Raw genomic sequence first — 121,896 nt, forward strand, 5'->3', positions numbered from 1 at the left:
CAAGTATGGAATAAAAGCAGCATCCTCTGTTTCTGTCACCTTTTCCTCCATGCTGGAGATCAGGATATTTGACTGGGAATAAAACCATGTTTCTACAGCCCCAGGAGGCCAGAGCAGGCAGCTCTGGCCCTCCTTGTTTTCAGGCTGTTTCTTCTCCTCCCCATCTTCTCAGAGCCTGTGTCAACAGCCTGATAGAGATGTCCTCCTAACCAGCAGGCATTGGAACCACCTGGGAGTGGCTCCTAAACACTCTACCATTTGAAATCATCACCTTCCTTGAAAAGCTTAGTGGGACAGGCTGGTTTCCAAGTGGGAAGCTTTGTCCATATGTGGGTTAGCAAGAGGGCAGGGAGGAAACAGGCCTTTACAAAAACAAAAATTCACTTACCCAGCTGTCAGAACTGGGCAAGGTCACTTGCAGTATGTAAGAGGTAAAGCCTAACATAATAGAAGTTAATTTAATACAGAGAAATGGACTGGGTCACTTGTCTCCAGTAAGGATCTGCTGCCTAGGCACAGTGCTGTCATACATCTGCAGTCCAAGGCAGGACAGATCTTCCATGCAGTGACACGAGATGCACATGCACATGCTGCAGATAGCTCACCAGGGATGAACAGGACAAGAAAAGAAAAAAACAATTCTTGGAAAACAAGAACTGAAACTTTTCTTTTCCTCTGTGGACTAGTTTGGCAATTCGTGCAATATATATGAAACATAAAATGTGTTTCTCTCTTTTGACAACTGCTGCTGCACATGTCTGCTCAGATCTATTTCAGGCATCAGTACTTATTTGAGGCAAATCACAGCTCTGTGTAGGTGTGTCAGGGATGATTCAGCAGAGAAGCATGCATTGCTGAAAATGTACTTTGCCTATGGAAAACAGAAATGTTATATACCCCTTTCTAGCCGACTTACCTCTCCCCTCTCTTGCTTACACAAACACATAGCGTGGTTCTGCTCAGTGCTGAAATGAGCTGCTCCTGCCGCTGCTGCAGACAGTCAGCAGTGCTAAAAGCACCACACGACAGCATGAAAGCACCAATGTCTATATGTGTTATAATACTTTCCTTGAACAGCATCAAATTTTTTTCACAGCTCAGAAGTGGGACAAGAGCAGTTTGGTGGACACAGCTAATGTTTATTTAGGTACATACATATATATATATATATATTTATATAAAGAGCATTTAATAGCGATAGGCAAATATACTTAAGCAATGCCTTTCACACCAGGAAACCAACATATGAGTTTGAACAATCTGTTAGAATTTCACAGCTTGATTATTAAACCAAATTAACTCCTACAGTTACACAATGTTCTTGCGTGACACATCACACACACCCACATAGATACAAATATTTACTCTCAAGATGAGCTGACCTCTCACAATATATTCTGTACACATAAATTCCATACTGTCCCAATTTAAATGTAAAATATCCCATTTAAAAAGAAGAGCTTTCAGAGAACATACTGAAAATAGCCATTACGTCCACGAAAACATCCCAATACCCAAAATGGAGTTACGTTTAAAAGTGTCTTGTTTATTTAAAGCTCAAATTCTAAAAATAATTTCCACAGTTCTCATTCTGTTTAGATAAAATACTCAATTACTCAAGATGTTTATGGCACTAAAATGAACATTGGCATTTCTTTTAAAAAAAAACATGCTGTAATGACAAACAAAGATTTAGAAGCCATTTTAATTGCTGAAGTTGACCTCGTTTAAAGGGGTCTTGGAGAAAGACAGGCTTTTAGTGGGGCAGTGATTTAATACACCAAGTCTGCTGTGAGATAAATAAGCAACAGTGCTACTATTTCCCAATATTTTGCCTCTGTAAAATCTCCTCAAGCAGCATCATTAAACGGATCAAGAGGCATGCAGTTGATTTGTCATGGGGCACACTGAGAGAAATATAGACTTCCGCAGTTTGGTCTTCATTTGGAGATGCAGAGGGCTCATTTCTTCGATGGAGATGCAAGATAAAGTTGCTTTTGCCATTACCAAAATTAATTTAATGAGGTCCAGGTGTGAGGAGAGTAGAAGCAGTCTCCTTGCCACACTGGAGATCTGGCAGAAGCTTCCGACTGATCAAAAAGCCTGAAAGCAATCGGAGATGTTTCCAACATTTTAAGTCAGTCACAACAGGAGCTTTATCAAATGGCTTCGCAGATCTTCTGACCAAACTGACAGGGAAGCTGTTGCTATCTTATCTGGCAGATCATTTTCTGGAGGACAGATAGCACAGCATCATTTTTCCAGTGTTACAAAATTATGAGCTGCTCCCCTGACCTACATTCTGACCTGTTGTTGATATCTGCCTGTGTTTAATAAAGACATAGTGCCTTCCCTTAGGGCAGTCACAGGACTATGGGTGAAATACTTATGTCAGTCTGGGCTCTAGAGCAGACCATTCCCAGAAGAGTAGTTGAATTTTCCAGAGAAGTAGTTGAAGCTTGTCACATGTCTTATGCCAGAATCTGATGACAACAGCTCTGGGCAACCACCTCTACAGTGAAATAATGGGTTTTTCAGATCCGTTTAAAAACCAAGATGAGCAAAAGCAACCAAAAAAAAGCCCCATATTCAGGAAGTGAAATTGTCAGCAGCAGCTCTAAAAATGATCTTTGTTGTTTTTTATTGCTGTTGTTGGTAACATCACAAGTGAACCTATTGGAGCTCCCTTTGCAGCTGACACCAAAAGAGCCATGAAACCTGGCCAGTGGCTCCAGCACACACATGTCCATGAACACCCATCACAGCCAGCTGCAGGAAGATGCAGCAAGTGAGCACAAACCGTCTCCAGGCCACCCTTCCCCTCATTTAAAATTCCAGATTAATAAGTACTTCATACAGAAGGAAAAATTCCTAACTGTGACTCATAGGATTATTATTTTTTGTTTATAAGACACACCTACTAATTTTACTCTGGATACAGGCACACATCGTGAACCACAGGCACGTGACCAACGTCAGTAACGCTACTATTGTGCATAACACAACTTGATTAATCGATTGAATTTTCCTTCAGAATTTGCAGGAACAGCCCCTTAGTATGTTATTAGATAGCTACCTAACACAAGAGAAAGAAGTTGCAGGAAGGGCTTCTGGTGGTGCCTTGGACTGGGACAGATGCAGAATGAGCTGTTTGAAAGCTGCTGTGAACCTAAGGGCAGGCACTATCCTCAGCCAGTGCCCACAAACACTGTGACACCAGTGGGAGTCCCTCAGCAGATGGCAGCGGGTGTTAGAACCAAGGCATCTGTAGCTGCAAAAATAAATCCCAGCTGGCATTTTGTGCCCAGCTTTTCATCCAGCAAGATCACAGGGCACTTTGCAGGCTGGTTGAGGTCCAGAGAGCGTGCAGCCCCATGCAATGGGAAAGGCTACCTCCCGGATCTATCCTTTGCAGAGACAAAGCACTCCAGCAGAGTAGAAGGACCATCAAGTGGGTGGAAAGGCGCCTGCTGCCTTGTGAATGTAAATGAGAATCAGACCCAACAGCCTTTATACAACACAGTCACCCTCTGCAGCAGTGCAGAGCCAAATGAGAATCCAACTGAAATAACAGGGATTTAGGCAACCAGAACATTTGAAAGCAACAATATGACTAACTGGATCAAGACGAGGACTAATGCCTGCAGATCTGCCAGACCCAAAGAAAGAATGGGGAAAAAAAAAACAAACAAACAGCAATAGCACAAAAATCGTGACCCACAGCTCAAGTCTTGAGCTTTCTAAAACTTAATACTGTTCAGTTAATTCAGTTTATTAACTCTGCATGCATATTGCGGTCATCAATTTGGGCTTTTTCCCATGAACACAAGATCTGAAAACATCGTGTTGCAAAAAGAGACATCTGTGCAACCAGCCACCTATCTCAGCTCCCTGAAAACAGCATCAGTTGCTCCGTGAGTCTTGACATGATGCTGGAATTGGCCACGTAGCCCTGGCACTACTTGCAAAGCCTCTCCTGAGCCCCTTCACAAACCTTCACTTGTCCATGTTCTTACTGGTAGTTGGAGGTCAGACTTCTGCCTAGTAACCGTTCTTTCCCCCTTTTTACCTTACCTCTGAAATGAATGAGAAAAAAACAGTAGAGGAAAGCTTGGATGGCTGCTGTGAGGCAACCTGAAGATGTTTAATGGAGGGAGCTCAATAGGAGAATACACCTTGGTGTAGAAGAGAGACAGCAGAGACAAATGCTCTGGAGCATCTCTCTTGAGGGTCTTTGTTGAGATTGCCTGCTAGCATGACCAAGCCTTCAAACTGCTTCATTCTTGTGCTGGCTTGTCTATTAAGTCTGGAAAACCCAACATTAAGACGTAGCCCATCAGCCCATCTGGCCCAGGCAGTGAGAATTTACATGGCAGGTTCTAAGCATGAAAGAACATGAGCTACTGATGAGGCTCCATGTCATATAACTGCTACATTCTTTGTATGGAAAAACAGTGGAGAGAAAGAGTATAAAAGGAAAAAAAATAGAGACAGAATGGCACATAGCTAAGCAGGGGAAACCCACGCATCACAAAGATCAACATCTCACCAGACACCTGTGAGAAACTGTCTTGTGAATTTCTAGTCATCTCTCATGGGATGGCCTTCCCATCTTTTCCAGAAGGGAAATCCACTGCACATATTCCTGTGCTGGGGCCAGAGCTGAAGAGTTTCTGCTCATCACAGTCCCACATTCTCCTGAGTTCCGACAAAGTGAGAAACCAGGCCTGAGGTGTTGACAAGATACAGTGTAGCTGGAAGCTATAAAAAGTCAAAAGGGAAATACCAGGAAGAAATCACCAGGGAAGGCAGCAATGCCTGGCTGAGGCTCTGGACAGGCGAAGTTGGCCTGGGAATGCAGACAAGCCCTATGGCAGTTGCTGAATGGGGCTCTGCAGCCTCTGCAGCACATTTTTACCCACAGCCTTGAATCTGCATTACCCAGCAATGCCAGCACAGACCCACTGCCCTCAACTGGTATAGCTTCAAGATGGAAGATAATATTAAGGGTCAACATGTAGGACTGCAATCGCAAGTTAAATATGCTTGCAATAAATATTGGCTGCCCAGATCCAAATCTGTGCTGGCAATCTAGTGATCTCCATATATGTCACATATTTACACATATGTGCATATGCTTTTTTTTTTTTTTTTTTTTTTTTTTTTTTTTTTTTTTTTTTAATGCCAAATCCAGCATAAAGAGAGCAAGTCTCATTGTATTTTATTTCTGGAACTAAGGAAGATTATTGACGTCATTCCTCATGTGAAAGAAACAAGCTCAGCCAAATTATACATATCCCTCCTTTCCTTGGAGGCCAAATATAATAGGGATGCAAAAAACGCCTCATCGAATATGTCTGAAAATAACAAATGTCTTACAACCTGTTGTTCAACTTGCTCATTCCGTGGCATCATAACGGAGCAAATAATAGCATACCAGGGGAGATAAAAACACCTCTGAGCACCACTTAACACAGTGATTGGATGTTATTCTTATGAAATATGCTGGTCAAGCAGAGAAAAGTGGCAGGGTGGAAGCTTCTTGGAAACCCACGGGCAGCCAAAGCAACAGGTCCAGGCTCAGCTGGCCTTGCTCCTGTTGTAGAATAGGACAGACACGTTGCACACTGCGTAGGTAATTACAGCCACTTAACCCTTGTTTGCATTCCACACAGTGCAGCCAAGCTATAAATACCTTCTTTTCTAGAGCAGTTTCTGAGGTTGACCTCCCACCAGATAAGCAGTCAACTCTCCAGTTGAAAGATTAATATTTAAAAGAGCTAAATTCACGGCCAAACTCTCTGAAGAAGCACTGAAGCAGAAAACCCTGGGTGTCCAGTTTTGTTGCAGAGGGCAAGCAGAACATCCTGCACCCCATACATCTAAACAGCACCTAAAAATGAGAAAAAAGGGCTTCAAACTTAGAGCAAAGCAGGATTAGGCACAGGAAAACACAGGATGAGTATCAGAAAAGGCCTATGCCTTCAGCTCATAAAGAGAAACTAAGTTTTCCCATTAGCTGGGGACACCTCTGTAACTCTCTCTAACTCAGGCCGGGACTAATGTAGCTGGCAGTGGCTGGGATAGAGAGCGGGCAAACTGATGGGAACTTTCCATCCCAACTTTCTTGTGCTGATGTAAGTCAGTGCAAGACCACTGAAGCTGGCAGAAGCTGTGTCTATTTATATCACCTGACGATCTGGACAATGAATCATGCACTACTGTGGTTGGAAAATACTGGCTCACCAGGAAAATCCCACTTTCAGTGACACAAAATCTGTATGACAAGGGAGAGTTCCCTGCCAGCTCCATAGCAAACCTACTTAAAATTAGGTGGGGCGATGTCCCTGCAACAATGAGAACTCACACCAGTTCCTCAATGTCTGTTCAGCTCAATTGACACTGTCAAAACATTTCTTACTAGGTCTTTCCTACTGACCTTTCTTTTCTTCTGAGATACCCTATGCCTCTCCTTCCTCCATGCTCTTATCTCCTTGCACATGTTCTGCCTCTCAAGAGAGTAACCATAACAAACTGTGATTTATGTCCAACTTGGAAAATGTGATGACGTCTAGGGTTCCATTTGAATTCCTTCTTGTTTGCAAAGTTTATACGCTGCCCTCGAAGCTGCCAAAGCATTCGGAGCAGGAAGTCAGCAGAAAAAGAAAGATAAGGACTGCCGCGGCTACAACAAATCCTCTACCATGTGTTTTGTTTTCTGGCCTTTTCATGCTTTAAAGCTAACAAAGAAAGGAGCTTCCTCAGCTTCTATTTTCCTCCCTTCTCTCTCCCTTCCCCCCTAAAAAACAACACCTTAAAGCAGAATTGATTGTGTTTTCCTAATGAAAATTAATACAAGGGAGGGAGGCATCTCAAGAGCACAGACTGTTTATATTTGATATAAAACATGTTTTTTGAAGCAGTCATTAAACTCTTACATGGCCTGGGAGCCCTGAGCTCTACAGAGCAAGCCAATGTGTCCATGCAACTTCTCCAATATTAGTCTGCTCCTGCCATTTCCTCACACTCAGCTTTTCTTTCATAACCCCAGTTTTACTTTCTGGCTATGTCATGTTTTCAGTAAGGCTGAACATGCCAGGGTCCAGGAATTGCCTCCATCCTTGCGAGATATAGCAGGGACCAGACCAGAGTCCTCTGAGAGGAGAAAGGGGTCTTCCTTTTGGGTGGTCTAAGAGAGGGGAAACACGGAGAAATTTTTGTTAATATTTTGCATTGAAATAGCAAACATTTCAACTCTGTACTTACCAGTAACTTGACTTGAGTCATTTTGCCAGTATGGGACAGCCAAGTGGCAGCTCGTTATTTTTTTGTGGGCACTATATGTGGACACTGGGCATTTCCCAGTGCAACCAAAGAAGAACTTGACCTAAAGCAAGTAGGATATTCATCAAACTCATGTGGAAGGACCTACGGGTCATGTAACCAGGCCTGATATCACACAGCCCCAAATTTCCCTCTTGCAGCATGCACCAAGGCCACTCACCCTGCCACTCTGTAACCCCAGCAATGCCACAGCCTTTGCCCCCACAACAGGAGCAAACACTGCTGCAGCAACTCTGAGGGCCCTTGACTGGCCACTTGATAGTTGCCTTGATAGAAGACATTGTTAGAGAAACTCAGGCAGATGTAAATGGCTTCAAGAAGTTTTCCACAACCATTCCCATTCTGAAGGTTCCTAATTACAGGGTACTTTTTCTGTACAAGTAAAGTTTTCTTCCAAAGTACGGTTGTTTTGCAAGGAGATGAAATGCATCACAAACATGCTCACAATTTGTGAATATTCATTCATACACATATTTCTAGTAATGCTCATTGCAGCCCTCCTTAGAGCTCTTTGCAGGTCTGGTGAATCACACCCTATAAACAACAAACACTCAAGCAATAGTCATGCTGAACAGTGCATGACTAACACACAGGCAGAAGTTTATTCACAAAGTGTATGCAAATAGCAAACACATCTGTAAGCAGCAGCACTTAATTCAGGATAATTTGCAAACAAAAAAAGGGGTTAAGTCTGTCACACTGATTGCTTACAGAAAGTAGATCACTCAGCCTTAGTCATTTGCATCTCTTTCTGGATTGCAAATCCTACTGGCACAGAATACATCAGGCCCTTTCATTTGTTTTCCACTCCTCCTTTTTCCAGATGTTCAAGTCAGACTTGTTTTCTGCAGGGTTTTTTGTGGGTTTTTTTTTTAATGACTTCTCAGCCAGATAACTAAGGTCACTGCTTCACAGCTGGACAACTATCCAGCTATGAAAACTAACAGATATGCCCAATTTATTATTTCCAGCTATCAAGAATATAAATACATGACAATTTTCCAAAGAAGAATTTGTCTATTGGTTTTCTTTAGTAGCAAGGCAAGGAAAATACCACAGAATCAAACAACAAAGCAAACCATTTGTTTCTCAGATATGCAAGAGGAGCAGTGCTACTCAACAAGCACCCATTGAGTGGACTCAGTGAACAAGCCTGTGCTCATACTTGAGAAGAGGAAACTATAAAACCAACAAATCTGTAATGGGTCAGAACTGAGCTACATTCCCCTCCCTTTCAGTGAAAAAGTATTTACATACACAATGGACACAAACATTTCAGAAACACTAGCTCTGATTTAACTTCCCCAAAAGACAAAATTCCATAAACCCCTCTCGTGTGAGACTGGAACAGTAACACCTGTAATCCATCAATAATAGTTTAATTTAGTCTTCAAATTTTGCTATAGAACCTTTGACTGGTAAGCTTCCTAGTGTTACTGCTGTCTTACTTCCTTTATGATGTTTTCTCAATGCTTAACTGAAGCGCTGACTGAAGTGTACACTACTTATGTGCATGATAACCACATTAAGCATTCATGCACTCTCCTATACCATGGCAGATGATTGTTTAGGAGCATACTTGCACTTCACTCTTTGATTTATACCTTTTACCCAGAAACATCATTAGATAAAGGATGCTTTTCAAGGCTGCTGTAAGTCTCATCATTTATTTTATAGGAACTTCTCCCTTTCCTTGTATTTAAGATGTTACTGTAGATTTTCCTTTCATCAGAAAAGAAGTGAACAGCTTTTGAAAGTAGTTCCTGTGGATATTGCACATCTGTCTTATTACAAGCTCCTCAGTGCACAATCAAAGCCCCACAGCTTTCCCATGCTGCATATGAATAGCCATAAACTTCCTTTGATGCTGACTTGGCTAACAATCCTATGGCAGGACGGGATAAAGAGGCATGCACAATTTCAAGGCCTGTTACTTCCAGGAGCCTTTTGTGAGCAGTGTTGCTGGTCAACATATCACTCACACCATCAGCACCCAAGGATTTGGAGTAGTCACACGGCCAACGTCTCAACAGGTTGGTAAATTTGTATCCCTCATCCCTAGTACTGGGTTTATCTCCACCACCACTGGAGCTGGTGGTCTTCACTGTCACTATAGATTAACCTGGGTTTCGGTGTGACTGTGGTTTCCATTCTTGCACTTCTGGTTTCGACGTACACCTCAGCACACAATAGCTAGTGACTGTAGGTTCTGCTCCCTCACCTCACTGAACCTTTCGTAGTTGCATCTTTAAAAATAAGCAGTGGTGATCAGGGAAAGTCTTTCTCCCCAGAGACTCACATTTAATTACCATTAAATAAAGCTGTTCTCATTCCTTTAAGCTACTGGAACACATACCTAACTGGTACCTATCAGTACACCACATACTGATCAATAGCGTGGTAGTGGAGACATTAGGAGAGGGAGAGGCTAAGTTTGAACACAGACGTATTCTTTTGGAAAAGGTACTCCATCATCACAACATGAGGTAAATGTGACTTTATGTAGACTGTACGTAGCAGTAATAAAAAGACTTTGCATGAACTAAATGTTTTTATTTATGACTGGTTTTGGAAAATCAGGAGGTTAGAAGTAACAGGAACAGATTGTTTATTTTCTGCCTCTCCAAAAATATGATTGTTGACATTCATGGTCCATTTACATAAGCACTGTAATGCTTACGGTTCCCTGTGCTGGACAGGTGTAGGCCTATAGCTGAAGAATGGGGACACAGCTGTGTCCTGACGTTTGCTGTCCAGTGCTCCCACAACTGAGCATGGAGAAGATGCCGACTGCTTGGAAAACAGCAAACCATGTATGGTTTAGGTTCATGGTTGGACTAGATGACCTAAGTAGTCTTTTCCAACCTTAATGATTTTGCGATTTTATGATCACAGGCAACAGGATAGTATAGCTTCATACAAGCATTGCTTAAGCTCTGGTTCTCAGCATTTCAGGCCAGATCTTCAGAAGCCAGTGTTTGAAAGAAGAAAACCGCAGGTGCAGCTGAAGGCAGAGAGATGAGTGCAGTAAGGTACAAGATTAGCTCAACACAGGTGGATCACTTTTATAAAATATGGCAGCCTGTTTTTTTGATATGAGCTTTGCAGTAAATCTTTCCTTTGGAGTTCCAAAAAGGCTTCAGGGTTGCATGTGAATGTACCTGGAAACAGCAGAGGTTGATGCATGAATTTTGAAATGGGTGAAGCTCTGGCTGAGGGCACAAGGACCAAAGCAGAGGTAAATGGAGAACAGTCAGAGTGACAGAGGTACTTCCTCAGGACTGTTTCCAAAACTGATCTTACTTAGTATTTTTTCTCATGGCGTTGGTTCAGAACGTCAGCATGTGCTAACAAAATTTGCTGATGACACAAAACTGGGAAGAGACATTATTCAGAGGATTACAGTGTGTTCCACAAGGACTTTGTGAATCAAAGAAACAGAAAAAGGAGGAAACTCAGTAGCACAAAAACACGCTCATACACTTGGGAATGACTTCATTTTTACTATAAGCAAAGAACTCATCAGCTAGCAACAACTGAGCTTTTCCCCTGGCGCTAAGGCCAGTTATTAACAATAACGTGGTGCAGCTGTAAAGAGAGAACTTCAGCTTTAAAATGTTTTTAAAGTATCTCTGCTACCAATACGTCATCAAAGGGAAATAGTAATACTGCTGTACAAGTTTTGGTTAGCTCTCATTTGCAATAGCAGGTACAATGGTAGGTTCCCCATTCTCAAGTGGCATGAATTCCCAGGGGACACAGAGTGCAGATGGAGAAAAGTTACCAGGATTATCACAAGAAAAACAAAGTCTGCGTTACAAGAATATATATGCTAATAGCTTATGCTAGCAAAACAAAAACTCTGTAGAAAGGCACTTACAAAGGGACAGCTTCATCGTAAGATCAGATGGATGCACATCAGCCACCAACATATTTAGACTTTAATTTAGAAGAAATGTCTAAATCACTGGTGTAACCTGGAAAAGACTCCCTTGGGACCATGTAGTCAAATAAGCCGCTTCCTCTTAGTGCAGAGTCTAAGTTACAAAAGGGAGCATATGACAAGGTTACCTGGACTGGGTGACTCAAGAATTACTTTCTAATCACTTGTCCCATTTTACCATGTTTCCTAAGTCCTATCCATCACAATCATAAGTGGTCTAATATAGAGGTGTATGGGTAGATTTGGAGCGTCAGCAGTTTTTCAAATTACAAAAGATTTTTGAAGGATTTACAAGCCCACTGTCTGTGCTTTGCTTTCAAAGGATTCTGGTTAGAGAATGTGGACTTAAATTTGTAAGTATAAAGCAGTACACAGAATACAAAAACAAGATTTCAAAGATATGTGCAAACCATGCATTCTGAAGCAAAAGAATCTAACTACATTGAGGACTTTAGAAAACTCCTTAGAAAGAATGGAAACTATCTTGCCTGCACTCCCATGTCTTCTTTCACAGCAAATTCTGAGCACAGCAGCTTTGTCCTATTTCCTGTTTCCCTGTGAGAAGCTCATATACTCTTCATGGTTCCCGTCTGCCTGGTGCCTGCAGTTCTGCAGAGGTTCCACAGGTGTAAAGTGGTGACAGTAAACATATACCCTATTTAAGATATTTTTCCCCACCTGAACTCACAAAAGTTTAGGTTCCTGAGCTGGCAGGCTTGGGAAGGAAGATTCCTCCCTGTGCAGCATTCAGAGTTTGATGCCATCCAACATGAGGGAATTGCTCCACTACGTGAGACACCACATCTTTCATTCATAGGGTTCTGTTTAAAGCAAATAACCACAAATTTCATGAATTATTTTTACCAAATGGACTTTCTGCCCTAAAAACTCCTTATTTTTAAATTATCTCCCATCCTTCTATTAGTGAATTTTCAAGTAACAGAGTCTTGGGACTAGTATCAGAAAGGACATCACTGATGCCTCCCTCACCACATTTTCCAACATTCCTAGGAAGGCTGGAGTTGGAAGAGCACCTCCATCTGAACACAGTCTACCTTATGAGCTCCTCTTTACTATTGCATTTCCTGCACGTGGTTTAGCCTCCCAAAGCATTAGCATTACTGTGTGTCTTGCATCTGGAGCCTGGAAAGGTCAGTTTGTGGGCTTTGCATTGATCCTGGCCAAGGGCTGCTTCTACATGATAGGTTCATCCAGTTCATCCAAATGACTTTTATATCCACTAGAGCCGCATTCATAGACCTACCCTGTAAACATTCCACTCATTACTTCTGTACTGTAGCCATGCAAGCTATCTCACTTTCCAGTCATCCCTAGTCATAATTCTCATGTTTCTTTCACTCCCTCAAGACATGCTCTCCTTCACCCCAGGCTGTCCATATCCAGCTCTCACACGTCATCCCAGCAGCCTCTCCTACACCCCTACCACAGCCTCCGGGCCCAGTTTCTCACACAGGCTCTTAAGGAGAGCAGTGTGCCAACACTTCGGCACTCCAATACCTGCAGCCTTTGAATGGATATGTCAGTAAGTTCTTGAAACACATTCTTATTCATGCTCTTCACTCTCTTGGAAGTTCTTTATCTCCACCAATCTTGTTGCTTTAGATCAGAGCTGAGAACAAGAAACAATTAACAAACTGCCGGGGAATACCTTGGTTGTTTTTTCACTTCGTGCCTTGCATCACATTCCAGCATGCTTGCACATGTTCGTGACACAGTTCCAAGCTCAAACCAACACTTTCCCAAAAGATTTAATTCAGCTATGTGTTTGTTTTTTGCTTTTATTTTGCTGTGACCCATCCACACTGCATGCAACCACTGCTTTGCTGGTCCTGATGATTTTACATGTAAAACTTTTCTACATCAGGCTTAAAGCCAGGGCTTGTGTGCGTAGAGAGAGAGAAGGATCCATCACTTTCCAGATTTTAAATCAGTTTTTTGTACACATTTAAATGCTCCACAAAACAGTAGCTATGTTCTCGTTGATTTTCTCCCTTTGAAACAAGTCTCTGTCTTCCTGACGCCAAAGTGAAAAGAAATTTGCCTTAGGTGAGTCTAGCTGTGGAAGCAAGAATGTGTGGTAGTGACAGTGCCAACAGGAGTACTGCTGGAGGTGCAAAGCTGTCTCATCCTTTGTGATCCTCTGCACACATGGATTCTGTGCCAGTGAGACAACACCTCCACCTTTTCTAAAATACAACAGTATTGGAAGGGAAATGGGCAGGCTTTTCTTGAATGGTTCCTCAGCTGGGTTGTGAAGGAGGCACATCTTACAAATACTTTCCCTTAATACCACACAGTGGCATCTAAAAACACTGTTTATTCTACACACAGGTTTCTTCAAAGAAAGGTGGTTTGTGAAAAGAGGAAATGGCTTTTCTTAGGTTTCCTAACATAGCTGGAAAACACACATGAGGTTTCAGGCATATTTTTCAGGTCCTTTTTATGGGTTCTTTCTCCTATAATTGCTCTAGGATGTGTAACAGAGGTACAGCACACACACACGGCAATAAAGATTGAATTCAACAGTATTAGTGTGAATGTGAGCTATCCAGCAGGGCTTCCCTTTTCATTCCCAGTGCACTCTTCTGTTGAAATTAGGAATGGCTTAATTACAGCCTGCTGGAATGGTGAGGGTCGTTAGACTGTGCCAAAGCGAGAGAGGGAGGGCAGGCAGCCACAGCTTGGCCTGCAGAGCAAAGGCTGATGGACGGAAAGGGATGCCTATTCCCCTCTGACTGCATCAATCTCCAACCAGCCTTGCTAGGTTAAAATCATCAATGAATCATTTTCAGACATGTTTTACTACACAAACAAACGAGCCTAGAAAGTTTTTCAAAGGCAGTTTCTAACCCAGGAGGCAAAACAGAATTAGTATCTTAGCCTTCTCCTATCTGAAATATTCGGAAAACAAATAAACCCATTGAATGAAGCGGAGGAAAGAAAGCCCTCGAAAACACTCTGGGTAAACAATGGCACTTGCAGTGACTTTCCTCCAGCACATCAAGGGGAAAGAACAAAGGTCCGATGGATCAGCCATTCAAACAATGGAGTTACTGTTCTTTATCTGCTGCAAATAACCACCCAGCAGACCTGAGCCCTCCCTCGAAGCAGTGCCACACCACAGCTGATCCGAGATCCGCAGCAGGCAGCAAGGCACAGGGCTGCACCAAACTTTGAGCAGGCAGCAGCAACCTGGAAAGTGTCTCAGGGATTTCTGAAGCTGCATTTGCATAGAGGTGGAAAGAAGCGGCTCTAACTTGTCTGCACCTTTGAAATCTCGTTAATTTCTCAGTTGATTCATTTGTTCAGTTACCTAGTTAACATGTAACATACTGCATGCTGAAACTTGGCCTCCAAGTGCATTGTAAGCCCAGAGAGAAGTATTGGTTTGATTAGCATCTCTGTAAATGAGTATTTTCCACTAAGAAGAAATATTTCTGCATGATGACTGCAGCAGGAACCAGTATGACGTCTGCCACATGTTCCAGCGATGGATGCCTATAAATTACCACCCTGGAAATGCACCTTCTCATGTCAGGACTGCGCTCCTGGTCCCACTAGCTGCCTGCTGAGGAAAGCTGCTGAACCTCGAAGAATCACTGGAGGAAAATATGAGACATATGATGACCACCAGCAACTGCTTTTGTCATGGGGCAGGGTAGTAACCGTCTGCATGCTGCTGGACACTGTGGTGTCCTAAGTCAGGCTTACCGGTTTGGAAACTGTGGCTGCAGCAAAGTAAGCATAGAAACCGAGCTCACTGCTTTGTTCTGTATCTATGGCTTTCAGTTTAATGCTTAAAGCCAGCAGAGAAGTAAATGCAAGTGAAATCAGAAAAGAGAGGGCTACCTCTTAAGTAAATTCCTTCCCTTTCCCTTGTGCTTTTATGATTTACTATTAAACTCCTTCGTCCACAATATATGAAGAATCTTTTAAAGGCTAAATCAGATTAATAGGAGAAAGCATGACAGCATTGTTCTCATCACAGCTGGCCTTTGTTTTCTGAGACACTGAGTCCCTTCTCTCTTCACAACAAAATCATAAAGAATTCAGGGGTCCTTACATACTTACTTACATTATGTGTAATGCTAAGTGAAATTACCTTACGTTTCCTTTGGTTAATGAGGAAAATCTAGGGCAGTTCACCTTACCTTAAGACAGAAAGCAAAAACAGACCAGCTGACTCATACCCCAAACACACCCATATCTCCCATGGACGGTAAAGGGAGCGCTGGGTGAGGTGTTGGTTCAGACAGCCATAGCGCAGGCAGATAAAGGTGCATGAGTCAAATCTCACCCCATGTCGGATCTCTCAGCATGGCTCAATGTCACCGAGATGGGAGTGAGAAGGAGACCGATCCCTTCTCATAGATCATAAAAATCGGGCAAAGAGCCTTCACTTCTCAAAGAGAGCGTTTCTGCCACCTCCAGGAGTTATGTGGGGAGGCAATTTTTCCTACCTGGCTCTTTTTGCATATAACTCAGGTCACCAACACCCTTCATTGCTGGAGAAGACTCATTTGGCCGCAAGGTTGCCCAAAGTGTTTTCCAATGCCTGCCTGGTGGCACCAGGTGCTGGGGCCCTGGAGCTTCCATCTCACCACTGGGATTTGAGATGCATGTGCTCATGACTGCTAGCACACAGCTTCACCTCTACAAACCAGTCACAGTACCCTCACCTGAATCCACAGGCCTGGTCTTCTCAGCTGTTGCCATCACTGGGCATAGCTATTGTACCTCATTGTTATCACAACCACCATTGTGCTTAACAGTGACCTTTGTACCTAGATTAGCCAGCACAAATGCTGGATGGACACACTATGTGGCTCAGAGGAGGGCAGGCAATGGCCTCCCACCACAACCATCCTAATGGTTGTAGAGGTTGTAGACCTTGTGTCCTGCTGCCGTGCTACGCCATGGAGAGGCCTCCAAGGGGCAGCAGGACCAGACATGTCTCAGGTGGCACCTGGTGGCATGGGAACCTCCAGCTGAGCTTGGAGTCTTTCAGTTGCTGCCAGTGATAGATTCCAGCTGTCACAGGGACGTGGTAACCCCAGGGTGGTTCCATGCTCACCTGTTGTATGTCCCAGCTCTGCCCAGTGAGACCTGGCAGGTGCTGGAATGAGGGGTGGATAGCATACACACTGACAGCAGTAATTAACACACACAGCAGGGAAATCATGAGTTCAGAGAGGCATGTGCTCACTCAAAAAGTGTGAAGTTCTTTGGATAGATAGGTGGGATTGCAGCTAGGAGAAAACCAGAAAAAGTATGTATCACCCAGTAAGTAAACATACCACAAAGGGAATTTAGCACTTAAAAGTGAAAAATAACTGCTGCATAGTTCGAAAATATAAAAATAGTTTGACTGTTCCCTGCCCCTTTCCCTTCAGTCATCCCTTCTGTGCAGACCTTCAGTTTGTTTCTCTGGGTTGCCATGGGGAACCATTCTGCCAAGCCCTGCATCACAGGAGAGGTGTCTGGGTCACGGACTTATGGGGACTAACGGCTCTCTACAACCATTAATCATGCTTTGAACACCCAACTCTTAACGTGCACCCATACAATGAAGCATCAACGCATTGCTCCGCCTTATAAATTATTTTTGGAGAAGGGCATGCCCACGACTTGGCAAAACCACACAGGCCAAGTTCTTCTTTCTGTTCCCTGTAGAACATGCCAGCAATGAGATTTGGGAGCTTAGAAACCTTCCACGTCCACAGCCTGGCTGCCTGGGGGCTCGGGGTCTGCCAAGCAGTGACATGGTTGTACTATCAGTGCTCATTGCTCTGCAGGAAAACAAACTCCTCTGGCGTACTCCTGAGAGCAGTGCTGACAAGTACTGGCAGGCAGGAGCTTTCAGTGCTCGCTTTTATCACCGTCTGTCTATTCTTATGCTGCTTGCAGGGAACACCAGCCTGCTTAGTGCCCTCATTCATCCCCCAGGCATTCAGTGCCCGGGATCCCTATGCTGGCTAGGGTGTGAATGTGGCAGCCTGCAGAGCTGCTCACCTTCCTGAGTTGGTGCCGTGCTTCGTGGAGTGCCTGCAGTCCATCATCTCCTAATAAATGCATTTTGGCACCCCCTTTATTTGTGAGTTTAAACATTCCTGTCTGTAATAAACCTGCCTTGCTGGACCCGCAGCTGTCTGAAGGCTGTATTTCCCCGTTCTGCCTCTTTCAAGCACACTACTCACCTCCTCAATGCCTTACATTCGTATAACACCTCCTATGTCTGCAGCACTGTGCAGACATTCATTGCGCTCTCCCAACACCCCAGCAAGGTTGGCAAGCAAATATTATTCCCTTTTCCCACATGGGAGAACACAGACATAGAACAAGGGGGTTTGCCCAAGCACACAAAGCCCTGCAGACACCATAGGAGCACTGCAGAAGCACTCAGCTGCAGCCTTGCACATGTGTGAAGCCCGTCTCTGCATTGGCAGAGGTGTTTGCTCTTTGTGAGTATGGCCTCCAGGACAGGGCATATTGAGTATGTAGCATGAGTAAGAAACATTTCCTGCCAGAGACTTGACTTGGGGCTGCTTTTTCACATCCATGAAGCATGGCATGGAAACACTTGGCTCCTGGGAGCCAGCCCACCTGCAGTGCTGGAGTGTGGGGCTGAAAAGAGCATGCATGAAAAACATGCAAGTGCTTTGCAGAGCTTTTTGATGGCTGTGCTGCCACACAGACAGCAAGTGGAGCATGGCAGCGGGAGAGGGTTGCAATCTACCAGCTCCCAGTGCTGTGCTCCTTCAGCTCAGAGCACCAGATGAATCTGGTCCAAAATGTAAGACAACAGTGGTCTGCTGCTATATGGAATAGGTGGGGTTAAGCTGCCCGCCCGTTTGAATCTTTAATTCTTATTTATGTAAGAATTGGCTGCCACATGACTCCAGGAATGGAGAAGAAAGTCGCCGTGGCCGCCCTGCATATTTCTGTACCCTAGGATCTCCAAGCCAGAGCCTGGAGCACAGAACTGGTGGGAGGAGCTGGGCTGAGCGCCCAGAAGTCTGCAGCTGGAAAGCCTCAACAGGCCGCCCCTCCTGTGACTTTCTAGTTTTTGGGTTCTTTTCTCAACAAACTTACACAGAGCTCATTTTCAGTTCAACAGCTTGCTCTGTTTGTACGTTCAAGGCACGGGGCTTTTTGAAGTTCTCTACGAGCTACGCTCCTGTGCCTGTCCTCCTTCACCCTACAGCGCCCACAGCCCAGCCACATTGCTGCAGCATTGCCACAGCTGCTAAACAAGGAGGAGGAGAAAGAGGAGGATGGACCCAAGTGTCAGGAAGCTTTTAAGAGCGTTTCTGGCGTTTTGGTCGTTCACCAGAAATTTGGCAGCACATCTACACCAGCTACAATTTTACCTTCGTTGGAGTTCACTGTTTCAGAATCCAGGACATTATCTAGGCCAGGGCACCGCTTCAAGTTATTAGTTTTACAGCCTGCTAGTAACTACAGAGAGCAATTTAAATAATTACATCCTTGCCACAAAAGAGCTGGAAAGCCAGGTGAAAGGCAGATGGGAAGGTGTGACCATGCTGCTGGAAAGCTCTGGCACAGAAGCAGGTCAGAGACACCCATGGTGGAAAGATTCTCATGTTAGGCAGGCATCTCGCTTTGTGCCTGCTCCCAGCAGGTGTACCTCCCCAAATATCTCCTCCTGAGTACCAGCAGCAGCCAAGCTGATCACATTGAGCACACTGCCCGTGCAGCAGCCAAGCTGATCACATTGAGCACACTGCCCGTGCAGCAGCCCCTGGTTCTTGTTCAGGATGTGCACTTAGAGAAGGATCTCTGGGGTGCTCCTGGGTGGAGGGGATGCCCACAGATCACCTTCAGGCAGCAGTAATCTGCTTTCCTTGAGCCTTCCTCTCCCAGACATCTCCTGCAGCAGGGGGGATGGGTCAGAGCCACCTGCATGGCCGAGGTCACCCACACCATGCCTGTGGGCAGCACGCCTGCCAGCCGCAGAGCGCCCGGGGGAAATGATGAGGGTTTACTCTGAAGAGCTCTGTTTAGGGCAGTGTTAGTCATCTGCTGTGGTTGTGATTCAGGACCAAAGTTAGCTGACCAAATTCCCTATATAGTCAAGAACAAGACCAAGAAAGGCGGGGGTGTGATCCAAAGTGCCTACAATACACTCCTAAAGTAAAACAGCATCAATGCTGCCATTGTATACCAGAGAGGTATTTTCATTTTGGCTGTATTGAATTTTCTGTGGAATCTGCAAAATCTTTTAATACTTCATCAAAGCGGTTCTCCTTTTTTTCTGCCACTAGCTGGAGGTATCACACATGCCTTGCTGGTATGCGCTCATTGCCAACAAGCAGCACCACTTTGTCTGCACTTCCCTGGTGTTGGTATGTTTTGTGCAGTACCAACCCAAAAATCAGCCCAGGAACAGCACTGCTCTTCACTGCTTACAAAGCAGGGCTGCCAAAGAGGGCTGCAAGGCAGATCACAAAGAGGACCACTTAAAAGGCCTTAGAAATCCCCAAATACACAGAAGTGAAAGAAATGAAGCGAGGGTAGAGACAGAGGCACAAGATCTCTGTGCGAGTTCAGGTCATGGTGAATTATAGGGACGAGGGAAGCCCTGAGCAGCTACAGTTGCTACACAGGTGACAAGCGCAGGAGTCCTGGGAGACAAATGCATCTGAGAGATAATAAGAGTTGGGATCAGTGAAATACAAATGACAGAGTAACTGAACCATAAATACATCTGCAGGGACACAGGTCATTTACCACCAGCTGTCAAGGAACTGCGTAAGAAAGCGTTACTATCTTTGGTTATCCATCGTCTGCAGAGGCAGAGAAAATGATGCAGTGATGCGGCAGAGCTAGAAAAGAAAAGTAAACATCACAGAAGGTTCATCCATCAGGGAGGAAGGGGCACACTGCAGCCTAACATTAATACTGGCAAACAACAAGCTGTTCAATTCCTGAGCATTTCTGAAGTTACGGAGCACAACCAAAACTCTGCTGCTGGTTTTCTTATCAGTTTTCCTAATTCTCTTCTTTCCCCCTTTATCAATCATTTCTCTTCAGACTGTGTTGCAGATTCTGGTTCCTTATTCCTCCCCCCTTCTCTTATTCTTGCTTCCTGCTAGTTGAAGATGTTTGTATCTAACAGCTTACCCAGTGCCACCTCGATTTTCTATCTTTGGAAAAAACAATCCTGTATCTACTTCCAAGCACGTTTTCATGCCTTGAAGTGATGCAGTTTTCCAGTCAGCATCCATCAATTGTTCTTAAGCAGTTCACTGTGAGTACTTGTTATTGGCAATTAAACTGTGTTGGTTGCATAAAACTGCATGCCATTGTTTCCATTTCCTGACTGGCAGACAAGGCAAATAAGTTCAGTGCTAATATTAACACTGTGTGATTTGCCATTTGCTGCTGCAAGTACTTGTACCTGGAGCTTTGAACTAATCACTCTGTGCCACTATGATAATTCACTCCAGCTGACTTAATGGGTGTGATGGGCACAAGCAAACGGAAGGCAAGAATGGTTCAGCAAATTTCCTTAACTACATGCAGAGATATTTTGGGTGCTCCTGCATGGAGCCAGGAGTTGGACTAGATGATCCTTATAGGTTCCTTCCAACTTGGGATATTCTATGATTCCTTGATTCTATGATAATAGCAGATATTTATGGTAATATTATTCTCCATCATTACTGTTAGCCTGCTTTCTTATATCTGAGTTCCTTTCCTACTCTTTCTTTTCTTTGTGCAGCTTCATTTCACAGCCGTTGCTCTTTCTGCTCTTACCCATAAATCTTCTCTGTCCACCCCTCTACTTAGTGAGTCTTTCTCTGCTCCAAGAAACAATTTAACCTTGGCAACCCTTAAAGCAAATTTTCTCTATTATGTACTCTGCTATTACATGAAATACCATTTTCACTTTGGCAAAGTTTGTTTTAAATAGGACCTGTTTTTTCCCTTGGGATTCATTTTGCATGCTTTTTACTGAATCATTTTAACACCTTGTGAAATGCCTCAGTTAAAAATTCTCCCAAAAAACAGAACAGCCACCACATTAATAAAACCATAGGCTGACAGGAATGCCAACTGCTACTAACAGAACAACAGCAAACCTGTTGGTCTATCCACGCTCCTCCTGCACAGACTGGGGCAGGGCAAAAAGGACTCAGGAGCTCCTGGCTGCCTGCACGGGGGGCTCATCACCCTCCCTCAGCCCAGCAGAAGCAGTAGTACTGAGCCTTCACTGACTAGGAGCTGCTTATTTGATATATCCACACCTATGACCACTTCATCCTTTTCCCAAATGCGGAGGGTGATTTTAAGAATGGAGCATTACTCTGAAGGAAATGTCTCTTTTTTCTTCGGGGAAGAGGTGGGGTTTGCAGAATGAATGCCCTTCAGATAAACGTCAGCTTCATGAGCTGTAATCAGGCTTCACGTACTTTCCTGGCATGCCCCACCCCAGGATTCCACCTTCTGCCCAAGCAACAAGTGGGAGCTTGTGGCATGCCCATCTTCGTTCAGGTGCGACGCTCTCAAAATAAACTCTGTGAGGCAAACACGCCTCTGGTGCCGCTCCATCAAAGCAGAAGGATCTGCACACACACCGGGAAAAAACTGCATTGCAAAATACTCAACACTGACACACAGGTATGAGAATACACATCTGCAAAAGGAAATGAAATAAAATCTAAGATACACAACAGTGGTTATCTCCCTATTCATTCAGCCATGCTCCTACCCAATTTTCTATCAATTCACTTACGAGTGAAACTCCATGCAGACTCATGCAATGGCTGAGGCTGAAAGGGTTCTCTGGGTCCACCTGGCTCAACCCCAGCTCCAGCAGGGACACCAAGAGCAGAGTGCCCAGGCCCACGTCCAGTTGGGTTCTGAAGGTCTCCAAGGAGGAGACTACATCCTCTGGGCAGCCTGTGCCAGGGCTCTGTCACACTGGCAAGGCAAATGTGTTAAAATGAGTCTGCTTTAAGTACAGTTTTCGTATTCCCCGCTGCCACAATCACATCACGTAATGTCTGGGGATACAATATTATCTCTTTATATCTTTTATGGTCTCTTACAGTGGCAAATGCAAGACACAGAGATATGTAATAGATCAAATAATAGAAATCAGGGATTTGAGACAGTAATGCAATTCCCCAACATCAGGAACAGCCTGGGCACTTCAGAAAATGCAAATCTGCCTTGTGATCCTGCAGGCAGGCAGCTGGTCAATGAATGGGGAGCCAGGCAAGGGTTTGCAAGCCTGCACTGAAATTTCCAGTTCAACCACAGCTTCCTGCATGACCTTAATCTAGTCACTTAATTAATCCTGTAGATCTGTTTACAGTTGGTAACACGAGAACACATGCTTTCCCTATCAGAGGGTGATTATGAGAGTAAAATCCCTTAATTGCTGTAAGGATGAGAGGTTTTGAGGGCTCTGGCAGGGCTGTAAGACTGATTTCACCCTGCATCTGCAAGTACAGCTCAAACAGGATCTTGGCCAGGCAGAACCACCCATTTTGGGGCAGTTGGATGCTGTTTTCATTGGAGCTGCCATGGGTTTAGAGGTGACCTTACACCCCAGCTCTTCATCACTCTTCCTAAATCAGCATAGCTGCGCCTATGCAGACACTTGGTTAAAGGAGAGCTAAGGAGCTACAGTCTTACAATTAACAGTTTAATGATTAGTTAAACTGTTGCGCCACCTATGTTTGGGCAAGCTCAGTGTTACTACGCTTAGTCACTCAGATGGGCAGTGAGAGGTTCGAAGGGGCAGTGAGGTACCTTCTCAGCAAAGTACTGGGTCCCAGCCACCGGCTTCCAGCAACGACAGCTCTGCGGACTGAGGCAGGTTTTATGGCAGCATCCTAGTATTTCAGCTGCGTTCTCATTTGGGTTGGCAAACTTGCAAGTCCCCATTGACCCTGTGATGTTCTTTTAGTTGCCAGGATCAAAACCAGGGAAGGTCCAAGAGGCTCCATGCTTGTCTGTCTTCAAGGGATAAACAGAACAGAGCAAAGAAGGCTGAGAGAGTTCCAGCTGCAGTAGGCAGAAGAATCAGCTCATCATTCCTCAAGAACAACAGACAGTCCTTTTTTTAAAGTTCTTTTTAATTCTCCCCCTCCCCCCCCCCCCCCCCCCCCCCCCCCCAAACTACTTCCCTTTTCAGCACTTGCTTTTTAAAGTACTGTGGTTTCATGCTCCAATTCCTGAAGTGCCAGGGTTGCACCACCAGGAATCCCTATGTTAGAAGTCCTCGTCCTTATTGCCCCCTCTCCTCCCTTCTGAACCCATTATCACTGCAGTAAAGCCATGTTGGAGATAATGGAATCATTGCCATCGGCAGAGGGACATAATGCCCTTCCTCCAGGATGATGTGGGAGGAAAAGAGTTTCAGAATGAGCGTTTTGGATATTCTCTTCTTATGAAATCTTTCCTCTGGATTTTCACCCTAAAGACAGATGGCTCAGATCATGGTAGCTGTCACTGCCTCTTTTTAAACGTGTGCAGGGTCTCTGACAGGCACACGCCACACGACCACCTCAGCACTCAGCAATAAAGCTCTTTGAGGCAAACCAAGGGTTCTGTACGTACCCAGAAGCACTTGTAAACCCTGCCCATGCAACTAGCTACCATTTTACTTTCATATGAGCAGACCGAGTGCAAACCTGGCTCTCAATTCAGCAATTTTTTGCTTTGCTCCCGTTGTTCTTCCCTCATTGCTTTCCCGTGCACCTGTCCCAAAGGAGGGCACACACACCCACTCACACAACGCCAGCACCTCCTAGGGCTGTGCATGGAGCTCTTGTTTACAACCACAAAAGCCACAGCCCCTCCCTATCACCCAACAGTGACAACATGGTGCATGGTGACAAAAATAAAGGAGAAGAAAGTGTAAAACAAATTTGCTTTGGTTTGCTCACTGTTTCAGAGCAGCTATTCACCAGCTGGTCCAAAACAGGCATCTCTTAGAAGAGCTGGTAGAGCAAATGGAAGCAGTCAGCCTCCCCTCTTTCCTCCAAGAAGAACAGTGAGCTTTCCTCTCTCATTCCTGTTGCCAATCCTTGATTCCCAGACACTTTTGCAAGTGCTTTTTCAGGAGAGTTGTTCGATCTCACTCCTGCTTCTTCCTCCTTGCCCCGTTGGTTTGGACAGCCACCTAGGCTGCAGTGGGTCATGCAAATCCTCTCACAGATCTTAGCAATGTCTCTGCTTTGCAAGCAATAGCCTCTGGATGTAGCATAGGGGAGCATTTGGGTCCATTGAGCAATGGAATCCCTAGACTACATGTGGACAGAATCTGTGGTGGCTCCCATGCGGGGGCTCTGCTCCATCCCTCTGGCCCCAAGTAAGGTGAACTCCAGGTGCTCCAAGAAAACAGAAGCTGCTTTGGATGTTCGCAAGACAAAAAGCTTCAAATTTCATCCTTAATGGATCCAGCCTCATCTTTATGCTCACCTCTCTATATTATAGGTGACAGCCAAAGGAGTACCCTCCAACTGAGAGCTGGAGTTGTAACCAAGGCAGATTTTCCCAGAGGTCCAAACAGCAGTGAGATGTCCAACACTCAGCAACTTTCAGCTCTGCCCATTACTCAAACGTAGCCCATTTCAAAGCACATTTCAAAGAAGGCTATCGTCCTGGAAAGGTGCTGAGTTGTTACAACTATCTGAAGATGGTTGCAGGGAGTGGAGCAGGGCAGGGAGTTTGCAATCCATTAATGACTCCAGAATCACCCAGCAGCAACACATCCCAGGGAGGCTGGGAGATATACGAGCTGCTTGTGAAAACTATTTTATTGTGGAAAGCGTTAAAGGCATCCTTTAAACTGCCCCTCCTTGTCAGGTTTTATTTGCAATTCATTTCTGTCACACCTCAGGTCAAGCTACTGTGGATCTTGCAATGGATTTTTTAAGAACATGTTTGCGTTTAATTGGTTTCTCAAAGATTATTTTGAATCCTATGTACGCCCAGTGAGTGGCTCTGGGTCCTCTTCCAAGTTGGCCACCACAGCAAAATGTGAAACTTAACAGCGCTTTGTTTCATGTGACTGCAATTGCTAAAGGACCACTGCCACACACTGGCAAAATTGGAAATCTATATTTTCCTAACATCCTGCTGACTTTTTTTTATCCATCGTCTTTTCTTCCCAAACACTTGCATGGAAACAAAATTTCTCTTTTCCCACCAGATTTCTCTCCCAGATTTCTCTCAGCTATTGCCCATCGAACTTGTTCTCCAGACCCTTCACAGCTTCATTGTCTTTCTCTGGACACACTCCAGAGTCTCAATGACTTTCTTGTGGTGAGAGGCCCAAAACTGAACACAGCATTCGAGGTGCAGCCTCACTATTGCTGAGTACAGAGAGCTTTCCCACTCCTTCTGGTTGCACTATTTCCAATACAAGCCAGGATGCCATTGGCTTTCTTGGCCACCTGGACACACTGCTGGCTTGTGTTCAGCCAGCTGTCAGCTAACACTCCTAGATTCTTTTCCTCTGCACAGCTTTCCAGCCACTCTGCCTCAAGCCTGTAGTGATGCATGGGGTTGCTGTGACCAAAGAGCAGGACCCAACTCTGGGTCTTGTTGAACTTCATCCCATTGGCCTCAGCCCAGCTATCCAGTTATGGGAGGAATGGCAAGGCCAGCGGGCCACAGGAGAGGGCTGATCACAGCATAATGAGCCAAGCATACAAACATTCTTTCAGTAAATTGGCAATGGATGGGAAATTCCTAAGAGGAGCACTGACTGCAGTGGGGCTCTGTATTTGTGGAGCTCTCTGGGTGAGCAGATGAGGGCTTTCCATGTCTCATCAGACCCTGAGAAAGTCCTGGTGCTGTACCTCAAGGACAGCCCCAGTTCAAGGATAGCTTGCTCCAGAAATCTCCTCCAGGCTTTCAGTGCTTTCTCTGCACGACTGTTGCTGAGAATGTGATTAAACTTGTGAGAATTGTGATTAAACTTGAAAGAGACATTAACAAGGCTGGCAAGAATAACATCACTCAAGCTTTGGGTTCAGCTGGTGCCAACACTTCTCAGGCATTAGAGAAGGCCAAATCCCACAGCAATTATTTGCCCTGATGGGTGGGGCTGGGGTTTCTCTTCAGCAGCCCAGCTCCATCATTTCATTCTTCTTCCAGATGAGTGCTAGCAGAGACACTGCAGCCTAACATACAGATCTGAAGAGAGAATTCTGCTATTTTATTAGCTCTGGCAAATGATTTATAATCATGATTACAGAAGTTCATTTAAATTGCTTTTCTTGTTATTCTGGGATTTGTCTTTACAGAATTTTTTGCTCTATCAGTTTTTTAGTCAGACTTTTTCCTTCTCTGAAATTCATGACCTTTCTTCTTGCTAGTAAGAGTTCTTCAGAGCTGTCTGCTGGGTGCTGCAGCAAAAGTTTGGTTGAAACCTAGTGGAAGTTAGTAGGACTGCAATGGAATGGAGAAGCATTTTGAAATATTAACAGTTTGGCTTCTATTTTGAAACACCTTTAGTTGTGTTCTATAGTAATCCTGGAATCATTTTTGTTATCCACCGACAGCCTACTTGCAGCTTACATCACTTGTTAGTCCTGCTCGGGAGATACTTCACCTGATTTTTAAAAGCATTTACAAGCTATCGGGTTCCTCATATTCTCTACCAACACTGCTCAAACAGAATTGCTTAGAGCGGTGCCTGCTTTTCAGATAGAAGATGTTTCTTCTTCTATTGTTGAACATCAGCAACTATTCAAGGATGTTGTTGACAAGGAGAAAAGCTGATTGGAAGATCAGTTTCATAAGACGTTGTTATGCCCCAAGAACTCCAGCTCAGCAGAGCCAGAGTCATCTCATCAATTCCTGTCTTCTGCTTCACTACAAAATCCATTTTGTTGCAGATGGAACGACACCTAAAAAAAATAAAAAAAAATTAAAAAAAAGGAGGTACTGCTTCATTAGTTACTCCTAAAGCTTTGCAACAGTGGGATTTAGTTTGACTATAAAGTCTCTGCTACCAACATGTTTCAGCCTTCCTTTTTCTTAACATTTCTCACCTCAAATGCCCCAGCTCTGCTGACTTGCAACTCACCTGCCACTACTCCTTCGAAAACACATCCCCCAAACTGAAGCTGATGCTGTAAGACATGCTAAATGGTTGTTGTTGTTCTTGCAACATTGTAATGACAGCAAAAACCTTAATATAGAATCAACCCTTCAAGCATACAAAACATTTTCTTTTGTACATCTTATATCACTCACCATGCCTGCAATATATATTGGCAAAGCATTTTTGCCAGTGTGCACTGCCTGCATGAAGAGGGTTGGATGGTGCAGTTATTCAGGCAGAACTTTTACATCTAAACATTGTCCAAAATGCTAAGCCCCCATAATTACTTGGTAGAGGCAACAGAGCTTTGTGTGTCTGAATTATGTGAGTGGGTGCATCAGAAACAGGTCAAGAATGGAGGCTGCTTCTCAACTCTGAATTTATTGATTTCAAGTGGGCACTCAGAATTTTTTCTGCAGCATTCATTAAGAAAACTAGCACTTCTTTGCTGAAAACTGTAATTTTCCTACTTGATTTTTTCCTCTTTTATTGGAAAGGTGGAGGTGAAAAGAAGCAAGTTTCTTTTTTTCCGAAATGAAGAGCCTTCAGGTCTTATCCCAAGTGTCAAACACTCTCTGTGAGCCTTTAAAAGGAGAGGCTGCTGCATACTTTTTCACTACACCTTGTTTGTACCATGATTTCTAGGAGTTCACTCTCCTTTTGTAATAAGTGTTCCTTATTTTGTTTTAGAATAATTTTAGTTGAAAATTCTTTATACGATTCTTCCTCAGAATTGTATAATAACAGAATGGTTTGGGTTGGAAGGCTCCTTAAAGACCTTCTGATTCCAACCTTCTATATTCCAGGGATACCTTCTGCTAGATAAGGCTGCCCAGGGGCCCATCTAACCTGTCCATGAACACCTCCAGTTATGAGACATCCACAGCTTCTCTCTTCCTGGATAACTTGCCTTAGCATCCTGAGAAAAGAATTTCCTCCTGATGTCTAATCTAAACCCACTGTCTTTTCTTTCACTTCTCATCAGCTTTTGATACAACAGAACTGGCTGCTTAATGATTAATTAGATCAGCCTAGCAATTCAAATAATTAGATACAAGGTACTTACTTTAGAAACTCTTTTAACTTCAGCAGTCAAGAGATCAGTGAGCAGTTAGCCATGGTGCATCAATGTAACGGGGCCCAATTTCCTTTAGTAGCTCATTTAGTGCAGCCAGGATGACGGTGAGAGATGTCCATAAGACCCAAAGGCTTTTGCCCTCAAAACACTCTCAGACCAAGAGCAAACAGCCTGACTGGAAGAAGTGGTAAGCCTGTCCATACTTTCCTTGATCTGGAAGAGATGGCAATTCACTGTATCACTGCACCAGCGAGGACATGTGGCGTCTGAAGTTTTTTGATAAGAAGAATGTCAGTGTGTCTGAGCAGCCTTCTGCTTCGGGTTTTTCAGGTGACATTCACTGGGAAAGATTTTCAATACTTATCCACCTGCCAAAATTCTTTTTTCTCCAAAGATTCTTTTTGCAGGCAAAGAGACCCAATGTACGCCTTCCTAGTGGCTTTACTCCTTGGGTTCTGTTGCTGCCATTTTCTGTATTTCTCAATAAATTGGTCCAAATTTACAAGCACTGATGGATGGGTGCCTGCCAATGACCCTTACCTTTTCATAAACGTATAAAATTCCAAAGACTGCAATATGCTGTTGGGGAAGCCACTCAGTATACAGGGTGGACGAAAAGGTTGTCCTCATGGTTGAGCATCCTCTTCCCAACACTTGCCACTGTCTTGTGCTGCCTCTGTTCTCCACGTGCCCTTTTTGTAGTTTTATCCTCTTACAGCAACCACTTTTCCTACAAAGCTCAGAAATTCTCATCTGTATATTCAGAAGATACTAAAATGCCAAATAACAGATGATTGGAGCTACATGCTGTGCTAACACCATGCCATCAGCATATCCTGAGGCATTTTTATAGATGCATTTGAATCTACTATATCAAAAGTTGTTTGAAGCAGAAAGTACACTCCCCCTTACTTCTCACCCCAGCACCAAACACAATATGAGCTTTTGTACCTGAGGGCCATGCAGAACACAGGAGCTCTCGCCTCCTGGTTTTGCATCCGGCTTTCCATACCCCACAGTAGAAGAGGCCCCAGAGTTGGCTGCAGCTCTGGTAGCTTGGCCAGAGTGTCCTGGTATGTTTTTCAGCTCTGCATCTTCTCTCTGTCCTTTGTGGCCTCACTCCAGCTAGAGCAGGAATGAGCTCCCCCTAGGACAGAAACTAATGGGTCGATGCTAGCCTCATTCAAGTCTTCATTCATGCAAGCCATTCACTCATGCAAGCCTTCACTCAAAGGAGACTGTCTCCTTGAGAGAGAAGGTATTTGCATAAAGCTCTTCTTGGGAGCTTTATTACTTTTTACTTTTTGATGCTTTGAGATGCAGTTTTTTAGAGGACAGTGTGAATGTGAGACCATCTTTCATGCTGGCATGATGTTGTGCGATGTTTGGCGGAGCTGCTTGCTCTTATTAGCCTGCTATTTGTAACTTATATGCAGAAGTGAGCCCTCCATAGCCAAACTCAAAAGAAAAATATTATTTTCTGGAAACAGAGACATTCTTTGGACTTTATGTCTGCTTACAGCAGACAGATCAAATGCATAAATTAGAAGGGTAGGTAGAGATTCTGAAGAGTTTAAGCCAGCCAGGGATCTGGCACACTATGTACATCTGCTAGGGATAGGGTATTTTGATTTTATTTTTATGGGAAACATTACTTCTTCATGTCTGACTTTTGCAGTTCCAGTAAAATATACAGTTGCATGTGAAGATGGTGGGAACACCATGACACCCCTCTGTGTTGACTGGCTCCCTGGTACAAGACCTTGGAATTCAGATGGCAGAGGGGAAATCCTGGATCAGGACTGAGAGCTGAATGAAAGCACAGCTAGCAGCACAGCTAAAATCTATCTGGAAGATTTAAATGCTGTAGATAGGAAGTTTGTCTCCAAAAGACACTCATGGGTCTTTATCCGAAGGCAGTATCATTAGAGGTGGTAGCAATGGAGGGCCATCTGGGGTTTTTGCCCTCTTCTGCTAGCATAAACTTATTTTCTGCCCTCAGGTACCCCAGAGGAAAAGCCAGGGCTGGAGGCTGGCCAATGAATATTGCTTTCATCATTGGTGCTCTCCAGACTGGTGAGAGCATGCCGAGCAGCCCAGGTCCCTGTGCTGGGAGCCAGCCGTGCTTCCACTCACAGCCACAGGCTAAATGGAAACCAGACGGGAACTTCTCCAGCCCCACAGGGCTCGCCTTCCACAGGGTCTGCTATTAATTAAGACTGAAGGGGAGGTTTTGAATAACTCCTTTGTGGAACAGAATACAGAATACACACAGTCCAAACCCAGCTGACAAACACAACAAAACTGACTTCATGGTTTCTTATGAGAAAACCGTTAATGGCTGGAGAAATGAAGAAACACTTTGTTCAAGTCACTAGTGTGAATGCAGCATATTCAGATTACAAAGCCATCCTGCCCTGCTATAATAAATATCATATAGCTTTATCCATGGGTAACCAGGTATATAAAAGCCAGTAATAACACATTAGGTTTCAAGTTAGCATACAGTACCTACTATTACATTTTCCCAGAGCTCACTCACAGAAAGAGTCAGTGCTTCAACACCATCCAGTGCTTCCAACTCAGCAAACACCAACAGGGAGGTCATCCGATACCCACACAGGCCTGACTGACCTTCAGCTCTTTGTTCATGCTCTCCTCTTGTGTCAGCTCACAAGGGAGAAGGAGGCTAAGCGCTAAAAAGGTTTAATAAATAAAAATCTCCTCTACCTCTGTGGCACGTCATCTTCTTTTCCAATTCGGTGTACATTAGAGCTGATGATGAATAGTGATAGATTGCTCAGTCAGGAGGGAAAAAGTAGGAAAAAAAAAGATTGTATTCAGGGAAATATTTAGAGCCTCCAGACCATATTCTGGGTGAATTTTGATGGTGTTGCTATGTACCAGGTCAGAACAAAGGCTGGAGCAAACTCCTCTCCCTCTACAGGCTGCAAAAGCTGTATTCACCACGTTTTACTTACTGCCAGCACTCAAAAGTATCTCAGAGGTGTCCAAGCCCAGTTCTTTCAAAGACTCAAAGAAACATTAAGGTTGGAAAAGACCACTAAGATCACCTAGTCCAACTGTCCACCTACCACCCATAATGCTAAACCACATCCCTTACTGCCTCATTCACACAGTTCTTGAACACTTCCAGGGTTGGTGACTCCACCATCTCCCCAGGCAGCCTCTTCCAATGCATCAACACTCCTTTTGAGAATAATTTTTTTCTAATATCCAGCCTGAACCTCCCCTAGCACAACTTGAGGCAATGCCCTCTTGTTCTATTGCTGTAACCTGGGAGAAGAGGCCAACCCCCACCTCATCCCCACCTCCTTCCACGTGGTTGTAAAGAGAGATAAGATCTCCCCTAAGCTTCCTCTTCCCCAGATTGAGCAATCCCAGTTCCCTCAGCTAATCCTTACAAGACCTGTTTCCTACAGTGGATATCTCTTGCATAGGCTTGTTAGGCACTCTCCATGATGCTTGTGAACCTGGCAGCACTGTTGCACTCAGGGCCACCCTTAAGTCAATCTATGAAGCGTAGATCCAGCAGGTCCCAGTTTGGTCTCGTGCCATATTCTCCCTTTAGGCATTAGAACGTGAATCCCCTGAAGTCAGCAAACACCTTTCTGTTTGCACCAACCTCTCAGCTCTGTCTGGAGGTTCCTCTCCTACACAGCAGGTGAGTGAGTTGGAGATAAGACTGCAAAATGCATTGCTCTTTGACATCTGATCTAACCTGGGAACCCAAGCAACTTGTGGAAAAAGGCTGCCACTATGCCAAATCAGCATTACATTCATTACAAATCAGGATATTTTTCTGTAATATAAATATTAACATCCAGAAACAGTAATTTCTAAACTTTTGTCACAATCCCAAAAAGAAATTCAAGTCAACACACAGTACACATTAGGTTTCCAGAAAAACAGTGCCTTATTTTCTCCATGATTTTGTAGCAGTTATAATTGACTGTCCATGTTTCTCTCCATCATTCTGAATATTTTCATGCATCAAAGCATGCCAAGTGGAATAAGAAATAATGGTTTACTGCCAGAATGCAAAAGGAACTAACTGCAAAATAAATCAAAAAATTCCTGCTTCTACCTAATGGACAATGGATGCCTCATTTCACCTTTACCAGTTCTCAGAAGCCTGAAATAATCAACTGCTGAGGTATTCAAATTCAACAACAGTTCCTATGGGCTGTATTTCAAACTACTTAATCACTCCACAACAAATCCTCTTACACAACTGTTATCCAGCAACTTCAAACATGAGATTGGTCCTCCCTCTCCACCTTGTCTTGTCATGTTACAAGACTAAGTGTTCTCAAGCCATGAACAAGATGTTTGAACCATTATTGGGGTAAAGAAGATGTAACCTTAACCATGCATCATAAGTTTTCCAATCACAAAAAAAAAAAAAAACAACCACAAAAAACAAGGCTCAGCATCTCAGATTTGTCCTACTGAGATCAGGACACCACATCAGATCCACCACTGTTGCTGCAGTTCAGTACTCACCTGCCCACAGGGCTCTGCACTCTTTTGTAATGGGTGCACAGAGATCTTCATACCTGCTAGAAAGCAGCTTCTCCTCTCTCTTGTTTCAAATGCACGATCATAAAGTCCGTGGTTTATACACAGGTACAAATCAGCTCCTGCTCTCCACCATGAGGTGTTATAGAGACAAGGATCTTTTTTACAGACACACGGATCTCAAAAACAACTGCGAATGCTAAAACAGGGTTTTTCATCTTTGCATTTTCAATGCTCTTCTTTTGTGGCTTCTCAGACTCTTCTGCTAAGAGACCATACAGTTTTATTCAAAAAGATGACCTGGACCATATGAGTGGGGATCACTGCAGAGAATTGAAAGACCTGATTTTTTTTTTCCACCAAAAATCACTACAATATTATTTGGTACACAGGTGTCCTTAGAAAGACTTCCGACTACTAGCCCTTTGTGATTTCTGGCACCTAGAAATATTAGAGACGAAGTCAAGTTTCCTCTTCAGATAAGATCTTAACTTACAGGAAGAACGGGTCAGGGTAATCACCCAGACCAAAAAAATCACATTTTCAAATGAACACAGGCACCCCTGATTTCCATTCTCCTCTTCTTGCTAATGCAGGCTTGGTCTTTAGGCCATTTAACATGGATAGGTACAGCTCCTATCTGTGCACGAAGTGGGACTGTGGAAGATCCACTAGCACCCCTCTAAATGTAACACTTTACTTCAGTGGCTTGCATCCTCAATCACTTGCTGAAGTTGCAAGAAGAATGCAACTTAGAGTATGCATTTCCTCTTCCTAAGGTTTCTCTTGTTTCTTCATAACTGACAGGGCATTCATCTTTCAAATACTATCAGAGCTCCCCTTCTTCCTCTTAGTTATTCTGGGTCTCCATTTCACGCCATGGCTTTCTGCTTTCATCTGTAGTGTGAAGCTATCTGTTCTTCCAATCTAGCTACTTCTTCAGGCTCTTCAGGAAACACTAAGGAACAGGTTGTTTCTTCTCACTCCACTTCAGCCAAACCACAGGCTTCTTTTTAAATATCCGCCCTGGTGACCACAACACCACAGGAGCTGTCTTTCCCCTGGCTCTGACCCCAGCTCCCTCTGAGTAGATCATCAAATCAGCCTAACCTACTGAATGCAAGGACATACTTACTCAGCAATTTTTTTTTTTACCTTGCACTGTGATTCCTTGTACATGGTGTCAGTCAGTAGGACAAATGCAGCCTTGAGAAAGACCAAACAACCTTTCACATCTGCACGTTCAAAGCTTTCATTCTGTTCTGAATTGATTGTCTAGCTGGATTGCATGTTTGACAATTATCACAAAATATGCCAGGAGCTATATTGCTGCTTGTTTCTAAGTGATGCCCATACATAGGATTTATCATCAAGTCTTCTTCCAACTGAAAGGATAAGCTGTGTTTGCTCTGTCCAGACTTCACAGAATAGAATTTCGCTTTTGCCAAGAGAGACCATGGAGCAGTTTCCTTCAAAGAACTAACTGGGCAGAGCTAGGAACGGATGGGAAAATATGGGTATGAATAGAAATTAAGTCCTCCAATTACTACACTTACACTTACTGCACTGGACTTTTCTCTATAACATATTTCTTAAAATGTCAACCACTTCATTAGGAAGAAAATAATAAATATCACTTTGTCCCTATGTAAAACTCTATTTTTCCACTGAAGAGAGCATTTTTTTCTACAGCACGTGTTCTCCACAAAACAAGATAATGAAATTGAGATGGGGAAGAACATAAAGTTAAAGTGTGATAGGTAGAAAAAAGAGGGGAGAAAAAGAGAATTCTTTCTGTGATAAAGATATCACAAGACACTGCAACCTTTGCAAAAAACTAATAGCTGTAAACTGATCAATCATTTTACAAGGGTAGCTATTGGATACTGAAACAACAAAGCATTTGTGGAGAAAAGTGGTAGATAAGGCCTGTTTTTTAAAGTCTTAGGTTTTGAGGTGATCAGCATAAGGTGCTGTAACAAAATTATGCTAAAAAAAGTGAAGAGGTAATTAGATGTTCCTGAAAATTAGTATATTTTCTAGAGTCTCAAACAAAAGATCACTTAACATTGTTATGTAGATTCATTGAGGCCATTGTGACAGTCAAAGCTTTAGTCATCATATTGTTCTTTCTCCATTTGTCATGTTCTTCCTTTTAAACATAGGCCTATGCATAGATTTTGTCCAAAGCACTATCATAAATATTGTTTGCATTTCTATAAATGGAATGGTTTATTACAGCAGTTCTTGAGTGATTACAGCTCTGCACAAGAATTTTTCAATGTCAAAGAAAGAAGACTGTTGAAATTCTGCTTGAAAGCCATTTCTATTGTACACAGAGTATAAAAAGAAGAAGCATGTGTTTTCTTAGCATTTTAATAATTTGATAGGTTATTAAAGTTTGGGTTTGAACACACAACAAAGTCTGCCTTTGGAAGTCAAAAAAGCCCAAGTTTGTTAAGGAAATAGCTGATGAAACCCCCACCTCAAGAGAAATAACAAGGTTATGAGAGGGTCCAGCTGTTCAGCAGACCTTCTTATTCACTGTATGGACAAGATGGCTCTGTACCACCTGAAGAACCCAACTGCCTGTCCAGAAAGAGCAGCCGATCTCCAGACCATTGCAGGTGGCTATGGCAAACACCTCTAGGTGTTTAGGGTTAGAGGTAATGACCTGAAGTTGCGCTAGGAGAAGTGCAGGTTGGATATTAGTAGAAATTTCTTCTCAGGAGTGTTGAGGAAGTGGCACAGGCTGCCCAGGGAGGTGGTGCAGTCACCGTCCCTGGAGGTGTTCAAGAGCCGTGTGGATGTGGCACTGAGGGACGTGGGCAGTGGTGAGAGTGGGCTGATGATAGGACTAAATTACTTACATTTTCCAACCTGTATGAATCTGTGAATCTCTTCAACCTCTGCCTTCCAGTTCCAAAGAGAAGTTTCAAAACTCAACTGAGGAAGACCTTAAGCAATTAGATCTGGCTTCACAGTTAATCATGCACAAATCTGAGGACACGGATGGAGGTCCCTTCACAGTCAAATTTCTTTGCTATTCCATGAAAACAACATATATTTTTTTTCCTATTGAATCAGTTAACATTTGGCCTTGATTCACAGAGACCTTCCATTGTGCTGAAATTACTATTTAGTTATTTACTTATTAGGCTTAATCAGCACTAGAAAAATGCCTCTCAATCTTACCTAAAAAAAGGAAGCATAGGACATTTGAAAATCATTGAGTTTCACTGAGCACCTGCTGTCTTATTATAATTGAGAGAGAACTGCATGTAACTCTAAAAATAGTAAGGGATTGAAGAAATCCCATAAGAAATCCTCTGTGTACAATTTCTGAAAAATACAGTCATTATCTGGCTAGAAACTCTGGCTGTCAGCTAAATGCATTTTGGGGACATACAGGAAGAAACAACTCAGAACTTACTCCTCAGAGTATCTAAAGAAGAAATTTCTACACCTTTGAGAGCTGAATCACACTGTGCTTTCATTTACAGAGTTCCTATTCACTCCAGCAGTCAAATATGCTCAGGAAGTGCACGCGCAAAAAGAAAAGAACTTTTTCTAGACAGGCAAACAGCAGGATGAAAGGCAATTATTTGCAACTTTCCAGTAGAGCAGAGAGAGTTGGACCAAAGACCTTAATGAACACAAAACAGGACTTAAATCTTCTGCCATTGTTTTGGTCTGACTGTTTTTCTAAGTGACCTTGCACCAGAAATACACTGACAAATACTTTATTTTGACCACTCTTCATAAGTTAAGCACAATGCAACTCCTGTTTCCACATGGAAATTACAGTGGATCAGATGTTGGTTTCTACCTGTCTGTAATCTGCTCCATATTAAATCAAACTCACATAATATCTGCAAAAGTAAAGAACCAAATCTCTCCTACGTGTTAAATGTAGGTAAATTGGTTTGGGTTTTAGCACAGCTAATCTCATTGCTTCTTCACTGTTTGGCAGACAGACTCCTTCTGAAATACTCCTCAAAGCACCTCCTTTCAGCAGCCATCACCCTCCCTTTGCTTTGTCTCTTTCTGGGATTTCTAGGTACTTCATAACCACAGATATCGTAGCAACAGACTGCAAAAGGCTTCAAGCATGAACGCCATGGGAAAGGAGAGACACAGGGCAGGCTGTAAGCCAGGGGAAAGGAGTTCATGCCTGAAGGCTTCTAGGCTTTACTCCTATTATCTCTCCTTTTAATGACTGGCATTACTTCTCCACACCGTGCTCCTGGCACTGTTATGATGACACGATTATCTGTCACAACGCAAAGTGAAGCTGGAGATGCTGGTTCCAAGGGATGATCTGAACAGGGCTCAGTGCCAGCACACAGCCTGCCTTGTGCCCACACTGCCTGCCTGGGCAGAGGGAGAATAGCGTGGGTTTCCTCTGGGAAAAACTGCAGGTCTCCAGACTCGGAGAGAAACAGCTGCTCAGCAGTCAGGTTTGAAATGCTGTGTTTTACAGATTCAATCAAATCTGATTTTATAACATGTTCAGGGAGCAGAAATGTCATATGCTGTGTTGCTGTACAGATTAAACCAATAGCAGAGGAAATTTTGCAGATTAAACTAGCAGAATAGTTGATCAATTTTGTTATCAATCTATAACACTAGATGATAAAATTTATTTACTAATCAGTTGTTTACATCCCTCACGATTTTTAAAGCAAAAATCTGTCTCTGGCTGTCCTCAGGGCTGTCACCGCATCAAGACCAAAGCATTAGGGTTGAGGAGTCCCAGTTCCCAAGCTAAGCCTGCTACTCCATTGCCTCCTAAACACCTTTTGCACCTCAGCTTTGCTCACCCCATCATTGAGCAGCCAGCCCTCTGTCAGGAGCTGCACCACACTGCTGAAACTAGCTGCAACGATATCAGGTTCCTGCCATCTTTTACAGACAAACATTGTGGGAACTCTGAGTTCTGCACTCACCAGCTCTATGCACACTGGAACACTGGAGTAATGTGCCCTGATAGTGGAAAAGAGGAAGGCAGGAGAGGTTCTGCAAGAAGAAAACCTGGCTTCCATACTCTGGGTCCTCCATCTTTCACTGAATGAAATAGAATTACAGAATCATAAAGGTTGGAAAGACCTCTAAGATCATCTACTGCAAATGTCAGCCCATTGCAATCTTAGCATTAAACCATGTCCTTCAGTGTGACATCTGCTCTTTTCTTGAACACCTCCGGGGTTGGTGACTCCACCACCTCCCTGGACAGCCTCTGCCACTGCCTCACCATTCTTACTGAGAAGAAATTTCTCCTAATATCCAACCTGAATGCAGTGATGCTGAAGGGCTGTGACATCTTGTCTTAACTGTCAGATAGCACATATCAAGCACTTGGATCAATTTTCTTCCATGGTGCATGAGGCAGAAAAAGTGGAGATGCTGCCTTTTTGTCAATTAGGTCTCAAAACACCCTTATATAACCAGGTAGAGTGACTTGCTTATTCCTCCTAACTTTTTAGCATTCTCTGTCTTCTTACAGAAAAGATACACATGAAGGCATCCACTCTTCCCATGTTCTTACAACAGACTCATTACCCATTTTAAACCCAAATGCACCCTTCTGGAGATACTCGCCGTCTGTATTTGCAGAGAGAATGATGGAGAAAACCAGTAGTTTAGATTTTGTTTCTTATTCTGCAAACATGGGACCAGATTCCTTCAGAGGGACTATAATCTTTCCATGATGTGTCCCACTGCACAAATTACAATATCATCATAAAACAGAAAAATGACTGTCTCTTAGAATGAGAACTTTCTGGTCTCATGCGTGTGGGATAAAGTAACGGATCCATCTTATCTCATGGTAAGCCAGAGACCTTGACGGCAGAGCCCCCCTCCAATCTAGATTACCCTCAGTGGGTGGGGTAAACAAATTGTAGAAGCTTAATTAAACCACCTTGAAATCAGTGACTATCCAAAATACTACCAAAGCATCCCTTAACTGCAATGGGTACAGTGTTTTACCCAGTATTTTGAGAGAAGCTGGGGTTTTATGTCACAGCTGGTCCGAATAGAGGGGTTGCAGGAAGTCATGTAGGGCTCCAGCTGAGTCAAAACACTGCTCATCAAGAGGTTTCCTAGCAGCCTGGTGGCCAAAGAGGCAGTTTCCTCATCCTTTTATGGCTACAATAGGCACTTCTCATCTCACTCTCTCCAGCCTTCCTTTGTAGGCGAGCTGCATGGTGGTCACACCATACACTCTTTTCACATTCATAAGATAGAAGGAAACGCCAACTGGAAGAGTTTCTCCACCCATCAGTAGAACTGTCACTGGGAGAAAAGCAAGTGAAGTGCAAGAAATGCTCCATTCACACACTCTGCACTCACTGCATTTTCAGTCATAGAGGAGTATTGCCGTAGTTATCACAAGATCTGTGCAGGAATCGCTTCCAGACATCTCCATCTGGTGAAGGCAATGGGAAAATCCCATTAGGAGCAAGGTTGCAGACTGGATATTTCAGTTGCCAGAGCTGTGATGGCTTTGCCAGCTGCTCTGCAAAAGGTTACGACTTGCATTCAGGGAATAAAAGCACAAAGCAGCATGCTCAAACACCTGTTCTGCACAGGACCACAAACTCCCTAGTCTGTTCCCCCTCAAGGAAGCTGTAGCTCAATAGCATGTACAGACAGCTTTGCAAAGAGCAGTTGTGAACACATTAGCAGATGTAACATCAGGCTGCTCAGATGTTTAAAAAACACATCCAGAAAGGTGCTGATTATTTGAAGTTGTTCCTTGAGAAAAAAATCAGCTCTGCTCCTGCAGCCCAAGACCTGGCACTCTGCTAACACTGTGCCTCCCAAGCTGCCTTCTAGGCTAAAAACTGCCATGGTTCAGGGTCCATGAGGAAGGTGCCCTCCTCCTGAAGGCACACACCTGCACTGAACAGTGCCAGCCGCTCAGCTGGCAGAGGAAAAACCCTGAAAATAGGATATTTTAAGAGGTCAAACTGGGACACGATTGAAATATTCACTTGTTTTTCTAAAACGCTGTGGTTTTTGAGGAAGGGCGCTAGTATGTAACCCTGTCCCTGCTCTCTAGCGGGTTTATTTTCAGCCTGAAGTTGTGTTACCCTTTGGGGTATCTCTTACTCCACAGAAGACCGCCCACAGAGGAGAGAAATTGAAGTGAGAGAGACCAGATCCACATTCACCCTTAAAGGAAGAGCATAGTCAGCACTGTTCAGCCGTTAGAAGCAATCACTGCTGGAGACAAACAAAACTAAAAATCTTTTTTAAGAGCTGGATGAATTGAGGAACAATGACATCAGCCTGGCTCGTGTGATTCCTCGGCATCAAAAATGACTAAACAACAGAACACAGACTAGAACTCTAAGCCCACAAACACTTGCACACCAGTAACGTGATTTATGACAAATTTCTCTTAGGAATTTTCCAGCAAGTGCCATGTATTGCATGTGTTAATGATCCAGTGGAAAACAAGAATGCTGTTAGATATCATACTCTTAAGCATGCATTTGTAATGCAGAACATCCCATCACAGAGCATCCTAACAATGTACCCGCTGACAGACAAGCTTCTGAGTTGCACAACAGCTGTATTCTTTTGGGAAAGGCAGAAATTGTTTTCCACTACTTGTTATTACAACAAATATCTCCTCCGTAGAAGAAAGTTATTAAAGAAAGCTCTAAGACCAAGCCACGATATGGTGAACCAAATGGAGTGGGGCTCAGGACAGACCCTCAGCTATTGACAGAGCCCCATATGGGAGCCAAGATCACACTCCATCATGTGTAAGGTTCAGTCAGCCCCACACCAGCAGGAGCAGAGAAATGATCATCCCTCTGTACTGGCACTGGTGAGGCCGCACCTCAAGTGCTGCGTTCAGTTTTGGGACCCTCACTACAAGAAATTGTAGGGGCCTACATTGAGGCCCCAGAGTTTGTCCAGAGAAGGGCAACGGAGCTGTGAGGGATCTGGAGAACAAGTCTGATGGGGGAACAGCTGAGGGAACTGGGATTGTTCAGTCTGGGGAAGAGCAGGCTCAGGGGAGGCCTTATCACTCTACAGCCACCTGAAAGGAAGATGTGGTGTGGTGGTGGTCAGCCTCTTCTCCCATATAACTAACAATAGGATGAGAGAGAACAGCCTCAAGATGTGCCAGGGGAGGTTCAGGCTGAATATTAGAAACAATTTCTTCTCAGAAAGAGCGATGAGGCATTGATGAGGCTGCCCAGGGGAGTGTTGGAGTCACCATCCCTGGAGGTGTGAAAGAAACACTTAGCTGTTGTACTAAGGGACAATAGATTAGTGGGGAAATATTAGTGGTAGATGGACAATTGAATTAGATGATCTGGAGGTCTTTTCCAACATGGGTGATCCTACGATTCTATGATTCCATTTTCTACAAGTACAGTTTTACAGTCTAGCTCAAAGCAGCCACATCCATTCAGACACACAGTGACAGCCTATGACAAAGCAGTGAGAGGCTTCTCCCTCCATGACTTGCTGAAGAATTGTGTTACCTGCCTTTGTTGCACGTTGATATCTGGGAGCAAAGCGAAGTACACATGCACTGCAATGGAGAACCAGAGGCTGTGCTCCTGCTGTTATCATTGTGTCCTGAACCATGGTCCACATCACTATATATATGGGTTTTTTTTTCTAAAGTTTGTCCAGCTATGTACAGCATAAGGCTTTCCAGGACGACATTTGGTACAGAGGAGTACTGTAGCCTCATTCACTTCATTTGAGGCCTTTAGTGCTTCCCCATCCAAATAATAGATGTACAACTTTTAAATTGGTTAAAAGGAGCTGAACAGAAAAAAAATGAAGAAGAAAAATACTCACCCCCAATACCCTGGGTGAAACTTTAGCAACCAAGCTGCAATTAAGACGTGCATGAGTCATTTAAGACTGGGCCCACTGGGCTCCATGGATTACTGTAGCACCCAAATTTTTCCAGAAATGTCAGACAAGTTTACCACAGCAATTAAGCTGTCTGCCATCTGTAAAAGATTTACCCCAGAGTTTTCTTAATGTTTTTTTTTTTCCTCCTGAAATACATTCAGCTTAATTCTTTCAACATTTTGCCTATCTTTCAAGTCCATATACATTAAGTATTGCAGAGCTGGCTAGATATTTGAGGGCAACCGTTCCTTCCAAGGATTAGTTGTGCGCTGGTGTACTGAAATTTTATATACAGAGTAACACTCTGAATATGAATTATTTCTTGAGAAACACTGCACCTATTCTTGGGAATGGAGAAGTAAAAACTTTACTAGGAATTTCAGCCAAGGAACCGAGATTAACACTCTTTATTCTCCTCCCAAATGGTGAGTTATTTTCAGAGTACTAGACCAGACTTGAGCTTAATGTCTCCGTCACACTGTATTAAAAATGCCCTATGAGTAAATAAGTGCGCTCACAGAGTGACAATGAAAAGACCCGAATCAGAAATCTTCAGCGTGTTGGAGAAAGCTCACATTTTCTCAGCAGCATTTAGCGCACCTTGCAGTCCAAGAAAAACAGCAGTTAGAGAAACTGAAGGCTATTCTTGATGTTTCCCTTCCATATACGTTGAGCATGAGCTAGTTGTTCCCAGTGGCCTTGCACTGGTGGGGGTTTGCACTTTTCTGTATGGAAACTATTTGAAGGCACTTTTCTTTCAGGCAATTCTCAAAATGCAGGTTTGATTATATGAACAATAACCTGTCCATACCCCTTTATTCCTCTTCCTGAGCATTTATACTTGTGTTGAAACTTCTATTCTCTCACCATGTGCCCAAATACTGTCCTCTAAAATAATCTCTGAAAAACTAACCCATTCACACTTAAAAGGCAGCAGAGGATGATGACCTACCATCTATTCTTACATAGGCACAGAATCCCATTTGGAGCTTGCTTGTGACAAAATCAGGAACAACTGCATGCTGCTTCCAGTTCTGTATACTTGTGTCCAGTTCCGTGCTCCCCAGTTCAAAAAAGACAGGGATCTTCCAGAAGGAGTCCAGCGGGGGGCCACAAAGATGGTAAAAGGTCTGGAGCATCTCCCCTATGAGAAAAGAAAGCTGAGCCACCTGAGTCTGTTCATCCTCAGGAGAAGGTGACTGCTGGGGGAAACCGATAGATGTTTATAAATATTTAAAGGGAAGTGGGATGCAAATGGATGAGGCTCTTCTCAGTGGTGTGTAGTGAGAGGATAAGAAGCAGTGGCCTAAAACTTGAACATAGGAAGTTCTACACAAACATGCGGAAGAGGCTGCCCAAACAGGTTGTGAAGACTCCTTCTATAGAGATACTCAAGACCAGCCTGGATGCCTATCTGTGCAACCTGCTGTAGGGTAGGTACTTGCTTTATCACGGGAGATGAACTCAATGATCTCTTGAGATCCCTTCCAACCCCTGCGATTCTGTGACTGCAAAGATAAACTCAGACTTTAGAGAAATTGGGAATGAGCACAAGAATTTTAACAGTACACAATAAACAACCATGTAGCTGAGTGAGAAGAGATGCAGTTACAAAAAGAAATAGCTACATCCCTGTGTGGGGTCCCTTGGAAGCTTCTGGTCTCCTGACTTCCCTACTATGTATCTGGGCCTCATCTTCAGGAACCTGCTGTGGTGGTGGCCCCAGCCAATCCTACCACCAGCCCCAGGGACAAGTCCTTGGTCTCACCATATTTGACTGCCATATCTGCACTGGGGCTCGGGCAGGCAGCTTACTTTCCCCTGGAGCTGCCACTCATCATTCATCCCTCAGGTATAACGGCATCAGCCCCTCAGCCATGGGTAGCATCTCCAGCTGGGATGCCTACACCACAGCTGCACAAGTTGGTGAACATCAGGCCTTTGCAGGTTATATTGCAATGCAGCAAAAAGAGAAGTACAGCAGACATTTGTCTTTGGTTGCAATGCTGAAAGCCCCCAAACAGTGCATGGTGGGGGGGAAGGCAAACAAAACTGCTGGGTTAAGCCTTGGTGCTGTCAGTGCCAAACAGGCTTGCTGCTACACCTCTTCTCCACTGCTGTGTTTATTCCTTCGGTTAAAGTATGAGTGCTGGTGAAGGAGGAGCTGACACAGATGTCAAGAGGTTACACTGATTTAAACCAGTGAAGGGCTTCACTGTTTGCTCTTACCCCAGTACAGAAAGGAAAGTTTACAGCACTAAAATGAGGTGCCTGCCTGCCCCACTTTACACACGCTTTCAAAAATATCGTTGCTATTAAGAATAGCGTATGTTAGGCACTAAAAAAATAACAATAATCAGCAGCATACAGTACATTCTTTCCATTAAATATTTTTATAGCCCTTGGGCCCAGGGCTGCTCCCACAGAATAGGAGACAAAAAAATATGGACAAACTTCCAGGCAGGCTGTATATCTATTGCTGCCCAGGGAGGCCAAGAAGGAACAAGCATACCCATGTCCCAAGCATGGCAGCAGCAGTGGAGAAAAGAGGGAGAGGGAGCAGCTATCAAGCCACCAAGGAAACAGGTGGGAAAAATCATGGTCAGGAGTGCTGTTGTGAGCAGAATACTGAGACAGACAAACAGGAACAAAAAAGTTTGAAAGAATAGGCTCAGAACCACTTTTCTGCCCCTGAGACAAGGAGAAGTAATGGAAGCTGAGTCCAGTGTGAGTGGGTTCAGCTCTTCCTTCCCATCAGGATGGGCTACCAAACACATCATCTTCATTGAAACATCGTAATCATCTTCCTTCTGTTTTCTGAGAACTCTGCAAATGCAGTCACCCAAAGAGGTGCAATGAATGCACTTACAGCATCAGGTTTACCTTGACCAGAGGTGCCACTCCCCTTAGATGCTTCCAGTAGGTGTTTGAAACACTGGAATAAACTGGAGTAAGCCCTCCCTCGTCTCAATGGTTTCCCAAAAATTTTAACTCCCCTGAAAATGTAGGACACTGACTCATCCATTTCTTACATTTTTGGTTCACTAACAGTAACTGCTCCATCCTCATAACCAAAGAGGTCACAGGACCCCTGAATCACTTTCCTTCCATTGTCCTTGCTCATGTTGGCTAGGCTCTCACGGAAAAGACACACGCAGAATTGTGCTGTACTCCAGCACGTTGGCTAAGCAACAGCTGCACAAACATAAAGAGCTGTGTTACCTATCATACTTTAAACCAGTGCCTTCCTCATGAGATGACTCCTTCAATTCCCTATGGTAAACCTTAAGCTCCTCCACAGCAAGGTCCCAGTCAGCAAAGCATTCAGACTGTGCTTGTATCAAATAGCGGTCAGGAGGAGGAGGGACCCTATGGGAGCAAGGAACCACGGATCGGTTAAAAACAGAGGGACACAGTAAAAGGAAAATCAAGATAAACCATCTTGTCCCAGGATGGGAAGTCAAATGCAGTGCATATAGCACAGATACCCACTGGGTAAAGGCTGAAGCTCAGCTCTTGACCCTTCCCATTAGACCACCATCTGACTTGAAGTGCACACAGCAGGTGTGGTACAACTTGGGGATCAGGCCCAGCCAGCGTATGTTTATGAAAGGTACATCCTGCTTAACCAACCTTATCTGCTCACCAGGTGACCCACCTGGTGGATGATGGAAAGGCTGTTGATGCAGTCTACCTAGACTTCAACAAAGCCTTTGATGCGGCTCCTGGACATATATTCTCCTGGAGAAGCTGATAGTCCATGCTTGGACAGGTATACTCTTTGCTGAGTAAAGAACTGGCTGGAGGGCCAGGCCCAGAGAGTGATGGTGAATGGAGCTAAATCCAGCTGGCGACCGGTCATGAGTGGTTTTCCCCAGTGGTTGGTGCTGGGGCAAACACTGCCTAATATCTTCATTAAGGACCTGGATGAGGGGGATTGAGTGCACCCTCAGTTTAAGTTTGCGGATGACATCCAGCTGGGAGTGCCAGACTGCCTGAGGGAAGGCCCTGCAGAAGGACTTGTTCAGATTGGATCAATGGCTGAGGTCAAAGTGATGAAGTTCAACAAGACCCAGTGTCCAGTCCTGCACTTTGGTCACAACAATCTCAAGCATTGCTACAGAGCTTAGAGCAAAGTGGCTGAAAGCCTGCAGATGAAAAGGATCTGGGGGTGCTGGTCAACACTTGGCTGAACATGGGCCAGCAGTGCACTCAGCCAAGAAGGCCAATGACTTCCAGGCTTGTATCAGAAATAGTGCAGCCAGCAGGAGCAGTAATGTGATCATCTCCCTGTACTCAGCTCCAGTGAGGCCGCACCTCAAGTGCTGTGTACAGTTTTGTGCCCCACACTACAAGAAGAACACTGAGGCCCTGAAGCACATCCAGACAAAGGCAGTGAAACCAAAAGAGGTCTGGAGCACAGTACTTATGGGAGGAGCTGAGGGAACTGAGATTGTTCAGCCTGGAGAAGAAGCAGCTCAGGGGAGATCTCATCACTCTTTACAACTACCTGAAAGGAAGATGTGACAAGGTGGGGGTTGGCCTCTTCTCTCAGGTAACAGCAATAGGATGAGAGGGAATGGCCTCAAGTTGCACTAAGGGAGGTTCTGTTTGGATATTAGGAAACATTTATTCTCAGAAAGAACGGTGAGGCACTGGCTCAGGCTGCCCAAGGAAGTGGTGGAGTCACCACCACTGAAGGTGTTTAAGGAAATAGTAGATGTAGTTCACAAGGAAATGGCTTAGTGGGCAATATTGATGGTAGATGGATCATTAGACTAGATGCTCTTAGAGGTCTCTTTCAAACTTAAAGATTCTATGATTCTCTGAGTGTCCAGGCCACAAAGCTCAGCTGATACGGCTGCCTCTCCCTGCCTCTTCTCCAGTCTGCCTGCTCTCTGTCACTGTCATTTTTATGGACTTTTGCCCTCTCTGTATATTCTGAATACAAATTTTGTGAATACCCTGAGAGATAAATTCTGCCTTAGCCTCCAGTAGTCTTTGCTAACAGAGTCTGGGTGCCAGGCTGACTCTGCCACTCCAGAGCACACATTATACCTGAGAAAGCAACAACCAGAGGTCCCTAAACACAGGCAAGCAGTGGAGTTGCGAACACTACTGCCAAATCCATAGAGGCAGTTTCCAGATAGCACTCCATGGGACAGAAACTGGCACCGAACTCACCAACTCAGAGCTTTTTCTTGACATTCACCAGAAAACTCACTCTGCAGTTGCACACCGGCCTCATCTGCACAGTGATGACAGTGGTACGTCCTTGGACATCAAGACACATCCTACCATGGGATTGCCCCAAGGGATTGGTTGATTTGGTTTCTGTTTCTTCTCAGTCTGCATCATAAATATGTGGAAAGCACTAAATTATTATAAAACCAATGAACTGTAGGGCTCGGAAGGAACCTCTAGAGATCACCTAGTGCAATGCTCTGCTAAAACAGGTCTCCTACAGCAGGTCACACAGGAAAGCAACCAGGAGGGCCTTGAATATCTCCAGAGAGGAAGACTCCACAACCTCCCTGGGCAACCTTTTCCAGTATTGTCACCCTCACAATAAGGAAGTTCTTTCTTGCATTTGTATGGAACTTCCTGTGTTGTTTTTGCCCACTGTCCCTTGTGCTTTGACAGCACACCACTGAGCAGAGCATGATCCCATCCACTTGATTCCCACACTTCAGATATTTATAAACAGTGATGAGATCTCTCAATCTTCTCCAGGCTCAACAGTCCCAGGTCTCTCAGCCATTCCTCATACAGGAGCTGCACCCAGCCCCCAGTCATCTTTGTACCCCTGGGCCCTCTCTAGTAGTTCCCTCTTTTTCTTGAACAAAGGAACCCAGAAAGAAAAAACTTGGACTGGCGAATATGCATTGAAAACCATGAGCCTGCTTTCTTATACACTGAGGCTATTTCCATTAAAAAAAAAAAAAAATTAATGAGCAGCAACACAAAGCCAAGCTTAGAGAAGGGAAAAAGACCAGGGGGTTTGCAGACCACAGTGCTCTGTCTCATGAAACACCACTACTAAGAGGGACACAGAGGTTTAAAGCAAGCAGCATGTATTAGAGCACCAAAACTCATTCAACGTGGCAACACTGCCATCCTGCTTCCTAGTGACTCATGCTCTTTTCTCACAGTCAGCATTTCAAGAGATGTCCCAGGAAGCTTTTTCTACTCTGAAAGTGCTAAGGGGCTGACTGTGTGTCTCCTTCAGTTTGCTCAAATCTCCTTGTTTGTGCAGCAAATACACATCTCACTATAGAAAAAAAAAATAAAAGTCTCAAATGTTCATTTTAATAGTTACACCCAGCTAGAAAAACTATTTCAAAATTCACTGGTTTCTTGGTTCAGCTTCAGGCTTTATAAATCAACATTTAAGAACTGAATTAACAATTACAAAATGGTAATTAGCTCACCCTACAACTGAAAATGGTTTATTCTTTTATTTTTCTTATGTTAAATACAAAGGAAAGGGCCAAAAGCACAGAGAGAGTAGACTCCTGGATCAAATTAGATTAATCCTGCTCATTCTGTATGCAATGTTTTGGGGAGCAGAGAATCATAGAACCATTACGAAAAGACCTATAAAATCATGCAGTCCAACCACCAGCCCACCCCCACCACCAATAGTGCCCACGTCCCTCAGTGCCACATCCACATGGCTCCTGAACACCTCCAGGGATGGTGACTGCACCACCTCCCTGGGCAGCCTGTGCCACTGCATCACCGCTCTTGCTGAGAAAAAGCATTTCCCATTACTCAACCTGAAGCCACAACCTCCTTTCATCCAGGTGGTTGTAGAGAACAGTGAGATGTCCCCTGAGCCTCCTTTTCTCCAGACTGAATAATCCAGTTCCCTCAGCTACTCCCCATCAGATCTGTGCTCCAAACCCCTCACAGCTTTGTTGCCCTTCTCTGGATACACTCCAGGGTCTGATGGCTGAGAGGAACACAAAACATTATCCCTTCCCAAGCTCTCCCCTGCAATATAAAAAATATTAATCCCCATGGCATATTATTCTTAACCGATCCCATAAAAATTAGTGTCTTCTGCAGGCCAATGAAACAAACACCTTGTTGATAGGAATGGGAAAAGGAATAGATGAGTCCTGCTCTCTGCAGTTAAAGTCCAGGAGGCTGCCATGGAGCTCCAGCACAGCTCCTAAAGCCAGAAATGTCCACTCACCGTGCTCCAGGAGAGCACTGAAGCCTGAGCTGATCAGTGGGGCTACTTTGTCAATGTAAGCTTACGATGAAGAAGGAAAGGAAAAGGAGGATGGACACTGCATTTGTTACTTTGTGTAATAATTCATGGGAACCTCCATGCCTTTTATTCTTCCATAAACAAAAGCAGCCAGGATGTGTAAATAAAACAAGGAAACTGGAGATAAGGAAGGAGAAGCTTTCAAGGCAATTGTGAAAACTGAATAATAGCACTAATGTGGGAAGAACAGAAAAAGCTTCTCAATGAGAGAATGCAGGTTGGGATTTAGAAAGGACTAGAAAAACTCAAAAGGTGAAGGAAAAGTCTTTAAAAGGTGCATTGAGCTCATGAGCTGAACAAGATTGAATAGTAAAATGAGGAAAAGGAGATTTACACCTGAAAAAAAAAAAAAAAATCTGTTTCTATGTTTCTGGAGATCAGACCCATGGGAACTGCTGGTGACAGAACAAAGCCCCTGGTATTTGCCCCGGATTGCCCCAGACCCAAAGCTGACCTTTCACTCTCCTCAGTTGTCACACGAATGTCCACTCTGAATGCCTCAGGAAGGATGTCCCTCCTTCCAAAGTCAAAAAAACATGGTAGAAAAAGCAGATATAAGTATCAGTCTCCCATACTTGGTTGCCTCAAGGTCCTTATGGTCCTTGAGTTCATTCCATGGCCCCGTGGTTGGTTAGCAGTGGTGGCACTTGAGGAGTGACAGGAAACGATCCCTGCACAAGAGGACAAGGTGAATTCTAGGGTTTGGGCATGCTGCTTTCCCCATGGTTTTCAGAACACACCAACATTTTATCTTGCCCAGGGCCACTGCAGCCAAAGGCCTTGGCAGCCATTTTTACGAGAGTGCTAGCATTCACTTGGTCAGCACAGCTCTGCACAATGGCCTCGTGCTGCCCTGTGCCTTCCAGGTTTCCTGTGCCTGGCAGCCTTCCCTGACACATGGCACTGCTTTGATGCCTGCAGGCCCAGCTTTGCTCCGCAGGCAGGAGGTCATGTTGAGGGCTTTTTCAAAGCATCCTCCATGCCAGCCCCCTGATAATGACAAATTTTGGTTTGTTGCCTCTTCCAAGGCCTTACAGTGCTCCAAGAAGACATCATAGTCTTATAGTAATCTCACATCCACCACTCTTGAAGCCAGATGTAAAGCAGCCACAGAAAGTTGTATACAGTCATCAAACCATATGAATGGTTTTCTAACTACTGGCAACCGGCGGCACATTAAATATTATATTAACATTCAGCAACTCTTATGCTGCTTCCTACGCTTTGGCAGCATGTTCTCCCTAGTTTGTCACAAGCTCGCCATGCAGCCTATGACTTGTTTTAGGAAAAAATCCCAAAAAGGTGGTCTTCCTTCCACTGTGCCAGGCCTTCAGTCTGCAACCAGAGAGGAGGCAACACAACAGGACTGTGAGAAGGAGACGAAGCTTTTAAATGGCTGTGCCATGCGTGGAGGCAAAAGCAGCTGGTAGCTGGGCTCCAGCACTGCACTTAGGAGAAGAGGCCAAAAGACCACCAACAGCTTCCAAACATCATTTAAAGAAAAACTATTTGATGAGTTCACAAGGCCTGGCCCCAGAGCGCTTCTAACATGTTGAACTACAAGAAAAGCATTAAGACCCTGAAGCACATCCAGAGAAGGACAACATAGCTGTGAGGGGTCTGCAGCACAGGTCTTGTGGGGAGGAATGAGAGGGATTGGCCTCAAGTAGCACCAGGAGAGGTTCAGGTTGAGTATTGGGAAACATTTCTTCTCAGCAAGAGTGGTGAGGCAGTGGCACAGGCTGCCCATGGAGGTGGTGGAGTCACCATCCCTGGAGGTGTTCAGGAGCCGTGTGGATGTGGCACTGAGGGACGTGGGCTGATGGTTAGACTGGGTGATCTTAGAGGTCTTTTCCAATCTTAATTCTATGAACTAATAGCAGTTGATGTTTCTTTCACTCTGTGTTATCAACACCCTACATTCCAGAACAGCAAATTTTACCTGCAATACTTGACTGACCACGGCTTTCTGTAATTCTCCTCCATACGGGGCACAGCTGGAGGGAAAGGCACATCGCAATGGCAGCACATCACCCCGCACACAACTCACTCTGCTCCAAAAATAGTCATGGCTTCCTCCACCCGCGCAGCCTGGAAATAAAACATATGGAGTTAGCACGGCCACTGATTGGATTTTGATTGCCCTGAAACACTGCCAAGTTTAAAGTGGAGAGTGCGGCCTGAAAGGAAATACAGTAGACACGAGACAATTTATTTGTTTCTGAGCAGGGACCTGGCTGACAGGCTGCGTCGAAGGTGGCTAACGAGAGCAACATGTTCCCATATGGAAACCATATGGGGAAATCAGCCAGGCTCTGAAAACATGGCACAACGTATGGATCGTGGCAAGAGGAAAGAGTGGAGTGCTGTAAAATCGGTGCCAATCACAACAGCAAATTGCTGATGGATAGTGCTGATAAATAGCTGAAATAGTTAACATACTGGCAGGTCTCAGATACAGCACTCTAAAGGCCAGAGAAAGAAAACGCAGGCACTGGGGGCACTTGAAAAGGTAAGAGTGTGATAGCTGGCATCATGAGTGGCTGTATTTCCAGCAGTCTTTTGCTTCCACTCGCAAGCACGAGGGCCTTCAAAAACCTGGAAAAGGGAGGGAAAAAAAAAAAATCATAACGGGACAGCTGTAACCTTATTAAAGGTAGCAGCAGTCATTTTGTCTCCTGAGAGCAGCTGCATAATAACAACTGAAAGCGCAAATATTTACCCCGGGGTTGGGGGGGAAGCCTTGCAGCCAGGAGGGAAGCACGAGGGGAACTGCGAGAAGGAGACGTATGGGCGATGGGCGTCCCCGTGGGGGACAGAGGGTGAGAAGGGGCAGAAAGGGGAAGGAAGCGTAATGCCCCGGCCCGGGCAGCAGCCCAGCGCCTCCCCGCTCCCAGCCATACCGACAGGCTCCCGGCTGAAGCCGTGAGCTGGGCTACATCGCCCTCCCGCGGCACCGCTGGGCACGTGTATATGATGCATCCTTTATATTAATTGCATGTATCACAGCTGAAAATCTGCTCTGTCAAATAGCGTTACCGTGCTCTTTGTAGCTGTCGTAGTTTCCGTGGAAATAAATAGGAGGTATTAGTTTCGGAGCAAAGTACAGATATGTGTGTGCTTATATATGTTATATATGATATATGTGTTTTATATATATATATAAAACACACACACCCCGTAAATATTTGTACATATGCATATTAAGTATTTATATACACAGTATATATATATACATACACACACATATAAAAGGTACAACTGGAGTTAAACAGACACAAGAAATACTACTTAACCTCAAAACGTTTCAGTCAATAACAAGCCCTTTTGAATTCTGTTTTCTTTTCTGTTTGTCAAAATAGCTGAAGTTTGTCTTTTTTTTTTTTTTTTTTTTTTTTTATAAACAGACCCCTCCATCCTCACGTTTCCAAGTTATTTTGGTTCAGTCACTCAAGAAATAAAGAAGAAATAGCGGATATCCCAAGCTGGAAGGAGCCCACAAGGATCGTGTCCAACTCCCGGCTCCACACAGCACCACCCAAGAGAAGAAAATGTTCACACAGTTTTAAATCAAAGGGCAAAAAAAGAAAGAATTCATTGAACACACAGAAACACAAACAATCTGGTAACCTGAAAGCCACCAAGGTCCCATTTGGTGCTGGTGATGAGTTGCTGAAATATTTGCAGGACAGTATATAGGTTACACTACTGTTGTCTTTCACTGTTTATACTGCCCACAAAGTTCTGTTTTTTCATTTTCTTAATGTTATAATTTTAAAGATACGTGCAATTGATTTAAAAAAAAAGCAAAAAAAACTTACTCTGTAGAAAAGGTATTCCTTTTCCACATCACTTCTCAAGATTTATAGCTTTCATTTTCACAGGTGACAGTTCAGAAACTGTTTTGCTTGTTCTGGATATTTCTACATATTTCTTTCATGTCTTCAACAACAGCAGGATTTCAACAGTAATTTTATTTGTTGGTTAAATTTATATACGATTTACACAGGAGAAAAGTGGTCCAAACCTTACAGAAATCAACAGCATTTACAGCGACTGAGCAAAACCCTTGCAGGAAAACAACAGATTCCATTACAGTTTCATCTACCCTCCAACATCCTTTCTCTGTCTTTGGAAGATTCTCAGAGGTAGATTCCTCTCCAGAATTACCCAAAATACTATTCCAGGACTTTTAAAACCAATCCTTAAGATGACCTCAAATTCCACCCAACCCCTGCTGTGGGGAGGGCTGCCCAGGGCCCCATCCTAACCTGGCCTTTAACACCTCCAAGGATGGGGCACCACAGCTTCTCTGGGCAGCTGTGCCAGTGCCTCACTGCCCTGAGCAAGGTATTTCCCCCTGTCGTCTAACTTAAATATCCCCTCTCATAGCTTGAAACCATTCCTCCTTGACCTATCACAATCTACCTATGTTAGAAGTCAGTCTTCCTCCAGTTTGGAAGTTCCTTTATAAAGTCAGCAGCGAGGTTTCCCTGCAGCCTTCTCTTCTCCAGGCTGAACCATCTCCCTCAACCTATCTTACCAAACATCAGAAGTACAGCACACATAAATACTACTTCAAGCCTGTTTCTGAACAACTTGGGATTGCTGCACCTTTCCTGCACAGCTGGGTGATGCGTGGTCAGTGAGTTTCTGACTCTCAAGTCCTCACCAAAGGGATCTTTTTTCAGTCATCACAAAGTGGGTTTGACACTTAAGATTTCTCACCCCGTAATTACACTTTTAAAGTCAGAATGTTTAAGTGTACCAAAAATAATAACAATAAAAAAAAAAAACGTGGGCCACAAAAATCACAGCTGGGTAAGTCGCTGGAATGAAATACAAAAAACACTTTTTGTCTTTGAAACACACGAATAACACTGTCCAAGTGCAGCAATGACCAAAGCCCTTTTCATCTTGTTTTAAGCACACCTTTAAAACAAACCACAACAATGGACACAGCTTCCCACGTCCACTTCCTGCTATGAACCATTCTAATTCTTTGAAATAAATATGTTTTGGGTTATTTTGGTTAGCATGATGTTTAATATCATTCCCCCACTGTGTAAGTGTGTCAAATACACCAAAGATTTAACATCTGCTACAAATAATTATCCAGAGGACCTCGAGTCCTCTATTTTAAGATTATTAGGATATGATACAGGTGGCCAAATCATTAAAATATGGGTTCAATTCAATACTCATGAATTTTCATAACACGCACGGGATGCTGACGTCTGGAAGCCACATGTTGAAGCTAAGAAGGCATGGTTGGCTTACCTCCCAGACAACTGACCATTATGGAGGGCCTTGAGTCCTCTGCCTTGCCCTGATGGAGTCACCACATTGAGGATCAGAACCTGCTGCCTGGTGGAGAATGGCATCAGATGTGGCTGAGCCCAAATCAGAACCAAACCATACAACATCTCAAGAATAAACCAATACAAAATCTGATCTACAGCGCTGACTTGGAAAAAACATTTTTGTTTTCTTTTAAATGCAATTACTAAGTTCATTGAAAACCAACATTTACATGTGCTTTAGAAAGCTGTGTCGTCAGTCGTGGGTGCCACTGACCTGACCAGCCTCCAGTTTTTATTTCTGGCCTGTGTCATCACCTCCACACTGACGTGCTCCATTAAAGTGAATGAACATAGAACCTTAGAGGTTGGAAAAGACCTCCAAGAGCACCCAGTTCAACCATCAGCCCACCCCCTCCATGCCCACGTCCCTCAGTGCCACATCCACACGGCTCCTGAACACCTCAGGGACGGTGACTGCACCACCTCCCTGGGCAGCCTGTGCCACTGCATCACTGCTCTTGCTGAGAAGAAACGTTTCATTCAACATGAACCTCTCCTGGTGCAACTTGAGGCCATTCCCTCTTGTCCTATCACTGCTACATATGAAGAGGTTCCTCACACATGCCCTTATCCAACTAGTAGCAAAGTGAAAGAACATACAGAACTAAAAGCAGTGAGAGAAATCGCTGAGCCACTTTTCTACGAATCCACTCTTTGCACAGCAGCACGTGTGGTACTGTAAGACCATCTCAGGTGTGCTCATTTCCTGTCACTCTGCACAAAGCAAATGGGTAGAGTCCCACTGGGGGCTCATACCAACTGCTCCTGGTGCTCTGTACCAGCACTTCCCAAGGAACGCACAAAGGAACTGCCTGTTCCTAACTATCCACAGGGTTTGTTGCAAGTACTTTCCAGGGTTTAGAGAAATGGTCTGGCACAGCATTTTGCAGGTGCCCTCCGTGCTTGTTCAGCATTGAAAACACATGTATCTCAATCCAGTTTAGAGACAAATTAAACTGAGCAGCATAGAGGCGTCCTCTGTCACCTGTGGAAGCCAGCACACCTTGAACACCTCTCCTACTTTTCAAGAACCACCTCAAACCCCAGTTTCATAGGATGATCAGCAAATCAGAGGTTTTTTTTTCCTACTGTCTCCTTTCCCATATGGCTGCTTCTATATTAGTGCAGCTACAGATCTTCTATTTGCAGCCTTCCTACTCATGGAATTTTTTCTGAAGGAAGACTGTGCCTCTGCCACATCTGTTGGGCCACGACAGTGCTGCCCCTGAATCACCGTGGGGACCCTTCTACCTTCCTTCCCTGGGTCATTAATCCACTATGAGGCAGTACATTTGCATTAAAGAGCCAGTGGAAAAAAAAGTCTGTTTCAGTAAACCATGAAAAAAGGATCAAAAGTCTGAATCTGACCCAACAGAAGAATTAAAATATCAATCCGAAGCATATGAAATACAGTGTGTTTACCATTAAGAAAGCACTCCACAGTCCTCTGATGAAAACATAGGGAAAGAAGCCACAATCTATTCAGGAAAACGTCTACATTTAAAAACTGCAAACCTTTAGAAACTATCATTTAATTTTCACCTTTTTTCTACATTTGACATCTACACTGTGGAAGCAGAAAAATTCCTCCTTCTTGGGCCTTGTTCATCTTTGACATCTGACCTTTGTGTTGTGATGGAGCACCAAGGAGGGCTGGGCTTAAGGGAGGGGGAAGGGGTGAGAAGTGCCTAACTCGGTAACAAAAGCACGAATGGATGATCCTTAAGGTCCCTTCCAACACAGTGCATCTGTGATTCCAAAACAAGCCTGGCTTACTGCACAGTAACAGTATGCACATGTCCAGACTGATTCACACCAGTGGGAACTAGTATAGCACAAAGCTTGACCTCACCTGCAGGGTGGATCACAGCTGGAAGGAAACACACCTGGATGCAGGGAGTAAAACCAGCCAAATGGTATCTAACCAAATCATCACATCCCAGGTAGATGTTTCCAGCCTATGGAGACCAATCACAACCTTGGACAGAACGCTCCAAAGGTTAATAGATATTCTAACTTACAAGTATGCAAGAGTTTTCGTCTTTTAACTGCCAAACTGCTTGAGTTTTATCACTATTATTAAGAAAACAAACAAAACACAACAAAACTGAAAACAAAACAAGAGCTCCTGCTTGTTTTTCCAAGGAGGCTGTGGATGCCCCATTCAAGGCATTCAAGACCAGGCTGGATGTGGCTCTGGGCAGCCTGGTCTGCTGGTTGGTGACCCTGCACGTAGCAGGGGTGTTGAAACTGGATGATCATTGTGGTCCTTTTCAACCCAGGCCATTCTATGGTTTTATGATTCAAGGTGTTTAAGAGTGTTCTCACATCTCAGCATAAGTTCAACTGGTAAAAACTGAATTACAGCTCAAGGGATAACACTTTTAAACACTGCATAGGTAACAAAAGCAGTACTAGAAGTATATTTACAGTTCCTGTAAGAGCCTGCCTATTTTGAAATATTTTTCTTGTTATATACTTTATTGTTAACCAAACACATACAGTGTGCAAGTAAGAAACTGGTGCAGCCAACAAACAAATCTTCCAGAGCAACAGAATTCCCAACTCAGATCAGTTGCACAAATGGGTTTTAATTAAAATGCTACGCAGAAGTAAAAAAAAACAAAACAAAACATAGGAGGAACCATACCCTGCACTTCACAAGTCTATTCGAAAACAGAGGACCCTTTCAAGTAACAGTTACTTGCTTAACTCCAGGTATATTAACTGAAGTTGAAAACAATGTCTTGAGTAAGTCAACTTTAAACCCACATCAAGAATGTCCTACTACAGTGGCAACCACGATACAGTGAGCAGTTTAAAACATCAAATAAAACCCCAAACTAACAGAAGTTACAGTGGGCTTGCTGAAGCCTGGAATTACTTGCTTCAGTGGACGCTGACTCAGCCAACAATTTTCCAACCAGAAGGGATGGCAGATCCATGAAAGGAATACGTGCAGAAAGTTTCACTGAACATCCAGTGTAAGTCAAAGTTAAAGGAAGCAGAGAACTCCAAAACTGCTATATTCTTTTTGCACCAAAGGATAAACTGTGTGCAATTTAAAGATCTGTGTTCACCAACAACACCAGCAAAGCATATTTTCTTAATCACCATGTTCTTAAGTAAAATGTGTATATGCAGTTTAGTTCAACAAGTCAAAACTGCATGCCAACTCTAACAAGTACTTTAAATACACTGTGAAATTATCAGTAAGTTTCAGAATTTTTTCAAGTACTTTAGAATTTGAATGCCTACCTTCCTCCAAAAACTGTGCATTCAGCATAAAAGACTTTGTGAAATAAATGTCAAGGTTTGTCCTGGCGAACCCTGCTGAAGCACCTTGCAAGCCTACTGCCATGATGGTTCCTGCCTCTGCCCAAAATCTGACAGAAAGCCAGCTCCTGCACTTCAATAACTCCAAGGCTGAAGCTGCAAAGAAACACAACTCCTTGACGAGGTACTGCAAATGGGAACTGAATGTGGGCACGTACCTCTTCCTGCCTGATCTGCAGGCAGTGCCATTCTGAACTGCTGTGATCCTTTACTCAGTGAATCCAATTCACAGCTCTCCCATGAGTTCAAACAAGACCTGCATTCCTGCCTCTTTGTAAAGCAAGCTTATTTTCCATTAGCAATTCCTTAAAAGGTATCACTATTAAAAAATACGTATATACACATGTACATACATATACATACATAAAAAGATGCACATAATATTTTCTTCACGGCAGGAATCTTTAAGTTAGGTAATATAAGCTGAAGTAGAAAATAGACAAAAATACATTGACTATATTTACTCTTTCGTATATGTGAGGAGTCAATTTGGATATGACAATTCCTCCAGGAAGAAGAAAAGAAATTGCTTTTCATATCTAAGATATCTTTCCTCACAAAGCTGCTCCTGGAGAAAGTCTTCCATCCCTACAGAAAAAAAAACGTGTGTTTATTGTGATGAACCAGAAAGCAACCAAAATGAATTCAGAAGTAAAAATCAAGTAGAATTTATTCCACTTTTAAAGAAATAACTACAATTTCAAAGTGCCATCTCTGGAAGAAACTGGAATTTAAAACAAGTGTCATCCGTGTTGCAAGTGTCCTCTTTAGATATAGATATTATTGTGAGTTTCACCAGTTGTCAGCAACTTCTTCAAAATCTTTGTGCTTTCGGATACATCCTAGGAAAAGGAAATGAAAATCAGCATTAGCTACATCCCTGTTAACAAAATAGAAACAAACCAAAGCCCACCAAGCCTCACTATCACCTGTTCCCGTTTTCAATATTATGAATATCTGTCTGGTAAACATGTTAATTGTAAACAAACATCACCTCAATGAAAGTATCTAGAAAACTCTCAAAGGCACCAAAAGGAACTTGCAGTTTAACAATGCAATGGGGTTTATCAATTTGGCTTTTTCCTCTTTTACAGTGGAGGAAGAGCCTGCATTTTCACTGTTTTTTTCCTTCCATAGATGTAAATGAGTACATTACCATAGAATGGCCTGGGTTGAAAAGGACCACAAAGATCATCAAGTTTCAACCCCCCTGCTGTGTGCAGGGTCACAAACCAGCAGACCAGGCTGCCCAGAGCAACATCCAGCCTGGCCTTGAATGCCTCCATGGATGGGGCATCCACAGCCTCCTTGTCAGTGTAAACCTGTTTTAAGTTTAAACATTTAGGGGTTAGTCATTTGCACTTACACTGTAAATGAATGCTAACTGGTAATTTCCATACTTCAAGCTGAAGTACTTCAATACACGCAAATGCCTTCTATCACTGAAATGGAAGTCCAACTGGCAAAACTGAGGAGGGCGTTGTGCAATGTGAACCAACTACACTTTGAAGTATTTCAGCAGCAAAACATTCACCTCAGCATCCCAGAATACCTTGATTTGCTTGGTTAGCACAAAAACATTGTATCATCTTTATAACTGAGTTAGTAGCTCCAACATTTAAAGAAGCTTCCAGATACACCATAAATCAATTAGGCTTTACAGGTTAGGTGGGTCATATCACCAGCTAAATTCTGGTGAGATAGAAAGACAGACCAAATCTCTCATTAATTTTTAAATATGAAATTTTACCTTGACTAAATTCTTCAGGGACTTAGAAGAAAGCAGAGGTTTGAATGCCTCAATTGTAACCGTGTCCAGTTTGATGATATCAGTGTAGCACTGGTACAGTACTGCAGGAATCTGCCATACTTGACAGTAACTCAGAACTAGATACAAATGAAAAGAAAAAGTGTTACCTTCAGCAGCGAACAGGCACATGAGAAAATAAACTATCAAAAAGCAGTAATGCACAGTTCCATCTTTTTTGCTGGTAAGTATCTTCAAGAGCAATGTTTAATTAATAAACAAAGGCAATGTGAGCTTTTGTTGGAATGAAACAAAAATGCAAACTACAGATTTTTTTTTTTTTTTTTTTTTTTTTTTTTTTTTTTTTAGAAAAATCATCCAACTTTTAGCTCTTCCCAGATGAGGTTTTCCTCATGGATGCTAACATTAATTTGGTACTCTATACAGAAAAGCCTTACAGAGGTTTCATTACAGCACATGATAAAACCAAATTTAACCTTTACATGAGGCCGATTAGCAGCATCATGAAACCTATTTACCTCTAACAAGCAGAAAGAGCTTACGAACCTCAAACTGGACGTGTTCATATTTTACAAGGCAACATCTAAGATGGTGAATTGTTAGGAATTAATTTCCAAAAAGCCGATCTGGTTGACAATTCACATCATCAAGTAAAAAGTTAGAATTACGAACGGATTTTCTTCAAAGCAAATTTTATATTGCCACTGTGAGACTGAAAAATACCAGCAGCAGGAAGATCTCGCACTATGTTCGGTTGCTCCAGCAGTGGACAGCAGACCTCCTCTTTGAATTCTTTCGTCTTCAAGGCTTTCAGAAATGGAGACTGAAGGGTCAGAGTGGATTCCTGAGTTTTATACTCAGCTACAGGGCATGTTGAAAGAATGGTTACTTGTAAGCCTTCCTTCCTTATATGGCCAAAAACCTGAAAGAAAAATTTTGCCGATAAAGGAGCGTTTTTCTTCTCACATTAACAATGTTAAAAACACAGACGTGAATTTCAATTTGAGTGCAGGCGGCAAAGAGCAGTCTTTGCTTGGAAGGCTAACTAAAATTTGATTCACAATCCCTTGAATGGAAATTCCATGTGGGTTCCTTTCACGACAGAAGTTAAAAAATGAAGAGAACAAAGAGCTAACATATTTACCAAGTGTACTAGTCTTCTTGAGAAGCTTCAGATTTTCAGCACTATCCTTTCACCTGCAAATATATTAAGGCTTACTATTTTTACTAAGGGTGACAGCAGAAGAAAAAACAACTCCAAATAAAAACCAGGTTGCTTGTAACAGCAAGGTAGCTCAGTGGGTTCAGAGACATTACAAATTGAAATTGTGCTCCCCAGATGTTGTTTCTGATTTACGCTGTTCTTAAATTTATGATGACTCATTTTCAAATACTCAGATTTTATTTAATTACACTCAAGTTGAACAGAGAATTGAGAAAATATTTTTTTCTGCAGCTTCCCTCAAAGTCAAATAAGCCTAAAATAATATCACGCAAAACATGTATTTGGATCTACTGCATGCCATCACAAAACATACTGCACAGCCCTTGACTGTTTTGAAAGAATCTATGTCAAAATGGGAAGTATGAGAAACGTGCACTTTCCCCTCTCAACTCTCTCCTCCAGATTTGTGATCAGAAAGGAAATAAGGCATTTGGTAAACATTACAGAAGCTTGCCTGTTTCTGTACATAGCACCAATCACAGAAGTGGACCTGATGACTCCTTCACATCAGTGTGCTACCACTGTAATATAAAACTGATGAAACTTTTCAGAAGCACTTATTTTTCAATTAACGGGATGTTTATTGTCCTGGTTTTGTTTGGGATAGAGTTAATTTTCTTCATGGTGGCTGGTATGGTGCTGTGTTTGGATTTAGGATGAAAATAATGTTGATAGCACACTGTTGTTGTAGTTGTTGCTGAGCAGTGCTTACACAGAGCCAAGGACATTTCAGCTCCTCGCGCTGCCCAGCCAGCAAGGAGCTGAGAGGGCACAGGGAACTGGGAGGGGAAAGAACCAGGACAGCTGACTCTGGCCCACGTGGATGTCCTGTAACACGTGGTGTCACGTTGAACAGCAAAACTGGGGGAGCTGGCCAGGGGGACTGCCACTGCTCCAGTACTGGCTGCTTGTGAGCTATTACACTGCACTGTGCACCACTTGTTTCGACTGGCTTTGTTGCTACAGTTTGTTTTACTCCTTTCCTTCCTCTTCCCAGTCCCATTCTTATTAAATTGCCTTTATCTCTTACCCACAGATCCCTGTGCTTTTCAATTTTCTCCCTCATCCCATGGCAGGGTAGGGATGAGCTAATGGCAGTGTGGTGTTTATCTGCCTGCCAGGTGAAATGACAACTGTTTGCCTGGGAACACTGCTAGTATCAAGAAAAGTTCTGCAAAAGTTCACATCTAAGTGTCAGTGATCATTTACTGAGAGCACAAATGAAAAAGTCTGGCTCGTGGAAACTGTGAGAATTTCCAGTTAGTGAGATTTACAAAGAATACAGAACAGACCTGTAACTCAAGCTAAAAGCAAAAGCCTAACAACTTAGCTGTAAATTCTAAATACTCAGTAACACTGACTTGGTTAAAACTGTACACTTCTACTGTTCAAAACCACTCACATTTGAAATAATACATACATAAGCAGCTGGAAAAACAGAAATGGAAAAGACAGTGCAAACCACAAGAATCTTTCTTTTCCCAATTTAAATGAAGTGCAAGAAAGCTTGGAATACAGAAAAACCACAACGTTTAAGATTCCAAGGTTTCTAAAATTTCAAATCAACCACTAATGCCTCACCGGGTCAAATAAACTTATCAACCAGCCATGGAATGACAAGAAAACCAGTTTTCCACAAATGTGGGTCTGAAATCCCTGTAACACTCAACAAAGTTACCCCAGATTTTCATCTCCTTTGCCTTCCCACAACTGTTGTGGTTCTCTTGTACAATTTTCCCCTGCACCCACATAATCCTCCTTACGTGCTGGCTTAGACAGCTGGCAGGGGAGACAAAGCTGCTTGGGGACTGGCTGGGCATCACTCAGCAGTAGTGAGCAACTGCTTTGTGCTCCACTTGTTCTGTGTGTGTACACACACATATACTACATATGATCACCATCATTACTATTATTTCTCTCTTTCTTTTTTTAGTGAACAGTTTTGTTTTTATCTTTACCTGTAAGTTCTCCTTTTTTGCCCCCAGTTCTCTCCCCATCTCACTGAGAGCAGGGGGAGCAAGCAGTGTGGTGCTGAGCTGCCCACAGGATTAAACCACAACAACCAAATAAACCACACCTCCCTTGAGGCCTAGGATGGGACTGGGACCCACATCCAAAAATCAACAGCCTGAAAATTCCCCCTGGAGTTACTTTACTAAAATCAAAAGGATATTATTTGGGGAGGGGTGAGAATCTGAATCCTTGAATCATAATAGGGCTGCCCATACAGCAATCTGACTAGATTGACAAACAGGACAGATAATACTTTGGAAGCAGCTTCTTCTAGACTTCCACCTCGTGAAAGAAACAGATCACACCCATTTGTGAAGACACCACCTACCCTGAATTTTCACAATGCTTATCTGGCAGCTGTACAAATTATGTTAGAACTCCATTACAGAAGGATTCTCCCAGAGCTGAAATACCAGTTGAAACAAGTCACTGAGAAGTTAAGATGAACAGGAAAAAGTTTGTAAAACAGGAAAGGATCAAAATTGAAACTCTCCAAAAAAAGTAACTGTACAGTGAGTTATGGTAAACATAACTGGCAACATCTAGAAAGGAATTTCACAGAATTCAGTAATTCTACATTTGTTGAGTACTTAAGTTGCAGCAAAAAAAAAAAGCTATTTACAGTACTGTCAGGTATAGAAGAGGAGAGAGAAGAGGCAGATGCACTAACTTGAAGGTCCTAAGATTTCATTGCTCAATATGCTGTCTTGCAGTTATACCTTTTCAAGCCACTGGAACTGCTGATCTTCAGCAACATAGCAACTACACTGGCACAACAAAATCTGACAAAGGGAAAAAAAAAAAAAAAAGGTTGTTTAAGTGGTTTATAGGACACAATAGTAGCTTACAATCACATGTAAAGGTGGTATGACTACAGTCAACAACTTGTTTGGTACTCCTGGGATTCTTCATCTCTATTTTAGCACGAGTTTTTCATTCATAGCCTCACATGAAACATTCCACCATGTAGGGGTGACCTGATTGCAGCCTTTCAGTACTAAAGGGAGCCTATAAACAGGAGGGGAATCAACTCTTCAAAAGGGTAGAGAACAGCAGCACAAGGGGAAATGGTTTTAAGTTGAGGAAGGGCAGATCTAGGTTGGATGTCAGGGGGAAGTTCTTTACAGAGAGAGTGGTGAGGTGCTGCACAGGCTGCCCAGAGAGGTTGTGGATGCCCCATCCCTGGAGGTGTTCAAGGCCAGGTTGGATGGGGCCCTGGGCAGCCTGGTCTGGTATTAAATGCGGAGGTTGGTGGCCCTGCATGTGGCAGGGGGCTGGAGATTCACGATCCTTGAGGTCCCTTCCAACCTGGGCCATTCTGCAATTCTGTAATACCATCTTTGCTTTAAACTCCACAAGCTAGAACTCAAAGTGGTTTTAGTGATCATAATGACCCTTCATATTTTCTTGTGAGAATAATCTAAAATGCTATAGCTGTAATGTTTTATCCTGTTTGTGCTGGGCAAGGTGGGGATGAAAGGAGCTTGCTCCTTTTTTCAGAATACTAAAATACAGAGAAATTCACACGTAAGTCACTTACTGTTGGATCTGATATTAATTGATAGAACAAGCAGAAAGAATCTGTTGGGAGGACACTTGTTGCATTGGTTGTCTGGCACCACTCATTCCACAGTTTCACAGCTCCAACTACTTTCCAACATAAGGAATCCAGAACAAAAGATGACAGAAAAGCTGCAAAGAATGCTAATGTTAATTTACAATGAACAAAATCTCTATTCTACAAATAAACAGTTGGAGTGAAATATTTCTTTTCAATATCCTCAAATTAAAAAGGTACAGTAAAAACATTTTTATTGACAGACATTCAACCATATCCAGCAAAGACTGTGAGTAATTTTGCTGAATCAAGACATAAAGAACTGTCCTACATATAGGTAGAGATCTCTATCATTAACAACACATATTAAGAATTGTATCACTACAGCCAACTCAGATTCCTTCAGAATATACTAATAACAAGCACAACTAAATATTTTGTCTCTAATAGCTCTTGACATAGGAGATTCAACAGATTTCTCAGGAAAAAATAACAGAAGTCAGCAAGGCAGAACTGTAACTTTGGCTCCAGGAAGCAGACACATGAGCATGCAACTCAGTGGCAAAAGAGCTGCTAAATCAAATTACTATAAATCAAAGTAGTTCCTATGAAAGAGCAGACCTAAAATGCATATTTAACTACTTTTAAAGGAAAATCCTCAAGAAAGAAAAAAAACAAGTTGAGGAAATTGACTAGGATAAAGATGATCTAGATGTAGAAAAGACTTAAGATGACTCCATATCCAAAGGGAAACAGCTGTTCAGAAGCTCAAGGCCATGGTATGCATGTATGGGAAGGGGAAAAGCTGTCTCAAGACTTCAATGTGTAACCATCTCAGAGCATTACGAACAAGTATAGGACCAAAGTGTAAGAAGGCGATCGAACAAGAAAGAAGTTGTACCAAAAAAATCCTTGCTCACTGGTAATTAAAAAAAGGTGAGGAGGACTCAAAGTCAGAAATTTCTGTATGTAATCCATATTTTGCCAAGAACGTTAAGCTAAACGGGAAGGGGGATGAATAGGACCTGGAAAATTTCCAAAATCAGAACAGTTAAGTTTCAGAGAAGCTTCCCATACTCAGGCAGGAAGAGATGACTGACATCCCAGAACTTTAGAAAGAAAAAGGACGAGTGAAATAACACTTATAATATTAACAAGTGTAACCCACATATCTGGTTCAGTAGTACAAAGCAATCTGGGCACAGCAGGGATAAGTCAGCTACCTCCCAGACATTCTGAAATACAAGCAGAAGTGCCATAGATGACTTACGCACAGCTTTATGACTGCATAGTTTTATTTACAAGCACTGCACCGAGCTACGTGCCATTATCAAAAAGCAGGTTTTGCAAATTAACCAACAATCCAGTAAGAGCATGACGCACGAGCAGGATGAAGGACGAGGTTAAACCCAGTTAAACCCGCAGACAAAGCACGTTCCTATTACCGCACCGCGACCCAACCCAACGTGCTGCTGGCACAAGGACCGTACTTTGGCCATTCCATCCCCACGCGCTCGGTTTCCCACCTACCGACAGCGTTGTGTCCTACGGCGACGACAAACCTGGAGCACGGCAGGGGTTCCTCGGCAGGGCTCCCCGCGGCTCCCGGCGTCCAGAACGCGGCGATCTCCCTGCCGAGAGACGCCGGGCTCACAACCCCCTCCGGGGAGCACGGCGCTGCGCAGCGCTCGCATCCCACACCACTACCTTTTCTGCTGCAGCTCCCTGCGGATCTCCCTATCCTCAGCCGTCTCCTCGGTCTCCTCCTCATCGTCCACGCCGGCCCGGGAAGGAGCGATCACCACCTCTCCGAAGAACGTCGCCATCACCTCGCCGTCACCGCCTCCCGCCTTCCTCTCCCCCGCGGGAGGGCACCGCGCACGCGCGCCGAGCCGCTCCGCCGGTACCATAGAGTTTCTCTCAGCGCTACGACGCTCTAACCGCGCCCACCATAGAGAGCGGGCACGGCGGGAGGACCGGCAGCTCCAGCCCGATCGTGTGGCCCCAGCCCTCCCTTATGGCCCCCTTTGGTCTGACTAGAGCCAGGCCAAGTCAATAGAAGGAACTGTTGTTCCAAGAGAGAACAGTGAAGAGTAAAATAAATACGTTCTTATACGGGTGATAGGAAAAACAAATGAAACAAAAACTCTTTAATTACCTCTCCTCCTGTCTGTCTATAAAACAAGGAGATACACAACAGCATTTGCTTTGCCTATAAAATAAAGTGTTCTGCTCCTTAAACTAGCAGTTCCCTCCCAGGTATGGGAAAGCTGAGGCCAGAAGCTGCTCCCACGCTTCGGGGCCATCACAAAGCTATGGTGTGTGAGCACAGTGTGACAGGGCGGCTGAACGGCAAGAAAGAAAAACATCTTTTTGAGTCTGAATCAGAAATACAAACCTACCAAACTGAGATTTGACTGTTTAATAAAATAGAAATTTAAAAAGGAGTCCTTGTAACAGATTGAACCCAACTACTGAGGGTTGTATTTCACAGAACAGTGACCGTGAGCAGCTGCTGAACAGTTCAATCCACATAGGGGTAACAGAAATAACCACTTACTCTCTTTAACAAAGCTGCTCAGAAGAGCCAGGTCTCCTCACTGAACACAACCATGTTCATATTTTGTGTACCAACTTAAAGGAATCAAATAAACATCTTGAGCTTATTAAATTCTAACATTATATTCAAGAATTATAGTCTAAATAAATAAAACTCCTGAGGCAAGTGACAAACTAGCTTATTCTTGGACTTCATACAGAAGTTATTTTTTTTCAAAAAAAACCCTACTTCTCTATACTGAGATAACATTCTAGGTATCAAAATGTGATAGTGCACCTTTTGGCACAATGTCAGCAACAACATTGGAGAAGTGCTTCTCAGTAACTGCTGCCAGCACTTTCATTACTTCACTGCCAGTTGTAAAAGCACTTACTATGTTACTAAATGTGGTTATGAATCTGGACTTTTTTCCCCCCCAAAGCCTTTCAAGATGCTATTACCTGTCCAGTCTGCTAGAAGACTAACTCATGAGCTTGCTGTTTCAGTTTGAGCTGAGTCACAGCTAACTGCTTTGACTTATCTCCTACTGAACCAGAGAAACCTGAGAAACTGAACCAGCAGAGAGGCAGGAAAGCCATAGCATAGAGTGAGAAAGGAGTAGAGCACCTTGTGTTGGATTGAAGACAGTGATTTGGCAGTGGGCCTAACCAGCTCCAGGGAAAAGAATTTAGAGGTGCTATATGCATTCTCCTGTTTGATGCATAACCAACCAAAAATGTATATACTTATTTTTTTTTCCCCTGGACAATTCATCTTCTATGTAATTATTTTTTTACAACAGCCACCTCAAACATTTCAAAAATTGGCAGATAAATGGCAGCAATCAAAACCGATACGTTTAATCAATGCAAAAATCTAACATCGAAGCACTTAAAAGTTTAAATGTGGAAGACCAACAGAGATTTAGCAAAAACGGTCTGGAATGTAAGAACTCTGCACCTCCAACTTCTCACGCATAAAAAAGAAACAACAAACAGAACAAGTGTTTTGTTGGTTTTTCTATTTTATAAAGAAAACACACAAAAACCCTTAGGCCCAAGAGTTCACCTGCATTTCATATTCTTAAGTTTACAGTATAGAAGTCACATTAATGATAGTACTACCTGTCAGTATAAACCCTCTCTTCACCAGCACCAATATGCTTTTTTAAGTGGCAAATACGCTTTTCTCAGCTGGTAACTGGTTCTAGTTGTATGTTTTCATTAATGAATGTACAGAACATTTAACATCTGTACTAACAGAAGCTGTAATGCTGTTAACTCAGTGACTGTTCATTACTCGTTTGATGCAATACCAGCATCCACCGAATTTTTATAGCGTACACTATTATTTATAAGCCTGTTAATATCGTATATGATTTCTTACAGCATTAGAGATGTTTGAAATTTGTTCTCGAATGTTGAATGACCTAGGTAGTATTCCATTGCAGCACCCATAACAATAATACTCAACATACTGCTATTAACCTGTTACGCAGTGTTTTAACTTTTTTTTTTTTAAACTCTTGTTATATGTAATAAAATACCAGTAAAGACAAAAAAATTGCCCCTATAATGAGGCACATTTTGGCATCTGTGCTAAATGCTGCTACATGGGCAGGCAAGTGCAAGTCAAAATATGAAAAGGAGAAAGTCATGATCTAATCACATTCATAACTTTTTCATAGAAAAATATAAATATATTCCCTGAAATGTAGGACAAGGAAGAGCCAGCATCCAACATGAGTTCTAGTGCTATTACCATTAAAAAAAAAAAAGTGGGCTGGCTTTTCCTTTTAAGGTTACGTTTCACAAGCTGCATCACCTACACCTCTGTCATCGTCGTCATCGTCACAATCGTCGTATCTAACAGTCCGCCTACCCCTGTTTCGAGTTCTTATCGTAGTACGCCGGTTAGCTCTTCTATATTTGGTATACTCCAAATCTTCAGAGTCATTTTCTTGCTTAGGTTTCCGACGTTTCCTTCGCTGGGGTCTTCTGGAACGCTTAGGTAAATTTGAAATTTTTTTTCTAACGATGCCTGTTTTTCTCTTTTTTGTTTCTGTGGCATTACTGTATATACTGTTATCAGTTCCGGAGTCTGAATCGGAAGAACAGTTGAGATTGGCTTTTGAGCTCCCTGCAGCTCCACGTGTTTCCACATTCTTTGATACTGAGCTTTTTTCCTCTATCTTCTTCCTTGCTGCAGATTCTGATGCTTCGTTTAAGTCATTTGATAATTTCAATCTTTTCAAAGGAGCTCTGGGTTTTTTCTTCCGTGCTCTTCTGATAGTTTTAGTTTCACGTTTAGCTAATTTGGAACCCATCTCCTCTTCAGAGTTGCTCATGTGATGGTTGTAGGCTGAAGTTGACTGACCAGAAGTTCTCCACTTTCTCCCATTTTCTACCTTGTGGTTTGTGGAATTCTCCTCTGAAGAGTCAAATGTATTCTTAAGACCTGAATCACTTTCAGTTCTCTTTGTCTGATCGTCATTATCATCATTCTCCTTTTTAGTCACTTCTATCTCCACCTCAGATTCCGTTTTTTCATCTTCAGACTCACTAATGTATTTTCTCTTCGGAGCAGACGACCCAGAACAAAAATCATTTTTTCCATCAGAATCCTGTTCTTTCTCATTTTCAGACATTACACTAACATCTACATCTGAGCTGCTGATCAGTTTTTTCTTGGATGCCGCAGATGCACTGCCATGAAGCTGCCTTCTGTTCTTCTTCACTGTGCAAACACTCTCTGAGCTCGACAGCTCTTCCTTTGTATCGCTCATTATCTTAATCTTATTAGCTGCTAGTGTGGCACATCTGCGTGGATTTTTCTTTTTTGTCACATTAGATACCTTTATGTGTTTCCTGTAGTTAATGATACACGTCCTGCTCCTGAGCACTTTCCCACTTTGTCCAGGCTCCTCAGATGTAGATTCTACAAAACAAAATATTTAAAATTTCCTTTAATAAATAGCTGATTTATTAAACATAAACACTACCACATTTAATGAAATATACAAATGCATGTTTTTATTTAAACCATTATGAGCAATCTACCCTAAGATTTCACTAAGGATACAGCCACTCAGTTCTGAGCATGTTTTTAACTCTCAGGATTAGTCTTCTGCTTTGATATGATGAAAGGTTGTACGGTAACCTGTAGCATCTCCCTGTAAAAACTGCCTTACAAATTACCAACTTAGCCAACAGCCTTTCTTATACTCCTACTTCCATCATTAAAGCTATAACTTCTATTACTGTTTTTACTTGATCATTCAAAATGAATTATAAATTTTAAACTTTATTCTTACAAAAATATTATAGATTATACAGCCAGAAGTCCAGGGTGAACATCACTAGTTTACACCAGGGAAATGTTATATTATATTGGCCTATTACCTCTTGGTAATAGAAATAACAATCAATTTTGCCACAGCTTGAACCCAGTGCCTTGATGATTCTCTACCTGTACTCCCTGCAGACAGATTGAAAAATCATAGCAGCTTTTCTTATCTTACTTCACAGAAAGGTAGGCCACTAAATATTTTTCAAGTTAACATTTAAAGAGAAGGAGGTTTAAAGTGATTTTTTTTTTTTTTTTTTGAGGGATGAAGAAAGCTTGTCTTGCTAATGCTATTTCAACTACTGAGTCTAAAGGCCTAGCATCTTTTGAGAATGACAGCTATTCAGAGACTGTCTGAGACAAACTCCAGTGAGGTTCAGTGCCTGGCTCCTTCTGGCCAGACTACTGTGTTCAGCATTGTTACAAATCATTCAGGCTCCTTCATTCCTCAGTATACCACCTGTGAAGTTAAGATAGGACAATATTTTTCCTCAACTCTGTAAAGAAAAAAAATGCCATGAAGATGTACTCTAAGAGACTAGATAAAAAACAGCTCTACCGTGACAAATTGTTTATGCTTTTCTTTTTAAACATTTCAGCAGCTAATTCATGAGACTGAATGAAAGACTGAAGGACAGTAACATCACATTCTGCACAAGACAGGCTTTACGTAACACACTACCAGACTATTAAACCTGTACAATCTGTACTTTGTACACAATCTCAAATTGGCAGTAAATTTGCATAAAGCTTTATTTTATTTTTTTTACTTAAAGCTTCTTACTAGAATTAAAATCCACTCTGGAGTAACTGCAACATTCCCACACATCACAGTAATAAAAGAGACAATTTTAATGCAACTACAGAAGAGTATCATGCATTAAATGCTGCAAAGGTACAGATTGTATAGACAGGGAGGATCAAATAAAGAACTCCATTAGCCACAAATTAGGATCTACAAGAAAACATTTACAAAACAGACATGAAGATATAAAGGTCTCATCCATCCAGTTTACTGCTGTGACAAGCAGTCCTGTAGTACATGCTATCAAACTTTAAACATGGGAGTCCAGGCACCAATACTGGATAGGCATATCACATACACAGTCTCTTATGCACAGCCAAATATCCAAATGAATTTATGTTCTATAAATACTAAAGTATTTAAATAAAAGCATATGTATACTCCAACAGTATACAAATAATAGCTTCTACAAGTACAAACCTGCTAAGTTTCTTATTTACAAGTAACAGCCTCTTCAAGAGAGAGTAATACATGTGCCTGTTGGTAAACCACAGTAAAGTAGGCTGTGCTAATAACATGCCTGCTACACCCCTTATCAGCTGAGGAGCAAAATGAGCTAGAGAACATCTGCCAACACAGAAAATAGCTGTGACTGCCTGTGGTGGTATGCCAAATTAGAGAGTAGAAAAACTGAAGTATCAAATACATGTTTTAGTGTAAATGTTCACAGCTATTAATCAGTTCTATTAATCAATTCATATTGATTAATAGACAACTAACAGTTCAACAGAACCACATGGGAACCACTAGCTCCACAAGTAAAGAAAACTGAATACCCAAAAGCTACTTATTATCAAGAGCATTGCACAGGACAATGATATACTCCTCATCCACATGAAAGCAGGTCTCCAATTCAGTCCTACATCTTTAACTGCCTTGGCTCTGTATATATCAGGTCTTTCTCTTGGCTTTTAAAACATGCTTCCAAAATCACATCCAAACCTGAAATGCGGGTAATCCAAAAACCTGGGAAAAGCCAGTCTAAGCTTTAGAACATTACCATCACAGCATCAAAATGCATCTCTACTTTGAAAAGCATGCTACGTATCACTGACAATAAAAGCACAGAATGGCCCAGGTTGGAAGGGACCTCAAGAATCACGACTCTCCAGTCCCCCTGCCACATGCAGGGCCACCAACCTCCCCATTTAATACTAAACCAGGCTGCCCAGGGCCCCATCCAGCCTGGCCTTGAACACCTCCAGGGATGGGGCATCCACAACCTCTCTGGCAGCCTGTGCAGCACCTCACCACTCCCTCTGTAAAGAACTAAAGAAAATCCAAAAGACAAACCAAGTTAAAGATTCCAGTACATGCCATGGAAATAAAAATAATTCAGACATTATCAAATTCATTTTGAAAGACTACAAAATTACTCAAAATGAAAATAAATCTGCTTTAGCACAGAAATTCTCAACACCAAAAGGCAATAATCGAAAGTAAGAACTATCACTTCATACAGAAACTCATAGACTATCATTATTGAAATTCTTAAAACAAGGAGCAGACTGACCAGAGAACAAATTCCTCCTTTTGAGATACACTGAACTTCACATAAGAGCATTCATATATATTCCCTAATATATATGCATAGAGAAGGAACTGCTGATTAAATATGAAAACAATAGTAACTTAATGACTTTTTCATAGACAAATGTAAACCCTGAATTGCTCAAGAACTTTCAGCATTCATCACTAATTCTAAATACTGAAAAACTGCCACTGCAAAACAAATAATTTCCTCAGTGCTGTTTTGGTGACCTCCCAGTTCCACAGTCAGCATCACCACGCCTTCCAGTTCACCTGCTGATTTCTAGTTCTTGTTTTAGAACAGGGAACACTATACACTTCATAGAGTCCAAATCTCTCCATTCATTACCCATACTAAAATCTATCTAGTCAGTGTATGAGGTTAAGATGCATTAACTCAAAATTAATTTATTTTTTTTTACCTTTTCTAAAGATCTTTGTTTTTCCTTTTCTCTTCCTCTTTTTTGTTTTTGAAGAAGCGTCAAAATAATTACTGTGATTAGAATTTGTTTCAGATTCTGTATCAGAAGAGTCATTGAAATCAGCACCAGGTCCAGAATTAGGGCTCGCTGTAATTCTACATGGCACCAAGGTTTCTGAAACAACACTTCTCCCATCCTGTCTGTCTTCTGTTTCAGATTCTGCTGTGTCCTCCAAATCACTTAAGACTTTTGCCTTTTTTATAGGTGCAACAAGGTGCAGACCAAACAATTTTCTGGCATTCCACCTATCTGATTCAGAACACGCTTCATCCTCCGAGTTGCTCACAACAAACTTATTTGCAGGCACTGACTGCTCAGCTTTCTGATTGCTCCCATCCTCCGAATTGTGGCTTTTGGAGTCGTCCTCTGAAAAGCCTTGTGTAGGACTCCTCGTTTCAGGAGACGCAGAAAGAGCTGTCCCTCGTAACTGCCTATGGCCATTGCTTTGCCAGGTTTTCTGTTTCATCTGCACATCTGTCTCAGAATCTGAACTTTCATTTTCAGATTCACTAACGAATTTTCTTCGTACAGCAGATGAAGTAGGTAGAGAAAGAACTTTCCTCTTGCTGAGCTGCTCTTCTGGTTCTTTTTCACTTTCAGACTTCAAACCTCCATCATCCTCAGACCCCTCCAGTAACATTCGCCTGGCTGCAGCGGAGGCATTTCGGTGAGGCAGTTTTCTATTTTTGCATCCAATACCAATACTTTCTGAGCTTGAAACCTCTTCTTCCACATCACTCATTAGTCTTAACTTAGTAGCAGCCACAGTAGCACTTCTGCGTGGGATTTTCCTATGTCTCCCTGTACTATTACTCAGAGTCTCGGATGTCGTCACTGAAGTATTTTCAAAATCACTTTCATACAACCTTTTCCTGACAGCTTTTCTTGTATTCCCATTCTCCTGGGGAAGTGTACCTGTGAAGCAGAAGAGGGATTAAAGTCTTATGTTCAAGAGTAGTCACTTTTTCAGCCTTCAAATCTGGAACAGCTTCAATCCACAGACATGACAAACAGAGCACATCCCCCTAGTAGTAGGTAGGTGATTTTGTTATCTGGCAAGAAAAAATATTTAACTATATTGCAGAATCACATAATGGCCTGGGTTGAAAAGGACCTTAAAGACAAACTAGTTTCAACCCCCCTGCCATGGGCAGTCACCAACCTCTAAGACCAGGATGCCCAGAGCCATGTCCAACCTTTATATCATGAATTTTGGATTCATTCCAGTTTTCTGAAAACTGCTTTATAGTTTTAGTGCTTCTACTTTAAGAAACAAAGCACTTCAAGAGAAGCTCTCTCAGTAAACTCTTGGCTTCAGCCCTCCCTACCCTAAGTACTGGAAAAAAAAAAAAAAAAGGGAAATGTTCAGAAAGCAGCATTTTGAGAGCAAAAGATCTACTAGCAATCAAACAAACTGTATTACAACACACAACAGTTAAAAAAATACTAATTACAATTAGTTTTCTATGGATGTACATGTATAGACACACATCGGGTCCACGGGCCATCCAGAAGACAATTACTCCAATCTTACCTGTTTGTTTCCTTTGAGCAGCTTGATTTCTGGTTACCCTACAACTGATGTTCTTTCTTCTACATACACCATTGTGTAGCGGAGGTGACACAAGAGCCACAGAGCTTTCTTTGCTCTCTTCTGAGCTCTCTTCTGTAGAGGATGAAGAGGATGTAGATGAAGCTAAAGAACCTTCTACTTCACTTTCTGCTAAAAAAACAAATCCTCGATTAGAATATTGAGCAGTTAGTTTTAACTTACGAAGTGCATTTTGCTCATGCAGGAAATCTTATTTCCTCACAGTTTTATCTAACAATACGCTTTCTCTCATGTCTTAATCTCTAGCACATATGAAATAATAGTTCCACAAAATATACAACTCCACATTCATGAGGTGTCTGGTAATAAGTTTAAGTGGACGTGTTTAAGTTTCAAATAAAATAGCAACTGTGTTATCTGAAAACATCTCTAAGAGAGAAGCACCTTAAAATTGAAATATTTGCCAAATCTCTTTTACCAGGATTAGTATCCTTGCTCTCTGAAAGAAACTGAAGTTTCACCAGTGTAAAGTTTAGGGAGGAAAAAAAAAGAGGAAAGATTTTATGACTCTGGAAACTTAATCTAATATACATAGGTGTATAACCTTTATTTTATATCAAATGCACCACGTTTTCTTCTGAAGTAAGAGGCATTCATACACCACAACCACTTTCCTATAACAGCTGCTTGAAGTGAAAATTCTAGTACTGTATTTGATTTAAGAGCATCAAGTCATAAAGGTTTGTATGTCAACTTACCCATCCTACTCACTCAGCTTTGCTTTCAATCTCCATACAAAGCTGTAGTAAAGTACTGTCTGTCTGACTGCAAAATAGATACATAATGCAGCCAAGGCAGCTCTGTGTCAAAGTAAACTATGGGAGCAATAGAATTCTTCTTAGGAATACTTTTTTTTTCATTAATGAAATTAATCAACTGCATTCTATGAGATTTTACAGCAGAACATTCTTCAGTACACAGAACTTTTTATTAGTAAGTAAAAATACACAAAGATCTGTACTGCCTGAAATGCAAAGCGCATAAGAATGTTGTCTGAAGTTTTTGCATTGTTAAAGTTTACATTTTTTATTCAGAATACAGTTGGCAAATAGAGCAATTATAAAGGGAAAAGAAACATTAGTAGGCAATGTGTAGATAAGACAAAGATGAAAACCCTCATTTGGAACAGATTTCATTGATTACCTGATGACAACGTTGAACGGTTTGTTAGTGTTGTAGATCTAGCTTTTCCATTCCTTTCAAAGGATGTCAGGCATGCAGAATCAGAGGACTCTCCAGATGAACTATGGTTGTAATTGCTAGCATTTGTCTTATGGCTTGCAACACAGGCTGCTCTGCTTGAGGTAGGTTGACTAAAAGAATCTTCCTGTTCAGATTCAATTTTTGCCTGAGACTTTAATGGTTTCTGCTTGAAATTTCTACTGAAAAGGGAAAGGAGTAGAAGCATCATAGCTTGTAAAACTACTAAAAAAAGCCACAGTTTTTTAAAAGTCATTTTCTCTGAAAGCTTAATTAACCATACACCATGTGATTTTACATTTATAGAAGGCTAGTTAGTTTTGTAATCTAATATAGTTTGGGACAGTTTTAACTTTGATGAAGTATTAACTGCTTTTATTAATATAATAGCCTATGCTGCTAATAAAGTTAAACAAGAAAAGACATTATCTCTACAAAAAAAAAAAAGGTAACACTAAATTCCTTCTACACCTATGTCATCCTATTGTTGCAATCTGTTGGTAAACAACAGCCTCAACCTCTGCTGAACTCAGTCTCGTTAGCTGCACATACATCCCAAAGTACGTGATATGCATGCTATTATTCCTTATAAATTGAGTTCCAGGAACATGATGAAACAGCATCTTTCAAGAGTTTGTCTAAAATGCATGTTTGGAGAGCAACTCACCAATTACATTCTTCCTTAAAATACATTCTAGAGTGCTACACTCAGTCCTATTTGATCACAGTAAATTCACAATGTTCTACATGGGAAAGGGCACGCATTACACATAAGCAACGCAGAGGCTACTAGGCAAAAGAACATTGCTTATTTTTACATTCAGAACTACTCTTTTGTCAGTTCGTTGCTTACAACCCAAAGTTTTCAGATATTTTAGAGACCTATGAGACACATATGCTCTCCTGCATAATAGTTTAACAACAAACACTCTCCAAGAATTCCCAAAGATTCAGTGCTGCAAAGCACCACTGAACTGAACTGTAAACAAGTCACATACAGGTTCTTCAGAGAGGAAAAATAGTGGTGTCTCAAAGGAAGATTCCTGCCTACTGCTGTGTATTTGTAACATCATTAAACTGTTTTGCTAGAAAACACTGAGAACCCAAGAAAAATGCCAAGTAAAACTTCAAGTTCATCATCAGATATGCTTACAGTGTAATCCAACATTTATGCACAGAACAATAAAGACAGCTATGTCAGAAGGGTATTCTTCTAATTTTATTCTTAAAACTGTATTACTGTCCCTTCACTATCAGACAAGTAAGGCCAGAGGGAGTGGGAGAAAACCATATGCTCAATTCCAACAATCTACCACGTTTGTTTTTGTATTTTGTATTATGTTTCACTTAATCCCATATGCTGATTAACAATACAAGAGTAAATCATATCAACCAGAAAAGAGCAGATTGCTACAGCAATTAAAAAAAATCTAAATTCCATAGGATTAAATTGCTTCTGCATATAGTAAGATAACTAATATATATGCAGCAAGAACATTTTATTATTCTAGTCAGATTATCTAGTCAGAGTAAAAGTTCATTTTCTCACTGAATTATTTAGAATTAAGCATAAACAAAAAAAAATAAATCCCTGTTCTATACTTCAATCCCTTCCCCATTCCACAGGCAACTTTACACTACCACAGAACTCCCTTTAAGCACGTTTATCTTACTCTGCAAGAGAAGTAATTCCAACAATTATTACTAGAGTTAGCTAGCTAGCCACTTCATAAAACAATTGTTCTAAATATGACAGTGAATGTAGTCAGTTCATAATTTGTTACCTGGGCATTTTGGTAGCATGCTGCACTGCGCTTTGACTCTGAATTCTTCTAGCGTATCTCTGGTTTCTTCGTATCTTTTCATTCTGCTTCTGACCATTTTTGAAATCTGAAACAATTCTTCTTATTTTCTCTTCAAATAGTGCTGACAATCTCAAGGTCATACTATAAATCTAAGGAAGTAGTTTATGTTAGTAACAGAACCTTTCACCCAAGACTAACTTCTCTAAAATCAGAAATTATACAGAAAAAGAAATTTGTTTTGTACGATGTACTATAGTGCTATGTAAGACATAAGCAGACATACAAATGTTTTGTTGCACTTACCACCATCATTAACCAGAAATTTTACTGAAATATTGAAAAATAAAAATTTCTCCAAGATAACACCAAACTGGATTATAAGAAGTGTAAAACTCCCAATAGTAACATCTACCTTTGATTTTTTGTTTGGAGTATAAGACTTTGCATTACTAAATATTAGTCTTATATCTTTGCACAGTTCCATTGGAGTGTCATAATTTCCAGCTTCCAGAGTTTCTTTCACTGTACCAAAGTCCATTGGAGTGTCTATAATATGTCTGTAGTCCTAGATAAAGCATAAAAAAAAAAAAAGCAGTTCAAGAAGTTGTTAGAGGAAAAACAATCATCTTGAATTTTATCTACAGAATTCAACAGGAACTAAGATCATCTCAACCACTGGCTCAAGAAACAAGTACTTACCACAGCAGAAAGCTGAGCTTCTGCTGAAACTACTTGATTTAAAGCCTCCACTTTGTCACGTCCTATAAAATCTTGCATATTTTCAAGATAATCTTCAGAATTTGTTAAATATCGTGACGTGATACAACACCACATACTTCCACGTACAGTTCTTCAGCTTCTTTTCTCCTAATTTACCTCAATAGCAACTATTTTGTAACAATAACATGTCAGGCAACTGTATTACTGCTAATCAAAATGAGAAAAAAAAAGACTGTAATAGATCTGCCTGTAATCCTTTCACTAATGCCCTTTACAATGAGAAACTGATCTTGTTTAAATTTAAAACAAGAAACTGAACTCCACAATTGTCTTTTTCTCTTCTAAATGAGGAGTTTTAGAGACTTCCAAAATATTTTCAATACCTGAAATGAGACCCAAACTCAAGATGTGAAGATGGTACGAAAAAAAGTTGCATAATTGTTAAAACATTTATATGTCTTTTCCCCCAATAGGAGCTTGTTCTCTTTTTTCCTAAAAACCAAATAAAGATCTTGAAACCAATACTGCTACATAAGGTTTTCAGCAACAAAATAATTTACTGATGTGGAAGAGGGACCACCAGAGCATTAAGATGCTCTAAGACACATCAGCAGAAAATACAAAACAGATTGGATAGAATCCATACTTCAGATGCACACGTGAACCAAGACCTATGTTCTGTCTAGACGGGAAGCATCAAAGAGAAGACAGATTCCCAAAACTTGCAGACGACAGCAAAGGCAATAGTGCCAACAGCGACAATGGGGTAGCAAGAAAACAATGCAACAAGTAAGGAGTTCACACTGACTGATCTGTTTGCCTATTTGAGTTTCATCCTTCATGTTAACATTGCATACAAAACAGGTAACTCATGTAAAGTATCAAGGTGTTTGTAGACACAGCTCCACTGCTCCACAATTGTTCTGTGCTGTGTTTATATTTTGGTGTATCTTATCTCGACGAAGATAAGCATCAGTGGTTGAGAATTGAAACCAAAAACAGAACAAGTCCAAGAGAAACATGGAGGTCTTATTGTACCAAACGCTAAAAGAAAGATACAATTTTTATATCTTACAAGGTTAATGGAACAACTTACAGGATACTGGTCCAAATCAACTGGCTGCCTAAAAGGTTCAGAATCTTCACACTGGAAAATTAAATTCACAAGCTCCATGCACTGTTTTTTCCAGCAATTTTCATCATAGCCATTTTTCATGCTTTTTCCTCTTTTCCCCCGTCCCTTGAAAAAAAGCCAGGAAAAAACATTATTGAAAAGCTGCCTGAAAAACTTCACAGAAAATTTCTAACTGGAATTATTTCAGATATCACAGCATCAATCACAGAATCACAGAGATTGGAAGAAATCTCTGGAGATCACCTAGCTCAACCCCCTGCTAAAGCAGGTTCCCTGCAGTAGGTTGCACAGGAAAGCAACCAGGTGGGTTTGAAATATCTTCACAGAAGGATATTCCACCACCTCTCTGGCCAGCCTGTTCCAGTGCTCTGTCATCCTTACAGTAAAGAAGTTCTTCCTCGTGTTAGTATGGCACTTCCTATATTCCTGTTTCTGCATGTTGCTCCTTGCTCTACTGCTGCACACCACTGAAAAGAGTTTGCCCCCATCAACTACCATATTATAGATAGTTGTAAGCATTGATAGGTTCCTATCTCAATCTTCTCTTCTGTAGGCTGAAGAGTCCCAGGTCTCAGCCTGGAGCATCCCCCTTACAAGGAACTGCTCCTAATTATCTTTGTGGCCCTCCACTGGACTTTCTCTAGGATATCCCTGTCTGGGAATCCCAGAACAGGACACAGCACTCCACACCTGGCCTCAACCAGGGCAGAGCAGAGAGGGAGGATCACCTCCCCTGATCTGCTGGCCATGCTCTTGTTTTTAAAACGTGCCCCAGGATACCACTGGCCTTCCAGGCCACAGAGGCACACTATATCAGAAAAACGCGCTTCTACACCACATGCAAAAATGCACTTCCAGGTATTGTATTGTTAACAAAACAACTAGCAGCTCTCTTTCCCTAATGTTTATTAATAAAACTGACAAATCATAATTATTTTTTTTTTGCCTTTCAAGTTGTTGTCTTGAGGTGGGTTTTTTTTTAGTACCAAAAAGCACACAAAAATATCTCCTTATCAATCTTCCAAAGTAAGAAATCTGAATAATACCCGCTGTTAAAATGCTTTGGTTTTTTTTTTCCTGAGCATCTCAGCTGATGAATATTTTCACTTCAGTATCAGCCAGATAATTGAAAGCTGTCACACTGAACAGCACTGATATCAAAATCATGAGAAAGATTCTCTTTGACTATTATATGGAACAAGTATAGGTGTGTTAAAACAGCAATGAACTATTTATGAAAAGCATTTATTTCTTTTTATTGACAGGGAAAAAAATAATGCTTGTTATAAAACAAAGCATCAGTCCCACAGTATTTCAACACAGCCTGCTAAGCAATTTTTTCCAGCAAACTTGAATTGGGTATACATGGGAAAGGTTAGCCAACTCACTTTTCTTCTTCTATATGATGTTCTTGGACGGCATTTTTCATCATCCTGCACAAAAATAAAGGTTATTTATTTTTTTCCATAAATAATTTTTAAGTAATTGTGTACTCAAATTATTATTAGACCTTATATCATGGTTGAAATAGACTTTTAATCTTACTTTTCTTCAGTTGGACAAGAAATGAGCATATCAAAAACACAGCACAGTGTGTTATGGAAAGTAAGATTCTATTGACATCCCACCACTGAAGGCTCCTACTTGAACTCCTGTCCATAGTATACAGGAAAAACCCCAAATAGATAATTGCAACTGGAAGATACCCACCAACTTTGAGAACTCCAATGACAGAATATCAAACAGTAAATCAACTGACAAATATTACAACTTTCTGCATTTTGCTTGTCCTGAATTTGGGGCAAAGAAATCTTTCTGATCAAGTTACGTCTGGTAAAAAGAAAAGCTTTATAACGCGAAAGTACTAAGATGACACTGAAGTAGCCAGACAGCTGAATGTAATGCCTTTCCTACAACATTAACCTCCAAGGGAAGGGAGTCACTCTGCAACTTTTTGAAGCCTTGCTTCAAAATTAAAATGCAAAAAAGATCAGATTGGGCTGTTTGGGGTATGCTGTCAGTAAACATGCAACACTGAACACAATAACTGTTCTGCATTGAATGCTAGCTGCAGCTTAAGGTAAATACGTTTCATCGAATCTTCATAGAAGCACATAATGCTAATGTATGATTCATAGTTGCGTGCACAGGAATTCAGTGTTTACCAACCTTCAGCATTTACTACTGCCTAAGTGACAGTTTTAGCTTTAGAAATAACCAAGGATACAGATAATTAAAAATACAAGGAAAGACAGCTATTCATACACTCTTGAAATATTTATATTACATTACTACATATTAACATGCTTTAAAAACGTCACAAAAACACAGAATTGTTCTATTTAATGGCCATGGTCCTAGCACAAAGTTTCTTGTTATACTTCTGAACAAGTACAAACAATTCATGTTCTCAATTAAAGCATATCCCCACATCATCCCTCACTTCCCTGATATATTCAGTCTTCTCTCAGCTGTGCAAATGTACACATACAAGATACACATACAAGGATCTCTATTTAAAAAAAAAAAAAAAAGAGCAATTTTGCCATGAATACTTGAAGGTGAGTGGTATTTTCTTACCACTGCAGATGCATTACTGCAATTACTTGTATGAAAAAACTTACCAGATCATCAGCATCAAGACAATCTTGTTCATCATCTGTTGTGCTACACAGGTCAAAAATGTTTGTACAGTCTTGATCACTGTAATGCAATTAAATCTCTTGTTACTATAATATCAAAATACAGCTACCACTTCCTAGAAAGACAAACCCAGGCACAACCAAAAGCTACAAAACTGGAAGCAAGTAACAATAATCTGAAATAATAAACACCATAAGGTGTTTTTTTATATCACTAAAGTAATGTTAAATATGGAAATCTGCTGTATTGCACATTTTAGAACTAGTGAGCCAAGTAGGGTGAAATTAGCATTAGGAATTTGATCTACTGGAATTAGACTGCCTACACCAACTTCAAAATAAACCTCCCAACTGAACTCAAGTCAGGCATGCTGCAACAAGAATTTCTGCATGGGCTTGCATTACAGACTGATCTACTTTCAGGTCAACTGACATCTTCATACCATACACACCAGTAAAAAAAAAAAAAAAAAAAAAAAAAAAAAAAAAATCAAATCTCTATATCAACATATATTTCCAGTATTTTCCCGGGTAAGAAAACACTCGTGAAGAATTAGATATCTGTCCTGCAGTGCACTGAAAAAGATTAATAAATCAAAAGAACTAAATTCTTAATAAAGTGATCTTAAAGTTGTTTATGTTCCCCCACAATTTTAGAGCACAAGCATTCAAGCACTATGTAAGGTAAAATGCCACTCACTTGATAAACTTCAAGAGCTGCGTAGTGATCTTCTTTGCAGCTCTAGCAATAGCACTCCCAGGTTCATTGAAGGTCCTGGCATTGCTTTCAATGTACCTTACTTCCCAAACCAACGCAGAGATTCTCCTTAAAATTAAACAACATTGCACCTTTAATAATAAGCTGAAAAACTACAAATACTTTCTCATTAATTATCTGTCCTAATGTGGATAAACATCCCTTACTCTAATTTCATGACACCTGTCTCCAGGTTTTCACTCATCAAAATGTGTTCACATAGAGCACACAGAAGGAATTCACAGAAGTAATTCAAGGAAGCAAAATCAACAGTGCACATCTTTGTTAAGTCATTTTCCTATTTGTTATTGACAAGAAATTTGCAGCAAGTTTGCAAAGTTCTGTAAAGGTTTGGTTTCTTTTTTAAAATTAATTCAACTAGCCTATTAAATGCCAGCATTTAATACCACTGAATCATGAAATTCCATTGAACTAATGGAACTGAGAATGACAAATTCCAAGGATTCCTTAAAAATCCATGCATTTCTAAAAGGCTATCTTGACCACCTCTGTGGAAAACTCCTGTCAAATGGTGTAAACTGCGTACTATATTAATAATTAAATAAAATAAAAACAAGAATAAAAACAAGACACAAGCAACAGAGAAAAAAAGACAAGAAGTCTGGTCTAAACACATTTTTAAGTGTACCTGAGCCATGATGTCTGCAAAATACCTTGCTGAGACCAACTCACCAGTCATACATCCCCTCCCTCTGTAAATAAGAGATTTGTAGAAACCGCTACAAACTAACATTACAGAAGTGAGCTAACACAATTACACAGCTTTTTGTGATTAAGTTTATAAAGAACTATAAAATATGAAAGCCATACTCCAGGTTTTCAGTTCCTCATTTCAGAATTTCAAACCATTTCCCAAGCCATCATTTCAGTCTCACTGAGGAAGAAAACAAGTACTGACATCTCTTCATTTTATTTACAGACATGCTGAGCACAAAGCCAGATGATCAACATCCTTAAATTTATGTTAGTATGGATATGCTGCACATCAGAACTTATCAACCCCACACTTAATGTCAGCATTAACTCTGGAAACTGTATCAATATATGCTGAAATCAATTTCCTTAAGAACTAAAAGAACGTTAAAAATTAACATTGCTACAAAACACATTACAAATTTGGGTACTAGACTGTTGGTTTTCAAAATGTTTATTAAAAAAAGACTACCAAAAAACATTTAGATCTTCTCACAGTGTACAAACATAAGGCCGTGCTCCGTCTTGTTTCTGCTGCTAGTACTAACCTGTAAAATCGATTGGCCAGTCTTGTTCGAATAGTGTTCAGGTCTGTTGGGTAAGCAATCACGGTACAGTACTTGGGATATGTACACAGGTCAACTGGACCAGCAAAAGCTGCTGAAATGTCTGTTAAGAAACAGCAAAATTAACGGCACTATTTACAGACGTATGTGTGTGAAAACTGAACCAGCCATTTAATTGGTTTGTAAAACCACCCTCAATAAAACCAATGATGTACCAAAACATAAACAGTTGAGTACAAATACAGTGGGAGAACTGGCCTGTAAATCTAACTCCAGGAGCAAACTACCTAAAAGTGAGAGGACATTCTCACCAAGAGTCAGAAGTTGGTCGATACCGCAGATAATCCGCTCACAAGCTTCATCGCGGGATCGCATCCCCCACTCCCCTTCCTCGGGCTTGTAAAGTAGCTTCTCCATTTCTTCAAAAGTCACAGAAACACTAGCGCCTAATTCTTCAGGCTGATCAACTGAAGAGTGATAACAAAAAGGAAAGTGTGAGTAGTGAGAACACAACAAGAGAAACTGTTAAATATTTAAAACCATATGAGTATTCAGTAAGCGTAGCTGGGAAAAACATACTTTGCCTCGAGTTTGATACTAAAAGCATGGGGAAAATACATAAAACAGCCAAAAGATGTCCTTTATTCCCTTTTTCTGCAATTCTGAATTTCCAGGTCCTCATTTATTCTCTTGATTTAAGCACCAGTCTAAAAAGACGACCTCACTCAGAAGAGTTACTTGCACACTTTCATTTTAAATGTGCGGTTCAGACTTCATAGGATCCTAACTTAGTTTACTGAGTTTATTACTTCAACCATTAAACACACGTAAGACAGGCAATATATTTTGTGATGTCCTTCCTGGTACACTAACTGTAACCTTAACAGTGTTTTTTTTTTTTTCCAGTATTTCTTTTGAACATGGCAGATTAAATTAATTTCAAAACAATAGAAAGTAGCAGACATAAAACTGCGATGGATGGCTCCATGGAGTCACATTTACAAAGCTTAATGCAATCCAGCTAACACAGAGTAAACAGAACACATTACACCTCTGTGTATCCTTCCCCTCAACTCTACAGATTGTTTCTAGTAATTTTCAGTCTGTTTCTGGATTTCTTTTTTCAGAAGCTAACATCCTCATTTAGTTTGAGCACTTGAAAAGGAACAAGATCATGAAGGTTCCTGATCACACAGGGATCTTCAGTCCATCTTTGTGTTGAATAGGACAACTGGAACAGCAGATAAAATTCAGCAATATGAAGCATATAGGCTTATAGCTAGAAACCAGAAATAGGAGCTTCCATTAGCATCTGAGAGTCTCTCAGTTAAAAATAAAAACAAGAAAGATAAGGTCATTGCTAGCATGCCGATGACTGTAATCCACAGATATGCCACAGACAATTCTAAAACACATTTCAGCTGCAGCTGTTGCAGAGACAAAAAATAAAAGCAAAGCATTGAACGAGTTTAGTATGGGTCTTCAAAGTTTACAAAAAGCACTGATTTTTTCCTTCGGCCAAACAGGTAACGATGGCCCCAAATCTTTATTCACTATTGCATTTACAGTGCTATTTATGGAATGCGTTCACCAGATCTCAAGGAATTAGAAGAAAATGTGCTGTATGTTTGAAGGAGGCAGATTTTGGCAAATAAGAAAATAGTATTTCAATCAAACCTAGGAGGAAAAAAAACTAAAATAATCTTGCTGACTGAAATCTTCATACATTTTAGTTTGCGTAAAACAGGTGATTTCACGTTTCCATTTCAGACAGTTTTGCAGCATTTGTTATCACAAGATATGACTGAAGCAGCCAGACCACACTTGGAAGATTAGAAAGTCAGTTTAATATTGAGAACATCCATGTGTGTGCAACATAATGGTATTTAGAGGACAAAACACTATATACACAATAGGCTATACACACACACACACAGCATTAACTTTTCTGCCATTTAGGAAATAGCTTATTTTCTATGAAAGGCAATAAAGAAAATTAATATCCTTTAAACAAGTTATTCAGTAACTACTTTGTCCTCCCACCCTGCTGCTGGTATCAACAAGTATTGCAAAACTGAATTGAAGAAGACAAATCAGGAATACAGTTACTTCATTTACAATTAATTTGAGTTTCACCACAAAAAACTATACAAGCAGCCTTTTTAAAGTATAAACAATAAAGATTTACTGACTGGAAAACTTATTTATATTCATTCTAATTCTTATACGTACCATAATGCAAACTAGTTTTTTTTTGTTTGTTTGTTTGTTTTTAAAGTTGCGATGTCAAGTTGCTGGAAGTCAAAACTTGACTTTCAGCAGTAGCAGGTTTTATTGTATATGCCAGAGAGATCCATATTTCAAGTATTTCCTTCAAAACTATTTTAGAAGATGGAAAGTTTCAGGGTGAGGAAGTAAAATCTAGATATATCAAAGACATTTCACTAACACTGAAGTGAGAATGTCCTACAAGAATCAGTTCAGGTGCACTACCTGCATGTAACAAAGGATCCATGAAGAGGGAGAAGCACATTAACTGCTCTGTTCAGAGAGTTTCTACTTACCATTATCAGATATTGGTTCCATGTCCCATGGACTAAGCTTCTCAACCTCACCATTGTCCCATCTGATTCACCAAGTTAAAAAGAAAATAGAAACACACAAGTTAACATTAACCTTAACCTTAAGTTGAAAGCATTTCTACCAAGCATATTTAAAGAAATTCTCTATCATTGCTATTTTTAGACCTTAGTAAAATATACTGTGGTTTTATTTATGGTTTTATATATATATATATATATATATGGTTATATATATATTATGTGGTTATATTATAAATAATATTATAAAAAATATAATTTTGTGTGTGTATATATATATGTATACACATACACAAAATTATTGGTTAGGAATCAACTGTCAACAGTGCAGAAAAGGAAACACGATTTAAGAAGAATTCCAAATTAAAATTGAGCATGTGCTCTCAGCCATATACAACTTACCCAATATAAAAATCAATATCATAATGATCAGATCAAGAAGCTGCTTAAGATAAATAAGCCAGACACTTGGAAAAACAAGGTAACAATCAAAGGGAAGCTACCAGAAAAACAAGGAGAAGCAACCCCCAGCCACAACAATAGAATGACTCAGAGAAGGGTAGAATAAAAACTGAGTTATATGGAGTATTAACTTCTCTTTGTCTTAATGTGGTAAGCCTTAATTAATGAGAAGACTAAAATGTAGAAACTAAAGTAACAGGAAGCAAAAGCAAACAGAGCTGATATTAACAGATTACCTGCACATTCACTGATATTTTACTATCTGACAGGAACATTCTCACATGCTTTTATTAACAGCAAAACTACCAACAAATTTTAGTATTTCAAATATAAGAAATGTACTTCTGGATTCAGCCTAATACCCCTACTGGTCCCGCTAGACTAGTAATTTCTCTATTTGAAACTATCAGTAGGAGGCCATATAATCCTGGTACAAAACCATTCTACTCATTCAACATTCATGATAACTAAATTCCTCTGGGCATTCAGTGAATACATCCCAGATTATTTCCTTCAGCATCTGTTTTCATTTAACATTCTTACGAGTCTGCTAATACTGCCTGGTTCTGTCAGAACCTCAATCTCTCTTTTGCTCCCTATATTTCAGCTAATTTTCAACACAAAGAAGTATTTGTTCCAGTGCAGCGTTATCTTAGTTAACATCTTTTGTAGAGAGATCATTTCAAGGGCTTCTTTTAAAAAACAGGAACTGCAGTCAAGTACATCAGACTGCAGTTCACCAATTTCCCTCTGAACCATCCAACTGTACCACAGGTTGCAACTTCACCAGAAGTTTCAAATTAGAGTTCCTCAAATGCCTGGTTTCCATGCTGAATACGGCAGAACTTCATAATAAAACTGCCCAGCAAGATCAAAGTAAACTAATCATCACAGTCCCTTCCCGTAAACACCACAAACCCCAGAACCAGGGACTGAGGAAAAAAAAAAAAAAAGAACATTTGGCTGTCAGACTAGGAGTGCATCTTACAGAAACCTAGGATAAAATCAAGCTCAGAACAGGAAGCCTTGAATCATTTACTGACATCTCATGTATTGCTAGCGTGACTTCATTTCTAAGGACCATGAAAAAACATCCCATTAACAGCTCAACACTGTAAAGAAAGCTTTATCTTTGCAGAAGTTCAGGGTGACTTGTCAGCAAGACTCTCTGAACCTTCTTAGTACTGACTGCTTCCTGGTAAAGGTACAGGTTAGGGAGGTCACAGATCTAGCAAACAACCAAAACTTTTCCAGCATTTTCTGCTTGATGCAAGATGCCCTCTCTAAAAATAGAAATAGGGGCAGGCACCCTGAACCACAACAGTGATGCAAAAGCTGTTCTTTAGAAGGCAACACCTCCCTAAGCTTCTTACCAGCCCAAGATAAGCATCTGACTCAAGTCAAAATGAAGCAGAAATTTCTCTACCAGAACGGAAACCTTACTACTTACTTCCACAGGAAGCATCTCCTTTGGAAGAATGATGTTTTAATGAGAAGTATTTTCTGTCGTATGTGATGGAAGTGAGTTCAGAATGGACACAGAACTGAAGACAACTAGCAGGTTTGCAGTTCCCAGGAATTAGTCCAACTACTATGCTTTAAGTTTGATACTGAAGTTTCTGCCTTTTCTATTTAAGCAAGCCTTTTCCCCTTGCAGTACTACCCTTGGATTTGCTCAACCTTGCCATGTTCTGAAGAACAAACTTGACAATATATGCCTTCACCAATGCAGCATTATCTCCTGACAAGCATGCTGGTCAAAGGGATTTGTCTGAGGTAGCATAGGGTTAATTACGCTATCTGCAGCTATCTTGCTAAATATAACCTAAAGATGAAATGCAGGACAAACTGCAAGCAGAACCTACATAGTAGCAAACACAGCTAAATACTAGTAGGCAACAGACTTGTTCTATCTTCACACCCACACAGCAAGCATACAGCTATGCTTAGAAACAGACATAATTTACACAAGGCTCAAGTGATTGCATACAATCACATTACAGTCATATTTGCTCTCATGGATAGTAATGTGAAAAGACAGAAGCGTGAGAAATTTAAGCGTAAGAATTACGATCTCAACAAAAAAGATTCAGCACGCCCCATCCAAAACCAATTATGACTGAAGATTAATAATTTATATACGTGGGAAATTGCATTGCTTGCTTCATGGAAGAGATTAAGCAGCAGTTGTTAGAGAAGATGACACGGTCAAAGAAGTCAAGAACTTATTTTATCATGTTATCCTTCATTAAAAAGTTGCTTAAAATTATTACATATTCACACTGTGCTAGATTAGATACCATTCAGAAGTGGTAACACGGCCAATAAAATCATTTCAACAACTTATACGTTCTTATACCAAGAGGCTAGCTAAGTAAAAGGCAATTCACACTACTACCATTAGAAGTGTAAAATCCTTTTATACTTACTTAACACTGTAACACTGAAAGTGACTATCTGGATATTGAGGCTGATATGGTTCTTGACCCAACACTGTTCCAAACCACCATGCATCATCAATAATGGATCGGAACCTGTCAGCTAGAGGAAAAAAAATTCTGCTCGCGTATTTTACTAACAAGAGTTATTTAACTATGCTTCTTCTGTATGTCATTAACACATTTCTGATCAGCGGATTTCAGCTTACAGATCTAAAAATACTGACACTCGGATAAAAGATGAAACAATAGATTATGCCACAAAGTGCTAAATCTCTTTGCTACTTAACTATAAAGCAAGAAAAGACAACACTAGAATGCGATTTTGTGTTTTGAAGACTTATCTTTGAGCTATGGTAGACCCTCCAAAATGCTTACTAATGCTACTAGTGGTTTCATATTTCCAACAGGCAGACCAACCTTATCTAACAGAGAGCCCTTTGAAATTACAAGCAAACAGCACCTAAAGCCTCCAGTAATGATACATTTCTTATTTCAAAAGCATTCTATCAAAAATGTAGAAAATACACTTACAAGCTTGCCAGTTCCTTTGCCGTGCTTCATCATAGAACTGACGTAATATAAGGAAGTCAATAACATCTGGCATATCATGGTATCTAGATTAAGAAAAATACTCTTTCAGGTGTGTACCTTAGGGCTTTAGGAAGAAGCTTAAAGAAATACATTTTTCAGAACTTTTCAAGAAAATATAGATGCACATACTTGATGGAAAATGATTTGTCAGTATGTTTTCCGGTGGCATGATCTATAAAGGCAAGCTTGAGGCAACACAGTGTGGGAGGACCAACCTCATACCTAATTCCGACAATTTTTACCAGCTCCTGATCCTACAGGGAAGAACAAACAGTTTCAGAAAGTATTCCCAACTGGACTGTGCACAGAACTATTAGTTTAATCACAGTTAACTGAATTTTGTATTAAGTAAATATTATATCCACATACAAAATGACAACAATACTGAAACCATATTTGAGATTTCAGTGGAAGACAGCCTGTTAAATTTAGCAATATGAAAACAGCTATTCACATTCAGGATTCCCACAGGAAACTTCAAAACTATTTTGGTAAGTGAACACAGTTTTCCCCTCTTGTTTTCATACTAAAGCATTAAGATAAATGGCATAACCTCAGAAATTAATATTTTAAAACTAATGCAGCACAACCCATATTCACAGATTTCTAGTGTTGAAACCCAGACCATGTTCAATGCAGACCTACCCTAAGCACTACTTTTCTCCAAGGCTCCTTGTGTGGATTCAGTTCATAAATGTTATTCCTTCTAACTGCTTCAATGTAAGCTTCATGTCCTTGTCGAAAATATATTACCTTAAAAAAGTAAAAATAAAACAAAAAGTGTTATAGAAATATGTAAGCAGAACTAGCATTTGAAGGAGATTGTAACAAATATTCTTACCTCATCACCCATCTGAGGAACAAAGGGAGATCTTCGAAGAGCTGTGTCTGTTATCCAAACAGGAGGATGCCAATCATATGACAGTTCTGAATTTACTGACTGCGTTGGTGTATTAGCCTGTAAATTTAACAGACGTCAAAAGTAGACATGACAGACATATTGCTGACATGACATCAAAACAACAATCTGGCAGACAAAAGCTTAGGTTATGAAAGACTAACGTGCATTTCCAAAACCTGATAGCTGAATTCCTTCAAGGCTTTCCTCAAGTTGTATCTGCAGTACTCATGCTAATCATTTTATTCCTACTTGCAGGCCTGAGTGAGCAACATAACTATTTTACAACTCTCAAGAGAATCAAAGCCTTATAGTTCAGATGGAATCCTCACTGCCCAATAAAAATCTTACAAAGATGCAAGAAACCACCTGAAGATCGAAAGTTATGAGAATGATTAGAGAGTTATTTAAAGCTTTGGCTTTCTTCCCCCAAATAGTTCATGGTTATGTATAATTTCAATTTATATACTTGTCAACAAACATCCTCAATTAATTCCATTCTGGAGACAGATCAAGTTAACCCTGCTCATCAAGCTTATCACGAAAGAGAGATAAAACAAAACTCTAATATCAGAAGTGACTGCATAATTAAATAAATCAACTACTTGTTCAATAAATATACATATTGAAAGAGTTTAAAACAATTTATCTAAATTTTTGGAATCAAGAGAGGATAGAAAGAAAATGGCCACAAAAATTCTGGTAACTCAAAAAATAACTTAAAAATTAAAGTATATAAAAGATAATTACTTTAACAGAAGTAGAAACAGTCCCCATAAATACAGTAACTATGTCTCCCTAGTTTCTCAAACAATATACTAATTAAAACCAGACTCCATTACAGGGTTTTTGTCTATTATTCTGTACAATTATTTAATAATCACGTTTCCCCCTCCTTGACCATTTTTCTGAACACTTTTTGTTTTAAATGAAAAAAGGATTTCATTTGGAGTGCAGATGAATCGGTACATATCTTGGACATGAAATGTTCTCAAATTTTTAAAGGAAGCCTTTACGTAGGGATAATAATATCAGTGTCCAACTGCAATAGCCACTACTTCAGGATTTTCCAGTGAAGGGGTCTAAAACCTAAAGTGAGCAATCTAGTAGAAAGTGAATAGAGTAAAGAAATTGCATACCCCCTCCTGCTTTTTCGGTCTGGGCTTTTTTCTCCTTTTTCTCCTCCTTCGCTTTGGAGGAGATGATTTCCCAGCTGACACTTCATCTTCTGAGGTACTGCAGTACCTGACAGCTTTCCGCCGAGAGGTCCGGACAGGAGGCTGCAGGTTAATCCCTGCATCAGCAATCCAGTCAGAGTACCTGCTTGAAGAATCACTGACCACGACAAGGGTGCCACAGGGAATACAAATACAGAATCGAGTTGTCAGTATTTTAAGAGTAGCATATTCTTAGACAAACACTTCCTGATATAGATTATCATGGAAAGCAGTATCATAAGAACTAAAGCTTTTTCTTCCTCCCAATAATTATTTGATATTGTATGTAATTTTCTGGAAAGACAGTAATTTAAATTGTGCTTTCCAAAGAAAAGTTGTCTGGTGAATTCTAAAGTTCACAACTTTTTTTGAATAAAAGCCATCCCTAACAACACAGTTAGAAATAGAATTCAGAAAACTGAATTCTTTAAAAACAGTTCTACAAATCTCACAGGTTCAACTTGCTTTTGGATACTCATACTTTTCACTTCTGCTACTAGAGAATTCTAGAAAGAATATTCAGAAAGTCATATTAAGATCAGTTAAAAAAAAATACATCTGTAACTTCTGTTCTAAATAAAATTATGAAGTTACTCATCAAAATTAAGATTGTTGTTTTCAACCAATCAATCTTAAGAGCAAGCAACTGACAGTTGCTAGGTTCTCAAAAAATGAATAAAATCTGATTTACTTTTTTTTTTATTTTAAAAACCAGCTAGCAGAAAAAAAACCCAACAAGCTAAAGGATTAGAAACTACATTAAAAGAAAAAAACATTTAATGACAGTAAATAACAATGCAACGCAACACTGCCATACAGTCACCAACAAACCATTATTACATATGAATCACACTAGAACTTTCATACAACTTTAACCTGCCAAAACCACACTGAAACTCAAAAGTAAAGGCTGGGAGTTGTTTGCTTTTACCTAGAGCTAAAAGTGTTGCTTTTCCTATCACTTCTCCACTCTTCCTCCTCTTCAGATGAGCCAGAGCCCTCACTTTCTTCAGCTTCCTGAATTGAAAAATGGACAAGAGTCAAACCAAAACGTCCTCACATTTTTATTGGTCCTAAATATAAAACATTCTCCACTCACAATCTGACCTGGATGGTTAGGAAGAAATCTGGTAGAAAGGAATTTAAAGAAGTAATTTCCTGTCACTTCCTTTACTTCAACTAAGCACATTAACCTCAGGACTGCACTATTAATCACTAACTCCTAGATGTTCACTCATATTTTATTAGCCAAGTGTGGCTCTACCAGATGTAGCCAGTCTGCACAAAGCAACACATCCTCCTACCACATGGCAACACTGTTGTCCTGGTTTTTTTTGTGTGTTGTTTTTTTTTTTTTTTTAAAAAAAACTAATTTAAGTTCACGTTGCTTATCAGAATTAGCTGGCTGATCTCCATTGTGCTGAATTTCAGACTGATGATGCTGTAATTAGAGCATGTAGAACTTAGAATAAAGCCTGCCCACCTAGAACACAAAGGAAGAATTCAACGATTGCAAAAGGAACAAGTCAAGGAAAGCTATCAGGTCTTTCATCCACACACAACACAGGCATGTTCAGTTACAGGAGTAGCATTTCTGTAATATTTTTCTTTTATTACTATTATTTGCAAGTTAGAATCAGGTGATTTTTCTGATTTTAGTACTAAGCGATTGCACAGTACTAATTAGGTATATATTTAAATGCAGAACTAAGAAATCCAGGTATATCGAAATATATTACAAGTAATTTCCTGCTGCTAAACATCAACATTAACTTCATGTGAAGAATTGTTTTCCATAACTGCAGTGACTAAATACAATGCATTGATACGTCCCAAGCTGTACACTATCAAACAACCAAAAAAGGTTTGACTTGCACTCTCAAGTTTAATATTGCCTGAATTAGTCCAACTGATAACGTTTGTCAGTCCTTCAGAGCAAGTTTCCCCATTAAGACCAATACTTTTCCACATACACAGATGAGTATTTGAATTAAACAAACAACACCCACAACCTATTTTCACATTTAACATCAAAACGTATTTTCATATTAGTAGTTTTTTTCCTTTGTTATACTTCCATAATAAGAGATTCCAAAAATTGATTTCTGCCATAATTATGTCATTCTGCCATAAGTAATTTGCCTAATAATGTTGCAAACTGGGAAACAAAAAGCACTGAAAGCTGGATATCAGAAGTTCCACTTCAAAAATATTTAAGTTTGTGTAGCATTTACTAGACATTAGCACATAACTCACTTATTGCTGCCTGAGTGCTTGAAATTTGTCAGGTGGCAGATGCCTCCTGTCAGCTCCCTTTCTACTCTACTACCAAAATAAGAAAAACTTGAACTTTTTATTGAACTGTTTATTATTCTTCTAGCAAGACAAGAGTCCTTTTTCAGAGAAAAATCATTGTACAGGAGCATTATCTTAGCTCCTGAACATCTCCATTCACCATTCTCCATTAGCAGAACAGGAAACCAGTCCAACAAGTTTGACTTTGTCAGCTCCTTTCCCCTTTTGAAACTATTTCCTTGTGTGCAAAGCAAATCAACTTTTGGTGTACACACAGATTTCAAAGGTTTTTGCAGAGAAACAGTTAAAGAAAACCATCACAAATCCAAATCTCAGTTTAAGTCAATCTCAGCAATATATCAGGGTTTTGCCTGTCTGTGGGTTTGATTAAGAAGATTCTCAACAAACATAGTTTAGAAATGTCTAAACTGACAGGATAAATTATCATCATTAAGGCAACAAATAATGATGTTTGAGAAGTACTACAGTTTCTGTAAGCATTACAGTTGTTACCATAAATGCTGTCCCTGGTAGAAGAGGGGTTTTGTATTAAGAAAGAAGTTACAATGCTATGAAGCTACACTTAAGCAACTTAAATTCAAAATACTGAAATCAAGAGAACTTACCTGCTCTATCAAACCAAAGCACTCATCTCTCTCCTCATCAGAAGAATCAAGCTGTTCAATGTTGTTCCGTGTTCGGTAATTCGGATATTTCCGTCTATGCAGTCTACGTTTAGACTGTATTACCGAAGACTCAGAGTCACTCTGAGTTGTTTAGGAAGAACAAAGAGTCGTTACACAGGAATATGTAATGGCAAACATTTTTATGAGGCTCAACAGGGTATCTAAAAGTACTGACTAATGCAACACTTGAGATGGCTTACACAAATTTACAGAATCAAGAACTGAAATCCTCGTCTCCTCCCAATTATGGGAATTGTGCAGTATAGTTCTTGCCTCAAGTTGCTCATCAAGCTGTTCTGTACTATAAAACACAGTGAATTAGGCCACAACCTCACAAAACTAGCCCAATAGCTATCTTTCCTTCTTACTGACCACTTCCAAAAAACTGACAATGAAAAAAGTATTTAAAGTAGAGCAACTGTGAAAGTTTAGATAACAGTGTTTTGTGTTTGATAAAAAAAAAAAGCACAGAATCACAACATAGCCTATAATTCTTCAAATTTAAGATCTTGAACACTCTCACGCGCACCTTCTCGATGCTTTATCATCGACCTGCACAACTGCCTTTCAGCTCTTAACTGCGGTAAAACCAAAATGGCCTGAACACAACCTTGTCTTTATAAATTCTACTAAATACCCTTGATGAAAAGAGGCAAAACTGAAATTAAAAAAATGAAATCTAAGTGTTGACAAAAGTGGAACAAACTTTGTCCTGCAATAAGTGGAAGCTCAATCACCAGGAACCTTTGAATACCAAACCTGCAGAAATGTCTGCTTTCTTTGTTTAAAGCCCGACTTCTCCCAAAACTATGCAGAACACCAGTTTTCCTAGAAGTTGCTGCATACCTTTTCTGATGACTGGAATGACTTCCTTCTCCTCTCTGACTGGTAAAGATCTCTCTCTTCTTCCCCTTTTGCAATTCGGTATTTTTCCTGCTTCCTACAAGGAAGTCATGAAAGCATAATGCCTCATCTCTTTCAATGATACTGAATCAAACAATACATTCTCTTAAAAAAAAAATAATCTATGTAAAAAGCCCTAGCATCTACTTCTATTTCATTAATTCCAGACCTGTATTATTGTTCAAATGCCTACAACAGAAGTCCTCTGACCTTCAGAAAAAGTAAAAAAGTTGGATATCACAAGACTTCCTCAAAAAAAAAAAAAAATCAGAATGTAACAAACTGCTTCAACTCTATTTTTAATTTAACGTTCTCTCCTTTGCAATCATTCTACATCCAAGTATTCAAGGCTGAAAGCCTTTCAAGAACTTCTTCAGAAATGTGGCAGTACATATGGCTGTATCATAAAAAAATATATGTAAATATATTATTTCTCCTTTTCACAGACAGCACTTTTCAACGCAAGCTAAGTACTTCTGCAGTGAAGAATTTCTGCTGTTCTGAAATTTACAGTACAAATCTTGCTGTGAATGTATCAAGAATTCTGTTTGCTTCTGGTCTTAACACACTGCCCTCCCATAGTCTCACAAAAGCATAATTTCTCCAAACTCTTTCACATATGCAAACTTCACCTGCACCTCCCTTTCTTTTGGAAAAAGCAAGAATCTCAGATATTTGTCTTTGAAGAGAACTCAAAGTACTGAAATAAAATACGGGAGAACCATTCTTATTAAACTAATTTTCCATTCATCTCATTGAATGGAGTTTACAATTAAAAGCTTGAAGCACAGCTGTCCATTCAATTATTTCAATTCATACCACAACCTATTTTAGATAGCAGTACTCAATTTAGAAGAGAATGATGCATTCTCTCTAGTTTTTATCTGCAGCCAAGTCAGCTGTTTCCAGACCTGAGTAAGCTTGGTGGTATTTCTGGGACAACAACTCTTCTTCTCCAGGCCTGAAGGTCTCGCTCTGTAGCCATCTGACTTCGGGGAGCATTCTGGTGCATTTGCCGCACACCTTCAACTTGCCCACTACGGCGCAGACCGATATTGGGAGGAGACTGGATGTCTAAACTCGGTCTTCTAAATACTAAAATATACAAATAAAAGCATTTATTTTGGACTACAGAGAATTAAAATCTTGTTTTTCCTCACTAGAGATAAGAAAAATCCTAACACTTTCCCTATTTTTATTTTTTATTTTTTTTATCTCCATGATTATATGTAGAAATCTAGGGATCATTTTCAGGAATTCGTCTGGTAGAAAATGCAGTGATAAAACACATGCTTTTTAAATGGTCATTTATACTATTACTTTAATACAGTGAAAACAAGTATAACATTAACAGATGTTTTTTCTGAACAACTTCAGGCAGTTCCGAGGTTCTGAAAAGCAGTTTCCCTGGAACTGACTGCATATAATTGAAACTACAGGTCATGTATTGTAAGAGAGTCCAGTTTAAATCTACAAAGATGGAAGAAGGGATTCCAGTGCGGTAAAATGGTCATCCTGAAAACCTTACAGAAGAATTAGTGTAGATCCTGTAAACATCATATATTGCTAAAAACACAGCACTCTACAATAAATGCAGTTAACACTCTTGAACAGTGGTGAAAGGCTTTGTTTTGTAATTTAATCACAGGAACAACAATGCTTTAGTGAAGAAAAGAAAACCTTAACCAGGCAGAATTACACAAAGGGAAGTTTAGCCCCAAAACAATATCCAACTGGAAGGGATCATTAAAGATCAAGTTCAACTGCCTGACTTCAGGAGAAACCAAAAGTTGAAGTATGCAACTGAGGGCATCATCCAAATGATTCTTGAACATTCACAGGCGTGAGTCATCAACTACCTTGGTAGGAAGCCCATCCCTGTGTTTGATCACAGTACAGAAATTTTTCCTGTTGCTCACTGTGAACCTCTCCCCCCTCCTACTCCAATCAAGTTCTGTGTTTTTCTTGTGCATCCTTACAGCAGTGACCCCAAAGAGCCTTCCACCTCCCTCTCCACTTCCACACTTCACAGAGATGCAGTGAGGCTGCATCCTCAGCCTCTAAATACTAACCTCTTCTAGGTGTTCCTTCTCCATTCTGTAGACCACTTGAAGCAGGTTCTTGATCTGCTGCTGCATTTCTTTGATCTTGTTGTAGTTGTAATTGTCTAATCATACCATCAAGAATGCTGGGCTCCATACCTTGTTCATCCTGATCAACTGTCTGCTGGCCTATAACTTGTTCAACCACTTCTCCATCACCTTGCAAGTGTAAAAGAATGACAAACATGAATGGGATAATTAACTTAATATAGCAAATGATTTAATCTCTTTGTTCACATCACAGAAAGACATGCTCTTGTTGTAGTCAGTTGCAGAACAACACTGGAAATTATTCAAGTTATCTACTCCAAGTGAGACATTTATGGAGTCTGAAACTAAAGCACAGTTAATGTATGTCAGATCCATACAAAAAAAAAAAGAAAGACATCCACTTGAGTCACCAAATTTGCTTTTTTTTTTTTTTTTTTGAAGTAGTATTCACTGTGGGACGCTTCAGCATCCTTGAAGAACACAAATACACATGATAGTTGCTAGCATGCAAGAAAACCATATCAATTTTATATCACCTATGTCATATCTACTCTGTCTCAAATCAGAATTACTACAGCACAGATAAATTCTGGATACAGATTTTTAGCAAGACCATTCTTACTTGTTGCTACATATCCAAGTTGAGGAATCAAGTGCTCATCTGCAGAATTCTCTCTTCCTGGAACCAATCTTTGATATTTTGTTGGATGAGGGTTTCCATCCACATCTACTAAGAAGGGAGGCGGCATGAGATGAGGAGCCTGTTGAGTCTGCTCATCCAGGACATAATTGTTGGAGTCTCGAATAAGGGGTCGGTAGTCGGTGTGGAAGAACATCTGATCAGGAATCTAGAAGCAAATAAAAGTTTTGTTGTAAATTCTGAAGGAAAAAAAAAAAAAAAGGAAATCTGCCGGAAAACACAAAAGAACAAGCAATACTAATTGAAATATTCCAAAACCACCTAAAAAGGTGAAAGAAAAGGCAAGTTCCCAATGAGAAGAGTTATGTACAACTACCATAACCAGTACATGTTGCAGTACTTCCATTTTTAAGATCATTTTTCCAAGCAACAAAAACAAGTATAGAAAACAATGTTGTTGTTCTACACTTAACATTCAAAATGTTTTCCATCCCATTTTTTTTTTCCCCACACAACTAAGAAAAGTTTCCTTGGTTTCCATGCAAGGAAATCATTGTCCCAAATTCAACCTTAGTTCTCAAAGAAGTTCTTCCTTAATCATGCAGTATCCACCTGAAAAGTTTTCTATAACTTGAACAGTCCTTTAAGTCCACACAGCTGAAGTAACAGATAGACAGGTAATTGTGTAATAGTCAGAATCTTTGTTCCCAGCAATGATAAGCAAGATGAACAGAATTAAGTTTCAATTCCAGTTAAGAATGTACAGCAGGAAAAAAAAAACCTTTGAAGTGACAAACATGGAATTACCATTACAACTTTTAAAAAAAATGGAGGGAGAACTGAAGAAAAGCATTTTTGAGAGCTATTTCAAGAAAACAGAAACACATGTATTTATCAAAACAAAAAAGGGATTGGCTGATGCATTAAAAATTTGGAACACTGAATCCTATACACACTTTTTCTAACATTTCAGTCAGCAGCGTTGGCTGCTCATTTACTTGTGCTTATTTTAAACAATCTACTATACTAAAGTTGGATTTGAATAACTCGGCAGAAGTTTTGAATTTGCTCGGCAGAGCAAATTGCTTTGAATTGCTCGGCAGAGAAGGACCTGGGGGTCCTGATGGACGAGAGACTGAACATGAGCCAGCAGTGCGCTCTGGCAGCTCGAAAGGCAAATGGGATCCTGGGCTCCATCAGGAGAGGGGTGGCCAGCAGGGACAGGGAGGTGATTGTCCCTCTCTACTCGGCTCTTGTGAGGCCCCATCTGGAGTACTGTGTCCAGGTGTGGAGCCCTCAGTACAAGAAAGACATTGAGATTTTGGAAAGGGTCCAGAGGAGGGCGACTAAGATGATCAGGGGGCTGGAGCACCTCCCCTATGAGGACAGGCTGAGGGAGTTGGGCTTGTTCAGCCTGGAGAAGAGAAGGCTGCGGGGTGACCTCATTGCAGCCTATCAGTACCTGAAGGGAACCTACACCCAGGAGGGGAGTAAACTCTTCAAAAGGGCTGACAACAGCAGGACTAGGGGAAATGGTTTTAAGTTGAAGGAGGGAAGATTTAGGTTGGATGTTAGGGGGAAGTTCTTTACTAGGAGAGTGGTTAGGCCCTGGAACGGGCTGCCCAGGGAGGTTGTGGATGCCCCGTCCTTGGACGTGTTTAAGGCCAGGTTGGACGGGGTCCTGGGCAACCTGATCTGAATGTGTATGTTTGGTGGCCCTGCTAGGCAGGGGGGTTGGAACTACATGATCCTTGGGGTCCCTTCCAACCCGGGTGATTCTGTGAACTCAAGGTCTAAAGAATCGCAAGTTCTGATAATGAAAATAAACCAGCAAATTATCCTTAACAAGAACATTCAGCTTTTCGTTCATTTGGTAGTAGCACAATAAAGTTGGTGATAGATTCCAACCTTCAAATATTAACCTATTTTGAGAATTTAGAAATAAAAAGTGATATGGGCTCAAACAATTAACATGTAAATGAAGTGGCTGGAAGACACTTGTTTCAGAAAAGTACTACTAGCTACTTCCCAGAGGGGAAGTTACGATGTTGGCTGTTTCTGCCATGCCAGGACTGTACGTAGGAGAACTCACAGACATCAAGAAACACATTATGCTTACATCCCCTACACATACAAAACTCTTGTTACTTTCTATGTTTCAGGAATTGGCATATCTAATCTAATTTAGTTAGAAGCTTAACTAAACAGTTCTAATAAAAAACTCACCTTTTCATAAGGCTTGCTACAGCCAAAACCAAATATCAACAGATGCCCATGAGAGTCTGTACATGCAAAATGCTGCCCATCTGGTGAAAATTTGCAGTCAAAAACAGCACCGTGTCCTTGGCCTTCAATCTACATTGAGGGAAAGAAACTCAAGAGTATTTTATCAAACTTTTAGAGCAAAAATCAATTATTCTGTCAAAAGCAGTCCTGCACCTCTTTAAATACCTCCAATAAAGCAATGAACAATCCCCAGTCACTTCAGTTTGTATCATTTCCCTTGACATTTTAAACTTAACTCCTAAATCATATAATTTCAAAAGGCACAATAAAGAATATGGAAACATACTCAAATAAAAAACCAACCAACTAAAAAAACAAGGAACAAAAAATTTTGAGGCTTTTTAGCAATCAGTATATTGCTGAAGGTTAAATTCTAGCTACTAAATACTTATTGTTAAGCCACTTCTAGAAAGCCATGAAACTTTAAACCTAAAGTAAAAAATCCCTTCTCTATTGACTGTAACACAAATAAATTAAAAAAAAAAAAAAAAAACAAAACACTGTATCACGTTGAAGTCTCAGAGACAGTAACCTATCTGGAAGAGTTAATTGTAAACTGGCCAACAGCGAATGTCAAAGGAGCTCTCCAAAAGTACCAAAGCTTATGGTATTAGCATTTTCAGTACAGCTGAGAATAGAAATACTTGTCTATGTGATTCCTGAAGTGATAGATCTTTCAGACTTTTCAGCAGAGCCTACCTCATCTAAATTAACAACAGAACCTAAGAATGAGGTGAAAAAAAGGTCCCTTGGAACAAAGAGTGGAAGAGCCCTGGTGTTAACCATTTGAAGCACTCTCAGATTGAGAAGTAACAATAAACAAGTCAAGCCAAAAAGAGATCAGACCTTGATTATGATGAAAGTGGCATCTTGCTTTGCTCCCCCATTTCTCACATGTCTCTACAAATTCTCACAATTCATCCTCCTTGTCTCATAAGCTTACACCCTGACCTAAATCAACTCAAAAGCTCTGGAGAACTGTACTAGTGCAAGGAAGCAGCTAATGCTCTTCTAGAAGGTTGGTGACCTGATTATGCTTAGTAAAGGATCCACTGAGAGACATCTGATTCAAGGAAGTGGTTGGACAGCTGGAAGCAAGGAGTTACCCTGCTCCTTGTTCTGACACATAAAGCCATAACCTCACTATTAGTTACACTGCACCCATACTTACAAACCAAGAAATTCAAAGGTAAGAGTTCTAGAAACAAACTGAACTCAATTTCTGCCTTAAAAGAAAAAAAAAAAAAAAGAAAGAAATAGCAGCAGGTACACATGTAGAATGTTGATGATGGTTCTTTAAAATAGTACCTGAACATACTACTGTGTGATGAGAAAAAGTGGAATTAAAAAAAAAAAAAAAACCAAGAAAAAACTCTTACCATGTTGAAATAATGCTTTGTTTTTGTGCCCTTTGTAATGTCCCATATGAAGATGTTGCCATCATGACCAGCAGACAGCATTATCCTGGAATCAAAAGGATGGGTCTCCAAGACAAATACTTCATCCGCATGCCCCTAAAATTCAAAATTGCAAGTCACATGCAAACAGAAGGATAAAATCCAAATCAAGAGGATATCTACAATAGACCTGCAAGCTGCATCCAAAAGCACATCAACTTTTAGAACTTCCACAGCACATGTATCTGGATTGCTATCTCCGCAACTAGAGTGGAGGTAGAGGAAGTAGAGCAAAAATGCCTGTGATGCAGAAACATTTGAAATTTAATCATTTCCTAGATGCAAACAAGAACTCAGGAAATATGGAGCTTCTGGCAAATTAACGTGAGCTATTAAGAACTATTAAACAGACAAGTTGGTTCAAAAACAGGAGGGAGCAGTTTTAGTTAAAAAAAATCCAAGAAATGCTACACTTGTGATTAATGCAGAACATTGAAGACAATCAGACCTAACGATGAACTCAGCATGTACATGCCACTCTAAATATAGAAAGACTTACTGAAGATCTATGTCAAAAAAGCATGGAAAAACAACTACATACCACCAAATCATGAAGCAATTGCCCTGTAGATGAATTCCAAACTTTGAGCAGATGATTATTTACAGCCGTAACAACATAGTTGTCATTTTGGTTCCAAGCAATCATCGTTACTTTAGGCCTCATAAATTTGTCTTCTTCTGAACACATGTCACTATTTGAAGTTATAAAGGTAGAAGTTATTTTTAACTAGTTTTCCAGTGTTAATACTTAGATAACAGAAGGAACATCAGTAATTAATTTTGTATTGACACTTTTGTCCATAAGCTTTTTTTATCTTTTACCTGTGTGACCTGGTGTAGGGAACCTGCTTTGGCAGGGGGGTTGGACTCGATCTCTGCAGGTCCCTTCCAACCCCTACAATTCTGTGATTCTGTGATCTTTTTAAAACAAAGTATAAAGCAAACCTGACCATTCATGGGTTTGAATGATTTGTATTTCTACAAATGCACACAGATGCATTTGAAGAAGAGTAACTCAGAGGAAAAGAAAAAAATTCAATTAAGAATGAAATTCTTAGAACTAATCCTAAAACAAACAGCTTGATGCTCAGATCGACAATTTTTTCCCTTGTTTCTTTTGTCAAACTGCATTTCTAAGACTCTACAAGATCCCTCTCAGTATCCTTCATTAACTAAAGGAATGGCTTTCTTTCAAACATTAACATGGTATTATTTATAATCTGCATCAGCTAAAGACTCCCTCAATCATACATAAATATAATTACGTCTGTTATCCCAGAAAGATAGATGCCCCAGTCGTATTTCAAGCATTGGTCATTACTTCTACCAAAAAAACACTTTTTTTTTTTTTTGCATCACAGAGAACTTTCCATTACCTAGTATACTTAACATGAGTTTGGGTTCTTTTCATTTTCTCCTATCTAATCGCCTTCAAATTAGTCTTTACACAGGTGTTTAAGCATTTTGTAGTACTGTAAATCATCTACTCATCAGGTTTATTCAGTACAGTGCAATATCCTGATCATCATCTGTAATAATGCAATTTAAACTTTGTGCAATAAACACACTTCATTAATATACTTTTTTAAAAGTGAAGACAGTCAATGGAAACAGCCAGCAAAATCAGAACTTGATGAACTTCATCTACCATCTTTCATCATCTCTTGTGGAAAAAGCTTATTATCCATCTTATTTTCACTAACATAAGCAGTTCTGCCTGTAACACCACGTCAGGACTCAGACCAGCTATAGAAGTCTACTGATTTTCTGTTAACTTAATAAAAATAGACCTGCAATTAATTTGATAACGAATACATTTGAAAGCTATGCATCTCAATTTATGTATTTACCTATTTTTGAAAGACAGTAATTTAACAAGTTGTTACATCACTGGAGGACTCATAGCACCCTTCAAACAACAACACACCATCTGATCATAACATTGTTAAGGCTTCTTCTAAAACCAAACAGCACTTGAGTTCCTGGCGCTTTCTGATTTCATGGAACAGATGAAAAAAGGGAATATTTCACCTACCCTGGTAATCGATCGGACATATCCAACAGAATACTCCTCCATTCAGCGTCTTCAAAGCGCCAGATTCGTGCTGTCCCATCTCTGCTGCCACTTATGAACCTTAAAGAAGTTTTAAAGGATGATCAGAAGAATTTGTTTTAAAGTATTTTCAGAGGGAAAAAACACCACAACTCAGACTACCACCATGAAATACTGATAAAAATGTTATTGTCAATTTACAAGAGTTTTTTCAGTTAGCTGTTATTAGTTCTCTTTCCAGAAGAAGAAAAGAGTCTTTCCAAACCGGAGCTGAACAAAGTTGTCAGAACATGCAGAACAGTATCAATTTCCAAGTTAAATTCACAACTTTATCCTCAACTCCTTCTCCATTACAGTTCTATAAATATCTATTTTAAGTAACGTATTCTGAAACTGCGAAGTATCAGATACTGACACAGAAGCAAGGACAGATTAGCATAGCAAAACCACCCACAACTGTGCACAAAGGAAAACACTGCTAGTAGTTTCGTTTGAGATACTGAGGTATACACCACAGCAGTTCAGGCTTACACTTCACAAACAACTGTGCTATTAATAGAGAACAGTAATTCCTGAAGAGAGGAACTAAAAAGCAATCAGACATTTTAACAATCTCCCTATGAATCTCCCATGAATCACAACACTGATGAAGACAGCTGACACAACTCCCACAGAAAAAGTTGTGTACTGGGTATATCATGTATATACTCTAATTAGAAATGATTCATATTAGTAATAATTATGAATTCTAGACATGTTCCAAAGAAAGTGTCATCAAGCAAAAGAGCACTAGTGAGATTGTTTGCTTTTTTAGATTTGTTTTACTTATGGGACTTTTGGCTTTTCTTTCTTTAAACAGTGCCTACAAAGGTAACCCATACAAGCCTCAAGTGTGATGGACCAGTGCAAAACAGTAAGTGCCAAAGATGTGTACAATTACAGAAAAATACACACAAAAGGAAGACAATTACAAGTTCTAAGCTAACTACTAGGGTCCTCATTCATAGTTCCCTGTCTTACTAAGAGAGAAAGGACCAACAAAAATTCAGCACTAAGTTATGGTTGCATACTGAAGCCTGCCTTGAAAGCTAAAATCCGTATTTTCATTTCAGTAGAAATTCTCATTTTCTTAAGAAGAAATTTTTTACTGTGATGGTGGTGAGACACTGGAACAGGTTGCCCAGTGAGGTTGTGGGTGTCCCCTCCCTGAAAGCACTCAAGGCCAGGCTGGATGAGGCTTTGAGCAACCTGGGCTAGAAGGAGGTGTCCCTAACTATAGCAGGGGGCTGGAGCTAGATGATCTTAAAGGTCCTATCCAACCCAAATCATTCTATGATTTCTGATGGGAAAAGGATGAGAAATTAATTTAAGTGCCACACTGTATTTGAAGTTTGGTTTACATTTTATAAATGGAATTTAAGCAACACTTTCTACTCCCAAAATCAGCTGTAAAATATTAAATCAATTTCTTTTAAAAATAACAGTAGATTAGAAAAAAATGAGTAGGACTAAAACTTCTTTTTTAGACCATCCGCACATTTTTCTGTTTCCCACTTTGATCAAATATTTGCTTAAAATGTGAGGAAAAGGAAGAAGCCATAAACACTTATTAAATACATTTTTAAAAGGGTAAAATTCCTCCAAGTAAATATAAATTCAGCTAGTCCAAAGTCTGATAGAAGTTTGAGGCACACAGCTGCAACTTAGCTATTCTCTCCTAGGTTAGCCCATTAGACCTTTCAGTTTAAGGTACTAAGATCTCACTAGAAACCTGCATGCAGAAAATACATTCCTAACTCCAAAGTAACGTACTGTTTGGTTACATCTGACGATCTTTCAACATACCTATCACCACTGTTGGAAAACTGAATGCTGTCAACTTTGTCCTGCAAGAAAAAAACAAAAATTGTCAGAAATTATATTTTAAAAAAAATGAAATACAGTTTTGACAGATCTGAGACTATGAAAATCTGAAACAATGAAAAAGTATATTTTATAACTCTGCAGACACTCAAGTCTGATAGAGAATTACCAGAACTCAGTAAGCACTAATGCTACATCTAAAACACAAGCTTTACAAAAATGTTTCACATAAACGCGAAGCATGGACAAATGAAATAACTGTCCATTAATAACTTGGCAGCCAATGAACTTGAATACATACTCCAGTATCATAAGCCAACCACAATCCAGAGAATTCTGTTTCTCCCACTCACACATTCCTTAAAAATTAGAGTCTAATATTGTATTTCTTTATTAGAATAAAAGCAACAGAAAAAGCAGATACTACACTCAACTTAGTTTATCTTACATAGCTGAAAGTCTTCTCCACTGACAGAATACACATTCATCAAGTCTCATCACTATAACATAAATGGTTAAGCTTGGATTCAGCATTAGGGCAATCATATTAAAACAAAATAAGAAAGATGAGTATTCGAAAAGCTCCCTTTTAAAGAGCTTTAAGAAATCAATTAAATATGATTTTCTGTATTAAAACTGAGGGGGTGAGGGGGAAAAAAAGATAGCTGTGCTCACACACTTTGTAAGCGCCTATCACAAAGCTCATTTAAACAACACAAAGCTCCAAGTACTTTAAAAACTTGGATTAAAAATATACCTGGCAGAAAAGCTGCCTTCTCATATACAACACAGAATCATCTTACCAAGCTATACTGGCCTATGAGCAGAACCATCCAAATAGGTGTAAATTATGCTATCCTGCAACCTAAAAATCCTACAAATGCTTTGATTTTTCATTTGGAAATACCAACATCACTGTTTGGTGTGAAATTTTGGAAGAGGTTTAATAGGGGAATTCTAAATTTACAGTTCAAAATATGCTTAAGTTCTTGTTGTTTGTCTGCTCCACAGAAGACACACAGTGAGATTCACTGTGTTTTTAAAGGCATCTGTTAAACCCTGATCTTAATAATAACTCTTTTAACAAACAGAAAAACTAACACTATTACATACATACCTCACATCTTCTTTACTGGTATAAAAGATTTCTGTATCCTATACGTGTGACCTTTCCCAACCAACACCTACACTATCTTGGTACTCCATAGTAACTCTCAAGGAAATACTGTATAGCATCTAATGTTCAGGAAGAATATACTGCCTTCCTTAAGTTCTTCAATGCTTTTGAATATACTGGGCAAAGAGCTGGAACACCACGTGAAGTGTTCCATCAAAGTGGAACAAGATTAAAATACATGAACAGGGACAGCTGTAAGAAACAAAGCCTCCAAGTTATGGAAAAAAAAAAACAAGTGTTAAATGCAAGGGCTCAAGTCGTATTCCTACGAAGATTCACCGTACTGAATTCATAAAATGATACATTAAAATTGCTCATTAAAGATTTGAGTATGAAGCACTGACAACAGACAACAAAAAAGAACAAACAAAAAAATCACTTAAACGTCATCATGTGAACGTAAGCCAAGTTTCCCTTAGACTCTTTAGAAGGCAGATTCCACTGGACCATGCTGCACAAATCAAAGACATAAGGGCTCTGGAAAACCCTGGGAACTCAGTCCCCGTTTAAAGATTTAACACAGAACTTGTCAAATCACAGCTACCTAGGTAATTAAATCAATGTTCTCAGCAATACGACTTCCTGAATGCAACATATAATATGTGGCTATGCAAACTTGCATTGTAAAGGGAAGCAATTGAGTAAACCACATGCTTTAAAACTAGAGATACCTGCCACCCCTTAAAACAGTTCAGTCACATAAGATGGCTGGTTGAAATTCTGTATAGATTCTACAAATGTATTCAGTGCAAACATTGCCACAAATCCACTCACAACATTAACTTGCAACTTCAACAGTGCTTTAAACAACTAATTAGTAGATTTAAAAATCTTACAGCATGACTCTCCAATTCAGCTATTCTCTCAGGAGTTTCAGAGCCAAAATAATACATCCTTATAACGTGGTCAGTACTGCCAGTGGCTAAAAACATACCACCTGCAAAAAAAATACAAATAATTTTTTTAAAAAAATCAAGCAGCACTTTCTTACACAGTAGATTAATTAAAACATCACACTTCTCAGACGTTTAGTTTAAAAAACTAAGAATTCCCCCTGATGTGTGTGTGGAAAGGAATCCCCTACCTTACCTCAGAAAGCCTTCCCAGCCATGGTAAAAACAGGCAAGTCATATTCAATGTTACAAACGTTTTAAAATATGTAACTAGGAGAATGCTTAGCACCAAACACTACTGCTTGTGCACACAGGTGTCCATTTAGACAGGAAATCTGGCTAACCATAGTCAGAATCATCTAGGTGACTGTTATATTGTAGCACGTGCGCCCTGTCTGCCATCAGTATCATTTCATAACTCGGTGCCAGTATGGATAGACAAGCATAACAGAGCAGTGCTTAGCAGTGATGATGGCAATACAATGATCTGCTTCTTGGCTCCAGGAAGTGTGGCCTGAAGTTTATTTAAAAAACAAAACAAAACAAAAAAGCAGGAGCTAATATGCTAGACTTTAAGATGTACTTTATTTGTTCCCAACTTTCTTCTGATGTTTATGCTGTCTGGTACCAGCAAGCTTTCCCACAAAATTCACCCGCGTGATTAGAATAGAGGATGACTATGAGTCAAGACAAGCACGTTTGTAGATAAATTTATGGATTCTTAAGTAAGAAGGGATTTTTCTGACAATTTCTGCATACGATTGGCACAGAATGAGAAGCTCCTATTATTGACAGCAAGCCCTGCTGTTGCCTGTGGTATCTTAGACAACAATAACTTTCCAAAACAGTGGCAGTATGCTAAGGGGTTAAACGAGTACAAAAAATCTAATCAAGACAAAGACTAAAGGAGCATCAGGTGATTTTTCCATTAGCAAACTTCTGCAGATAAATGGGAGTTACTTATTATACAGTGGCTGTTTTATTTTTAAAGCTGTCACAAAAAAAGAATTATAAATATGGTCATGCAGAAAGAAATCACAGTGCTAAATTCAATCTATACATGCCTTACCTACACTGAATGAAGAACAAAGCATCTGAACTCCTGGTCTAGGTTTCTCTGTAAATTTCACTGGCCGATTGCTTAAAAAGAAAAATGGCTTGAAACAGGACACGTCACAAAAAAAACTTCAGCTTTTACCATCACTTCAAAACATAAGCATATGTCTCTTTGAACACCTACGTAATAGGTACTTACATGCATACAGTAACATCTGTACATCTCATGCAGGAGGATAAACAATATGGTTTACTTCTCCAGATTACTGTATGTACATGCACTAAAATAGTATTTGAACCCCACACAACCAGTAGTTCACAAGTTTCAGCAAAATCTTAAGCACGACAAGCCGAGGAGCGTGCACCCACTCCACATGGCATCCACAAAGTATTGAACTCGTGCTCACAAAATACAAACCACTAGTGGTACATGACATAAGGCCCATCAGATGTCATTACTGCAGAATGTAAATTCATGAAATTTTTACAGAAGTAGACACAAGTTTTGCAGTTGTACACAAAGTGATTGGTTCCCTGTTCTGCAAGTCACGAACACACTCTTCCAGTTAACATGGCCAAAATTTTAAACAAAGTAGCTATTAAGAGCCACATTAAGGAGAAAATACAGAAAACTGGATTAATTTCCCAGGACAACAGAAGAACAAATTTGGAAAGAGCATAATTAGTGCTTTAAATATTTATACAAAGTTTTTAGATAATTAAGCCAATATGTGCTTGCCAACGCCGTCACTGTATTTTCATCAAGCAGAACACAGCATAGCAAGAGTCCATCAGCATCCCCAGTTACATACCTGAACTTCATGGAATCTGTATCCCACTGCCAAAAGCAAACGTTTCCATCTGCACCAGTAGAGACCATGTATCGCATGGAGCCTTTCACCATTGGACTAAACTACAAGGGGGGGGGAGGGAAATGAGGTCAGAAACATACTAATAAAGATATTTAAATTTATGAACTTGTAAAAATGCTCATGTAAAAAACTAATACAAGATTTAAAGCAAAACTGCTAAAGGGGCTGCTGAAAATGCTTCAAAAGTAACACCTCCTTTACTCTAAGGAGGTGTACTTTACTCTAAGAAAATACTCTAAGATAAGACTGTGTTGTAGCTTTCAATTATTGCATCGTATTACAAGTCATTCACTGCTTTGCTTTGGTACCCATTAAAAATTTTGTCAGTGAATGAAGGAACTAGCAGACAGAGCACTAAAAAAAAAAAAATGAAATGAATTTTCACTAGATTAGCAATTCTATAATTCTATACTTTAAAAGAGTACATGTTAAAAGACAGAGTACATGTAAACCAACATCACATACAACTTTATAGGAAGTCACATACAACTTTATAGGAAGTCCTCATATATGCTTCTTTAGGACAGTTTTTCTTGCTACACACAGAGATTACCTCTCAAAAAAAATACAGATGACAAGTTGATAAAATCGTTAATCAATTACTACTACCATCAGCATTGGAATCAGCCATAAAAAGCTTACACTTCAATTATTCTTACTAAGAACTATTAAGCAAGAAGATGCAGCATACTACAGTTAGCACCTGGAATATTTCTTGCCAGAAAGTAAATAAATACCAAAGAAATAGCATATATTAAGTCTACAGTTGAAGGCAGCATCCTATCACTTCTCACAACAGCCCAGTACTCTCCTCATTACAACCTCCTGTCAGGTGTTTGCAGAGAGCAATGAGCTCTCCCCTCCACCTCCTCTTCTCCGCATAGAACAGCCTCAGTTTCCTTTTTCCTTGTAACACCTGTTTTAAAGTGTTTTCTAACATCTTATACTAAGTACCTTCAAACATTTAAGATTGCACAGTTTTAAGATTAAGATACCCATATCACAGAAGCTGTAAGAATCACATACTGCATCAGAATAGCCACACACAGAAGCCCACATATTCCACCTCCCACAGTAACAGACAAGAGGAAGGCACAGCATCACCCAGAAATCCTCTCCAGTTCCAGCAACTCAAACATTACAGGCAGTGTGCCTGGCAACTGCCCAGAAACAGCTTTCTCAAGAAAAATACTTCAATACATTGCTTTTACATGTTTTTTTTTTAACATCAGTGCAGTTTTTATGAGTCATAAAGGTTAAATTTGGTACTTTTAAATATTTATTTCATTCATTATGTGAAGAAGATTGGTAGTCAGTGAATCAGGAACTCCGGGGAGGCAAAGAACCTCTTTTTAATAAACAAGTTTCTTCTGACTAATTTTTGACATCTATATTTAAATGTTCAAATTTCAACACACATACAATCACACAAAAATAACTGTAGTTATGCAAAAGACACAGTGAAATTCATTTTCCATTCACATGCCATCTCTCACGAGAACCAGAACATCAGTTGCCTTGCAACATTTGGACATGAAAAAGCAAGATGAACACTTGTTAAACTACTTCTTAACCTAACAAGAGCAACTAGAGAATTAACAGAATGTGAGGCACAAATCTTCCTTCTCAAGACAAAATCAGACAGCCATATTCATATAGAGCTTCCACGCAAGTGCGTTTCCCAGTTTCAGTAAGCAAGCAAGGAACGTGGCTCTTTGTCTATCAATATGATAGCTAGCTAACCTGCAGGCAGCCCAGCAACTTCAGTTCTACTACTAAAGGTGACTCTCAACTCACCATATAAAAAACTTTCTTTCTTTCCCCCACACTTGCTTCACATTCTCTACAATTTAAATACTTTCAAACCTTCCACATAAGTGAAATTTATCTTTGAGACTCATGGCCTGCACGCTTCTCATAATCCTTTTACGTTCAAAGCATTTCTACACACTGAAGCAGACATAAATAGGTTACATATACAGTTCTCAAGGCCAAGAGGACTTTCTGTGACTTAAGCCACACACAAGCGTTTTCTAAAAGCTCTGCCATCGCTCAGTGGTCTGGCTGTCCTTGTCATATCCTGGCATGCTGATGCTGTGTAGAAGTGCCAAGTGTGTGTAAGATAGGAGGAAAAAGACTCTGAAACATCCAGGGACTACATTAAGCCAGAGCTAGAAACTTCACATTCTGTACCACTAGAACAAAAATTCTACATTGTACTTAGGGACCCCTCTTTCCACTTACTTATATTTATATTTACCACTCATTAACCTTTATGCAAGAACTGATTTTAACTTAGAGAATTTGCAGTACTTACTAACAGAAATTACTTACTAACAAATAAAGTTAGTACTTAGATACATCGGAGGGAAGGCATCCAGAGGGTCCTGGATAGGCTGGAGAAGTGGGCCATGTGAACCTAATGAGGTTCAGCAAGGCCAAGTGTAAGGTGTTGCATTTGGGATAGGGTAATCCCAGGTGTTAATACAGACTGGGCAAAGATCTCCTTGAGAACAGCCTTGAGGAGAAGGACCTATGGGTCCTGATGGATGAGAAGCTGGACACGAGCTAGCAGTGTGCACTTGCAGCCCAGAAAGCCAACTGTGTTCTGGGCTGCACTAAAAAAGGGGTGGCCAGCAGGGAGAGGGAGGTGATGGTCCCCCTCTACTCAGCTCGTGAGGCCCCATCTGGAGTACTGTGTCCAGGCCTGGGGCTCCCAGCACAAGAAAGATGCAGAGCTCTTTCTTGCCCAGTTTCAGGCCACTAAGATGCTCAGAGAGTTGGAGCACCTCTCCTATGAGGAAGGGTTGAGGGAACTGGGCTTATTTAATTTGGAGAAAAGAAGGCTCCAGGGAGACCTCACTGTGGCCTTCTAATACTTGAAGGGAACCTATAAACAGGAGGGGGTACGTCCATTTGCAAGGGTGGATACTGGTAGGACAAGGGGGAATGGTTTTAAATTAAGACAGGTGAAGCTTAGGTTAGAGATCAGGAGGAATTTTTTCACTCAGATGGTGGTGAAGCACTGGAACAGGTTGCCTGAGGAGGCTGTGGATGCCCCATCCCTGGAGGGGCTCAAGGCCAAGCTGGATGTGGCTCTGGGCAGCCTGGTCTGGTGGTTGGTGACCCTGCACACAGCAGGGGGGGTTGACACTAGATGATCATTGTGGTCCTTTTCAACCCAGGCCATTCTATGATACTAGGTCAAGTTGCTTTAAATGCCTGCAGTTTTATTCACAAATTCTTATTTCTCATGTCCAAAGTGTTACATATTACTACAGTTATCTGTTTAACACAACCTCTAATACTATACAAAGTATCTATTAATGACACAGAATGCAAGTATTAATCCAAAACCTACCTGCAATGAGGTAATGGATCCCGTGTGCCCATGGAGGACAGCAACTGGTGCACAAGTTCTCAGGCACCACACTCTGATCATCTTATCACAGCTACCAGCTGCAATCATAGTGTTTTCATAATTGACAGCCATATCAGAAATTTCAGCTGAATGCCCGCGTAATGTGGCAAATAACCGGCCATTATGAGTTGACCAAATCTTTACCAGACAGTCATCTGAACCCTAGAAGGAAACGTATAGATTAGCAGTGTTTAAAAGACATTCAGGATAAGTTTTTCAGTTTCACTTGAAGAACTTTTGTTCATTCAGAGTTTGATACATTTATACATCTGTATAATCAATGAATATAAAGATATTGTAATAATGAAATAAGCAAAAGAGTTTGGCAAAGCAGATTATAATAACAACAAGAGAATAGATAGAAAGCTTACCCACGTCCTGGGCTCACTGCAAAACTCCAGCAGAGGAATCTCCAGAAGAGATCCTTCCCTACTGGTAGCCAGCTCTTAAATGGGTCTAGGAGAGGGGGAGCCAGGCTCCACCCCTTCCGGCAACACAGCTGAATTGCCTTCACCTGTGCTCCCAGGGCTGACTCATTGCTCACCTCAGGTGATCAATCAGAGGTTCAGGCCGTGACTCAGAAGTTCCCATACAACATCTATTTAAAACTATACATGCTACTTGACAAAAATGAAGTTATAAGAAACAAAACATTCAATTACGGTTCAAGATTACACTGCAATCATCACAAGTCTATACCAGGTAAAGAAGAAAGTATGGACTAAATTTACCCGTATTAATTTCAACTCACAGTGAATATTCTATGTCCAGTCCTATCGAATGCAACACAGTACACAGAAGAAAGATGACCAAGAATCCGCCTGTGCATCTTCACATGCTGATACATACTTCCTGGAAATGAAGTACTGAACTTTGCATATCCACTTAGCTGTCTCGCTCGATATACTTCCACTAGAACACAAAGAAATCAGAGAATTAACATTAATATGTAGAACAAGGTTTTTTTCTAAAACATCATTTTGTTTATCACCTGTTAAGGTACTACTTGAGGATATCCTAAAAAGTGACTTTCATACTTTATGAAATCAGATGCCTTTTTCTGAAGCTATTTTTTTTTTTAAAATGTGTATAGTAAGCAAGAGAGCACTTTAAACTTGCTCAAATCCAAACTTCTGTATCCAAATATGGAGAGCCAGATGTTACCTTTTTTTTCCCCATGGCTTTCTATGCATTAAATCACACAGGAGACCTCTCCAAAAGCAAACTATTCATAAATGCTAATCTGTAGGTTTACCTACTTAATATATGGGCTTTATAAAAGAGAAAGATCTCATCTAGATGCTACTATCACACTAGAACTGTAGGCAGGCCTCTGTACCATATATAAATAACTCCACTTAAGTCATATGAAGTTCTCCAGATAAGCCTCCAGATCCAGATCTGAGGCACAATTTTCAGTCGTAGTGAGACCAGGTTAAGACGCACATCACACACTTGTATCAGTAGTGCTGAACTTCAGTAAGCACATACCGAGATTTGGTGGTGTGCCATAGTTGACAGGAAATTCAGGAGGTCTTCCTCTGTGAAGAGCAGCAAATGCAGAGCCTTTCCAAACAGTGTTCCTGCAATCTTGAAAAATCAAGTAGAAGCCTGTCATAAATATAGGTTAAAAATGCAAGGCCAGCTGCAGTTTCAAAGCACAGTAATGAGCATAACAGTCAGTGGTGGAATAACTACAAAAACTGTAAGACCAGAAGTCCCCAAATGTATCATGAACAACATAGCATAAAAGAAAATGATAAAAAAATTATTTTCTATAGTAACAGTGGAGAAAAAACAGTAAAAAACAAAGCCAACACAAAACCAAGAACACCAAGAAACCAAAGCCAAGCTTTTGACTGGTGACACAGAACACAAAACTAAATTCTCACCTGGAATTCTTGTACTCACTTTCAAAATAGTGTTTAAGATTAAGAAATATCAATAAATATTGTTTTTATTGTTTTTATATATATATCAAATTATTGGACAAGACAATCTCAAGAGGTCCCTTTCAACTTGATGACTCTTCTACTTCTCACACACAGTCATCTGGACACACTCATGCTAAAATAATTGCAATCCCAATTTTAAGTACAAAACAGTCACTGAATTATTCATAGCTCACCCTTTAAATCTAAGACAGATAACCGAAAAACAAGCACATCCAATAAATCAGTCCCACACTACAGTACCTAATTACCCAAAACTGCACAAACGCATGAACAAACACCTCTCTCCTGAAACATTCAAAGAGGGAAATTTAAAGCCAAAACCTATTTTGTGAAAATCAAATAATCCGTGTGTCTTGTACTGCCAACCACCCACTTTAAATAACAGAAAATGACTTTCTTTCTACAAATGTACAACGGACTAATTTTGAAGGCATTTGCATTAACCAGGAAAACTATCAAAATAAATGGTGTTACTGTCTCAGGTTGGCACTGAATACAGCACAACAGCTACCACAATTGAAATCCACATGGGCCAATCAATATACTATTCAGAATGCTGTGGATGTTGAAGAAGCAGTACTTGTCTCCTGACGGTTCATTTTATTGCAATAATACTGAAAACAGGCAAGATTCAGCAGCCTTAGCACTCAGAATAATGGTGACTGAAGGAACTGGGGCTGTTTAGTCTGGGGAAAAGGAGGCCGAGGGGTGACCTTATTGCTTTTTTCCAGTATCTGAAAGGTGATTGCAGTGAGAGCAGGGTTGGTCTCTTCTCATTGGTGACAGGATGAGAGGAAATGGCCTTAAGTTGTGCCAGGGGAAGTTTAGGTTGGATATCAGGAAAAACTTTTTTACAGAAAGGGTTGTAAAGCACCGGAATAGGCTCCCCAGGGAGGTGGTTGAGTCTCCATCCCTGGATGTGTTTAAAAACTGTTTGGATGTGGTGCTCAGGGACATGATTTAGTGGATGGCTGTTAGAGTTAGGGTAGGATGGTTAAGTTGTGGTTGGACTTGATGATCTTGAAGGTCTTTTCCAACCTGAGAAATTCTGTAATTCTTGAGATGCAGCTTAACACTTCTCCAACAATCAGCACACTGCTATGCTATTAATACGCAGATTGATGGTGCCTTGGTTCATTAAACACAGTACACATGGAGAAAGCCCACTGCCTTCAAAACACTCCAAAAGCACTAAGCAGACACTTAAGAAAATGTATCATATCCATTTCAAATAATAAACAAACCATACCTTTCGCTGTACGGAGCAATGATTGCCTTCCTGCACCAAGTAAGGAATTCACTCTCGAAATGCTGGGTGGTATCTCCTTATCCAGTATTGGGCCAATACGCTTGCAAATTTGTAATAAATGGTCTGGAGCCACATGCTTGTTGGATAGCACCTGACAGAATATTAAAGTCTTAAACACATGTACAGCACATCCGGAAAAGATGAATCTAAAAGCGTGAATATTTATAGAAGTATTTGGACAATGTCTAATATGTGTAAATTCAAATTACAAAACAAAAAACCTACCCTGTAGAGCTCTCGTCTACTGAATTCACAAGTGCTCTCCAAGAATGGGAGAGCTGTAGTAGAAAAAATAAGAAAGTAAAATTGCCTACCTCACATCGTTATTTTAACCACAGAAAGTCCACAGTATTCACACCTGTGGTATCTGTTTGTGCAGCACCCTACAATGGGCATCTCCACCTAACACATCTGATTATTTTTATTGATCAAAAGCAGGTCTTCAGAACTCAAGATCATGACAAATGTTGTTATCAAGCCTAAGAATTTACGCAACTACAATTTCAGTTGCACATTACTTGTTAGGTGACCGTCATCTAACATACAAATAGGCCCTTGGAACAACGCCTACTACACAACACCAGACATCCTTAACTCCTTACACCAAGGGGATCAAAACAATCACTTGTCCATTCAGGAAGATCCCATGCCATCTACATCTAATATTCTAAAATAAGCACACTTCCACAACCACTTAGATGTCTCAGTCAAGAATAACTGTGCAGCTCTACAGTTTAGGACTTTCTTTTTTTTATTCCTCTTTCCCAGGAGATGAGTAAACAAAAAATCCTAATCAAACAATGAAGTTAATCACAATACCACGGAAACTAAACAAAGTTTGCACAGACTTGAGTAAAACAAAGCATTGGTATCATAAATTTACGCTCCAGGGAGGTGCGAATCAGCAGGTACAAATGGACCCACGCCAACTCGACTCTCTGATCCAGCCACGAAAGAACCAGTCGGACCCAAAAGTTGTACTGCTGCTTCAGCAGCGAGGCCATTTCCAGCCAACACACCCAAGAAAAGCAAGCAGGCCCACAACAACAGAGGTATGCGGCCTCCTGCCCACAGTGCTCAAAACTCAGGCAGAACTAGCTCATGCTTATGATGCCATTCCCTCAGCCTAGTGACTGAACTTCAGTGAGAGAAGTCTCAATGCTGCTGATCTCATCACCAGAGAAGTGGGAATAAAAATACTGTACTCTGCCATGTAACAGCTGTTAAAGTTGCCCAAATGTAAACTAAGTAATGAGAACAATACGATTTAAGCAATGGCCTAACATGTTCTAATAACAATCCAAGTAATGTACAAAGTTTTAGGGGGTACAGGCTGTAATCCTGATAGAAGCAGAACAGCTGAAAGTATCAGTAAAAGAAATAACATCCCTACACAGTCAAAGGTATTTCAGCACATCAGCTCCAAAGACACTTATGTTCGATTATGAGAAATTACTTGGTAGAAAAAAGGAGGCACTTTTTTATTCTTTCTTTCTAAATTCTGCCTCTTCAGCTGGCACAGAATAGTAACAGACAAGGTATTCAGGGCAGAAAATTCAGCATAACCTGTGTCAGGTCTTATAAGCCATTCTGCTTGCACACCACCATCAGGAAGCTTACATTCTAAATGCAACCACTGACAGAAGCACAGTGACCAAATCAAGCATCTTTTTAAAAGGAGGTTCACTCATCTTTAGAAAGGAACAGTTAAACTGTTTCTCCAATTCAACAACAGACAGAAACAACTGCACCACAACTGCTGTTGTTTGCATCACTGCAAATTCAGTGATACCAGCTGAACAAGAAGTTCCCAAAGTCCCTCAAAAATCAGAAGACAGATTCTGAATATTCTGAAATACTACTGCCTTGTACAGATACTTCTTTTAAATTGGACAGGAAAAAGAGAGAGAGATGACACATGCTGAAGAACTCATTTGACAACCTGAAATGCACACAGAAACCTGCACTGAGGTTAGAGAAGCCCACCCTTCTACAAGTACCATAACTTTTTACCAAAAGAACTGAGCTCAAAGAAGAATAATAATGAAAATAAATAAAAACCTTTCAAACTCAATCCTACTTTCACATTTGCTAAATTCGAGTCACAGCTTGACAGCATTCCTGTTTAGCAAGACCTGGCCTTCTGGTGACTTAAATAATTCAGTTAAGGCCTCATTTGCTCTCCCAACCACACTGACAACTGAAAGAAATGGAACACAGTTTACCATCTGAAGCAGTGCTTAAATTAAGACAGTGTTTTTTAAAAAATGTCACTCTCCCTCTACACAGATACAACCTTGAGACATTTAGATGTGACACAGGAGGTACGAGGGGTACAACTACAGCATGCAGACTGACAGGTAAGGGAGCTGCCTGTTAACCCTACATGCCCCAATTTTAGGAGGTGGCAATACACCAGTGGCAGATTGCTTTAATGGAGTACATGCCGTACGGTGGCCACAGCTGTCTTACTGCCGTTTAGAACAGTGCGCAGCCACAGAGAGCACTCACACGAACCACAACCACCGATTTCGGAGCGGCGATTTCATTTCCTAATCCGCTGCAGGGGGAGCGATGAAGGAAGCCGACCAGAAAATCATTACCGTCCAATCACAACGCTCCTAACAATCTCGCCGGCGGAACTCCGCAATGAAAGCCGGCTGCGGGTTGGCTGCTGCCCGCACGCAGACGGCGGCGTGCACCGCCGCACCGCGCCGGGCTCCACCTCTGCTATGTAAACAATATCCCAACGTACGGCACGGCACGGCCGGGGTACGGACCGCCGGGGGAACCCCAACAGAGCCAACCCCAACGGAGCGAGACTGGGGAAACGAAGAGCCGGGCCCTCCTTACAGGGAACGTGCCCGGCGCCAACGTTACCGTCCGAGCCAAAAGTTTTTAAAACGAGAAAGTCTCACCAGTTCTTCGTAACTTCTATAATGCTCGTTGCCTTCCCAATCCAACCTTTTAGGAAGCAGCTAAACCGAGAAAAAGAGGAAAAAAAAAAAATTAAAGGGGAAAAGGCAGGATTTCATCAGCACGAGGCGCGCTGAGGGGAGGTCCGGACACCACGCAGCCCTCAGGCGGGGCTCTGGGGGCGGCTCACGCACCTGGTGCTGCTCCAGCTCCTGCACCAGCACCTGCGGGGACACACAGAGCGGTCAGCGCGACCGTTGGCGCGCACAGCCCCGGGCTCCCTTCCCTTCCTCCCGCCCGCCCCACGCACTCACCCGCAGCGTCCCGCGGCACGGCCCGGTGCTGAGAAAGCGGGCGATGAGGAAGTAGAGCTCTGCGGGAGAAACGGAGGGAGATAGACGGGAGTGAGCGAGGCGGGGGCCACGGGGGCGGCTGTAATCCATCGCCGCCCTCGAGAAGATGGCGGCAGGGAGCAGCGGCCCGCGGCCCGCCGTTACCTGACTCAATGAGCGGCGGCGACGCGCCGAAGCCGGAGGAAGCCGAGGACTCGGCCATGGCGGCTGCCGCGCTCAGGACTCGGCGGCGTCTGAGGCGGGCAGGGCCCGGCCCGGCATAGCCCTGTCAGCGCGCCCCTCCCCCGCGCCCCCCCGCGCTCTCTCTCTCTCTCTCTCTCTCGCGCTCTCTCTCTCGCATCCGTGCGCGCCGCCCCCCGTCGGACGCCTTCTCGCGCTCCGGCTCTCCCCTCCCCCTGCGCCGCCGCTCAGCGCAGCCTCAGCGCCTCCGCCGCCATCGCCGCCTCTCCAACTGCCACGGCGCCGCTGCCGCCACCTGCGCCCTGCGCGTTCCCAGAGGGCGGGGGAAAAAAGTAGTTCCCCGGATCCGGGAGTCCCGCGGGGAGAGTTCGGCGGGGAGAGGGAGCGGAGAGCGAGGAGCCGCGGTACAACGTGCAGTGAGGGGCGGCGGGGCGGCGAGAGGGAAGCGGGGAGAGGGCCGGAGGAGGACGGAGATTTCGGGCGCGGAAGGATTACGCGAGGAGACCAGCGGTGACGGAACGAGTGTGGGCGGGGCCGCCCCGTGCGCCGGGCGGTGTCACGGGCAGAGTGGAGGGCGTCCGGTCTGCTTCGCTGAGGTTCGCCGAGGGCAGGGGGTTGTCCGGGCTGGGCCAGCACCACAGGCACAACACGATAAACAGGCACTGTGCCTGCTATACAGCCCGCTCGGCCACTTGTGGGAGTACTGCCGCGTAGACTGGTGTAGAGCAGCCCCCTCCCAACCAGCGCGTGGATCGCAGAGGTTGGAAAGGACCTTAGGATCGCTAAGTCCAAGCACCACGCTCGTTGCCCGCGTCCCTCAGTGCCACAGCCCCACTGCTCTTGAACACCTCCCTGGGCAGCCTGTGCCACTGCATCACTGCTCTTGCTGAGAACAATTTTTTTCTGAATATCCAGTCTGAACTTCTCTGGTGCAACTTGAGGCCGTTTCCTCTTATCCCACTGCTGTTA

At 41.1% G+C, this 121,896-nt stretch overlaps 2 protein-coding genes across 7 annotated transcripts; both read right to left on the reverse strand.

Moving 5' to 3' along the window:
- Positions 1–52,584: 52,584 nt before the first annotated feature.
- Positions 52,585–66,341, reverse strand: PSMG1 (proteasome assembly chaperone 1). Of its 3 annotated transcripts, XR_007374632.1 has the most exons (8): positions 66,166–66,341; positions 65,989–66,089; positions 64,441–64,592; positions 63,620–63,682; positions 60,386–60,584; positions 59,645–59,781; positions 58,591–58,736; positions 52,585–58,482 (listed from the first exon to the last, which is right to left on the reverse strand). XR_007374632.1 is itself a non-coding variant. In XM_048933852.1 (7 exons), the coding sequence occupies exons 1-7, from the start codon at positions 66,282–66,284 to the stop codon at positions 58,662–58,664; spliced, it is 846 nt and encodes a 281-aa protein (XP_048789809.1). In that variant the 5' UTR covers positions 66,285–66,341; the 3' UTR covers positions 58,547–58,661. The 3 variants fall into 3 exon arrangements, 2 of the variants coding, with proteins under 2 accessions (XP_048789809.1, XP_048789810.1); XM_048933852.1 differs by lacking the exon at positions 52,585–58,482 and having other exon boundaries at positions 58,547–58,736; XM_048933853.1 differs by lacking the exon at positions 52,585–58,482 and having other exon boundaries at positions 58,547–58,736; positions 66,021–66,089; positions 66,166–66,332.
- A 1,660-nt stretch (positions 66,342–68,001) lies between these two features.
- Positions 68,002–121,068, reverse strand: BRWD1 (bromodomain and WD repeat domain containing 1). Of its 4 annotated transcripts, none has more exons than XM_048933841.1 (41): positions 120,892–121,068; positions 120,709–120,767; positions 120,589–120,618; positions 120,397–120,456; positions 117,419–117,569; positions 115,706–115,804; positions 114,966–115,126; positions 114,155–114,376; positions 110,734–110,834; positions 109,935–110,005; positions 108,809–108,909; positions 106,778–106,818; positions 104,915–105,013; positions 103,421–103,571; positions 102,802–102,936; positions 101,363–101,491; positions 99,119–99,344; positions 98,476–98,664; positions 97,315–97,498; positions 96,347–96,440; positions 95,441–95,581; positions 93,451–93,536; positions 92,442–92,637; positions 91,246–91,362; positions 91,050–91,157; positions 90,534–90,658; positions 90,345–90,427; positions 89,802–89,913; positions 86,875–86,936; positions 84,622–84,777; positions 84,293–84,413; positions 82,974–83,099; positions 82,256–82,334; positions 81,020–81,064; positions 79,593–79,736; positions 78,189–78,341; positions 77,756–77,925; positions 75,915–76,150; positions 74,694–74,882; positions 73,100–74,074; positions 68,002–69,934 (listed from the first exon to the last, which is right to left on the reverse strand). In XM_048933841.1, exons 1-41 carry the CDS (start codon positions 120,947–120,949, stop codon positions 68,799–68,801), a joined length of 6,921 nt encoding a protein of 2,306 aa, XP_048789798.1. In that variant the 5' UTR covers positions 120,950–121,068; the 3' UTR covers positions 68,002–68,798. The 4 variants fall into 4 exon arrangements, with proteins under 4 accessions (XP_048789798.1, XP_048789797.1, XP_048789796.1 ...); XM_048933840.1 differs by having other exon boundaries at positions 74,694–74,879; positions 75,915–76,153; XM_048933839.1 differs by having other exon boundaries at positions 75,915–76,153.
- Between the last annotated feature and the right edge of the window lie 828 nt (positions 121,069–121,896).

This window comes from Lagopus muta, chromosome 1 (genome assembly GCF_023343835.1).
Source record: "Lagopus muta isolate bLagMut1 chromosome 1, bLagMut1 primary, whole genome shotgun sequence".
Lineage (NCBI taxonomy): Eukaryota > Metazoa > Chordata > Aves > Galliformes > Phasianidae > Lagopus > Lagopus muta.

Bases quoted from the DNA above. Each gene is read 5' to 3' on its own strand.
- BRWD1 (XM_048933839.1), bottom strand. From the start codon at position 120,949: ATGGCCGAGTCCTCGGCTTCCTCCGGCTTCGGCGCGTCGCCGCCGCTC. The intron at 92,638-93,450 runs GTAAAAGCAAAC...TGTCGTGGTCAG, and splicing joins AGCAACACTTTTAGCTCTAG to TGATTCTTCAAGCAGGTACT. The intron at 69,935-73,099 runs GTAAAAAAAAAT...TTTGTTTTGTAG, and splicing joins AACAAAGATCTTTAGAAAAG to AATCTACATCTGAGGAGCCT.
- PSMG1 (XM_048933852.1), bottom strand. From the start codon at position 66,284: ATGGCGACGTTCTTCGGAGAGGTGGTGATCGCTCCTTCCCGGGCCGGC. The intron at 63,683-64,440 runs GTAAGTGACTTA...TCCCTTTGTCAG, and splicing joins AATTAATATCAGATCCAACA to ATTTTGTTGTGCCAGTGTAG. The intron at 60,585-63,619 runs GTATAACTGCAA...TTTTTCTTTCAG, and splicing joins AGTTCCAGTGGCTTGAAAAG to GTTTTTGGCCATATAAGGAA.